Here is a 141,880-nt window from a genome sequence, read left to right as displayed (position 1 = left end):
AATTGAATCAGTTATTTTTTAATTGGTAATAAGTTTAACAATACCGATACCTTTCTCTAAAGCAAAAGATGAGAAAATGTACAGCTATTTTTCTCTGATATGATTCCTACAGTCACTACCAAACAAAGCAAAGATGAATATGCAGAACTACAAAATTGTTGGAATATATATATAAATACAAAAGAGGCATTTAGTTGCAAAACAGGTAAGAAAAGAGTGTTGATTTTATTAATCAAACCGAGTTTTGATGGTTTGTATTTTGCTGGGACACTGCGGTTGTAAGAACTATTGGTTGCAGTTGAAAACGTTCATTATCTCTGGGCGGTGTGGGTAGCCTCGTGGTTAAAGCTTCCGCTCGTCACGCCGAAAACCAGGATTTGATGCCCCGCATGGGTACGATGTGTGAAGCCCATTTCTGGTGTTTCCCGTCGCAATAGCGCTGGAATGTTGTAAAAAGCGGCGTAAAACCATACTCACTCACTCTGACAAACACTGCTAAAATCCGCGAGCACCATCGGAAAACAGTTGCAACATGGTCGACTCTGACAGCGATCAGGGGAATATTTTCAATGGCTACTTCTGGAATAATTATTATATCTTGCCATTCATTAATTTAGCTGAAGATCCGGGGTAGAATCATCTTCCCGAGGCAAGAGAGTTAACTGACTTTAAAAGTCCAGTTTCCACCCTTGCCGAACGAGGCTGCAATTCCTGGGCTCGATCGTAGCGCCACCAGTGGCTGTTACGAGTTATGTCCCTTCTATGCCTCTCCTATGGACCAATCAGATTCCACCTCTCGTATCACTTGCATCTACTTCAAACAGAATGGCGGCGCCCAGTCAAGACGATCTGATCGACAATCAATATCTATATTGAGATAAAACGGGTCTTACGTCACGAAGTGCATCAAATCACGTGAGCACTTTGATTAAAAACATGAAAAGACATAGAAAATATCTGTTGAAAACGAGTTAGCGGTGCACATGCTTTGCAAATCCTGCAATCGACGGACATCCGCACGACAGTTTACGAACCGGATTTCGATTTCGTGGCACGCTTTTGATTGGACTATGCATAGACTCGTTAGTCCAGCCAAAATGTAACTCCATAATACCGACCTAGTTCGGCAAGGGTGGAAACTGGACTTTTATAGTCTCGGGAAGATGGGGTAGAATATGTCTTCATGCTTGCCGCAAAAGACGACTGTGCTTGTCGCAAGAGGCGACTAACGGCATCGGGTGGTCAGGCTGCTGACTTGGTTGATGCATGTCATCGTATCCCATCTGCGTACATCGATGCTCATGTTGTCAATCACTGGATTGTCTGGTCCAGACTCGATTATTTACAGACCGCCGTCATATAGCAGGAATATTGCTGAGTGCGGCGTTAAACAACAAACAAACAAACAAACATCAAATAGTCTCTGATAACACAACCAGTAACCTAACACAGGAAATTCAGGAATGTGTGCACCTGGACAAAGGATGGTCCATCTATCTGTTTCTGTATATTTCATCATAAGAAGAGTGTGGGAAGGTAGTCTCAGAAGCCTTTCCATATTCATAAGAATTCTCTGTTAAAAGCAGATCTACGATTCCGATTATATCATGATCATGTGTTCATGAATCACTATCAAATAGTAGTGATACCAGGTGTTCGTGGAAAGGTGATAGAATCCTGCCTCATTGGTAGCACCCGTAACAAACACACGCAAAGGCAAGTTAATTGTTCACCTGGAAAACCACGGGAACGGACATCCATATGAAGCAATACTCTTACGTGATGAGGGCTTACTGCCTGAAGACAGTGACTTTGATCGATCATCCCTGCAATCGTGTCGCATGGATGTACCGAAGCCTGTGTAATTGCGAGCCCTGGGGACTCGGTAATGAATGCTGGGGTCCTGGGAATATATTCGGGTACCAGCTAAGTGACCGACTGTACCAACAGCAAAAAAACATACAAATTATGTGTAAGGCCTTTTGCTTCTGTCAGAAAGGGATTTTCTTGTTTGAAACGAAATCTATTAACTAAAGACATCTGAGTGAGTGAGTTGGGGTTAACGCCGCTTTTAACAGTATTCCAGTCATATCGCGGCGTGCCAGCTTAATGTGGGAGGAAAGCCCGAACTGATGCAAGTCTCAGACGTTTACCACTTCGGTGAACCCACGAGCACGGGTATGGTGCTGACAAACCTAGAAACATAATTGGGGCGAACCGGGACTAGAACCCACAATAATAGGTTTCTGGCATGCCCAAGGGACGCAACTCTGCACAGCAAATCGCGACTGGGGCACCCGTGCCCCCTCCAATCTCTAACACAAATGAGTTCTCAGATAGGAACCGTAACTTTATACGATCTGTGACATATTTGAGATAGTTTCGAAAATGTATCTGATCTTAAACTTGAGATATCTTATCTTTGAACGTAAGTTGTTTAGATTAATCGTATCTGAGATCTAACGTAACTAATGTTATATATGGGATAACGCTTTCTTGGTAAAGTACAGATTCTCGTACTTGTTTGGGGTTGAGTCCCGTCTGGGATTCGAACCCACACCGTCAGAGTGAGGCACCAAATCTCCAGCAAACAAATTAGCACGGCTCCCACTTTCTAAATGGCATTGTGTATTCATAGCTTTCTGCCATGGGAGCCGTTTCAATTTACACTTGTCAGAGGGGTACACTAAGTACGTGATCTAGACTACCAGTTGTCGGACTTTCATTTTTGTGGAATCCTCGTTGGCTGAGTGGGTTAGATCGCTGACTTTGTGTGCTGGCGCCTCACTCTGGCGGTGTGGGTTCTAATGAGTTGATCTCTAATGTTTCAGCTCCAGTTATGATGCACCACTTCATTTTATGAGTTGGTCTCGAGTGTTGTAGCTCTAGTTGTGACACGTCACTTCATATAATGAGTTGGTCTCGAGTGTTGTAGCTCTAGTTGTGACAAGTCACTTCACATTATGAGTTGGTCTCGAGTGTTGTAGATCTAGTTGTGACACGTCACTTCATATAATGAGTTGGTCTCGAGTGTTGTAGCTCTAGTTGTGACAAGTCACTTCACATTATGAGTTGGTCTCGAGTGTTGTAGCTCTAGTTGTTACACGTCACTTCATATAATGAGTTGATCTCCAATGTTTCAGCTCCAGTTGAGATATCTCCTGTCTAGGGCCGTGACGGGTAACTCGGGTACTCGGGTCAGGTGGTTCTGAGTAGGACCTGGTTTCCCAATCGGACATTTTGAACCTATCTCTCGAGACCTACAGTGGGTACCCGGGTAGGGTTTGGTAATAAGAGGGTGGGTACCCGTGTAGTAACTTTGGCCTCGTCCCAGCCCTACTCATGTTATAATGCGCTGGTCTCTAATATTTTAGCTTCAGTTGAGATGTACCACTGCCTATAGTATAATGAGATGTTCGTTAATGTTTTAGCTCCAGGTGAGAAGCACCACCTCCTAGTTTAATGTTATGCCCTCTAATGTTTCAGATCCAGTTTAGATGGGCCAAATCCTATTATTATTATGTGTTATTTAATGTTTGAGCTTCAGTTAAGACGCGCCACTTCCTACTATTATGAGCTGTTTTTTTATGATTCGAATCCTGTTGAGACGCATCACTCAGAGGAAGCAGATTATTTTCCCAGACAGAATCATTTCCTTCAATATAATGAGTTGGTCGCTATAGTGTTGTAGCTCCTGTTGTCACACGCCATTTCATATAATGACTTGGTCTCTAATGTTTCAGCTGCAGTTGCGATGCACCACTTCATATAATGAGTTGTTCTCTAATGTTTCAGCCCTAGTTGTGAGCACCACTTCATATAATGAGTTGGTCTGAAATGATTCAGCTCCCCATTCGTATTCTCTCATCATGGTCTTCAGACATATATTCAGCATGTAAACATCATCTAACCACCATCAACCTTCAAGACTTCAAGCTACTGTTATCCAACACCACTAAAGTTCCTTATTCTGCCTGACCCCCTGCCTACTGCCACACTTTTTTCTTATCGATTCATCTTTTTCTGCAGGGGTAAATATACCCCCCGCCCTTCTATCCACATCCAATTTCTCCACCCCGACAATTATGATTTCCCAGGCCTCTCCCCCCACCCAATTACCCCGCCATTCTGGACTAGACCTGGAATCAATCACTCCCTCCCAGCCCATCAGTAAGCACCGCCGCCCCCCCCCCCCCCCCCCCCGAATGTTCCGAGAAGTGGATAAAGTATCACCTTCTGCATTCATGGTGAAGTGTTAGAATGAGTTGCGGGTGCTGTCCACACCCAATGATACCCCAGTTACCGTAGAAAGGCAGTTGTGGTGTCAGCTGAGGTCGTCTGGAAGTCTGATCTCTATAGCACATATACTGGTAGATATTAAAAGCTCTCAGCTTCAGGTTCAAAGGAAGAGATACATTGACTCTGTTGGCCATTATTTAGCACAATATTCAGTGAAAAGATTTCGTGTTATGGACCTCTGTTGTGCATACCCGTTCCGGCAAGTAACTTTTGTAGATTTTATAACGATTTGCGTATAACAACCAAAGGTTCATTGCGAAAACAAAATCAAGACTAGTCTATATTGGAATAAACCACCTCCAGTGACGATGATTTAGTCTTTAATGTTTTAGATCCAGTTCAGACGTGCAAAATCCTAATTTAATGAGTTGGACTGGACTTTCAATGTTTCAGATCCATTTGAGAAACGCCACTTCCTTGTATAAACAGTTGGTCTCTTATATTTCAGCTCCGTTGTCGTGCCACTGCATATGATTAGTCAGTCTCCAGTGTTGTAGCTCCAACTGTGACGCGCCACTTCATGTAATGAGTTCATCTCTAATGTTTCAGCTCCATTTGTGATGCACAGCTTCATATAATGAGTTGGTCTCTAATGTTTCAGCTCCGGTTGAGACGAGCCACTTCATATAATGAGTTGGTCTCTATGGTTTCAGGTCCAGTTGTGACGCGCCACTTCCTATAATGAGTTGTTCTTATATGTTTCAGATCCAGCTGTGACGCGCCACTTCCTATAATGAGTTGTTCTCATATGTTTCAGATCCAGTTGTGACGCGCCACTTCCTATAATGAGTTGTTCTCTAATGTTTCAGATCCAGTGGTGACGCGCCACTTCCTATTATAAGTTGTTCTCATATGTTTCAGATCCAGTTGTGACGCGCCACTTCCTATAATGAGTTGGTCTCTAAGGTTTCAGCTCCAGTTGTGATGCGCCACTTCATATAATGAGTTGGTCTCTAATGTTTGAGCTGCAGATGTGACGCGCCACTTCATATACTGAGTTGGTCTCTAATGTTTCCGCTCAAGTTGTGACACGGCACTTCATATAATGAGGCGATCTGTAATGTTTGAGCTCCTGTTGTTATGCGCCGCTTCATATAATGAGTTGGTCTCTAACGGGATCGGGTGGTCAGGCTCGCTGACTTGGTTGATGCAAGTCATCGTATCCCAATTACGTGGATCGATGCTCATGATGTCAATCACTGGATTGTCTGGTCCAGACTCGATTATTTACAGACCGCCGTCATATAGCTTGAATATTGCTGAGTGCGGCGTTAAACGACAAACAAACAAACAAAACAATATAGAAAGATGGAAACATGCAATTCATTGGTGAAGTTAAACTACTGATCATATGAATCATATCATAGTAGCATCAAGCGAAATAATCTTTTGCTAATTTGGTTGATAAGATTATTTGATCAGAAAAAAATGCTTTATAATACCAGAACACACCGATATATATATCTATGTTATCTCTGTTATATATATTATAGTTTATGTAATGATATTTGATGATGATTGATGACAAGCAATAATTGAATACACTTATGAAATTCAATTCCGATAATGAGTTGAATTTGAATGAAATTGATGCATGTATATGACCTTTAAATTACTTAATTAGCGTCTCTAATGACGGAAAAATTGGTATTAAAAACTACACTATACTCATTTCACTACCATGCACATAGTTCTATACGGCTACTTGACCTGTTTATTTGGCACGCTTGATGATATTATAGGTGGGAATAATTGAATATGAGATTGTATAATGTTAGTGCATTCCTAGCCGGAAGTAAACTTCTTTGGAGAAAGTGTCGTCTGCCACAGCTTGCTGCAGAGACATGAGGCAAAACATTATACAGCCGTCCTCGTCGGGGGTTTGGGGGTGCGGTTTAGAGAGAAGGCTGGGGGAATTATGCATATAATACAAATTTGGTAACTTTTGTTATAATATTGTCGTTAGGTTTTCAGGTTTTGATTGTGGGAACATCAACGCAAACATACATAATACTCCAGAATAGTCTACCACTGTACGCTGCCGGTTACTGACAGCTAGATCAGATAATAAGTAACGTGTAAATATCTTATTTAGGAAGACCCAGAGTGGAGAAATGAAATAAAAACGCATAATTGAATTCAATAGAAAAACACTGGGACATGTATGCTGAAACAGAAAAGTGTACTTAAATATGTACTTAAATATAGGTGGTGAGAGGGGATGGTCGGGAAAATACAGGAAAATAATTCTAGTTCTAGCCTGTTTGGAGAAGATTTGAAAAGAGTTCAATTTAACTATAATCCCCCACTGAAAAGACTTTCTTGGCCTTACGCTATAGTTTACTTTCGAACCAACAGTATTATATGAATGGACATGGTGATATATACCAGCTAGTATGTACTAGACAATTAATGGAACATGTGAATAAGTACAATAATAAGACCCCCCAAAAATGTCGCAAATGCTTTGGGAAAGCCTGTGTTAGTCTGTCTCTGACCCCCGGTTCTAGCAGATAATGGACAGTCTCGCCACAACACAGCTGCTGCTTGAAAGGGGATATACACAATAACACAGTGATGTGGGTCAGCTCACTGACACTTTTTACAGGCACGTGTGCCGATCAGTGGCATAAGCCTTCTACATATGCATAAGAAATCTCCAGAAATAATATTCATATTGACCAGCGTCACGCAGGAATTATTAACTTTCCTTCCCCAGAGATTATGCTACAAACTCAATACAGCGCTATTAACGTACGCCACTTTAGAAGGTTCACTTATCGCTGAGGGGAGCTTGATGTGACCTCTGACCCAAACCGGAACCATGCTGTCATTAACGATCAGAGAGGTTGGCAATGTCATTTTTTATTAATTTATCAGATATCTGCCGCATTAAGCCCAATTTTATACTTTAAGCGTATGCTGATTAGATTTCCCCACGAAAAGGATTTGCTAATTTTGATGTCACTTGTCATTTGGACCAGATTGTTTCGAATGTGGGCTCGACCTGTCGTCAATCTTCTGTAAAAAGCATTTGTATTCCACAGACAGTATTCTCAGATTGTCCCTGCATCTGGTAACATGCGTAAGCACGAATGTGCCGGTGTACGTAGACTAACGCTAAGTCAAACGCTAAGTCAAACGCTAAGTCAAACGCTAAGTCAAACGCAAAATTATATGATTTTGACAAAAACAAACAACTAGTAAAATCTACATATAAAATGAGAAGGAGCCCTGTGAGATCGGAAATACTGAACATCAGGAAAATCTGGCCTTGCTTTATTTAGGACTATAGCATTACAGTTTGGGTTTGGGCAGCAGGGTGTATAATATGGTTCATCGACTGTCAGACACACTACGGTGTATGCATCTTTGGTTTAGAGAAACTATTGAGTCAAATCACGTCTTTATTCCCTTATTATTAGGGCTCTGGCCCAGAGTGTGTGTTATGAGCATAAATATGAATTACATGAAACACCCCTATTACATATGGATACAACTGCCTTTGTGGTCCAGTGGATTGAGCGCCTGCATGGAAGGTTGTGGGTTCAAGATATTAAAAGTTGGTACATGTTACTCTGCCTGGTGCTTGGCAGTAAGAGGCTAAAACAAGGACTGGTCGTCTCAGAGTCAGTATACTGTGTCTGAGTTGGGTATTCAGGTTAAACTGTGGCATGGTAGCTCAGTGGGCAAGCACTATAAACTTGGCATTAGTACAAGCAGCCACTAACACACTCACAGTGCATGCACGTCGCTATATAAGTGCAATAATCTTTAACACGACGTTAAACCCCATTTCACCTCACCTCCCATATGGACGCAAAGACCTTCAATCAAAACATGCAAAAAGGCACCACGCAGTAGTCAGTTATCTCCCTTTGACTGTTGACATGGTTAAGACTGAGTTATAGAGAAAATGTGAGTTGGGAGTAACCAGATGTGATTCACTTGAATGAATGTTTGGTAGGACTACACATGCTGTGTATTTACTGAAGTAGAGAAGCTAAACAACATACATAGCGATCTTCTTCATCTGTAGGTACTTGGGGACAATAAAAAGATGTGTGGCAAGATATGATACAACCAGACACCATATAATAGAGGGACGACCCTCTAGTTTATGCCCAAAACCATCAGTGCTGCAGCTTGCACTGTGCAGCCTGTCCGGAAGCGAGCAGAAACGCGTTCACTGCAGTCATCGTGGTCGCCTAGTTTTCCCATGCAACATGCTTGTCGTAAGAGGTGACTAACGGAATCAGGTGGTCAGGTCGCTGATTTGGTTGATGCATGTCATCGGTCCAATTGCGTGGATTGATGTTCATGATGTCAATCACTGGATAGTCTGGTCCAGACTCGATTATTTACAGACCGCCGTCATATAGTTTGAATACTGCTGAGTGCAGCGTTAAACAACAAACAAACACACATTCCTAAGACGAATCTCACTGTTCCTATAAACAATACTCTGAATAAAATGGTCATGCCTTTGGTAAAGACAGAGTCCATTATGCCCATGCTCAAGTTTTGATTGCCATTATTCAGATTCTCACACATTTGAAAGATGGAAGGATCTCTGCCAAAGATTTATGTGAAAAATGCCTGGAGCGATCACACCAAGCAAAGGAGCTCAACTTCCTCATCAGTGAAACCAGGGAGCTGGCTCAGATGTCTGCTGCAGACTCGGACAACAGACTGGACAAAAGTAAAAACATAATGAAATGAATTGAGCCTATTCCATGCTTTCCTGTTACAGGCTGATAATTTTGCATTGCAAGGCCTGTCCTGAATAGTCTTTGAGCATGTGTTTATGAATCACTATCAAATAGTAATGATACCAGGTGTTCGCAAAAGGTGAGTGTATCCTGCCCCACCGGTGGCACCCGTCACAAACACATGCAAAGGCAAGTCAATTGTTAACCCCAAAACTATGTAAACATATGGTACAAGTCAAAATAGGCAATTGCATCAGACTTCATTTTTGTCAATAAGAAAATTTGTGTAGAAGCTACTTCTGGTCTCTCCTTGAAAAATCAAATGCTCCCATTTGAGTCTTACATGCCTGAAACCGTAACAAATTGAACAGAGTCACATAAAGTCTACCTCATTTTCATAAACAAATTGCAGGCTTGTGTTTGTCAGGTCATATGTGATATGATGGCCGTTTGGCATGGGAAAAAACTTTAATTTTGGGAAGCTTGCCTTGAAAAGACCTTTAAGATATTGTGTCTGAAATTCTGTACAAACCATGTGTCATCTTATGACATTAGTCTTTGTGAGGAATTCAAAATTCCTGAAAACCAAGAATTTTGAACAAGATCACGTGAATGCAAGACTTGCCCATTCCACAAACCATTCTCCACAAAGCCCTAATATAATGGAGTGATAACATAGCTGAGTGGATTGATGACCTCGTAGAGACCTTAGAACTTAGACCTTGTGGTTCCGGTGTTCATCTCTTGTCATGTTCATCTCTTGCCCGGCTCCGGACTCATTTATTTACATACTGCCGTCATGTATGTGCGAGTACCGGCACATGTCTTGCAGTCCGACTTCGCAGTGTTTTTTGCCTTTCACTTCCTGGTTCGTCTTATCTGCAGGTTATATCATTTTCTCTCGTATTTCAATGGTCAAGTTAGCACCTCGGCTTATCTACGGGGTCGGCTTTTCCGCGGTCATATATGGTAGTTGGAATATTGCTGAGTTTGGCATTAAAAAACAAACAAACAAACAAACAAGATATTATCTGAATATGTACAACAGATCATGGAGCGTAGGCCCCATGTTAGAAGAAGTACCTGTCATCTTTATCATCTTCATCAGTTGTGCATCCTCGATGATGCAGTGTGTAATATCTCCATTCTATTATGATAAAAACCCTGGGCCCATTCACCACCACAGCCATGTTTCAGAGTGAGTGAGTGAGTGACGTCCCCATCTCCATCACGCTTATCACTAACTCGGCAGAACATCTTGTGTTAACGGGCTTGAAATCAACAACCAATCAAAATTCCTCCTCTGAATGCGAGCTCGGCATGATCCCCATTCCAAATCACAACCTTGCATTTGTCCTCCTTTGAAATATTTTATCGAATCGGAAAGTATCGAAAGTAAAGTGTAACTTGACTGGATGACTAATTTTAGAGCTGCGCAGAGCTACAGATAAGCAGTGTATTAAGGAAAAATACCCCAGAAAAATATTCTAAACCCAATAACTTTCAATTAAATTGCATACAGAAACGCATGCATTAAATGAAAAACTATATATCCAATAAAGCTTTTTCAGCAGGCATGCAAAGGAAATAATTTCCGAAACACAATTACGAGCTAATTTACTTTCCAAGTCAAGCCTATATATTTAGAACATTATTTCATTTTTTTTAAATCTTAAAATGTTCTCTAATTTTTTGAAAAACCCAAAAGAGTGATAAATAAATGAGTGAAAAAATATTGGTTACCCAATGAAAAATGTAATAACCCAATTAAAATAGAAACCCTAGAGTAAAAAAACTCAATTGCTCAAAAAGTTATCTGGAGCTCTGGCTGTGATACTCGAACCAGTCTCAGATGAAGCGATGGCGGAGAATGGCTCCAGGGTGTTTATCACAATGGAGATGTGATACTCTGGATAATCCAGGATGTTTTTTGTGTAAATTGATTTTCTGTAAATACAACTCATCCAATATGCAGAATCTTGAACCGGGGTGTACCCGATATGAGTACAATGTGTGAAGCCCATTTCTGGTTCCCTCTGCCATGATATCGCTTGAATATTAGCATACTAGCATACTAGCACACTCACTCACTCACTCACTCACTCACTCACTCACTCACTCACTCACTCGCTCGCTCGTACTTTAATTGAAAGAAAGCCTTTGTTTTATTCTGATTGACCATACTTTCAGAACTGCCACCTCGTAACCTGGAGGGTGTGCCAATGGTTTTCAAGGACAACTACTGTATGAAGGGCATCCCGACTACGTGTGCATCTCGAATGTTGTCCAACTTTTCACCGCCTTACAATGCTACTATGGTGCAGCGGACAACAGCGGCGGGAGCTGTCATCGTCGGTAAAGCCAACATGGACGAGTTTGCCATGGGGTAATACAATCAGCGTCTTCTCGAAAAAGAACCTCTGTCAATATCAGTCCTAGAAAGTATGGTACAAATCTTTGAAAACCGTCAGACCCACCTTGCGCGAACTATGACCGACCAATGGAATGAGTCACAAGAAGTCGACATTAGCCAATCAGAAGGCAGCTTTCTTGTGCTTTACGACACTAATTTCAAATTGGCGACTATGCTTCTAAACATATTTTGACAAATTCTCGATTAAAAATTTGAAACTCTAACAAAAGAACATTCTGGAATGGCTAATAGATGGTCTAGATTGTATGGATTCAGTCGTTAAGCCCGTAACTATTGTTCGGAATACCCCGTGTTAACATTTTCGAGGTTGCATGATTTGAAATCACATTCCGACTGTCACTTTCCTGATCTGGTAAGCGACACTCTGATTGGTCGAATGAAAGGTCGTTCTGACATGACCCATAATGGGATGTCCTCAGATCGAGAACTAAGATCTGATTTTAATGAGATTTGATTGAAAACTGACTTTGTATACTAACTCACAGATGTGTATCATTCTAGCAGTAATGATGATACTAATTGAAAAGACTATAGTGATTTTGTACACAAATGACAATGTTTGCTGCTATGTGGGGAGTAGACACTGGGTAAGGAGATCAGTCTTGTATGTGGTAGACAGTTGAAACAAAGGATGCAGATGAAAGATTAGACAGGGGAAAAGTTGACTTACAGATGTTGACTTACAGATGTTGACTTACAGATGTTGACTTACAGATGTAGACATACAGATGTTGACTTACAGATGTTGACATAAAGATGTTGACATACAGATGTTGACTTACAGATGTTGACTTGCAGATGTTGACATACAGATGTTGACATACAGATGTTGACTTTCAGATGTTGACATACAGATGTTGACTTACAGATGTTGACTTGCAGATGTTGACATACTGATGTTGACTTAAAGATGTTGACATACAGATGTTGACTTGCAGATGTTGACATAAAGATGTTGACTTACAGATGTTGACATAGAGATGTTGACTTACAGATGTTGACTTACAGATGTTGACATACAGATGTTGACTTACAGATGTTGACTTACAGATGTTGACTTACAGATGTTGACTTACAGATGTTGACATACAGATGTTGACTTACAGAAGTTGACTTACAGATGTTGACTTACAGATGTTGACATACAGATGTTGACTTACAGATGTTGACTTACAGATGTTGACTTACAGATGTTGACTTGCAGAGTTTTTGAGTATGTTGAGCTGTTTTTCACTTATCTTGTTTTGTTTAATAGATGTTTATTAATATTCCTCCCACCACTCACTCACTCACTCTGTGTTCAGGTCAGCCAATGTGGACAGTGTGGCTGGACCGGTCATCAACCCTTGGAAGTACAAGTTCAGAAAGAGGCATGGCAACGAGAGACATCACAGGAGGAACAACCAATCAAAAGACTCTGCCGGTGACCATGTGACCAGTTCCTCATCATCTGATTGGTTCATTGCTGGAGGGAGTTCTGGGGGCAGTGCAGTTGCGGTTGCTGTTGGAGCATGTTATGCGTACGTAAAATGAAATAATTTTGAGAAATTGTTTTCAATGAGTAATTAGGTGAATATCCTTCTGATGAATACAGGGGGGATATTTTTTATTAATATTTAGTTACAGGGGGGATATTTGTTAATTTAGTTATATAGCAGGATAAAACATTCAGGTTTGAAAATGGTTGGATGTACATTTTGAAACCTTGTTTGATATTTGAGTGGGAAATAACTAAATACTGGCAGGACATGAGAAACTCCAAACAGACGGCCTGAAAGCAATGTATGGAGTTCCCATTGGTTTAAGGACCGCAGATTACTTTGACAAGTTGCCTCCCTTAGTTGTGCCGGGATCCACTGTTTCGGGGTTATGATGAGATTGGCTCTTGTTATGAAAGATCATTGATGTTCTGCTATATTATGACGCCTGGGTGATGGATTATCTCCCTTTGACCAGGATAAACAGATACCTGGTATATATCCTGCGGTCAGTGCTGTGTCGTGGGTTTCACAGAAGTGATAAACGTCTGCATTGTGTATTTCTTCCTCTCTAATCAATCTGACACACTTCAAAATTATTACTTCATTTCTAACGTTTGTCATATATCGTGTACTGGTGACTATTTATGACCCAAAGGCTGCCCATGCACTATCCACCTTTGTTGTACAAAAGGAAATGAAATTTGTATATATTTTTTTAATATTATTTTCATGTATTTATATGTTCTGGTTTTTGTGTGCAAAGTTTTAAATTTAGATCTTGTTTTGACTATGCTCTTAAATTCTCTCCAACAACATATTTGGGGTTAGAATAGGTCTTCAGCAACCCATACTTGCCGTAAAAGGCGACTTTGCTTGTTATAAATGATGACTAATGGGATCTGGTGGTTAGGCTCGCTGACTTGGTCGATACATAACATCGTATCCCCATTGCATGGATTGATGCTCATGATGTCAGTCACTGGATTGTCTGGTCCAGACTTGATTATTTATAGACCGCTGTTATATAGCTGGAATATTGCTGAGTGAGGTGTTTAACAACAAGCAAAAGTTTATGCAGCTAGCAATTAGGTTTCCATGTCAACATGCACTTGGTGCAAGTTAAATCAAATTCCTTAAATCTGAATTTCCTTAAACAATCGATCAAATAAAATTCCACCAAAAAATTAATTTCAAAATAGTCATGAAATTGATGTTTTCCATGTATTTGTGTGTATGAAACCAGAGTAGAAGATCTGATTTGTAAAATGTGTTTAAGAGGTGATGGGGTAGCCTAGTGGATAAAGTGTTCGCACTTCACGCCGAAGACCTGGGTTCGATTCCTGACATGGGTACAGTGTGTGAAGCCCATTTCTGGTGTCCCCGGCTGTGACATTGCTGGAATATTGCTAAAAGCGGCGTAAAACCAAACTCACTCAACTCAAAAGTGTTTGATGTTGACTAAGTTATAATGAGACTGGTACACTTATTCATGTATCGTTTATTATCCAGTGCCTTTTCTTCTGACACTGGAGGATCGACACGTAACCCGGCCTCGTACTGTGGTGTGGTTGGACTGAAGCCAACATATGGGCTGACGTCCAGACATGGCCTCATCCCGCTGGTCAACTCCATGGATGTCCCCGGCATCGTCACCAGGACGGTGGACGATGCAGCTACAGTTCTAAGTATGGGAGATTGTGATGTCCTACTTACGTCTGATGTTGGGAAACTGTGCTTTTTTCTCTGTCTTCATCTTCTCAAGGGGCGGTGGGGTAGCCTAGTGGTTAAAGCATTCACTCATCACGTCTAAGACCCGGGTTCGAATTCTTGCATGGATTCGATGTGTGAAGCCCATTTTCCGCTGTACCCTTCTATGATATTGCTGGAATATTGTGAAAAGCGTTGTAAAACCATACTCACTCATCTTCTCAAGGCAAGAGTGTCCACTAGCCTTTTTCAAAGTCAAGTTGAAGTTTTCAACTACCGATAGACTTTGATATAAGCTAGTGGACACTCTTGCCTTGGGAAGATGCTTTATGTAAGACTGTTAACCTGGACTTTTGTTTGTTTGTTTGTTTGACGCCAAACTCGGCGATATACCAGCTGTATGATAGTGTCTTTTAAATTATCTTGCCTGGACAATCAAGTTTTTGATATTGTGAGCAAGAATCCACACTGTCGAGTACGATCAACCAGAATATGTACATGAGTATCCTGTAACCTGCATGTTCGGATATCGCTGACTGGGCCCCCAGTACAGTGCTATCACACGATGAATATCTCTTGGATGGCATTGTGTATTTTGTATTAATCAATGATAAATGTCAACCCGATTTTTATTTTATTTTCCAAGTTAGTAATTATTGTATCCTGTGTTGTAGATGTAGTGGCTGGTCATGACGTTCACGACTCCACCACCGTACGTGACCACTTTGACCCGGTCAGTCTGTCCACTGAGTTCTCAGTCAAGGGACTACATGTTGGCATTCCAAAGGTAAGTAAACTTGAAATGAAATCTATGGCCTACCTGTTTATTTTGTTTTTTTCCTGCATTTCCAATATGAAACCTCTTACTAAGCTCAACTTTTGGTATGAGATCTCAGAAATCCTGTCAAAATCTTCTTATCCAACTTTAAACATGGCAAGGCCACCATGGCGGCCATTTTGAAAATGTCAGTTTTGCTTATTACAGAGATATTTCCGTGGAGATGCTTTGCTGTACTGAAGCTTCTGTTACTATTATTTGCATGTTTTTGTTAACCTTTCACTATCCTCCCTGTTGCATCAGTGAAGGAGGTGCTTGTTGAGAAAGGCCACCTCATCATGACCAGGGTATACTTGAATTAAGGCCCCAAAAGTCCATTCTTTCACAACTGTTGTCAGAACCTATGTGGGCGAGTGAATGTTGTTTAATGCCACCGACAGCAATATTCCAGCTGTATCAAGGCAGCCTGTAAATCTGGACAAGGCAAACCAGCGTATGAAAGCACAAGAACGATCCACACCATCGGTGGACTGTGACACACTCTCAGCCGAAGTCACAGATCATCTGGAATACCTTCGTCAGCCCTTATAACAAGGAATGGCTACTGGGAAACTATTGTTTCACCAGGAGTCCCAAATGTTCTTACTATTATTATAGCTCTCTTTTTTTAGTTCTTAATGCTAGCCCAAATTATTTGCTTAACATTGATTTATTCTACCTCCCCACCCCCACCCCCAGTTCTGAAGACATGTTGAAGTGTACAAGTCTAGGGATGGAAACACCTGATTTTGATTGCTGTACATGCAAGATTGCCAATATTATTTTTATGTTCTGTGTTATATTCTAGCAACATTGATATTTACTACCAGTTTCAATATGGAATCCCCCTAAAGATCCTGGTCAGAATAGGTCTTCAGCAACCCCTGCTTGATGTCACAGGTGACAATGCTTGTCGTGAGAGGCGATTAACGGGGTTGGGTGGTCAGGCTCGCTGACTTGGTTGATGCACGGTCATTGTATCCCAATTGTGAAGATTGCTGCTCATGATGTCAATCATCCAAACTCGATTTACAGACCGCTGTCATATAGCTGGAATATTGCTGAGTGCGGAGTTTAATAAACATCTAACAAACAAACAAAACAATACAGAAAGATGGAAACATGCAATTCATTGGTGAAGTCACAGGTGAAGTTCTGTGTTTTCTAGGAATATTTCGCCCCTGGTACATCACCAGATGTAGTGTTGGCATGGCGACGGGCAGCAGACATGTTGGAGAGGGCGGGTGCCCGGGTGACAGAGGTGTCCCTCCCCCACACACAGTACTCCATCATCTGCTACAACGTCCTCTGCTGCTGCGAGGTGGCCTCCAACATGGCTCGCTACGACGGGATAGAATATGGTAATATTTGTGGCTGAAACAAGGCCATTGTCCAGTGAATAGTATCTCCATTCTATTGTGTTACCCTAGCTGGACCCAATTGCCACCATTTTGATTTGAATGAGTCCTGTTCACATGATGGGTTGCTAAAATTAGCCATTCAATCAAATTACACGGGTCACTCATGATTGCAATAAGCAGTGATATCATCAGTACTCGACTCACCTTGCAGTGTCGTAGCCAGCCGTGGGGGCAGGGGGGGAGCAGTTGCCCCCCTGGATTTTTTTTATAGAAAACAGTTTTATTTGAATCATGAAAATACACGTTGGGGACAAGTGGTACTTGTACAAAAATTTGCACCCCCCCCCCCCCCGTCAAAAAAAAGTTAACTACGGCCTTGCCTTGTGTACCATCTCAGATACAACAGGGATCCTGGGATAGGAACATAGGATAACATCTTTTCCAGAATGGATTTGATTGAATATACTGAGAGCTCACAGACAAGAAGCTACCATTTTGAATGTTAGTATATGCTCACGTTCAGAAAAGGCATTTTGATTGGTTGTTGATTTCAAGCTCATGAGCTGGAAGTGTCTGTGCTAGATTAATGATAAGGGAGATCGAAGCCTCGCTACAGTGGCGAATGGGTCCAGGGTATGTATCATAGGATGGAGATATATTACCCTGTATTATTGAGGATGGAACAAGGCATCATTAAGGATGGGGGTGGTATGTGTTTGTGTGTCCTATGATTCTATGAATCTTGTCACCATTTTTGGAGACTTAACAATGTCGCTAAAGAACTCCCAACACACGACAGTTTGAGTTATAGCGCAATTAAAATAAAGTGATGTTGACAAGAATCATATTGAAATCGTCAAAGACAGGGCGTTATATGTCCAACAAAACGTGAATTAATTCCTAGTTTACTACAGTTCGCATAAGGCTTATGGTAAAATTGAATGAGAGTAGAGCGGAAACGTTCTTATAACAGTGACATCGCTGCATTCATGAAGTCCTATCACAATCATGCCATCGATGGAATGTCGCCACACTTTACAACATGGGGAATTAAACAAAGAAGTAGGGTAACATGTAGAAATTGGGATGTTTTCTTATGGATGAACATTTTGTTCATATGTGGTTAATGTGTTTATAAAAGTTAAATACTAATAATTATAACTGTAAAGATGATGAGTGATTTTTTTCTCTATAGTAAGTAAGAGGTGACTAACAGGATCGTGTGGTCAGACTCGCTGACTTGGTTGATGCATGTTATTGTATTCCAATTGTGTAATTGATGCTCATGATGTCAATCACTGGATTGTCTCGTCCAGACCTATGGATGCCGTGATATAGCTGGAATGTTGCTGAGTGCGGCGTTAAACAACAAACAAACAAACAAATCTCTATGGTAATGTTTATTCAATAAGGGCGTCTAGTGCAACAGAATGCACACCAGCCTCTTTCTATGTTGCAGGTTTGCGAGCCCCCGTTGATGATTCAACTGAAGAACTGTACGCCCAAAGTCGGCGCGAGGGTTTCAACTATGTAGTCCGGTCAAGAATCCTCAGTGGAAACTGGTTTCTTCTGAAGAGGTGACATGACATGACATGTATGCTTGACTGTGATGTATGCTTGACTGTGATGTATGCATGATTGTGATGTATGCTTGACTGTGGTGTATGCTTGATTGTGATGTATGCTTGATTGTGATGTATGCTTGATTGTGATGTATGCTTGATTGTGATGTATGCTTGGGTCACTGACAGGCATTTAGAACCCTTTTACTTTCTGTATGTATGTGTTGTGGGTTGGAAGCAACATGATGTTATATTTCAATGCCTGGTTTCAGAAACTACGAGGACTACTTCATCAAGGCCCAGAGAGTGAGGAGGCTCATCAGTGATGACTTCCAGAAAGTGTTTGCCAGTGGTGTCGATGTCCTGTTGACTCCAACAACGCTCGGTGATGCTCCTCTGTTCCGTGACTATGTCAGCGAGGACAACAGAACTCGCACGGAGCAGCATGACGTGTACACTCAGTCAGCCAACATGGCAGGTAGGTGGCCATGATAGTTCAAAGGATATGGCAGTTTTGACACAGTTTTATCTAGGATTGAGACAGTTTTGCTGTTTGTAGGGCAGGGGAAGCTTTGTGGCAGCTATGTGGCAAGTGGTGGCACGTGGGCCCAGTGTACAGCACACGGGTCACAAACCAGGTGAAATTAAGCAACGTTGATCACCGAGAGTCCTTGGATGGGTGAACATATTTGGCAGCTTGGCTCCTGAGAGTATCTAGGGCTTCGGTCCTGCCCCACACTGAAGCACATGTAACACATGTGGTGTCTCCTTTGGCAAATGACTTTATTTGAAATGTGCCTCTGTTCATTAAGCAGTGAATGGGTACCCGGTAGGATGAGATGGCAAAGTAGCTGTTAACCTTCTCACAGGTTACTTGGGTTGTATACTCCCCAGGGAGCTTAGAATGAAAGTTGAACGCGCACTGATCCATTGACTGGGGTATTAATAAACTTTGAGCATGATATTCAATATGTAAAAAGTGCCATACAATGGACTATTTTTATTATATAATTCATTATGCAGAACTGTGGCAGGCTTTGTGTTGGAGTGGGATGTCCTTGGATGTTTTTGAAAAAAATAATTTATTCCTAACAAAACATTTGTCCTCTCATTTTTACTCTTCCCAGAAAATATATTGTTTGGCTCCTTCTTTATATGTAAAAAAAGATTCTTTTCCCAACAAATATCTAAGGTCTTGACCTGATTATGAAATGGTGCATGCCTCACCACAGGTCTGTTTGTGTCAGTATACCAGAGTTGTCTCCCCTTCCAGGTATTCCCGCGGTCAGTGTCCCGGCCTGCTTGTCCACACAAGGACTTCCAATCGGACTCCAATTCATCGGAAACCATTTTCAGGAACAGAAACTCTTGTCAGTGGCCCAGTGGTTTGAGCAGCAGGTGAACTTTCCTAGTTTGAATCTCGATCATCTGGACGCTGAATCCCCTACAGTAGCTTTAGAACAAGGCCTGTGATTAACATGCAGTACGATTTGGTTTGGTTTGTTGTTTTACGCCGCCGCAATATTCCAGCTATATGACGGTTGTCTGTAAATAATCAAGTCTGGACCAGACAATCCAGTGATTTACATCATGAACATCAATCCACGCAATTGGGATCGATGAAATGCATCAACCAAGTCAGCGAGCCTGACCACCCGATCCCGTTAGTCGCCTCTTACGACAAGCATAGTCACCTTTTACGGCAAGCATGGGTTGCTGAAGACCTATTCTACCCCGGATCTTCATGGGTCACATGCAGTACGAGAGTGAATGTGATATATGTGTGTGGTGTTCTTATAGATGCACAATATTAGTCACTTATTTATGTGCTTATGTTTTTTTGTTTTTGATAGATTGGTACATTTTTATTTAGCAATTGAAGCCAGTTAGGTCACAATAGATATATTATTTATATATTCATCCAGCCGATATCACTTTAGTCTTCCTTACAGACTTCAGAGCAATTTCTTTTAAAATAAAAATGATATTCACTCCCATCCCCTCTTTAGCTCTAAGTTAAGGACTTGAATACTTGTGAGTTTCCTTGCAGAATGATATTTATTTGACCCAATACATCACTCTATTCAGGGACCATCTTCCCGAGGCAAGGGCGTTAACTGACTGTATAAGTCCAGTTCTTTACTTTAAACATACATGACACACGTCCACCTACAAATATTCATGCTTCATGTAAATCACATTAATGGACAGTAAATCATGTTAATGTACACAGATTCTTGTAACTTTTGTTTTCCCAAAATATATGTGAAAAATAAGATTCCTCCTGCCTCGCATTTTGAAACAAGAACGGATGAAAATCTAATAATTGCTTTATTGCGGCCTTAGTGAAAGGCAAGCCAAGTGAATAGTCCTTATTCACACATATGGGGTGGTGGGGTAGTCTCGTGGTTCCAGTGTTATGTTTTCACGCTGAAGTCCGGGTTCGATTCCCACATGGGTACAGTGTGTGAAGTTCATTAATGGTGTTCCCTCTCGCGGTGATATTACAACAACTTCTCTGACAATTCACGTCATATGGAGTTGTAGGAATAATCTCAGAGAATACTCTCTAAGACTTGTTCACAGAATTCTGATCCAGTTTTTGACAACAAAGGACATATTGACAATGTTATTTTTGTCCATAAATCATCCATTTATGTTCCATTATAAAATGTAATATGCATGAAGTATGTGGTTTTCGTAATTACATATTGTATGTTTTGATCCAGTAAGTGAGTGAGTGAGTATGGTTTTACGCCCCTTTTAGCAATATTCCTGCAATATAACGGCGGGGGACACCGGAAATGGGCTTCACACATTATACCCATGTCAGGAAAAGAACCTGGGTCTTCTGCGTCACGAGCGAACGCTTTAACCACTCGGCTACCCGACCGCCCCTGATCCAGTAAGACCTACGACTTTCAGTGTTGTTCTAGTGTTACTGCATGTTTTACATTTAAAACTACAATGCCTTAGAATCATGAGTGAAACGAGAGTGCCGCTAAAATTGTGCATTTGGAATTCTGATCCGATTATAAACATATTTGCAGCGATCATATTTAGAAACAGCCCATTATGGCTATTGATTGGATATCTTCTTTCAAATTGCATTGAGATTTGTGTTGCAATATAATTAAATTTGATTTGCAATGTTATGAATTTTGACCTTGATTCAAGGCTACAAGCTATATAGCCTAATAGTTTGTGTAGCCAAAGGGAAAATGGTGTCATGGGCAATATGTAAGGCCCCACTGCACACTAGCCTACTATGTTTCATAATAATATCTCTTTACATTTGGGAGCAATGGAAAAAAGTAGGTTTTCAAAAGGAAACGGTTGCAGCTACATTAGGAGAGGTTGTTGCTTGGATGGTATAGGAGAAAATAGCAAAAGAAGTTTAAGCAGGCAACTGTCCATGGTCAGCTGGCTAGTATTCTTTATAATCAAACCAAAGCCACCATTGCTTGGACCTGGATGCAAGGACCTGCAGCACTTCAATCAGTGGTCCCTTTGGTGATGGACTGATGGTCTACTTTCTGTTTGTAGTTTAACGCCACACTCAGCAGTATTCCATCTATATGATGGCGGTCTGTAAATAATCGATATCATATCGATAATTGATATCATGAGCATCGATCTACTCAATTGGGATACGCTGACATGCATCAACTAAGTCAGCGAGACTGACCACCCGATCCTGTTAATCTCCTCTTGCAAAAACTGGAGCTGTAGCTGCAGGAATATTGCGCAACATAAAGGGAAATTTGACTTTTGGAAAGTTAAAGTCGTCCCTCTTGTCGTGGAGTCCCTATCCCGTTAGTCGCCTCTTATGACAAGCATAGTCAACTGTTACAGCAAGCATGGGTTGCTGATGACCTATTCTAACGTGGATCTTCAGGGGTATGATGGACTACTTTAAAGCTATCTCACCGTATCTCATCTTGTTCTTGAGAACCTCTTGGCAGAGGGCTGTAACCTTGTGTGAATGCAATGACCAAGAGAGGGTCCAAGTTTGTCGAAGACATCACTATTTGTACTCAACATCGTTGTCCTAAACGATGTTGCAAAAATGGTTTTTCTTTTCCTTTGCAACGAATTCTTTCAAAGTACTATAATAAAGATATGTGTACCAAAATAGTTTGAAGTGTAATGACCTGATAAGTCAGGAGAACTAAATAGCCTTGTGGCTCTATTTTTTCTTCCGTAGAGTACAATTTTGCACCCTGTTTTTGTGTCCAGTGTTATTGATTGAGGAAGGCAGTGTAGTATACACGAAGTCATAGTCTTGTTTAACCACAGAAAAAGCCTAGTCGCTACCGGGACTGTCCTACAAAGCGATGTTTATCGTAAGTATGTGTTTGATGTACTTGAGTTACAGTCACCATAGCCATAAGATCGTTGTTAGGATGTGATCAGCCTCGTTAAACAACATGCAAACAAAAGTTTGTACCCTGGCCTTGGAGGTTGTTCCTGCTTCCACTAACAGGGTTGTCGGGGCCAGACTCGAGCATTTATAGATCGCTATCATATTGTTTGTGGCCCAGTCGTCTAAGACGCCACAATTCGTTGTGCAGAGTTAGCTCCCTTAGCAGTGCTACAATCCTTGATCTTGGGAAGAATCTATCAGTGTTGGTATGTTGGTATGTTTCACCAAAGTGGTAAACGTCTCAGATTTGTATAATTTCAGACTTTACTCCACTATTAACCAGTGTCAGAAATTGAATGTACCGTCATGATTCGGGCACAAGCTCCTTCCCAGCGCGTGGGACCCGTGAAAATTCCGGGGTAGAATAGGTCTTCAGCAACCCATGCTTGCCGTAAAAGGTGACTATGCTTGTCGTAAAAGGCGACTAACGGGATCGGGTGGTCAGGCTCGCTGACTTGGTTGATGCATGTCATCGATCCCAATTGGTTGGATCGATGCTCATGATATCAATCACTGGATTGTCTGGTCCAGACTCGATTATTTACAGACCGCCGTCATATAGCTGGAATATTGCTGAGTTCGGCGTTTAACAACAAACCAACCAACCAACCAACCAATCCCAGCGCGTGACACCTTCCTTACACTCGTGGTAAAGAGAGCTCCGCGAACGGCCTATCGCTGTGAGGAACTTGGATTCTGGCACCCCCAAGGGAGGCAGCTCTGCACAGCTATACTATAGAAACATTCATTCACACATTATTAAAGACAACAGAAGTTTCATATACAAATAGAATGTTTTATTCCAGATAATTATGGGATGCGGCAAATGTATACATACAAATAAAACTGAAACACATCACATTACTTGTACAAAGGAGACGCAATTTGCATACTGATGAATGATTGGCTACAGATAGTTTTCTTACATTGAACGACTACCAAATATGGAAATGAGTTATGTTTCAATTTTTATACCGAAATGAGAGAAGCAAGAATGTCAGTGGTCACTAGAAGAGCAAGTAGGACCCGGATGGCAGGGGAGTGGCAGTGGATGGAACAGCAAGATGGCAGCCGCATTCTTCCACAACAGGCCCCTTGTAAGCACTCTGAAAAAATAGAACACATAATTATTGATTTGTTTGAGTGGGTTTGCTTTAACACTGCTTTGAACAAGATTTCAGTTACATCACAGCGTGCCAGCCTTATGTGGGAGGAAAGCCCGAAGTGATGCTGGTTTTAGACCCATCAGCACAGGTACAGTTTGGATAAAGCAAGAAACGTAATCATGACGAACCGGGATTTAAACCCATGATCATCAGTTTCTGACACGCCTAAGGGAGACAACTGTGTTGCAACATATACTCAAAGACAGAATTAACGCTGTTCACCTTATTTAGTATAGTGCGATTTTTAGAATCACATAACACAACAATCTTTTGATACTTCCAACTACACCATGTTGTTGAGATATATTCAGAGGGTCATTGTGGAGAGTGAATGTTTTTTTTTTATGTTTAAAACACTGTACTCCACAATAGTCCAGCGGCCTGTAATAATCGAATATGGACCAGACAATCCAGTGATTGACATCATGAACATCGATCCACGCAAATTGGGAAACGATGACATGCATCAACCAAGTCAGCGAACCTGATCCACCCAATCCCGTGAGTCGCCTCTTACGACAAGCATTTACGGCAACCACGGGTTGCTGAAGACCTATTCTACCCTGGATCTTCACGGGTGGAGAGTGAGTGAATGTTATTTTATGCAGTCAGTAGTATTCCAACAGTGCATATTCGAGTCTGGGTCAGGCAGGGAAGTTGTTTGGGGCTTACACCATTCCTTCACTCTTTCAAATAATCTAATTCCTCTTGGCTTATTCTCTGAAATTCTGAGTGTGTGGCGTCATTAAAGCTACCCTATTCTGTCTTGACAAATGGTTTGTCATTAACGCAATTAGAATGTTAGACAAGGTTCTTACCCTTCCTCGTATAATTGTGATCCATTGTCCGTTAACATTTTAACGATCCCGTTTGAAAATTTACAAAGTAGTCTTCGTTCAAAGCAAACTACGTAACACCACCAGTACCTGACGTCATTAATACAAACAGTGACGTAATTCTAAAATTCTCCGACCAGAAGTTCCTTTGAGGAAGTACATAAAGCACCGTTCTCATCATCAGATAAAGATGGCCATGCCGCCAAGGTCTATTTCCGTCTATGTCTAGACGTTGTAATTAGTAACCTATGTGAATCTGAGACGACGTCTATGTGATTAGGGAAAGCAGTCTTTGCCAGTTGGAACTAGAGCATGTAACTTGAGTTCCGCAGACGAATTAATTGTCAGCGTTTCGACCCCCGGCCGTGCCACACCAAAAGACGTTAAAATATAGTATATGTTAACCTACCTGTCGCTCAGCATTCTGAGGATAAGGACAAGGACTCGCACGCACACGCACACGCACACGCACACGAATTTTCCAGCTATATGACGGCGTTCTGTAAATAATCGAGTTTGGACCAGCCAGTCAGTGATCGATATCATGAGCATCGATCCACGCAATTGGGATACGATGACATGCATCAACCAAGTCAGCGAGCCTGACCACCCGATCCGTTAGTCGCCTCTTACGGCAAGCATAGCCGCCTTTCATAGCAAGCATTGGTTGCTGCAGACCTATTCTACCACGGATCTTCACGGTCCGAGCTTTGATAGGCCCCCATGGCCAGCGACCTGTGTTTGTCGTACTGGGCGAATACATGGGTCGGGTTGTCAGTATCGGTGGCATGGTTGATTGCGTGCCTTGACGGCGCGAGACATTACTCATACTATCAATCACTGGTTTGTCTGGTTCCCACTTGATTATTTACAGGCCGTCGTCATATAGCTGAGTATGTGGAATATGGAATATTGATGAGTGCGACGTTAAACAACAAACAAATAAAGAATCTGAATTGCCTTAAAGGAGGGCTACCATCGGGAAAATTAGCAGCCCTAGCAAGTTTGATTCAAGTCTTTAAAACACCATTACATGTGTCTGTTGTGTAAAAGTTTCAGATCACGTTGGGTTGCCTTCCATTGTCGGGTGCCCAGTCTAGGTCCAGGCGAGGTGTAAGTGGGTTTAACGTCGTGTTCAAGCGCTAACATAGCACATGGCCGGTCCTTGTTTTATCCCCTGCATAGCGAGCGTCAGGAAGGGTAACAAGTACTATCTTTTAACGTCTTTTGGTATGACCACGGGGATCGAACCACTGACATTACGCAGACGCTGTATCCACTACACTAGAGGCGGACTCCAGTCCAGGTCAAGACGTTATTATCCCCCGCCACGAAGTGGAAGGGGGATATAGGAATGGGTGCCATACAATATTTCTTCACCAAACTTGGCACATTAATAGGTCTAGTGGTAAACTAGACTGAAAATGGCGGTAGTGCTTGTTTCCGGAGCAGATCTTGAAAACCGCACAGCATTCTGTTATGGTTGAAAGAAAACAGTATCCAGGAACTTTAGCATGGGGCCTCACAATCCACAAGTCTCAAGGTAGCACCTATGAGCAGATGATTGGGAACATGACAATTACTCAAAGAAGTAAACTCAAAGCCCAGCCTGGTCAAGTGTATACGATGCTCAGTAGGGTCAAATCAAGGAAAGGCCTAAAGCTTGTAGGTTTTGCTGAACACAAAATTGTTTTAAACAAAAATGCATTAGATGAGATGACTAGATTGCGGAATGAAAGACTATTCACCTGGACACACCCTTTAGAGAACATTCACGGTGATGGACTCAAGGTGGCTCACTTGAATGTTCGATCCCTCAGTGCTCATTTTGAAAATGTGAAGAATGATACGTTTGTTGGTGTGCTTGATGTTTTGTGTTTTACAGAAACACACATCAATAATTACAGTGAAAGAGACCTGCCAGGATATCAAGTCTATCCAGGAGACACTACACATGGTATTGCTGTGTATGTTTCAACAAGTTTCAAGAACAGTGTCCAGCTATGTGATGTAATGTCATCTCGCAGTATTGAATACATTTCCTTTCTTGTTGGAAAGTTCTGCATTGCTTGTGTGTATGTTCCTCCAAAAGTGTCATGGACACGGTTGTCACATTCACTTACTACCTTCATGCAGAAACTACAGGATCTCTCCAAGCAGCATGAATGTGAACATGTCCTAGTTACTGGGGATTTCAACTGTGATCTGAGTGAAAAACTGAAACTTGAAGATTTCATTAATGTGTGGAAAACGACTCAACTCATCCATTCTCCAACTCACTGTCTTTAAGCTACACTGGATTTGTTGTTTACTGATCATGACAGTGCTCTAGCATTCCAGTCTACTACTCAGATCATCAGATGATTGGTGCTGTACCTCTCAGTACACCTCATGTTGACTACTACTCTCATTGATCTCTAAGTAAAGTAAGAACTCCCTTACTTCTCTGATTATTGTTTAAGTAATAACACAACTCATTACAAATACAACAGTGTTACTGCATCTTAAACATACTCAACTGTATAAACACTGCCTCCTATACTGTATATATTCTTGTCAACCATACTCTGTACAGTCAAGTCCCGTTAATCCGACATCGGTGGTTGCATATGATTATGTCGGATTAACGAGTATGTCGGATAAACGAAATTTAGTAGTATCAACGTTCGTGATCGAAACAAAAAGGTCCAGTGAACAAAGATCTCTGGAGTTAATGCATTGCACACATCCGGACATGTCATATTGGCGGGGGATATGAGTATTTCATGATTGTTATTGGTGCCTTGTCTCAAACAGCAACATTGCCTCTCTCTGTTATTTTTAACTTCTAGATTGACATTATTACATTTTAAACACGTGACCGCATGTATCCAGGTACTAGTATCGGCACAAATGCATTTTTTAATTTGTTCCCCGACCAGTGGATCCGTTTGCATTCCAGTTATCATTCTCAACTCCCTGGTGAGTATACAACCAAAGCTGCACACGGGCGCTTGAGGGTTTTTACATCCACCTCTTATTTCGGGTACCCATTCCCTGCTGGGTGAACAGAGGCACATTTGAACTAAGTCAGTTGCCCAGGGTGACACCACATGTTTACACTTGTGTTTCGGGTGTATGTATGTATTCGTGGTTCCACCATCTGGTCATCTACCATCGGACAAGTGAGTTCTTTGGAGTGCACAGGGTGAATGTAGGGGTAGTGACAACACTGTAAAGACGTGTAACTTGTTGGTATATGAATTAATAAAGGTTTTATCACCATTAAATCATCATTGATGTATACATATCCAAATAGGGCATCGGTGTAGCCTAGTGGTGAACGCGTTCGCTCATCACGCTGAAGGCCCGGTTCGATTCCACATGGGTTCAATGTGTGAAGCCCATTCCAAAAGCGGCGTAAAACCATACTCACTCATATCAAATTGAGATAAACCATGTAAAGGAAATCACGACAAGAGTCGAAAGGTCACGGAAAGGTCCGATCGACTATTCGGCCTCAAACAATTGCGCAAGACAAAATGGTTGACATTTAAAAACGCCATCACCATCAACAATAGGTTGCTTGTACGCAAGCTTAGCCCCATCTGCATGAAGGATCGTGGTTTTTACAAGCTTATATCCATCATCTCATTGCCCTACTATATAACACTGTAAATGTGCATTAGACAGTCCCTAGCAGGTCCAAGTGCACTTACATCATGACATGGTAATGCACCGACGGACAGCCACGGTGGCGAGGCAGCAGTGACCGGAGAAGCTTTGACGTACATCAGAGACCAGTTATCTATTAACTTACATACCAGCTCAGGGTCAGTTGGCGATATGGCATACCAAATGACATATTTTAAAACAAATTACCAATAAAAAAAACATCCCAAAGATCTTTTGCTCGTCAACATATACCACATGACATTAAAATGATACGACAGGACATCACATATATTAATTTTGTTAGAGTTAGTGCATTTATCTATAGATATAAACTCACATCTTATCTATGTAAAGTCTATAGCTTTTTACCATGCTTTTTTGGATATCAAAAGACACTCGGGTGAGATTCTCTATATATTTATGATATTCCAAATCAATTCGATTTTTCTTCATGTATATTTCATAAACAGACCTCGGCAAAGGAAATGATAAAGGTTTGAAACCTTATTCACAAGCTCTTTATCTCAGACGTTTTGTATTACGGAGTGTATGTTCCCGGATGTATAATTGAAAAAAAAAATACTTCCGATCCTGCTTAGTTTGAAAGGACGAAGCATTGCTAGGGCATTGTCCCGAAGGACAAGTCATTACATCTATGTGTCACGTGTGTAAATAGTATTCTTCTGTGCATCAAAGTGCTGTCCTGTACAGCGGACCGATTACAGTCACGAAGCTCATTACTGCATAAACAAGGAATAAAAAAACACATCCACCAAACGAGTATCCCCTGTGAACAAGGCAGAGCCCGATCTGGCGGAGGGCTGCATCAATACATCATAAACAAAACGCTCGAACGCCGTGCCCTTTAGCCGTTGATGAGACTCTTTAGTGTGACACCCATCTGAACTAAGGACACAAACACGTATCATTGAGACATGGCGCGTCACTTGGCGAGAACCGACGCGAGTTCTATTAGCACTGATGACTGTCTGTCTGTACATTGGGCACCCTCGGTACACCTTGATATCTTTGTCGTGATGCTTACTTTCTGGACGACCCGAGATAATCGATACACGCGACGTGGCGTGTCTCATGTTTGTTTGCCAGTTGGTTTGTAGCACCTTTCGATGTGAAGGCTAACACAAGACGTATGGTTTACGATTTGGGTCTTTGTGATTCACAATACGAGAGAAAGGCACGGTTGGCTCAGTCGGCTAGGGCGCAGGAATCGTTGTGCAGAGTTGCGTCCCTTAGACGTGCCAGAATCCGATGATCGTGATTTCGAATTCCAGATTTGCATTTTATGGTTTCTTGGTTTGTCATCCGTGCGTGTTTCAGCAACGCGTTAAGCCTCTGGGATTCAAGCTTTCCTTCCACATTAAGGGGCGGATGGGTAGCATATGGTATAAGCGTTCGCTCGTCCCGCCGAGGACCCGGGTTCGATTCCCGACATGGGTACAATGTGTGAAGACCATTTCCTGTGTCCCCCGCCGAGACTTTGCTGGAATATTGCCAAAAGAGGCGTAAAACCATACTCACTCACTCCTTTCACATTAGTGAGTTGGGTTTAACGCCGCTTTTAACAGTATTCCAGTTATATCGAGGCGTGTCAGCTTAATGTGGGAGGAAAGCCCGAAGTGATGCAGGTCTCAAACGTTTACCACTTCGGTGAAACCCACGAGCACGGGTATTGTGCTGACAAACCTAGAAACATAATCGGGGCGAACCGGGATTCGAACCCACAATCATAGGTTTCTAGCGCGCCCAAGGGACGCAACTCTGCACAGCGAATTGCGGCGCCTTAGACGACTGGGCCACCCGTGCCCCCAGCTGGAATGATGTTGACTGTGGCGTAAAACAATAGTCTCTCATGACGGGGTTACTCACAATCCAACAACATTTGCTTCTCTAACTCTAATTAAACCGAAAACGCGAACGACCGCCAGTAGCAGGAGGTGTCACTCTCGGCCAACAGACGACGATGTCCGCGTCAGCCTATTTTACGACCCGTGAAGAACCCGTCTTCAGCAACCCATGCTTGTCGTAAGAGGCAACTAACGGGATCGAGTGGTGAGGTTCGCTGAATTGGTCGATTCATGTCATCGTATCCCAATTGCTTAGATCGAGGCTCATGATATCAATCACTGGATGGTCTGGTCCAGACTCGATTATTTACAGATATATAACTCTAATATTGCTGGGTGCGGCTTTATACAACAACAAACAAACAAGTCAGCCTGTTTTACAGCGGAGGTGCGCGGAGTCGGCTACCTAATCCTTCATAAATAATAATTAAAATTGTAATGCATATGTAACTGACAGCTGCATGCTCTCCGATCAACGGCTGCTCTATATCATCAGAAGACAAGACGGATGTCATGGGTTTTCTGTTAGTGTTTCTTCGATGGTTTGTTTATGATCTCAACGTGTCTCATTCTTATAAAGAGATTACAATTGCCGCGCTTCCATCATAACATTTTCTCGAAATGTGTTTTGAGAACAGTTTCGTACTGAAATCAATCCATTTCTTAGCGATAAACTCCCATGACGGCAAAGAAATACCTCGGGGATATTTTCGCTAAATCTGTCCCATGCAGGAAGGTCGTCGTGTGGTCTGACCCACTTCCTGTTCAACCGGAAGTCGTCTGCCGAGAACCAAGCGCGAGGGATTAACGTCTTAGTAGATCTGTTTACCGAATGGACAATGATTGAGAGAGAGGTGTTACTTCACACTGAGCAAAGGCCAAGTATGTAAATCTATTTAACGATCGGCCCACTTATGGTTCATATCAATTCTAGTGGATAGAGCTTCTGTCCGGAGCTAGGACGGTGGTTCGATCCCCGACTGCGTCATACCAAAAAAACCGTCAAAATATGGTACTTGTTATGACCCCGCCTCGCCATTAAGGGGATAAAGCAAGGACTGAGTCAGTTTAATATACATGAGTGGGTTGTCCATGTTAAACTGCGGCATGGTATCTCATTGGGCTAGCACTATAAAACCCACATAAGTACGCACTAGTACAAGCAGCAATACATACGTGCACACGACGCTAAATATGTGCAAATATCTTGAACGCAACGTTAAACCCCATATTACTTCACCTCAAACCAGTTCCTTGCACCCGAGGCAGTACATGAAGGCTGAATGCCTATCCAGTCAGTATGAAACGAAATATCGACGCTGTGAGTGAGTGAGTGAGTTTTGTTTAACGCCGGTTTTAACAGTATTCCACGGTCTTATCACGGCGTGGCAGCTTAATGTGGGAGGAAAGCCCGAAGTGACGCACGTCTCAGATGTTTACCACTTCGGTGAAACCCACGAGCACGGGTATGGCGCTGAAAAACCTAGAAAACATAATCGGGGCGAACTAGGATTCGAACCCACAATCATAGGTTTCTGGCGTGCCCAAGGAACGAAACTCTGCACAGTGAATTGCGACGCCTTAGACGACTGGGCCACCCGTGCCCCCATCGACGCTGTGGAAAACATATGCCGATAAAGACTAAGTATAAGCCACACATGATTTCAGACTCGAGTACCCCGTGTGAATTAAACAGGAGCACCCGTAGCAAAACAAAACTAACGTTGGTCAAACCATTCATCGCTACTCTATCTCTCCTTAATCAGAACTCGGTAAAAGGGGGTCTTAAATGTGATCAAAAGTGTGATGATAATTATGTCATAATAAATTATTCATGTTGCGTCGTGTCCACGCCAAAAGCATGGCACGCTATATCGCTATATTATTATTACTAAGGTTAACAGATCGGTGTGCGTTGAATTGCATTCTCAGCTCCATGGGGAGTATACACCCCATGCTTGCTGTATACGTACTCTTAATAACCATTTCATTCATTCGGGTCCCCATTTTATAACTGGAAACACAATGGCGAAGGGCGAGGTAAATTAAGGGCCTACGTGACCACACGCCAAATGTGTTTCTGTCTTAGACTTGCAAGATTTGGACTTAGGATTATACAGTGAGTGAGTGAGTTGGGTTTAACGCCGCTTTTAACAGTATTCCAGTTATATCGCGGCGTGTCAGCTTAATGTGGGAGGAAAGCCCGAAGTGATGCAGGTCTCAGACGTTTGCCACTTCGGTGAAACCCAGGAGCACGGTTATGGTGCTGAGAAACCTAGAAACATAATCGGGGCGAACCGGGATTCGAACCCACAATCATAGGTTTCTGGCGTGCCCAAGGGACGCAACTCTGCACAGCGAATTGCGGCGCCTTAGAAGACTGGGCCACCCGTGCCCCCTAGGATCATACAGACTGGGCCACTCGTGCCTGAAATGAGTGAAATAAAATCTAACCAAAAGCCAAAAGATGAACGTACAAACACTTTGTACCGTCTGATTTTTCATCTCCTAAGGATATCAGCTTTGGTGAAATAGTTGCACATGTTCAAATATCAGCAAAAGCACTTAATGAAAAGCTCTAATATCAGCATTTCGTCAATCTAATCTTACCTAAACATTTGGAGTTCAAAATATTTAAGTCTTGAAATGAAATGTCCTGTGCTCATTCAAATAAAGTCAGCTGACAACTTTCAGGTCGGTAGGGGAGCTCGTGGTTAATTCGTTCGCTCGTCATATCGATGGTCCGGGTTCGATTCCCCACATGGGTACCATGTGTGAAGCCCATTTCTGGTGTCCCCCGCCGTCATACTGTTGGAATATTGCTAAAAGCACTGTGCTCTTTTCTTAAATGATGCGAAGGGTTTTTATCATATTACCCATCCACCCACTCTCCACCGCCAGCGTTTCTTAACGTCACCTGTATTACATTGTACGTTCCTTTGTAACGACCACCATGCCCATGATGTATATTCTTGTTCACATTGCCTCGAGTTTGTTATTTCAGTGTTGCATATTTCTTACTAAAATACGATGTGATGATACTTAATGTAAATCCCCCTTCTATACATATTTCCACATTGTCCAAATATTTCTACTTACAGGCGATCGATAAAAGGGTTGGGGCTCAAATTTCAAAGGAACTCTACTGAATTTATTAACTTAAAAAAATCTTTCCTGTCTGTGAGGAAGTGCGGTTCTATTGAAGGACACAGCGCTGAATATTGGTTTTCTGGTAAATCACGTACTTGGACAACATGGGATATCGAATCAAAGATTTTTTCTGCAGAATTGTGATCGTCTGTAGCCATTTGAAAGAATCAGTAGGCCTCGTGGCATATTTCATGTCTGAATTTCTCTGAAGAAGAAAATGGCGATATTTGGACATGCATTCATCATACTATACCAACAGGAAATTATGAATAACGATTGAACGTCCCGTATACATAGATACTTATATCAATGGGAAGATAAACACGTCTTTAGAAATCAATTCCAGCGAATGATAAAATAACCATATTTCCTATGCAGGGAAATAAAGACAGAAGTTATTTTATGTTCGCACAATTAGTAGATAATAGGTCCATTAAATGTGTAGAGAATCTCTCCCGATTGACTTTTCATATCAAATGCATCACCTTGCAAAGGAAATTTAAACTTTTGTCGACGACTGTAGATACAAACTGACGAGCAAGTATACACTTGTAAGTTCACACTTTACTCTGTTCATTACTTTGTGGTGTGATACTGCCACGCCCAAGTTCCTTGAGTGAGTGAGTATGGTTTTACGCCGCTTTTAGCAATATTCCAGCAATATCACGGCGGGGGACACCGGTAATGGGCTTCACACATTGTACCCATGTCGGGAATCGAACCCGGGTCTTCGGCGTGACGAGCGAACGCTTTAACCACTAGGCTACCCGACCGCCATCCCCCCCCCCCCCCCCCCCCCCCCCCATGTTCCTTGCGACGGCACGTGCAGGCCACCTTTGTTAGATGTGATTCGTTTTGTTTCCTTACTTAGCAGGTAAAGATCTGGTATATACGTGTCCTGTTCTGTCCCTATATTACCATAGCCTCATGAATAAAGCTGATGCTTAACAGATGATGCCAAGTCAGACCGTTCTTGTTGATCATGGAGTAATAGGATGTTATAACATTTCTTTGGATATCTTGTTACAGGCATTTTAACTGATTTAATCTAGTATTTTATCGTCTTTAACTTTGCAAACATGGTTAATCGGTATCGTCCACATTCTCCGTAGGCTATTAGATTAGATATTCTAGGTTTCACACCAAGGAATCGTTTGCTCGCATATAAATGTACTTTTTCTATAACATCAATCATTTCTAATCCCCAAACCCCTGCTCCATATAACACAATTGGGCTTATTTTTGTATCAAAAATCTTTAAGAACGTATTATGGGTTACATTTCCAAGATCTTTCATATGTTGAAGAATTCCAGTTAAGATCTGCTTACATTGTACAGCAGCATAGTTAGCATGCATGCACAATCTATTTGTAAAATATACACCTATGTACTTATGGAACGATACAATGAGTGAGTGAGTTTGGTTTAACGCCGCTTTTAACAGTTTTCCAGTTATATCGCGGCGTGTCAGCTTAATGTGGGAGGAAAGCCCGAAGTGATGCAGGTCTCAGACGTTTACCACTTCGGTGAAACCCACGAGCACGGGTATGGTGCTGACAAACCTAGAAACATAATCGGGGCGAACTGGGATTCGAACTCACAATCATAGGTTTCTGGCATGCCCAAGGGTCGCAACTCTGTACAGCGGTGCCTTAGACGACTGGGCCACCCGTACCCCATATGGAACGATACAACATCTAATGAATGTCCTTGATGAAACCATTTCTCTCTTCTAGCTAGTGTTCCACCATTTTTAAAGACAATAACTTTTGTCTTATTCTTGTTGACAGATAAATTCCATTCTTTGCAATAACATCCCCGCTGATTAATTTGCTTTTGTAGTCCAGGTATAACACATTACTATATCATCGTTAAACAAAAGAAGAAAACAACCTTATAGTTTCCTGGTGAAGTTGGATGCCATCAGAACAGTTCCGCTGAATTTGTACAGCTAATTCATTGACAAAGAAGGACAACAAAAACAGACATAAAATAAACCCTTGCTTTATCGCCAATATTGCTTTCAAAGGTGTCAGACTCAATACTATTTTTCGCACAAATTTCTGTACTAGAATTTTCATGTGAAATATGTGAAGTGGGTGTTAGAAAACCCAAGATGGCTGTTACTAACGGTAGACGGTCTCATATGAGGTCAGAAACAGCCATCTTGATTTTTTCCTGACGGTATACGGGCTCATCATAGTTAGTAGTTCTGCTTTCTGATTGGTCAATCAAATGAGGCATAAAAATCATTGATAAGATGCATGTTATATCGGCTATAACACCGCTATCACGTCGCCATCGAATAACCATTTCTTGTTTTGTTTAGCCAATTTTTAGCCTACATCAAACATGGATGTATACCTTCTTTTGCCAGGCAATTGTTTGATATCAAAAGACACAAGGGTGAAATTCTATGTATCATTATAATCATTTTTCCGTGTGTAAACTGTAAATAACCAGCGTCTTGAGTGTAGAAAGTACCGCTAACAAGCTTCAGTGTAAGCGAGCTTAGTGATGTCATGTGATTGTGACGTCATGGCAACGGTTGCCATAACAACGGTCTGCAAAAAGATATCGCATGAACTTATCGATATCGCACGTGGAAGCCAGTTTTGGATGATAAAATGTATTTCACAAAGACGTAAGACAAACTGGAACATTTGTTTGGCCTCATTGGTGGATGAATATGCGCGAGCACACGTGCGTGTCAGTGGCTTGGCCAAGTCGTAAGGCGCCGCAATTTACTGTCCAGAGTTACGACCCTTAGGAGCACCAGAATCCTGTGATCGTTGGTTCGCAGATTCGCCCTGATTATCTTTCTAGTTTTGTTTCTACCTTACTCGCGCTCGTTGGTTTCACTAAAGTGGTAAACGTCTAAGACCTACGTCACTTCGGTCTTTCCCCCCACGTCAAGCTGACACGCCTGATGAAATTGAAATACCCTTCAACGCGGCATTAAACCCAAATCAATGACAAATATTTCAGAGACAAATTGAAGCTTGTAGCCTACGCCATCTTCCTTGACGACATCCGTCTGGGCTGCATTCAGAAATAGTAACCATGACGTCAGAGCACGTGACGTGATCTTTTAAAAAGAGGAAATAGAGTACATCGGACAAACCTACACCGGAAACGGAATTCTACATCGCCGAATGCAGAATCCAAAGTAATTAGGAAGAATCTTACATGCCACAACGTGAATCAGGATCCTTCATCTTCATCAACCATCTTTCATCTGTAGCCTTTGTACAGACGCACGCTACCGATCAGTAATTTCTATTTCCTATGCGCATGCGCTCTGGCGAGGTGAGACGTGGATATCTGATGTTTCGTTCCAGAAGATGCCCGATTTCAAATGATATGTAACATTTGAAGATGCTCTAAAATGATATTCGATTGTATTGATTTTTTTCTGGGTTTGATGTCAAGTCAAATGGCCAGACTTACCTTAATTGACGATGCGAGCAAGTATTGTCGCCGTTACTATGACAACTCCTGTAAATACGACACTGTGAGCGCCATCAGTGGGGCCGTCAGAACCGTTAGTAGTCGTCTCATTTGTGCTGTTCTGCAGAAGAAAATAAATTTATTACCTTTGGCTGAAACCTCTGCATTAGTGCATGCAAAAAGTGGTTTAAAGTTCGTTGCTCTCAACTTGACGTACGATCACACGAGGCATGTCGTCTCAAATACCAAGCAATGGGATCTTGGGACGTAATCTGCCCGAAATCCACACGTGGTATTTACGTTTGAAAATGTTACAAAAACTATGTTAAATGTTGCAAGATCGGATTTGAACGTGACAAGGGGATCGATATGTTTTGTTTTTTATATAATTACGCTACTTTGTTCTCCTTATATCAAGTTTGATGAAAGATATTTTTTGTTTACACATTCAAATATCTTCTAATATCTGTTTTGCTGATTGTTCATGAATGTTTATTCTAACGCTTAACAATCTATATTCATTCATTCATTCATTCCGGTTCTCCCCGATTATGTTTCTAGGTTTGTCAGCACCATACCCGTGCTCGTGGGTTTCACCGAAGTGGTAAACGTCTAAGACCTGCAACACTTAGGGCTTTCCTCCCACATTAAGCTGACACGCCGCGATATAACCGGAATACTGGAATAGCGGCGTTAAACCCAACTCACTCACTCACTCATTCATTCATTCATTGACATTGAACGCAGAGGACACCGATATCTCCGCAAAGTGACAGCTCTGTCCAACCCGGAATCATTACTTGTACGTCATGCACCGACAGCTTTATTGTTGCTGCGTATGGTTTATTGTGGGTATAGTTTGTTTGTTTGTTGTTTAATGCCGCACTATTCTAGCTATATGACGGCGGTTTATTGTGAGTAAAGACAGCAATGTTCGAGATATTTTTCTATGAATCTCATTTAGCTCACACCTCATGTGGGATTGTCATTTACTTCCTATCTTTGGACAGTTTATGATGTTAAATATCATAGTTTTTGTTGTGTTGCCTCATTTTAGCTAAAACTATAAACAACGTTCGCACACTTACAAATAGGAAAGAAAGGTTGCTGGCCAAAGGTACTGTCACCCAGTGTGTGATGTACCTGGCCAAAGGTACTGTGGCCCAGTGTTTGATGTACCTGGCCTAAGGTACTGTGGCCCAGTGTATGATGTACCTGGCCTAAGGTACTGTGGCCCAGTGTATGATGTACCTGTCCAAAGGTACTGTGGCCCTGTGTATAGTGTACCTGGCCAAAGGTTCTATGGCCCAGTGTGTAATGTATCTGGCCTAAGGTACTGTGGCCCAGTGTATGATGTACCTGGCCTAAGGTACTGTGGCCTAGTGTGTGATGTACCTGGCCTAAGGTACTGTGGCCCAGTGTGTGATGTACCTGGCCTAAGGTACTGTCACCCAGTGTGTGATGTACCTGGCCAAAGGTACTGTGGCCCAGTGTGTAGTTACCTGGCCTAAGGTACTGTGGCCCAGTGTATGATGTACCTGGCCTAAGGTACTGTGGCCCAGTGTATGATGTACCTGGCCAAAGGTACTGTGGCCCAGTGTGTAGTTACCTGGCCTAAGGTACTGTGGCCCAGTGTATGATGTACCTGGCCTAAGGTACTGTGGCCCAGTGTATGATGTACCTGGCCTAAGGTACTGTGGCCCAGTGTGTGATGTACCTGGCCTAAGGTTCTGTGGCCCAGTGTGTGATGTACCTGGCCTAAGGTACTGTGGCCCAGTGTGTGATGTACCTGGCCTAAGGTACTGTGGCCTAGTCTGTGATGTACCTGGCCTAAGGTACTGTGGCCCAGTGTGTGATGTACCTGGCCTAAGGTACTGTCACCTAGTGTGTGATGTACCTGGCCAAAGGTACTGTGGCCCAGTGTGTAGTTACCTGGCCTAAGGTACTGTGGCCCAGTGTGTGATGTTCCTGGCCTAAGGTACTGTGGCCCAGTGTGTGATGTACCTGGCCTAAGGTACTGTGGCCCAGTGTGTAGTTACCTGGCCTAAGGTACTGTGGCCCAGTGTGTAGTTACCTGGCCTAAGGTACCACTAATGACCAAATCGACGAGCGTACAAAGGAATCACCAACTTAAAGTACCGTGTGATCGAACGTCGTTTTGAAGGACATCGTCAAGTTGACCGGCAAATTACATCGATAACAAACAGGCTTACCATCACGCAGTAAAATGTTACATACGGCACTGATTCCGCACAGGCTGGATGAAGTAACGTCTTTGATACCAACCCAAATTGCCAACACTGATCGTACAGTCTATGGACGAGTGTGTCCGTTACAAGTTCGCTGCATGGTATCTCAGTGGGCAAGCACTATAAAACCGTACAGACTAGTGGACTAGTATAAGCACACATACACCCACGCACGCACGTACGTGCACAAGCACGTATAAGTGCAATAATCATGAACGTGACGTTAAACCACCTCAAATCATCTCACCTCGCATTTAACATAGAGGTCCTTGGTTTATTAAACGATTTCAGTCGTCAAAAATATTCGACTTATTCTTATGTGTAACGCCAAACATCATCTAACAATTTGGGGTAATCCATAATTAACCATAACTTAAAATGATCTTTTCAATTTGATTTACTCTTTGTTTTTTCTGCCGTAATCTGACCGCAAATATACGCAATGTACAAAACTTATATTATTCTAAGTTTTAGATCGGCGGATTCTAAAACCAAGTAATAAACACGTCCAAACTGTTCCTAATCAGTAAAGCATGCCAAAACTCTCTGAAAGAACAAATAATTAATTTGTCGTGGCCACATTTAACAAAATAAATCACTTTCACGCGCGACGCCTTTTTCACCACATGTCCCTAATATCAAATTTCCCGGCTTCAAGGTCCGAATTGACAAGCATTATTTGATTGACGTCCCGTTAATTCAGCTACATGGCGTTAAAGCAAGCGTGTGTCGAATCAGACTGTGGATCATTCTACTGGTCTGGTGACACATCAAGACAATATCAACTGCCCGTGAGGTTTGTAGCAGCCAGACGTCAATAATGACACTCTTAGGCGTGATTGTCACGTCCGTTTCTGCATGTGATGCGTTGCTGCATGGGAAGCAGGTCTGGATACTGATGAGAGTGAGTAACAGGTGATGGCGGGACCGGGGAGCAGTGAGGATGGGCCCTTGACAACTTCATACTGTATCGTTTAACCTCTGAGCCTCCTCTTCATTCCGCCATTGATTTGATATCTGCAGAATATCCTACGGCTGATTGGCTAGAAACGTCAACCTTCACCTTGATGTTAAGCGTTACCTTGACAATGATATAAGGCCTTACCGTCTAACAGATGTTTAGCGTTACCTTCATCTTCATATGACGCGGGACCCGTGAAGATACGGGGAAGAATAGATCTTCATCAACCAATTCTTGCCGTGGGCGACTATCCTTGTCGTAAGAACCGATTTACGGGATAGGGTGGTCAGGCTCGCTGACATGTCATCGTATTCCAATAACGTGGATCGATGCTCATAATATCATGTCATGTTCTGATTTGATTATTTACATATCCTTGATATATGCTTTACCTTCTCCCCTTACAAGGATATTGAGCGTTATCTTCACCTTCACCTTGAAATTACGCATTACCTTCACCTTGGCAAAACCATAACCTTCACCTTGATATGACGCATGCTGGTGGCGGGTTCATAAACCCGAGTAGTTTCTAGTCGCCGTGCATGTAGATTGCGTCGAGTGTACTGAGGCCCATGTAGTAACAATGTATGAACTTCATGAATACGAACCTTCGTACCGGAAGACCGTTGTTCATGCCCTGAATCACTGATTTCCCTTGCCCAGAGTCGAGTATTTTCTGAAATAGCTAGAATATTGCTCCCCGAGGCGTTAAACAACATTCACCCATTGTCCCTGCTTTGATGTGGTATTTGCATCTGTGAATATGAATAACGTTCACACTTGTAACTGGTCAGACGGACTGAATTTTGTTTGGTAATATCTGGCAACGACGATCCCCAGTTAACAATGAAAAGCAGTGAATACTCCAAATATCGTCGGCGGTAGAAATGGTCGAATGTTCTTGGAAGCGTATGATCTGATATGAATTATTAATAATCGCGTTAACATGTCTCAACTGACTTATCAACATTGGATGAATTTCCCCCTGTCCTAATGGCGATTGTGAATACTACAGCTGGAACTCTGGGAGGCTTCATAATGTGACCAGGCAGCTGGAGTGATTACGCTCCCACCTAAAACATTACTGGCCGAGGGAAACCAGACAGAGAGCAAAGACTGGAAAAATCAACTCGATGGAATTAAAGCGCGTCTTGGCGCCACGGTAGCGAATGGTTCCAGGGTATTTATCATAATAATAGAATGGAGATGTAAAGCACTAGATGATCGAGGATGTCAGCACACACGAACAGGTTCACCAAATGATTTAAAGCGACGATTTGTGTGTGTGTGTGTGTGTGTGTGTGTGTGTGTGTGTGTGTGTGTGTGTATAAATCTTGAAAAAATATAATTATGCTATGCGGCAGGTTGTTTTATATATTTAGAAAAACAATTGCCTGCCACAGAAATTGCTTTGTAGTATGGTGATTTTACTTCACCAAACATCAGACTCATGGCATTAAATATAAAATCTGTTTTTGTAGCTGTAGCACCAAGAATATATATTCTCAATTAAAAATCCCAGTGTCTCTTCCTCCCCCACCCTCCCATCCCCCACCGCCCAGAAATCAAATGGTCGGTCCCTTGATAACCCAGATATAAGAACCTTAAGTTTCCCAATCATGAAGTCCCAGTGTGGGGACATGCCCATCCAAATACCCCCACCCCTCACCCTACTCCCACCCCAGCCCACCGTGGTGCCCTCTCTCGAGAACACTAACATGTAGTTACTCAGTATCATCTTCTATCAACATCATATTACAGCCGATGAATGTCCAGCTTTCTCCGAACCTAATTCAGTGAATCGATTGAAAGAATGTGGCCGAATTGAAACCTAATATTTAGTAAATGCATACTCCACGGTAATTGAATGAGTGTGCCGAAGCTCTCTCTAATAAATGGCCCCATTTCCTATAGAATGACATCCATTTATCGAAAGGTGAGGACTGTAGAGCTAACATCTCAAAGCGGGCGCCGCGCACGGATGCACTGATGGGAGAGTGTATATATCATTAGGCCCTTCTGAGAGGGCTTCATTGCAACCTTCAAACGAAGGAGAGGTTTTGAATGATATTAATGGAGTCTTCCTCCTGTTGACATTGTCTGAGCAAGCTCGTGGCCACATCGATTTGTTTTATGTTCTTCGCTGAAGCCAATACTCCGTGTAACGCGTTCTATCCATAAATCAATCAGGCGTGAAGATCGATCGTTTGTAGCAAAATCAATGTCAGATTAGATTTAGTCCGTGTGAGGGCCACCCATATACTTCACTGCATTCTGCTTCTCCACGGAACCTCTTGTGTTCTCATAGAACCTCTACTTGGTGTTCTCAAAGACCCTCTACTTGGTGTTCTCACAGACCCTCTACTTGATGTTCTCACAGACCCTCTACTTGGTGTTCTCACAGACCCTCTACTTGGTGTTCTCAAAGACCCACTACTTGGTGTTCTCAAAGACCCTCTACTTGATGTTCTCACAGACCCTCTACTTGATGTTCTCACAGACCCTCTACTTGATGTTCTCATAGACCCTCTACTTGATGTTCTCAAAGACCCTCTACTTGATGTTCTCAAAGACCCTCTACTTGGTGTTCTCAAAGACCCTCTACTTGATGTAGACCCTCTACTTGGTGTTCTCAAAGACCCTCTACTTGATGTTCTCACAGACCCTCTACTTGATGTTCTCACAGACCCTCTACTTGGTGTTCTCATAGACTCTCTACTTGGTGTTCTCATAGACTCTCTACTTGGTGTTCTCATAGACTCTCTACTTGATGTTCTCACAGACCCTCTACTTGATGTTCTCACAGACCCTCTACTTGATGTTCTCATAGACTCTCTACTTGGTGTTCTCATAGACTCTCTACTTGGTGTTCTCATAGACTCTCTACTTGATGTTCTCACAGACCCTCTACTTGATGTTCTCATAGACTCTCTACTTGGTGTTCTCAAAGACCCTCTACTTGATGTTCTCACAGACCCTCTACTTGATGTAGACCCTCTACTTGATGTTCTCATAGACTCTCTACTTGGTGTTCTCATAGACCCTCTACTTGATGTTCTCACAGACACTCTACTTGATGTTCTCACAGACCCTCTACCTGATGTTCTCATAGACTCTCTACTTGGTGTTCTTACAGACCCACTACTTGGTGTTCTCACAGACTCTCTACTTGGTGTTCTTACAGACCCTCTACCTGATGTTCTCATAGACTCTCTACTTGGTGTTCTTACAGACTCACTACTTGATGTTCTCACAGACCCTCTACCTGATGTTCTCACAGACTCTCTACTTGATGTTCTCACAGACCCTCTACTTGATGTTCTCACAGACCCACTACTTGGTGTTCTCACAGACCCTCTACTTGATGTTCTCACAGACCCTCTACTTGGTGTAGACCCTCTACCTGATGTTCTCACAGACTCTCTACTTGGTGTTCTCACAGACCCTCTACTTGGTGTTCTCACAGACCCTCTACTTGATGTTCTCACAGACACTCTACTTGATTTAGACCCTCTACCTGATGTTCTCACAGACCCTCTACTTGATGTTCTCAAAGACCCTCTACTTGGTGTTCTCATAGACCCTCTACTTGATGTTCTCACAGACCCTCTACCTGATGTTCTCACAGACCCTCTACTTGATGTTCTCACAGACTCTCTACTTGGTGTTCTCATAGACCCTCTACTTGGTGTTCTCATAGACTCTCTACTTGATGTTCTCAAAGACCCTCTACTTGATGTTCTCATAGACTCTCTACTTGGTGTTCTCATAGACTCTCTACTTGATGTTCTCACAGACCCTCTACTTGATGTTCTCATAGACTCTCTACTTGGTGTTCTCAAAGACCCTCTACTTGATGTTCTCACAGACCCTCTACTTGATGTAGACCCTCTACTTGATGTTCTCATAGACTCTCTACTTGGTGTTCTCATAGACCCTCTACTTGATGTTCTCACAGACCCACTACTTGGTGTTCTCACAGACCCTCTACTTGATGTTCTCACAGACCCTCTACTTGGTGTAGACCCTCTACCTGATGTTCTCACAGACTCTCTACTTGGTGTTCTCACAGACCCTCTACTTGATGTTCTCACAGACCCTCTACTTGGTGTTCTCACAGACCCTCTACTTGATGTTCTCACAGACACTCTACTTGATTTAGACCCTCTACCTGATGTTCTCAAAGACCCTCTACTTGATGTTCTCACAGACCCTCTACTTGGTGTTCTCATAGACCCTCTACTTGATGTTCTCACAGACCCTCTACCTGATGTTCTCACAGACCCTCTACTTGATGTTCTCACAGACTCTCTACTTGGTGTTCTCATAGACCCTCTACTTGGTGTTCTCATAGACTCTCTACTTGATGTTCTCAAAGACCCTCTACTTGATGTTCTCATAGACTCTCTACTTGGTGTTCTCATAGACTCTCTACTTGGTGTTCTCATAGACTCTCTACTTGATGTTCTCACAGACCCTCTACTTGATGTTCTCATAGACTCTCTACTTGGTGTTCTCAAAGACCCTCTACTTGATGTTCTCACAGACCCTCTACTTGATGTAGACCCTCTACTTGATGTTCTCATAGACTCTCTACTTGGTGTTCTCATAGACCCTCTACTTGATGTTCTCACAGACACTCTACTTGATGTTCTCACAGACCCTCTACCTGATGTTCTCATAGACTCTCTACTTGGTGTTCTTACAGACCCACTACTTGGTGTTCTCACAGACTCTCTACTTGGTGTTCTTACAGACCCTCTACCTGATGTTCTCATAGACTCTCTACTTGGTGTTCTTACAGACTCACTACTTGATGTTCTCACAGACCCTCTACCTGATGTTCTCACAGACTCTCTACTTGATGTTCTCACAGACCCTCTACTTAATGTTCTCACAGACCCTCTACTTGGTGTTCTCACAGACCCTCTACTTGATGTTCTCACAGACCCTCTACTTGGTGTAGACCCTCTACCTGATGTTCTCACAGACTCTCTACTTGGTGTTCTCACAGACCCTCTACTTGATGTTCTCACAGACCCTCTACTTGGTGTTCTCACAGACCCTCTACTTGATGTTCTCACAGACACTCTACTTGGTGTTCTCATAGACCCTCTACCTGATGTTCTCACAGACACTCTTCTTGGTGTTCTCACAGACCCTCTACTTGATGTTCTCACAGACCCTCTACTTGATTTAGACCCTCTACCTGATGTTCTCACAGACCCTCTACTTGATGTTCTCACAGACCCTCTACTTGGTGTTCTCATAGACCCTCTACTTGATGTTCTCACAGACCCTCTACCTGATGTTCTCACAGACCCTCTACTTGATGTTCTCACAGACTCTCTACTTGGTGTTCTCATAGACCCTCTACTTGGTGTTCTCATAGACTCTCTACTTGATGTTCTCAAAGACCCTCTACTTGATGTTCTCACAGACACTCTACTTGATGTTCTCACAGACACTCTACTTGGTGTAGACCCTCTACTTGATGTTCTCACAGACCCTCTACTTGATGTTCTCACAGACACTCTACTTGATGTTCTCACAGACACTCTACTTGGTGTTCTCATAGACCTTCTACTTGATGTTCTCACAGACCCTCTACTTGGTGTTCTTACAGACCCACTACTTGGTGTTCTCATAGACCCTCTCCTTTATGTAGACCCCCTACTTGATGTTCTCACAGACCCTCTACTTGGTGTTCTCACAGACCCTCTACTTGGTGTTCTTACAGACCCTCTACTTGGTGTCCTCATAGACCCCCAACTTGATGTTCTAGCCCAGTTGGCCCACCGCTTCCATTCTCTTATCCGTGTTTGTATCCAGCCGTCCGTACCACCATTCCTCGTTTTAGATCAACCATGTCCCATCAAGTCTTCAATCTCAAGTCTTCGAATCTTGTTTCTAATATGAGTGAGTGAATGAGTGAGTGAGTATGGTTTTACGCCCAGCAATATCACGGCGGGGGACACCCGAAATGGGCTTTACTCATTGTACCCATGTCGGGAATCGAACCCGGGTCTTCGGCGTGGCGATCGAAAGCTTCAACCACTAGGCTACCCGACCACCTCGTTTCTAATATGAGAGAAGTCTATCTCAAAACACCACACATCTACATCTCAACATCTCTCGTCTTTAATATGAGACCGCCTCCGTGGTCTAGTGGTAGAGCGTCCGCCCGGAGAGCGGAAGGTCTAGGGTTCGATCCCCGGCCGCCTCATACCAAAAGACGTTAAAAGATGGTACTTGTTGTTACCCTGTCTGGCGCTCGGCATTAAGGAGCTAAAACAAGGACTGGTCGGCTCGGAGTCAGTATACTGTGTCTGAGTGGGGTATTCATGTTAAACTGCGGCATGGTATCTCAGTGTGCTGGCACTATAAATCGGTATCAGTCCTGACTAGTACAAGCAGCCACACACACACACACACACACACACACACACATGCATGCACGTCGCTATATAAGTGCAATAATCTTGGACGCGACGTTAAACCCCATTTCACCTCACCTCACCTCGTCTTTAATATAACCCTACCGACCCCACCCCAACCCCGCCTAACCCACACACACACACACACACACACACACCTCCACCCAATTACCCCCACACCAAACCACCACCACCCCTAACCCCCACTCAAAACACCCCCGCCTCCTGTTTTCCCTACCCCCTCTCATTTCCCGTGCCGCCGCCTCTGGGTAATAAAATGGCCGGCGAATTGCATTGACAAATCATGACAAGATTACACGGATCCAGCGAGCAAAGATAAATCAGTTTAGACGGTAACCTGAAAGACCCGTGGCGTTTCTACAGCTTCAATAGCATGTCATTTGAAGTCCTTCAGTTCCTTTCTAGGATCAGCATGAAAGGTCATCCGCTGGGGACGATGAACACGGTTTCCAGATGCCGCATCTAACTCGCTGACCCAACTGGAAGGGAGGTGGGCGGGCATAGCTGTCATATAAAGTCGTTCTGTCCCCTTGGGAATAGTGGAACGGCTGGGGTTTAATGCAATACTAGGTCATATTACGACATCTAATTCTTTTTGCAAGACAGGAAAGAACTAACTTGCCAACCGCTGGGCGTCCCATGGCCCATGCTAAGATTGGTTCGCTATTAGCAACAGTGAGTGAGTTGAGTTTACCGCCGCTTTCAACAGTATTTAGGTACACCACCGCTGAGTGAGTGAGTGAGTTGAGTTTACCGCCGCTTTCAACAGTATTTAGGTACACTGCCGCTGAATGTGACGACAGTGGTTCAGATCGGTGACGTATACATTTGGTGGATACGACGACCGCGGGTTTGGTGCTGATAATTCAAGGTTAATAATCGGAATATGGGTCTCGAACCCACGTTCAGCGGATCCTACATCGACTAAGAGACGCAATTCTGCACCGTAAATTGTCAAACATGGTACAACTAACCCTCAAAACGAAATAATGCCGGGTGTGTGATAATGTGCAAAAAAAATACGTTGGTACACAGACACTATGTTGGTACACATGCACCCATGCACGCGCGCACACATATACATATATACATACATATTGGCTATATACTAGTATTTCAACTCTCAGGTACTGTATGATTAGAATTAAAAACTTTGGCGTTTGATGCCATCTGTCGATATCTTCCCGAGGCAAAGGAGTCAGCTGACTGTAAAAGTCCAGTTTCCGCCCTTGCCAAACTAGGCTGCCATTATGGAGTTACATTTTGGTTGGACTAACGAGTTTTTGCATTGTCCAATCAAAATCGAGTAACGAACTAGACATCCGATTCGTCAGCAACATGGATTTCAACGTGCAGATTTCGGTCGACTGCAGGATTTGGAGAGCATGTGTACAATCCACTGGGCGTAGACAGATATTCAGCAAATTCTTTCATATTTTAATCAAGGTGCTCACGTGATTTGATGCACTTCCTGTGATAAGATCCGTTTTATTACAATACAGATCTTGACTATCGAGCGCCACCGTTTTGTTTGAAGCAAAATTCAAGTGATTTGAGAGATGGAATCAGATTGGTCAATAGGAGGAACATAAAAGGGACATAACTCGTTATAGCCACTTGTGGCGCTGCGGTCGAGCCTGGAAATTCCAGCCTAGTTCGCAAGGGTGGAAACTGGACTCTTATCGATAGTTAACGCCCGTACCTCGGGAAGATGTCTGTCGATGGCTTCAGTCGAAACTCTCAGCCCATACTAAACTGATAATGGGTTGCCGTTCGTGACGTCATAGCGTTAGATACACATGGATGTCTCTGGACACGAAGAGTCCGACAAAGCACACGTTCAAACAGTCGTGCAGTCAACTGTAGCTGCAACACATACAGTTCTCTAAAACCATTTGTCTCAAAGCAACATCCGATCCTTCATAATCGAATTCGGGGGGCACGGGTGGCCCAGTCGTCTAAAGCGCCGCGATTAGCTGTGCAGAGTCGCGTCCTTTGGGCACGCCAGAAACCTATGATTGTGGGTTCGAATCTCGATTCGCCCCGATTATGTTTCTAGGTTTGTCAGCACAATACCCGTGCTCGTGGGTTTCACTGAAGTGGTAAACGTCTGAGACCTGCATCACTTCGGGCTTTCCTCCCACATTAAGCTGACACGCCGCGATATGACTGGAATACTGTTAAAAGCGGCGTTAAACCCAACTCACTCACACACTCACTCATAATCGAATATCATACACTGTATTTAATCGAAAAATAAAGTCATTATAATTTTGAGTGATAACATTTTTGTCCTGCTCGTATACAACGGTATGAGAAGTGTATTCGTGTGACATAACGGATGCGTGTTTGATGATTGAAACCATCCTACATGGGTGTTCATCACGACACCCTCTCCTCGACGCCCCAACAGTCCCGTGAAGAACTCTTCCACTTGATAATCCCTTGCGAGTTGTGTTGTCTAAACTTTACATGCACTAACAGGCATTTTAATCACACGGCGGACGAAAACCGTATCGTGATCTAAAATCAATAAAAATCCGTATATACCGACGAGCTTGTAAATGTTTAAATAGGGGATGCTGGAGCGAGGCCTGGGGCCGTGTTGAGAGCTGACCAAACACAGCGTACGTTTGCATGCACACGATTGACTCCTCAACAGCGCATTGAAACGAGGGCGTTTTTATAAGAATAACATTTCTGTTTTGTATTATAAGATATAACGTGACACGCACCCCACGACGTACACTCACATGAAATTCATGACATTCAAATCGGTTTAAATGTGGAAGAAGCATCGTGTTGTATTCCAGGGCATCGGGATTTTCAATCTCATGTGTCGCTAAATACAAAGTGAAGTTTAGATCCATCCTATATTACCTATCACATGATCTAAGCTAGATGTATTCCTACGCGGCTAAGCTAGACGTTTTCCTACGCGGGCGTTTAACGGAACGTGCGATGCAAAAGGAAATCCGTTGCATAAATCTATATTTCTTTTTGCGTTTTGAATAGATAGTTTTCACATTCATTTCTCTGTGTTTCAAATCGCATTCGAAAGTATTGAAACAATCATAGATACAGATATATATTAGCTCCATTCGGAAGTACTGTAGTTCGTTACCGGAATAGACATTTGCGCATGCTCGCAGTGGGTGGAATGACGTGGAACGGACACACAACCGTTCAAAATGCCCTCTGGTGGGAGAATGCGGAATATTTAGAAAATGAGTTATTATTATCTCCCTTGATAATTGTCTGACTTGGTAAATGAGCCAAACAACCATGTTCACATTCGTAATCAATCGCTAATGTCCGTATAAACAGCAAGCAGCTTCGTCAGTTCTCGTCGTCCATATTGGATAAAATACGGTGCAGTCGGAATGTTGACTATCGCTCTACAACATGTAGGTTCATTAGTTTCTTAGGATCGTTTCACAGGGTCCTTCAGGACCTTTCAAGATGTTTGAAGCTGCAGAAAATGCTGAGCGTCTTGGTTCTGTCATTTTTCAATGTAATTAAACTTCCTTTCGCTGACAGCTACACCGCTATGACCGAGGTTCACCAGGGGTATACGAGGCGTCTTTATATCGCTTCCCATCAAGTGGAATCTTTCTGCTTCATTAATTTTCTGTTCATCAGCGTCATGTGTTTTCTGATGACATAAAGGCTCATCAAATCATCCAGATAGAACTAATGATTTCCACGATGGCCATTAGTTTAGTGCTTATTTTTGCAACTTAGCACATTAGTCGAGCAAATATCCATTTATACCATATGCTATGTTTATATCATTTAGCACCAGCATGTGCTTCATAACATCACCATATGCTTCATAACATCACCACATGTTTCCTAACATCACCACCTGTTTCCTAACATCACCACATGCTTCCTAACATCACCACCTGTTTCCTAACATCACCACCTGTTTCCTAACATCACCACATGTTTCCTAACATCACCACCTGTTTCCTAACATCACCACATGCTTCCTAACATCACCACATGTTTCCTAACATCACCACATGTTTCCTAACATCACCACATGTTTCCTAACATCACCACATGCTTCCTAACATCACCACCTGTTTCCTAACATCACCACATGTTTCCTAACATCACCACCTGTTTCCTAACATCACCACATGCTTCCTAACATCACCACCTGTTTCCTAACATCACCACATGTTTCCTAACATCACCACATGTTTCCTAACATCCCCACATGCTTCCTAACATCACCACATGCTTCCTAACATCACCACCTGTTTCCTAACATCACCACATGTTTCCTTACATCACCACATGCTTCCTAACATCACCACCTGTTTCCTAACATCCCCACATGCTTCCTAACATCACCATATGCTTCCTAACATCACCACCTGTTTCCTAACATCACCACCTGTTTCCTAACATCACCACATGTTTCCTAACATCACCACATGCTTCCTAACATCACCACCTGTTTCCTAACATCACCACCTGTTTCCTAACATCACCACATGCTTCCTAACATCCCCACATGCTTCCTAAAATCACCACATGCTTCCTAACATCACCACATGCTTCCTAACCACCACATGCTTCCTAACATCACCACATGTTTCCTACCATCACCACATGCATCGTAACATCACCACCAGCAAACATAACAAGATCCGACATTGAGGGGGGGGGGGGGGGGGGGGGGGTCATGAAATGCATTCTTTATATTTACCTTTCACTTTGTCAGTGTCAAAGCCTCACATGTTGGTATAACGGACTTTCCTTACCATACTGCCAGGAACACTGGCTCTAAATGGACAGACTCTCAATACAACACAGCTGCCAACGCCAGTACTTTACAAGGCTTAGAACCGAGGTGACTTTTTGCATTCGGAGTCCGTCGTAAGGAATCGTAATTAGTTCGGCGTGCCCACGAGCACGAACTGGCCTACAACAAACAGCGATAAGACTCGGAGCTTTGAGGGTGGAATGCATTGTGCCCCTTGGTCAAACTAGAATCTGCCTGTTCCAACACTTTGTGAGCACGTGGCTCTTCCTGGCAAGGTTTGGTCGATATAATTAGGTGAATGTGAAAAGCTTTTAGAATCAACCTGAGATAGGGCGAAGATGGCAAATGGCCCCATGCCAAAATTTGAGTGATGAGGCCAAGGAGTTGTGTGGATGCTTGAGAGATCCCTGCTGTATTCTCTCCGTGACTGGACAATGGTGGCAGTTTCTCAATTCTGGTGATAACATTGGTGCATGTTTTAAAAGACGAAAATATTTTGTTAGAACAGAAATAGAACTCGAGTATACAGCTGTATATATAAAAAAGTTTAAATGACAGAACGGACCACAAACACCATCGATGTCATTGATAAACATTAGAACAGCCTTTGCACTGCTTGGTCTATGAACCATCTCAAATGAGTGAGTGAGTGAGTGAGTAAGTTTGGTTTTACGCCGCTTTTAGCAATATTCCAGCAATATCACGGCGGGGGACACCAGAAATGGGCTTCACACATTGTACCCATGTCGGAATCGAACCCGGGTTTTCGGCGTGACGAGCGAACGCTTTAACCACTAGGCTACCCGACCGCCCCCATCTCAAATGAAGAAAATAGTTGAATTCTGTAATCTGGTATATTAGAAAATGGGTAATTCGTGCCTTTCGCCTTCACAGATAGTAATCGTTCTCGGATGGGAATGGTTTATGTCGTTTGCTAATTTGTAGTTGTTTCTGTTTGTTTGTTGTTTAACGTCGCACTCAGCAATATTCCCCCTATATGACGGCGGCCTGTAAATAATCGAGTTTGGACCAGACAATCCAGTGATTGATCAACCAAGTCAGCGAGCCAGACCACCCGATCCCGTTAGTCGCCTCCTACGACAAGCATGAGTTGAAGACCTATTCTACCGCAATGACACCATTAAGAGCGTCAGTTTCTGCAGTGGACCACCATTGCCACCCATCTTGTAATGCTTCGACGTGAGGAAGACAGAGGACGCGGACTTAGCCTACACAACGGTAATCCAACGCAAGGTCATCCATTCATCATCGACTCAGGTGAGGTGAAATGGGGTTTAACGTCGCGTCCAAGATTATTGCACTTATATAGCGACGTGCATGCACGTGTATGTGTGTGTGTGGCTGCTTGTACTAGACCGGACTGATGCCGATTTATAGTGCTAGCTCACTGAGATACCATGCCGCAGTTTAACATGAATACCCCACTCAGACACAGTATACTGACTCCGAGCCGACCAGTCCTTGTTTCGCGTCCAAGATTATTGCACTTATATAGCGACGTGCATGCACGTGTATGTGTGTGTGTGGCTGCTTGTAGTAGACCGGACTGATGCCGATTTATAGTGCTAGCTCACTGAGATACCATGCCGCAGTTTAACATGAATACCCCACTCAGACACAGTATACTGACTCCGAGCCGACCAGTCCTTGTTTTAGCCCCTTAATGCCGAGCGCCAGACAGGGTAACAACAAGTACAATCTTTTAACGTCTTTTTGTATGACGCGGCCCGGGATCGAACCCTGGACCTTCCGCTCTTCGGGCGGACGCTCTACCACAAGACCACGGAGGCGGTCCCATCGACTCAGGTCCCATTCGAGAACGATTAATATCCGTTGAGGTGAAAGGCGCGGTTCGCCTCGTAAAATACGAGACTACAGAACTCGATGTAACGTGATTTGTATTCCATCTCACATCCGTACTTATGTTAAAGCTGTATTTTCAAGCACGGCGCCGAACGTCGCGTTATTTACTGTGCAATTACCAATTTACCCACAGGAGCTTGATCGGGACTGACAATGCCATTGTAAAATAAAATTGTTCGGCTTCCTGTTCACAGACAAAAATGGAGTTTGGAAGTAAAATGACCGAGATAAACTATGATTGTTGCAGATTTCTGAATGTATACGTACAAGTATCGACCCGTGAAGATCCGGGATAGAATAGGTCTTCAGCAACCCATGCTTGCCGTAAAGGGCGACTGACGGGATCGGGTGGTCAGGCTCGCTGACTTGGTTGATGCATGTCATCTTATCCCAGTTGCGTGATACGCAATGTTCATGATGTCAATCACTGGATTGTCTGGTCCAGAATCGATTTACAGACCGCCGTCATATAGCTGGAATATTGCTGAGTGCGGCGTTAAACAACACGCAAACAAACGTACAAGTATCACGATTTACACGAAAAAAGCTCACTACGTCAATTGATGCTCTGGGTTTCGATGTCAACAAGTCTTTTCGCGGCTGTACATACAGGTTAAGTCGGAATACCAGACTGACTGTTATTGTTGTTGTAAGTGTTCGCCTTCTGCCTCAGCAATTTTGACTGACCTGTCCCTCTTTGGGACATGAGAGTAGGGTACACATATGTATTGGGAGTTTTAGGATCGATAAGACTTCTGTTTTTGTATTGAGGACATTACTGTTTTCGTATTGATATGATTTAATTGTTGCGTTTTAGATTTTAGGGCTGCGCTGTTTATATACTTTCGAGTCGCTGTCCATCTTTCAGAAATAGTTTGGCCTACGCTTTTTCATCTCTTGGCTTGAGGTCTACGGCAGACAGCGGATCTAATTGCAATTCTTGTTATAACAGTATAGATGTTAACATATTGTTGTAACAGACAATGGCGTTGTCCTGGACATGGGACTTATGGATGCGATTACCTACACTACCCAGGGGATAATTGATATAGGCTATGAATGACACCACATTCAATAACGAATTGCTGTGTTAGACAATGGTTGTTGGTTGGTTTGTTGTTTAACGCCCCACTCAGCAATATTCCAACTATATGACGGCGGTCTGTAAATAATCGAGTCTGGATCAGACAATCCAGTGATTAATATCGCGAGCATCGATCCACGCAATTGGGATCGATGACATGCATCAACCAAGTCAGCGAGCCAGACCACCCGATCCCTCTAGTCGCCCCTTACGACAAGCATAGTCACCTTTTACGGCAAGCATGGGTTGCTGAAGACCTATTCTACTCCGGATCTTCAGGGGTCGTTAGACAATGGCACAAGTAACCGCTGGTTACAGCGTGTGTAGATGTGACAGATAGACACAGAACTACAAACACGATTATAGTCTTAACAACCGTTACACCTTCAGAGTTCAATCGATCGTAAAACCCTTAGAGTTCGATCAATCATTGCGTTGCTGGGTGGTCCCCTCGATTAATGTATAAATTTGGAAGGAAATGATTTTCTCCTAGCGGTACCTATTCATAATCAAGGGAGATAACTGGTCGACATGCCCGATGTAATTTTGGATAAGCGTGTCGACTTATACTCTCGTCTCTATTGATTGTATTTCGCGTCAGTTACAGCTTAGAATTTCGGCGTTAAATCATACTCATTCAACCCAGGAACTATTTTTTTGTGACACGACGCTTCTGTTAGCGATGGACTGGTCATAACCCCAACACTATCTACACTTACACCCTGGTCTCTGGACCCGCGATCACACAGACCCATCCTACACACTATCTCCGATGTCATTAACACAAGGATTGTTTCTATCATGCCTGCCTTAAATAAGAGTGCAGCTGCTGAATAAGGTTCTTGCACACCCAGCGCAATCTCTTCATCTTGCATTCAGTTCGGATCAACTCCTATTTGTCTTCTCAGATGGCATTTGCATATATAAACATTGAGATAAGAGCCACACGCTCATCTATGCAAATATTTGCCCCCGCTGATTCTAAAGCCCCGTTTGTCATGGCTATGACACTTGACGTTGCCTTTCTAATGAACAAAGGAATGATTAACGTGACATCTGACCCGGGCAATGACGGTAATTACTCCCAGCGAACCTATGATTGGCAGGGGTCGGTACTGAGATACCAAATTACTCAGAGGCGCAATTCTCATCACTGCGGTGCGCACCTCTAAACGACCTGATAAACCGATTGTGGTATTGAAGCGAAGGATTGGTAACCGCAAAAACAGATACTCGTCGTGTAATGTCTCCTGGGGTTATAGCAAAGTCTTCGCGACATTTTATTCACCGGAATGAATGCATATTTAAAGAGTGACTACAGATAACGCCAGACTACTTCTCACTCCAGGGCACGGGTGGCCCAGTCGTCTAAGGCGCCGCAACGCTATGCAGAGTTGCGTCCCTTGGTTCCCGGAATCCCGGTTCGCCCCGATTATGTATCTAGGTTTGTCAGCACCCCAACCGTGCTCATGGGATTCGTCAAAGTGGTAATCGTCTGAGACCTGCATCACTTCGATGTGTCCTCCCACATTAAGCAGACAGGCCGTGATATCACTGGAATACTGTCCAAAGCGGCATTAAACCCAACTTCATCACCGACTCGTGACGAGACGTGGCAATAACATGCAACAACCCAATCAATTCTCATATGTTCATTTTATGAATATTTCTACCATATGATCAGTAGGTAGTATCAATGTATTCAGCGACAAGACGTATTGATAATTTGATATTCTCAAGTGTGGACATATTGTCATGCCTTTTAGCTCCTGCAATATCAGGCGTGGAACACCAATAATTCCCAACCTCCCTATTTAGAAGGTATACGGTATTGCATCTTCGGGACCCGTGAAGATCCGGGGTAGAATACGTCTTCAGCAACCCATGCTTGCCGTAAAAGGCGACTATGCCTGTCTTAAGAGGCGACTAATCGGATCGGATGGTCAGGCTCGCTGACTTGGTTGATGCATGTCATCGTATCTCAGTTACGTGCATCGATGATCATGATGTCAATCACTGGATTGTCTGGTCCAGGCTCGATTATTTACAGACCGCCGTCATATGGCTGGAATATTGCTGAGTGCGGCGTTAAACAACAAACAAACAAACAGAGGTTACTGGGTACCAATGTTAGGCCAGGTACAGGATCGCCATGGAGTGAGTGAGTGAGTGAGTTGTTAGAAGAGGATATATCGTCATCTATCTGGTGTTAACATTTAAGCAATTAACTGGCAATACTATCAAAATCGATAGTCCAGATCCTGATCCGGAAACTGTCAAATGAAAGACGCCTGGAGAAGCCGGCGATACAATACAAGGTAATGATATAATTAGCCAGTGGTGAATATATTCAATTAAAAGTGTTATTCAAGAACTTTAATCATATTATTTTTCTCGAACTACCATAGAACACTGTCTATTCCTGTTCCTTGGGCGAACTTTCCAAACAAAACCTCGCCCTTAAAATACTCTTGATTCATACTTTGAATAACAATATGAATTTAACAGGAAGAGTGAGTGAGTGAGTTGGGTTAAACGCCGCTTTTAACAGTATTCAAGTTATATCACGGCGTGTCAGCTTAATGTGGGAGGAAAGCCCGAAGTGATGCATGTCTCAGACGTTAACCACTTAGGTAAAACCCACGAGCACGGGTATGGTTCTGATAGACCTAGAAATATAATCGGGGCGAACCGGGATTCGAACCCACAATGATAGGTTTCTGGCGTCCCCAAGGGACGAAACTCTGCACAGCGAATCGCAGCGCATTAGACGACTGGGCCAACCGTGCTCCCTTAACAGGAAGATGTTTGTGGAGGGTATTAATTGACAAGGTGAGGCGTGGCGTTTTCAAACCGTCATCTGCATGCAGTGAAAGCTTGAAAGGGTTCGGGTCACGTTTGGTAGAGATCTTAAGTGAGTGAGTGAGTTGGGTTTTACGCCACTTTTAACAGTATTCCAGTTATATCGCGGCGTGTCAGCTTAATGTGGTAGGAAAGCCCGAAGTGATGCACGTCTCAGACGTTAACCACTTAGGTAAAACCCACGAGCACGGGTATGGTGCTGATAGACCTAGAAATATAATCGGGGAGAACCGGGATTCGAACCCACAATCATAGGTTTCTGGCGTGTCCATGGGACGCAACTCTGCACAGCGAATCGCGGCGCCTTAGACGACTAGGCCACCCCGTGCCCCCGTAGAGATCTTAGGCGTTTTACACACATAATGGCGGGTTCAGTGATATTACACCCACACAGATACATAAAAGAAACAAACCCTTTCCGTTTTTATGAGAAATTTCTGTCAAAGCCTGAGTCTAATTACAATTCCGACCATATTATGGGTATGCGTCCACGGATCACCATCAAATAGTGATGATAAAAGGTGAGCACATCCTGCCTCACCGGTGGCATCCGTTACAAACACATGCAAAGGCAAGTCAATTGTTCGTCTGAAAAAAATCACGGGACAAATTGGTACAAGCCAAGATATGGAATTGTATCAGACATGATATTTGTCACTGATGCGTCAAATCTGGAAATGTCATTCACATGTCTGACATAAAACGTTTTGAAACCTTCACTGGGGTCTTGAACGCTGTAACATGGAACACACAACTTTAAAACAAGAGTCGGGAATAAAACACGTGCTTTTAGCACGATGAGCACACGCGCTATCCAGTGCACTATTCTGATGATGCAATGGCGTATTTGTAGAAATTCGTCTAAGAATACACATGAAACCAAGTCTTCGACAACTACGCTTAAAAATATTCTAATCACCATCAATATAGAAGGTGATATTTGCTTAAAATTATGTTGGGCTCAAATGTAGATTTCAAATTATAATAAAAAACGTAACTGTGAAAATGTTAATCCCGAAAGAAAGTCTTTATCGAGCGAATCCAAACTCGAGTTATCGAGTTGACAAGTTGACTGTTCTCCATACTCGGATGCGCTTCGTTTTCAGATTAAAAATATGACGGCTGAGGCTGTTAATATTGACTAGAACTGAAAATCCCATGAAAGGTTGATTTTGTCGGTTGAATTAAGATTTGTAATCTGTTCTGTTGCAGTGTTATTTATTGCTAAACAATGCTGTAATTGTATTACATTGTTTCTGTTGAGATTCGGTAGAATTTATTAGCATTGTGTTTTGACAATAATTAGGTGTCAGGAATTTAGTACTATCTAACGTAAGCAGTGGTGTGGAAGTTACTATATTTAGATGCTGTTGGAGTCAAATGTAATCTAGAATCTTCTGGAACACCGAGACCTATCCAACATTGTATATATAGAACCTTCTATTTCGACTATACAAGGGTGCAAGAACGTGCCTCTTGCATCTCACACTACATCAAGACCAGCAGATGTGTGAAGATCACGTTTTCACCCAGGATATCCACACCAAAACAGCCATTGTACTTGAAATGTTATACTGCCACTATTGTTTACAGCCATTGTAATTGCTGTGCAGAAAATTGTATTAGTTTGTAAACCTTGTTAGTTTTATAATACAATTGTTCATTGTATACTATTTCTTTGTTTGTTGGTCTCACACTGAGTTTCTTAACGTACAGGTTTTGTGTTAACTTATTGCTTCAATCTGGATGTCGACACGTAACATACAAAACTTTTGAAACGTTCCCTTACAAGCTCGTGATGAGAAGCCCGCCTCTGGGTGAGAGATCGCGTCTGGCAATATCATCAGTATCAGAGATCGATAAGTCTACAACACGGTTCGAGACACTGGAGGAAGTGATCCATTGGCCTTGAATTATAGGAACATGTAATGTCTGAAATATGAAGCACGTTTACGTTGGGCTATGTGTCATAGTGGAAATCGAATCATGAGCCACCACAAAGAAATCCAATAAAATATTTCGTGCGTATATGTATTATATAACATCCTAATATGTTCTGACAGATGTGTGACTTTTGTGTATACTAGTATATTCAAAGATGAGAGTAGCTGTGGACATATAAATAATTTTGGAAAGTGAATAATAATTCAATTTTACGGCTTCATACATTGATCAAACTTCTGTGTACAAATCAAATAATAATCAGGATTGTTAGTCGTTGTTTTAATGCGTGTAGGGCTCAAGAGAAAATTAAACCTACAATGAACTTTGCTTTTTTAATTTCTGTACTTCTCATTTTTACTGAAACATGAAAATAACCAAACATGTCAACATAAATTGTATCAAAAACTAAAAGGTTTCTTGGTAGAAAGTGAATCTGAAATTAATAATTTTTCTTCATTTTAAAAAATATAAGATCTTTAAAAATCAATGGGTCGATCCTTCAGCATTATATAACAAAATTACACTAAAATCTATAAATAATGGGTTTTTTTTAGTGTGTGCTGTTATGCTGGGACTTGGCATCAAGGGGGGGGGGGGGGGGGGGGGGGGGGTACAACTCGCGGTACAACTTGCACGTGCATCATGACTTTCACGTGCACTTCTGGACGTTGCCCGCCGGCTGCTATCGTTCAGTCACGTGTTCTTGTTCAAGTACGAACTCACGTTTCAACCACACTCTACATGACACTGCTTCATACTGAAGCTCCATATCATTCCCTTGCTGTTGGTAGCCGTGTTGTTCAACCGTTATTTTATTTTGTCACGACCAAATTCTGGGTTCGATACTCCACCTGGGGAGATCAAACGTGAAACCCAATTTTAAGTCCCCATTGTCATATTTCTGTCATATTACTATCCGTATATCTAGAACGTAACTGGGGGCACGGGTGGCCCAGTCGTCTAAGGCGCCGCGATTCGCTGTGAAGAGTTGCGTCCCTTGGGCACACCAGTAACCTATGATTGTGGGTTCGAATCCCGGTTCGCCCCGATTATGTTTCTAGGTTTGTCAGCACCATGCCCGTGCTCGTGGGTTTCACCAAAGTGGTAAACGTCTCAGACCTGCATCACTTCGGGCTTTCCTCCCACATGAAGCTGACACGACGTGATATAACTGGAATACTGTTAAAAACGGCATTAAACCCAACTCACTCACTTACTCACTAACACGTAACTCACTCATGCGAAGATCTTGTTATCGGCGACGTATTGCTGGAATATTTCTCAACACCGCATACAAACGTACTCATTCTTTAATATTTTTCTTTGTATTTCTTAATACAAAATCCAGAACCAGGGCCCCGGAATAGCAGAAGCAGGCACGCACGTACACAGGCACGCATGCGGGAAAGCAATGCTTTGTTTGTTTGTTTGAATGTAATTTAAACGCCGCCCCTCGACAATAGTCCAACTATGTGACGGCAGTCTGTAGATAAACGAGTCTGGACCATCAGTCATTGACCGATCTTCTCAACCGGGATACGATGACATGCATCAACCAAGTCAGCGAGCTTGACCACCCGATCCCGTTAGTCGCCTCCTACGACAAGCAAGCGCATGCACCCCAACCCCCCCCCCCCCCCCCCCCCCCCCCCCCACACACACACCTTTGCTGGAGCGGCGGATATATATATACATCTGACCCAACCATGTGCACCTATAGTGCTGTGTTTCGGCAACAGCATCAAAACACCATCATCCAGTTGAACGACCGCAACACCGGCAAACATCCAAGAACACCTTCGGATCCAATGCACTTGTCGGCCATTACGGGGCGACAAATTGTAGATGAACGCATTTGCAGCATATTCTTTTCACAGCATCGCCGAGGGCTGAAAACATACATGCATAAACGCAATGTAATTATCTCGCCCTTTGCAGCTGCCTGTGTGGGCGGTTAGACATCGTCACAACTCGAGATGAACACGTTGTATCGTCACTGACACTGTCGCCATTGTCGGTGCGGAGTCTAGGAAAGACCAGGGGGAAACTGGCATGCACACGGAAGGATCTTGATGGAATTATCTGGGGGATGAGTAATACTAAGGCTGACAATAAAAGGTGATCGTCACGTTGAACTTTCACATCCAGGTATACTTTATCATCAACGCTGTGTAGGTTCATATGAGTGATGGTAGAATGTTGAGCATAATTTTGAACATTCTCTTTGATATAATAGGGGGCACGGGTGGCCCAGTCGTCTAAGGCGCCTCGATTCGCTATGCAGAGTTGCGTCCCTTGGGCACGTCAGAAACCTATGATTGTGGGTTCGAATCCCGGTTCGCCCCAATTATGTTTCTAGGTTTGTCAGCACCATACCCGTGCTCGTGGGTTTCACTGAAGTGGTAAACGTCTGAGACCTGCATCACTTCGGGCATTCCTCCCACACTAAGCTGACACGCCGTGATATAACTGGAATACTGTTAAAAGCGGCGTTAAACCCAACTCACTCACTCACTTTGATATAATATTCTTGTTGTGTTCCTCTGAGATTATCGATTTTTTCTACACACAAAACCCGTTAATCCCAACATAGCGTTCCAATGGAAATCGTCCGTATTAACAAGGGTCCGAATTACAGAATCATGTAATGAAGTAATGCCACTTTGTAAACACGAAAACGTTCTCAGGGGAAATCCCCCGATTATACCAGAGCATAAACATCCAGATTGTAAAACAAACCCTAATGTTACAGACAGTGACTCGTTACAGTGAGTGAGTATGGTTTTACGCCGCTTTTAGCAATATTCCAGCAATATCACGGCGGGGGACACCAGAAATGGGCTTCACACATTGTACCCATGTCGGGAATCGAACCCGGGTCTTCGGCGTGACGAGCGAACGCTTTAACCACTAGGCTACCCGACCGCCCCTTGACTCGTTACAGATAATACCAGCTGTTATCAATACGTTTGATAAGTTCCAGAGGGGCGGTCGGGTAGCCTAGTGGTTAAAGCGTTCGCTCGTCACGCCGAAGATCCGGGTTCGATTCCCGACATGGGTACAATGTGTGAAGCCCATTTCCGGTGTTCCCCGCCGTGATATTGCTGGAATATTGCTAAGAGCGGCGTAAAACCATACTCACTCACTCACTTGAAAAGTTCCATGAATGTGCCTGTATCAAGTGCTTGTCATGACAACCTTAGAAACTGAAGTACAAAAGAAAGTACACACCCCTAAAATATCATATATTACGCATATGGTTGAAAAAGTTGTTACATTTTTGGCGCTATCGTAATGTAATGAACAAAACCATTGAGAGCATATCGCAGAAACGTAACCTTGACATTATGATAGGCAACAAAAGCACACATTGTGAAAATGGCAATCTTCTCCATTTGCACGTGCAATGTGCGTAGAAACAGTATAAAAGGCAGTGGATTCTATCGTTCATTACACATTCAACGAAAAAACACAAGACAAATGCCACGTTGAACAGCAGCGGAGCGAGAGAGAGCCGTGGGAATGTCCCAATTGGGGGCGTCGAACAGTCACATCGCAAGGACCCTTGGCTGCACCAGGCAAACCATTATCAGACTCCTTCGTCGTGTCAACCAGACTGGCCAGACATCCGACCGCCCAAGAAGAGGAAGACCGAGAGTGACGACCCCTGCAGAAGACCGGTACATACGCACATTACACCTGCGCAACAGGTTCCTCACCATGGCATCAACAGCGTCGACAGCGTTAGGTCACCACATCAGCAGGAACACAGTCATGAGACGACTACGAGCTGCCGGTATCCGGGCTTATCGACCATTCCGTGGGATGACCTTGACCGCTCAACACCGTATCAGCCGTCTTCGCTGGGCAAGAAGAGTCAGACGCTGGCAACGTCGTGACTGGTCACGAGTCCTCTTTACCGATGAAAGTCGATTCAACCTCTACCATGCTGACGGTAGAGTGAGAGTCTACCGACGTAGAGGCGAGCGACTGGCTGGAGCATGTGTCCAACAAGTTCATCCTTTTGGCGGAGGCAGCGTTATGGTTTGGGGAGGCATTTGCGGCGAACAGAAGACGGATTTGGTCATTCTCCACCAGACCCTGACAGCCCAGAGGTACAGGGACCAAGTGTTACAGCCGGTGGTGATCCCCTTCATGCTGAGGCAAAGGCAGGGGTTTCTTTTTCAGCAAGATAACGCCCGACCACACACCGCTAGACTCACTATGGACTTCCTGAACCGTCAGAACATTCAGCTTTTGCCTTGGCCGTCACGCTCTCCGGACTTGTCACCCATTGAACACCTGTGGGACCATCTCGGTAGACAGTTGGACGACGTGCACAGCCACCAACCACCATACCACAGCTGGAACAGGCTCTGCGAGAAGAGTGGCAGCGGATCCCTAATGACGTCATCCGACGGTTGACCTTTTCCATGAGAAGGCGTGTCCTGGCTTGCATTAACTCAAATGGGGGTCATACGAGGTACTGAGACCACTCGCATGGCCTTCATACCTGGGACTGTCATCATTTCTACAAGTGTGATTTTTGATGAGTGACCGCCTATGGACGTTATTGTCAACTGAAAAGTTTTATGTGGCCACAAATCTTTAAATCCATTCTAAACATGTTTGAAAATGACTCAACAATGACATTAAACATTACAATCACAATAAAGTTTGCCCTGTCTTCTTTTACTGTCAGAATAGTGGGGTGTGTACTTTCTTTTGTACTTCAGTTTATTTCTGGCAGCGGCGTTCAACAACATTCATTCTTTCACTCGCCCTGTATAACATCTACAAGGGTACTTTCATCACACTATCCTGCTATCCGGGTGCATATGATTCTGGGACGACTTTGGGGCATCACTCTACAGAACGATCCGTTACGCCTTCCACGACAGCGACAACCGTGCCAAGGAAAGATTTGAGTGAGTGGGTGAGTTAACACAGCTTTGAACAGTATCAGCTTGATGTGGGGGAGGTGAGAAGTGTTTTAAATTGATTTAGCAACAATATTACAACAATATGATGACGCACCCATAATGGGGCTACGCTGTACCCTTAGAGAGATTTGAACCCGGATCATCTGTGCAACACGTCAACCATTGAACTACCTTCTCACGTAGCCTAAAAAGAAGAGAGGATAATCCATAGATAGGAAATTTGATTTACCAAACATTCGGGCGACTTGGGATATTGGCGTTCCCTCTCTGTCGTACCCACAATTCGCCATTTTGTCTGTTCATCGAGATATGTTCTCCGAGGCAATTGAAGCGTGTAGTTATCTCAATTGCATTAGTGATTATAAGTTTGACTATAGGGCATACACATGGGTTTCTGTGTGCACGTGCATCATGTGCTAATCAAGCATGATGTGAAATTTCATTTTGATTAGATATTGCGTTCAGATGCAACGACGCTTTTAAAAAAAATTTACACCTCAACGATTGTACATTCAAATCATTAGTTTCCTTACTTTATGTCGGTGGTATATTTGAGTTTCAATGTGAAACGTGATAGCGGTCATTTCTGAAACGAACAAGACAACCGGAACACCATGTCGACCAGATTTGCTGTCACTGCAACAGTTAAATATACCGCTTGTACGACCATTACGGCGAATCGGCAACTCAACATCGATTACACTTCCTATATGACCAAGCGGCATGACGCCACCGCGTCAGAGAGCCAGTCTTTGGTGCGGAATAAATCAGCACCAACGAGACGACATAACCATTGGTGCCAACAAAGTAACCATTCCCCTCACCATCATTATTGAGGGTGAAGGAGGAGGTAATAGCCCCTTGTGATTTTATTTTACCCCCCTCCCCTTTCTCCCCCGTCCCTCAGAGGACGAGGAATGAGTCACAGCGCGTGCAGAGGATGCCAAGAAAATCCTGTCATCCGTCCTCAGCTAGACAGTCATGTATGGTTATTTATGAGTTTTTGAGAGCATCGCTATCGTATTCCAAGCTTTGAGTTGTTTTTTACGCTAAAAGGTTGAAATATCCTGCTGTAAAAATGGCACTGGTTGTCAAAGAACGACGTCTGATCGCACGGTTAATGGGTCTTGTTGTCTGACGTACATGATGATTTTAATCATATTCAAGGATATTCTTTTTCGTCTATTTTCTGAATGTTTTAACTGTGGAATCGATGAAATGTCAACATGATTTGTCTCTGTGATTGGGCCACAAACGGCTGCGTGGCATTTGATTATGGAATCAAACTGAGGAATGCTTTTCTTTTATAAAACATATACACCCATTCATTGTTATAATTTATTCGTACTGCTTACGAGAACGGAGTAAGTGGCGTATGGAATAGCATTGTATATAGGCACATATTGCACAGTTTGGACACATCATTTCGAACCAACATATTTGAAGACCCAAACTTGCGTATTAAGGGGATAAAAGAGGACTGGTTGTCTCGGATTAATATCGGGGTATCCATGTTGATTCTGCGGCATGGTATCTCAAGTAGCCACATACACGTGCATGCATGCCAATATACAAGTGAACAATCTTGAAGAGACGTTAAACCCTATTTAACTTGACCTTGCCGATATATCTGTTTGTTGTCCCGTTACTTTCAATTGAACGGAAAGTCGATGTAGTCTCACCTCGTCCACTCGAACTCCATTGAACCCACTTGTCTCGATCTACTTTTAAACACAAGGTTTCGCTGAAGTCTTACATAGACTTCTAAGTCGAACACATTAGCTTTTCTTTCTTATGATTTGAAGTGTTCATCTGGTCCAGTACAAGTAAACACGGGTAATGTCACACTGTTTGTTTGTTTGTTGTTTAACGCCGCACTCAGCAATATTCCAGCTATATGACGGCGGTCTGTAAATAATCGAGTCTGGGCCAGATGATCCAGTGATTGATATCATGAGCATCGCAATTGGGATACGATGACATGCATCAACCAAGTCAGCGAGACTTGCCACCCGATCCCGTAAGTCGCCTCTTATGACAAGCATAGTCGCCTTTTACGACAAGCATGGGTTGCTGAAGACGTATTCTACCCCGGATCAATGGCACACGGGATGCGCCGCTCTTGAACAGATACTGAAGTAAACCGAGCTATCGACATATCGTTTCCCACTGCAGTAAGGCTTCATACATTTGCCTTGTTTCTCGTCACTTTGTTCACGATTAATCAACCACACTATCCTTTATTACCGTTTATGGTAAATGAAGTGAGTGAGTATGGTTTTTCACCGCCTTTAGCAATATTCCAGCAATATCACGGAGGGGGAGACAAGAAACGGGCTTCACACACTGTACCCATGTGGGGAATCGAACGCGGGTTTTCGGCGTGACGAGCTAACGCCTTTACCACTAGACTACCCGACCGCCCTATAGTAAACGAAGGTGAGGTGAAATGGGGTTTAACGTCGCGTCCAAGATTATTGCCCTTACATAGTGACGTGCATGTGTTTGTGTGTGGCTGCTTGTACTAGTCCGCACTGATGCCGATTCATAGTGCTGGCCCACTGAGATACCATGCCGCAGTTTAACATGAATACCCCACTCAGACACAGAAGACTCACGAATGTAAATGTAAAATGTAAAATGTCATGTAAAATAGCTCTATAAACGAGAAATTTAGCATGCAAAACCGAACGAACGTTACGGTGGGGACGATTTGGGCGCTCGGTCGGTAAAGGGAAACAAGAATTCTTTTTAACGTGGCCTCAATGTGTGCCTCCTAAATCTTCCCATCAGCCAAATGCCTTTAATGTAATGGCATTCACACGTTGCCTGCAGCTTGTGGCCTAACAAGCTTATTTCATTTAACCTAATCAACAACAGTGAGTCAGATATTGCGCACATCACCTTACAAAACGGGCAAAGCCCTTGCGTTGAAACAATAAGTTTAACCACCACGCCGTCATTTTATAAAATAGAACGCGTTATTTTAATTTGTATTGTTCCATAAAAACCAACATCAGTTTTAATGGATCCCGATCCATACGTTAAGGAACTGGTGAGAGAGTTATTGGACTGTCGATTATCTATTACAGTTTATGACCAAACTGGGGCATTGTCAATTATGATGAAGATATCCGATTTCAATAATAAAGGGCCGTTGCTAGGGCAACGAAATGGCTAGGATGTGGTGGTATTAATCAGGACAAGGAGTCCACCCCCGGGATGTCGTCCGTCCGATGACGCCGCTGCTGCCATGTAGTTACATCACCTGCGTCTTTCTTAATCATAGATTCGGAGAAGCAGTGTCATTGTACAATTTCTACATTGAAATTAGAAATGGAACAAAATGAGTGAGTGGGTGAGTTGTGTTTAACGCCACTTTTAACAGTATTGCAGTTTTATCACGGCGTGTCAGCTTAATGTGGGAGGAAAGCCCGAAGTGATGCAGGTCTCAGATGTTTACCACTTCGGTAAAACCCACGAGGACGGGTATGGTGCTGACAAACCTAGAAACATAATCGAGGCGAACTGGGATTTGAACCCACAATCATAGGTTTAAATTTTTTACTTAGGCCTGAAAACTTCTGAGCAAGAGTCGTATGGCGCTCTTTGAAATCTTGGTAGAAAGAATTCTCGATTGTACCTCAAAAGTGAAATGTAGACACCAAGGGGTGGAGCTGCAGGAATATTGCTCGACATAAAAGGAAAGTTAACTTTTGGGAAGTTGAAGTCATCCCTCTTGTCATACAGTCCTGTGGAGAATGTTAATCTGCCATGCTAGTATATGACACAGTTAATGGCATGACAGATTTACTGTAGTAATTTGAAAGAAACGGATCGATGACCTTTGACATTATCATGATTCGTTTTCTTGGTAAACTGAAGGCACCTTGGCCGTTTCTTCGAACCTTCACCTTGGAAACACGACCCTCGGGGCATCACAGATTCCTGTGTTCATCCCCTACCTGCACAGGGTGCCTTTAACAGAGCCAAAGTGCAAGCGTACTTGATCCTCGGAGACGTTGAATAGACGCCATACGTTCCGGTAATCACAGTTAAGGCGTCTCTCTTGATTCCGCGCAGTGACGCTGCCTCGGCTGACCGTTTCCATCACCCTACTCGAGGTGGTGTCTCATCCTGGAGGGCAGGAAGACTATCAAGGATACCGGTACACACCGTGTCGGTGCTTACAACACTCTGCTAATGAAATGGGTGAGTAAAATACCCTCCCTTCGATTTCCATATCTTTGAAGACACCCACTCCAGTAATAGAAGACGGCAGCGAAAATGGGATTCGTTCGATTTTTTTTAACGCAGACGTTTGCAAACGGTTTTTGGCAAGTTTGCTTTTATTTGATAAAACGCTCTGCCCAAGGAAGACTCGATCTAAGAGATAAAAATTGTTGTTACAGACAAATAAACGATTTCTTCCGTTTATCTACAATTTTGTTTGTAGAAATCAAATTATAGTTTACATAAGACATGTTTCCTGTTTAGTGACATAGTGCACAGTTAGTAAATTGGTTTGACAAAATAATAATGGGTTCAAGAACTGCCAGAAACTGTCAGTGGTCATTGTGAAGTAACCCGAATCCGCAGCAGACGACAATATCCGCCATGGCAGTTCAACGGCGTAACCTCATTCTTCAGCGGTAGCTATTGTTCCACGGATTTCTGAAGATGTTTTCGGATGCCAATTTCAGGCTCATATATGCATGAATTCCATGAATTCAGAAACTATTTCTGATCTGGTCAACAAAAGAGTAATTCCTATTTCATTTCGGAATTTTGATCTTTTTCTTGTATTAATCCGTATTTGAGTAATAAAACTTAAAGTATCATAACATATATCCTAACAATATACATTCTGCCCACTGGAAAAACGGAGATGTGTACGTCTGGCATTGTATTAAGACACATACGTGAAAATCCGAGTTGGAATAGATCTTCAGCAACCCATGCTTGCCATAAAAGGCGACTATGCTTGTCGTAAGAGGCGACTAACGGGATCGGCCAACCCATCGCCCTAGCTATGAACAAAACACGTGGATTTAATGTTTTGCTACAAAACATACCGAGAACAAATATTGTTATCTGGATGACATCTTACACATCCTATTACATGCCTAAATGCGTTTAATCACATCAATGCTAAGTGCGACTACGCCGTCTGCTGACGGGACGGGTCGATGTCTGGTATTCACCACGCAAATATTTTAGAAAAATGGACGTCTACATAGTTTTTAGATTTCGAGAAAATCTCGTTTTAAATATGTTGATTCAACTTTTTAACAAGACGGAGTGATCTTGAATCACCGTTTCTCTCCTGGTGAAGTTGGGACGAACATATACTTCCATCTATAACTATTCATAGCCATCTTGTTCACCCAGCAGTAAATCTTCCATATATTTGCGATAGTTGTTATGAAGTTCTACAAAAACTCTAAAAATTAAACACTTGTGCATCGATCTGCAAAATATTCCCATCGTGTTAGGATTTCGAATTCCTTCAACCATTTCGCCCCGAAAGCAAACCGTCTTTTTTAACAAAGGACGGATCCTCCCCTTCAGGTGTCTTGTGAGGCAAGCTCTAATTGAGGAACGAAGGTGTCTTACGCAGGTCCAATCACCTTTACGTATTGATCTAATGGAGAAGGTCAGCCTTATTGATTAAAGATTTTTCTCTCAAGGTTTAAAAAATGCCGAATTTGTACAGTAAGGCGCCAGGGTACGTGGGTCACTTAGGTTTCCCCCGGGGAGGAATACAATACCACGTGACCTAACGCCTCCCATCCCCATCAATTACTTACATCTATTCTGCAAGCCATGTGACTCAAACGTTTATGATTTGGACAACACTCTAGGCAAATACTTGTAATCTAATCAAAGCCCTCATACGTGCTCTACAAAAGATTGAGCTTTCGGCTGTGCCACTGCTATGAATAATTCAATCAAAGTTTTCACTTGATTAAAACAATTCCGCTCTCTCTGAAACAAATAAAAAATAACGAATTTCGCATTTGACCAACATTCTGAAAAAACTTAACTTTCGCGTCTGTATATTTTCGGGTTATAGTTTTCTCAACGTCTAGTGGTATTGTCGGACGTGTTGGTTTAACTGTCTTCCTCGTGTACTTGGTAAAGGTCAAAATTGTACTAAGAACATGTTTTATGGCTCATATTTTTTCTTCATGTTTTGATACAGACACACCTCGGCTATACAATCAAACGTGTCAAGCGCCTTGGGGTGGCCAAGTGGTTGAAGCGTTCGCTCGTCACAACGAAATCCCGGGTTCGATGGCACTCATGGGTACAATGTGTGAAGCTCATTCCTGGTTTCCCCGCTTGTGTCTTCGCTGGAATATTACTAAAAGCGGCGTAAAACCATATGTTCTCTACGGTGGCCCATAAGGGACATGGAGTCTGTTTTTCAATATTTTGATATTTCACTTACTCTAATCGTAACCTTTTGCAAATTAATACAATTTGTCATACAACATGTGATAAATCATGTATAAAAACAACCGAAAACATGGAAAATGTACTTTCAAGTAGCTATTGAATCGCTGAAATGTGAAGCGAAAATGTCAAAAACTACAATGAAAATGTCAAAAACAAAAACGAAAATGTCAAAAACAAAAGCGAAAATGTCAAAAACTAAAATGAAAATCCAGAAAACTATTTCCACCGCGGTGATAATATTCCCACCGCGGTGGAAATATTATCACGGCGGGGGAAATATCTTTCAGACTATTTTCATTTTAGTTTTTGACATTTTCGTTTTTGTTTTTGACATTTTCGTTTCACTTTTCAGCGATTCAATATCTTCTTTATACGTGATTTATCACATGTTTGTATGACAAATCGTGTTAATTTGCAAAAGGTTACGATAACAGTAAGTGAAATATCACAATATTGAAAAACAGACTCCATGTCCCTTATGGGCCACCGTACTACTCACTTGTGTGATCAACTGCGCACGCCTTACTTGCGTTAACAATCGTGACGTACCATTTCCGTCTACACACAGGCTTCCAAAACTCTGAAACACTACATCTTGCTTACTGACGGGGATGTAACGAAGGTAGCATTGGCTGGAGAAGCAGCTATGTTGTGGGATGGTTACAGACTCTCTTTGCGCTGCAACAATTTTATGACGTTACTTTGTGGGATCATTTCTTGAGTTTCATCCAATAATCTATTCGATACTCAAGCAGCGCGGGAAGACTAGGGACTCCAAACCATTCTTGCCGTAAAAGGCGACTATGCTTGTCGTAAGAGGAGACTAACGGGATCGGGTGGTCAGGCTCGCTGACTTGGTTGATGCATGTCATCGATCCCAATTGCGTGGATCGATGCTCATGATGTCAATTACAGGATGTCTGGTCCAGACTCAATTATTTACAGACCGCCGTCATACAGCTGGAATATTTCTCAGTGCGGCATTAAACAACAAACAAACTAGGGACTTAAGGGACTTCGGGTTAGAGTAAGTGAGTGAGTATGGTTTTTCGCTGCTTTTAGCAATATTCCAGCAATAACACGGAGGGGGACACCAGAAATGGGCTTCACGCGTGTCGGGAATCGAACCCGGGTCTTCGACGTGACGAGCGAACGCTTTGACCACTAGGCTACCCGACCGCCCACTTCGGGTTAGAAGGTCGCAAGCAACATATATGGTAAAAGGGGACTTAAGAGATCGCGTGGTCAGGCTCGGTGACTTTTCTTGATTGCGTATCATCGTACTAACACACCATAGAATCGCCTAAGCTTTTAAATAATCTTGCAACAGTTAAAATGTCCTCAATGTCGCGTCGTGTAACATATTCTGCAAATACCAAGCTTGTATATACAGCTTTCCCTACGATGTAGGCCCAACGACACTGCAAGCGCTAACGTAACAGTTTAGTTGCAATGTCGTTGAAAGTCCTAACTAGGTTTTTTGACAATACACAGAAATTCTGCACATCCATCATTTATCGGCTTCATCCTTCACGTCTCGACCACGCCGTACACTCTCACTTCAGCACCGCCGCGACCTTCATCTCGCCACCAGTCATGTAAGAAGTGTCGACGCGTCTCGCGACATGAACGAGATTATACATGACAGCGGTAGAAGGCAAAACCTATCAACTGAACACCAAAACCCACGCCAGCATGTTCAAGGTCACAGAGAGAATCAGACTCAATAACCTGTGTCTCACTCCAATCAGGACAGACGACATTGCCTTATTCAAAACTGTGTCAGCTTCCCGGGGCTGCAATGGTTAGAGGTTCTTAGTTTGAGATCAGCTATATTCAAGCAATATTCCAGCAAACACTGCCTCACCGATAGCACCCGCCCCAAACACATGCAAAGGCAAGTTAAATGTTAATTTGAAAAATCGCGGAAACACATGGTACAAGTCAAATATTTTGATTTGCTTCGAACATCATTTTGGTCACAGATGCCTCAAAATGTTTTCCACATATCTACCGTCAGACACGCGGGTTCCCATACGCAATGTAGTAACATACCATGCATTCACACACGCATTGTAGTAACATACCATGCATTCACACACCCAATGTAGTAACATACCATCTATTCACACACGCAACGTAGTAACCTACCATCTATTCACACACGCAATGTAGTAACATACCATCTATTCACATACGCAATGTAGTAACATACCATGCATTCACACACGCAACGTAGTAACCATCCATCTATTCACACACGCAATGTAGTAACCTACCATCTATTCACACACGCAATGTAGTAACATACCATCTATTCACACACGCAATGTTGTGCCATACCATGCATTCACACACGCAATGTAGTAAAATACAATCTATTCACACACGCAATGTAGTAACCTACCATCTATTCACACACGCAATGTAGTAACCTACCATCTATTCACACACGCAATGTAGTAACATACCATCTATTCACACACGCAATGTTGTGCCATACCATCTATTCACACACGCATTGTAGTAACATACAATCTATTCACACACCCAATCTTGTACCATACCATGCATTCACACACGCAATGTAGTAACATACCATCTTTTAACGTATGCAATGTAGTAACATACCATCTATTCACGTATGCAATGTAGTAATATACCATCTATTCACACACGCAATGTAGTTACATACCATCTATTCACATACGCAATGTAGTAACATACCATCTATTCACACACGCAATGTAGTAACATACCATCTATTCACACACGCAATGTAGTAACATACCATCTATTCACACACGCAATGTAGTAACATACCATCTATTCACACACGCAATGTAGTAACATACCATCTATTCACACACGCAATGTAGTAACATACCATCTATTCACACACGCAATGTAGTAACATACCATCTATTCACACACGCAATGTAGTAACATACCATCTATTCACACACGCAATGTAGTAACATACCATCTATTCACACACGCAATGTAGTAACATACCATCTATTCACACACGCAATGTAGTAACATACCATCTATTCACACACGCAATGTAGTAGCGAACGACATGAAGGACACATTCAGCATGGGAAGACACACGAAGTGTATTCTAACATTCAAGGTAGTAACACACAGTGAATTCACCCATGCATGTAGACCCTTAAAGATCCGGGGTAGAATAGGTCTTCAGCAACCCATGCTTGCCGTATATGGCAACTATGCTTGTCGTAAGAGGCAACTATGCTTGTTGTAAGAGGCGACTATGTTTGTTGTAAGCGGCAACTAACGGGGTCGGGAGGTCAGGCTCGCTGACTTGGTTGTATCCAATTGCGTGGATCGATGCTCATGTTCACGATCATTGGATTGTGCGGCGTTAAACAACAAACAAACAAAAAGCAATCAACGTATTTTCTTTACACACGCAGTGTAGTAACACGCGAACGGAATATAGTAACACAATGAAGTAACACGCAGTGTAGTAACACGCAATTTAGTAGTTTCCCGTAACACACGCAATTAGTAACACATGCAATGTAGTAACACATGCAATGTAGTAACACACGCAATGTAGTAACACACGCAATGTAGTAACACGCGCAATGTAGTAACACATGCAATGTAGTAACACACGCAATGTAGTAACACACGCAATTAGTAACACACGCAATGTAGTAACACATGCAATGTAGTAACACACGCAATGTAGTAACACACGCGATGTAGTAACACACGCGATGTAGTAACGATAATAAACGATAGTAATGTAGTAGCGAGCGAAGTGTAGAACACAGGCAGTGTGGGGACACACACAAAGTAGTGCCACAGAATGAAGTGATCCTCTTGGCGTAGTAATACACAAACAGACAACTTCAACGAAGATGCAGCCAGAAGGATGTCGTGACGAGGGCGAGGTGACAGTGTCGACATCGGCTACACGCTACAACAGGAAACGTTGCTGAGTGCCGCTGGAGACGTCTATGTCTGCTGTTTGGAGATTAAAGCTAATTGAACAGACCTTTAACCTTTAAAGATGTCGTTTGTAGATTCATTTATCTGTGTGTCTCTGCGGTAATTCTGTCTCTGTATGAACTGATGAAACAAACTGCAGCGAGGAAAAAAATAATATGTCTGAAATGGAAAGTTTTTTTCCAGAAAGAGTCTTTGTTCAACCGCAGTCCTACATTGTCCTGTATAGTGTTATTACCCAGTTGTCTGTTAAATCACTTTTGGTTCCATTTGATGCCAACTCACGTACATAATGGCATTTGTGTGTAATAGTGGACAGGGGAGTCTAAACAAGTTCTACACTGTTAAGTCACTTGTATAAACAGTGAATCCCGTTATGTTAAGTCGCTTTCTTGTATAAACAGTGAATCCCGTTATGTTAAGTTGCTTTCTTGTATAAACAGTGAAATCCCGTTATGTTAAGTCGCTTTCTTGTATAAACAGTGAAATGCCGTTATATTAAGTCGCTTTCTTGAATTTACAGTTTGTATGTTGTTTAACGCCGCACTCGGCAATATTTCAGCTATATGACGGCGGTCTAAAAAAATACCGCGGTAAATAATCGCTTTTGGACCAGACAATCCAGTGATTGACGTCATTACCATCGATCTACATAATTGGGATACGCTGACATGCATAAACCAAGTCAGCGAGCTTGACCACCCGATCCCGTTCGTCGCTTCTTACGACAGCCATGGGTTGCTGAAGGCGTATTCTAACCAGGATCTTCACGGGTGTGTATATACAGTAAAATCCCGTTATGATAACTCGCTTTCTTGTACAAACAGTGCATTCCCGTTATGTCAAGTCGTTTTCTGGGCCCATTGCTGGCCATGGCATCGCCAGTTCATACATAAAAGACTTGAAATAACGGAGTTTCACTGTAAATACAAGAAAGCGACTCAAAGTGATATGATGGTGTACAGATGTTTCCTCATTAGACAATCATGTAGTGATTTTATTTATTTTCGTCTAAAATAGACCTCATTCTGAATATATTGGGGATACAATACATTATTTATCAGCCGAAAACATGTTTTCGTTCCTGCCATTTTCCTTTTGACCTAACTTTGACCCACTTTCCTTGTGTGTGTGTGTGTGCGTGTGTGTGCGTGTGTGTGCGTGTTGTTTAAATTTATTAGAATTATTTAAATGAGTAGGTAAGAGAGAGAGAGAGAGAGAGAGAGAGAGAGAGAGAGAGAGAGAGAGAGAGAGAGAGAGAGAGAGAGAGAGAGAAAATTTGAGAATGAAACGGAATATCCGGATTTTTATTTCATTTTTCACGCTGAGTCCCCAAAACAGCGCAAAAGAACAATAGTTTGGCCACATCCAGGGACACGTTCCTTAAAGCGGTCAAAGCGCTAAGGTACTCGTAACTCCCATTTTTTAACATAGGCTTACGGTCAGCGTAGTGGTGTACACGTAGATGGGGGTTCCTCACAGTGGGAGGTTTAAAGTGAGGGTCTGAACAGGTGATCTGTCATTCTGCACTTTCACATTATCAACTCAACAAAAGTATTCAAATGCTTACACAAAAATATCCTTTTTTGGGTGGATGTTGGAAACAGTCTTCAATACATAATCCTTTCTTCCGTTTTTATGAGATAAAGGTTATATAAAAAGTCATGAAAAGTAGTATTTATATAATAATCTTGTTGTTGTTCAATGAAAAGCTACGTACACACTCGCAACCGTATTCCGGTGAGACTTTAAATGTAGAGACCCCCCTATTGCTAAAAGCGGCGCAAAACCATACTCACTCACTCACTCACTCACTCACTCAAGGGTAAACTTAACTATGCATGTTTTGTGTGTTCCTTAGTCTGGAACGTATATTAAATATTTGTATTTATGAAATATGGAACATATTTGTTTTGTGGCTCATAATATACTGATGTTATGCATATAACTATGCACGTGCCTTGCGGACAGTGTGCAGTTCGATCGTCCTCGAGTTTCTCAATCATCACCGATGCAACTTGTCTTGTTTGTCTCACGTGCTGGCTGCTTGTTTGATGTTTGCAGATAATCTGGGTTTTTTTAAATATGAGAGTGCCATGGTCGAATCTTATCTAAACCATAATTAAGTCGATTGAGTTTACAGTTAACTACGTTTATAACGAAGACGCTTATAACGAACTGATGGATATAACGAACTTACTTTATTGTCCCGACTATTTGTGGTAGTTATGCTGTATATATGCTTATAACGAACTACGGTTATTACGAACTTAATTAGTGGTCCCTTTGAGTTCGTTATAACCGTAGTTTACTGTATTTTTACTATTTACTCGTAAATTATTACTCGGTCAAATTATTTAAATTTTGGTTTCCGAACCGAACTCAACGTGCACAAAAATGTAGAAAACCCGTTGGGGTCGGTTGGTTATAAGACAACAGAAAGTGTGTCATGTGGCCTAATGGAGAATTGGCCTGGTCGTCCAGGTTGCTCCTTCACCGAGGCAGCAATGGAGTTGCTACAGACATTACTCTGCACAATAAGTTCCATTCATCAGGGCGATGGCTGGTTTGGTCAGGCAGAAATGTGTTTGACATATGTACATGACTTAGATTAAGCAGTGTGCCTTCAGTTTCTATCATCAAGTAGTGGCATCCGCATCTAAATCTCGCGTTTGCCTGTTGGTTCAGGGACGCTGGGTCTACTGCTTCATGAAACCACGACTAAGGGTATATGCTGGCAGACCAAGGATCGAACCCACGAGGAGCAGATCCTGGCACAACTATGCGGGATTACTCTGCACAGCGTGTTGTAGCTGTCAGACGTCTTCAGCACCATTGGCCCATTTAGTTGGACTAAACAGCTCTCGTGCGTAGGATGTTTTGTCTATTCCATTACCTTCTTTGTGCAACGAGCCTATGCTTCACATTCGCGCCAATTTTTAGCATGATACATTTACGTATTTCTGGCTAAATAACAGTATTTGATATAAACATTTCTTTTCCAAATATGTCACTTTTTGTTCCGATGCCCTGTGAGAGACATGCGCCGTGTGCTGGCAGCTCGCCAGTCAGGCCGTCATACCGGGCAACAGGGGCCCTCCACTAATGTTACAGCCATCACAGAGCACCGGGGATGCAGAGACAGTTGCATCTCGCTAATCACAAGCCTTGTATAACCATTAAATCATCAGATGGCAGGTCTCGGAGAACTCGTGTGGGTACAGGAGCGACAATTCAGGACTTCAGGAGAGAGAGAGAGAGAGAAATGGAATACAAGACACCGTGAGAAACGTCCATTCAGCTATGTTTAATGGAGGAGGAGATTTTCCGAGATCGTAATGATGCACATGTTGGCTTCTGAATGCTACCTGAACCCCCTCGTTATAAAGCGTACATCGCCTCTCGGCGGGTGTTCTCGGCTGTAATTAGATAAGCTCTTTTGTCCTTAATAACAAAGGACTATGGTTAATACACGCAGTGAAGGCATGGGAGTGGTGGCTGAAAAACAGACAGCAGGATAATTAGTGCAAAGCTTCTCGGCTCTTGTTTTTACAATATCATACGAACTTTCTATTAATAATAATACCAGATAATTAAATGAATTCGATTTTTTCGCACCATAAGCTACTGTGCTGGTAATTGCTGTTTAGGTTTCTCATTATTTTATGTCCTTAATATGGATAAACTGTCCTCGCATTTTCAAGTAATTCTTATGCAGAAATTAGTTTTAAAAATATGAACCTTATTACTGATTTCCGTTCTCCACGTGCTAACTTTTCCTAAATCGCAGAATACTGAATTACGTCGAGGACATGTTGACGAATAATAAGAGAATATTTTCGGAAGAAATTAAACCTTGAAATGTGTTTACTGTCAACATATAGTCCAGTTATGATATCATATATTTAAAAAATTGGTAACCATATTTGAGTGACTATGGTGTTTCGAGGTATTAAACAATATTCCAGGAGTACCACGGTGGCGGAGACACTGTACCCATTTGAGAAACAAACTCGGGCCTTCGGGATGACCGGAGAACGCTTTAACCGCTAGGCTACCTTACCTCCTCAACCTGTTTGTAATTTAAGGACTTGTCTTTTGCAATATATTAAAATTAAGTAAAACAACAATTTCAAATTAATGTTTAAGGTATCCTGAGGCAAAATAGTTTCTGGTGTTTTAGGGGCGGTCGGGTAGCCTAGTGGTTAAAGCGTTCGCTCGTCACGCCGAAGACCCGGGTTCGATTCCCGACATGGCTACAATGTGTGAAGCCCATTTCTGGTGTCCCCCGCCGTGATATTTCTGGAATATTGCTAAATATTGGCGTAAAACCACAATCACTCACTCTGGTGTTTTAGCAGGTATCCTTTTCGGACTTTTCAAGTCAATATTTATCGCTGCATACCCTACAGCATCAGTCGACGTGTACCTTAGTGAATGTATTATGTATCAGTCTGGCCAACAATCATTCTCAGCTCCCTGGGGAGTATACAACCAAAGCTGCCAGTTAGGCGCTAGAAGGTTAACAACCACATTGCCATCTCATCCTACCGGGTACCCACTCACTGCTGGGTGAACAGAGGCACATTTCGAACGATGTCACTTGCCCAAGGAGACACCACATGTGTTACATGTGCTTCATTGTGGGGCAGGACCGAAGCCCTAGAAACTCTCAGGAGTCAAGCTGCCGAAACGCGTCACCTATCCACGATCGACGTTGCTTAGCTTCACCTGATTTTGACCTTTGCGCTGTGCATAGGAGCATCTAGCTGTCTCTACACGAATATTGTAAAACTCATGTATTATACTGAACAGCACTGTACATGCTGAAGCCATTTGTTGTAGTGTCAGCTAGAACCTGTCTGACCTCAGACAGATCATGTCTGGCCTCTGTGATAGATAGCTCTGTGATGTGAGGCGCGTAGTGAGGGTGGAATCGTTCCTTCTTTATTCAGCGGGCAATCTGTGATATATATGAAAAGCTATTCTAAGTCAATGTTGGCTCTCATTGTGGTTTGTAATATCACTTCTTGTTGTCATCATTATTGTCACTTCTTTTTGTCCGTCAAGCTTCTCTTCGTGATGGTTGCTGGCTGTTCTGTTCCCATGGTTACTGTCTGACGTTATTGCCCCGTGGGGCTCCGGGTTAGCATAGGTCCCCAGACACGGTGACGTGGTTGGTTGCGCCATCGTACCCGACTGCATGCATTATTGCTCATAATATCAATCACCGAATCGTCGATTATTTACAGGCCGCCCGTCAACTGGAGTATTGCTGTGTGCCAATTGCTAGGGCTGGGACGGGTAACTCGGGTATCCGCGTCGGGTGGGTACTGAATAGGACCCGGGTATCCACAGGACTACCCGGACCCGTGGTTAGTCACGTGATGTATTGTTTAATGACAAAAATGTCTGGAACTCTATGGTTACACTACAAGTCACTAACTATGCACCCATTCCTCCTGATTTTTCATATGGTTGAATAAAGTTATAACTTAATTCAACTTCAGTGTATGAATGACCAGATTGTTTAATACATGAATCTAAATACGTTTTGCCAGGGCTATGCTAAAAATGTTCCAAATCGTACATTTTGAGACATCTCCTGAGACCTACAGTGGGTACCGGGTAGGGTCGGGTAATAGGGGGGTGGATACCCGGGTAGTAAACTTGGACTCGTCTCAGCCCTACCAATTGCTAACCAATACACACACATGCACGCACACACACACGCTAGCACGTACGTACGCACACACACGCACGCACCTCGCTATATAAGTGCACTAATCTTGGACGTGGGGTGAGGTAGGATGAGGTGAGGTGAGGTGAAATGGTGTATAACATCACGTTCAAGATCAGTGCACTTATATAGCGACGTGTGTGTTTGCATGTAGGAGTCAGAACTGCTGCCGTTTCTATAGTGCAAGCCCACTGAGACACCATGCCGCAGTTTAACAAGCCATTGGATACCCCACTCACAGACAGTAGTTCTTATTGTCATGCTCAGTGTCAGTTCTATTGCCATGTTAGTTCTGACTGTTGTTATGTGACAGTAGCTGAGCTTTAGGCAGCAGTTGTGGTAATGACCTTGACTATCAATTAGAGTGACCTCCCTTAGTTGTGGTTGCGTTTTTAATCCAAACTCCGCCCAGCGCTTAACACCTTCGGTGCCCTCCCGGTACATAGAGAGCTCCGCTGTGAGGAGCATGTTTACAGTTGCCGATTGCCTGCATAATTCGAGACACTTCAGGACAGCAGTTTCTCAAAGGCTGCCTGTACCTATATTAGCGAGACGAAGGCGGTTCGAGGCCTTCCTTCTAGGACCGGGCTTACGACTTATCTACTTGTCCAAAGCGGACGAGATACCTATCGGAATACACCGGCTTTTCTGCCTGCTTCCAACACTTATTCCTAGATTCAAGAACGGAGCACGCAACTCATTCAAGGCATCCGACCGTGACAAATTATATATAACTGACTCAAACACAAACGATTAGTTTAGCAATGTGCAAATTTCGAAATTTCTTCGTAAATATTCGTAAAGAGTCAACGTAACATATACGTATCATGGGCGGATACAGCTTTTTGAAAAAGGGGTGGGTGGGGGTGGGGGGGGGGGTGGGGGGGGGGGGGGGGGGGGGGGGGGGGGGGGGGGGGTGGGGGGGGGTGGGGTGGGGGGGGGGTGGTGGGTGGGTGGGTACACAATTAAGATCCATTTATTGTCTTTGGTGGTAATTTATACAGAAATAAAGATTTTTATCGAAATAAAAAAAGGGGGGGGGGGGGGCGCACCCCCCCTCTGTATCCGCCCATGCGTATACCTCGTACAGAATCTGTAAGTAAAGACTGTGATCTTCATTTAGAAGAGGATGAATACAATGAGTCTTTTTGTATGTCAGAAATATACTGAGTCTTCCTTTCTTACCTTATTAAAGAAATACTGTAAAAATAGAATTACGTTTGCAAATTTCATTAACTCATGTGATATTAATGTTCTATGTTTGATAATTTTACATTTATGTAAATTACTTGAATTGAGATCGGTAAAGTGCATTTAATCTATGTTATTTTTTAACTGTAATATGGGCCATGGGGGCTGAATTACTAAATATACTTGATTGATTGTAGTTCTGGATATTCGTGAGTGCACTGACTTGCGTACATAGACCTATTCATTAATGCTACTGCCAAATATTTGACCCATTGTTTTGCCTAATTATTGTAATCCTTATCCTGTGCGTTCGTTAATTAGTCATTGATCTTGTGTGGGTATTTACTGATTTCACCGGTTACTTCTGAACCTATCGACTCCTGGCTTAACCTTCGCGTTTCAACTTGAGATTTACCTCGTAACACTGCCATGTTTAGCGACAGTTCTTATTGTCGTGTTTGTGTCAGTTCTTATTGCAATCTCTTTACAATCATATCTGTTACTCCGGTACTATACCTCTCTGGCTGAAGATCCGAAAACTCCAACGTAGGTCGGTGGGGTAGCCTAGTGATTAAAGTGTTCGCTCGTCACGCAGAAGACCCGGGTTCGATTCCCGAAATGGGTACAATGTGTGAAACCCATTTCTGGTTTGCCCCCATCCGTGATATTGCGGGAATATTGCTTAAAGCGGTGTAAAAATAACTACTCACTCACTCACTCACCTCCATTGGAGATAGTGTCACGTGAATCTGAGGGAACCGCATAACTTACTTACTTACTTACTATAGGAAATTTAACGTGCGCCTTCCGACATTATGCGTATTTCGCACACGGAACCGCATTATCTAAAACGACCAATCAGATGTCATCTTTGTAAAACTATTTGGCTTCATTTCTTTAACAACAACCCCCCCCCCCCCCCCCCCCCCCCCCCCACACACACACACACACACACCAACAAAAACAAAAACGAAACAAAAAAACAACAAAAAAAACATAATTATTCCTTCCACAATACTCCCTTGTGGGTGTAAATGTCATGGCGCTCAGAAACGACAGGGTGTATGATATATACACAACAACATAATGGCGTGGCCTTAATTATTCACATTCGTAACTGGTCGCTTAAGTACCCTTTTAAGATAAAGAATTCACATATATTGGTCTGAATGTTTCTGTCACTAGTCCCGGGAGTGCTGACTGGCTGATAAGAGTTTCACCTGAGGTGTTGTCAAACCTTCACGCAGAGATGATTCGTTCCGGTTTAACAGGGTCTGATCTGAATGACATGGTTCGTATTATAATATTTAGAATCGCGAAGACCCCGGTTTTAATTGGTCCCTGCAACCTTTGCTTGCCGTAAAAGGCGACAAAATGGATCGGTGATTTAGCTGTGTGCGTCATCGGACCCTGACGGAATGGACGGTGCTCATTTTATCAACCACTGGTCTGTCTGTCCCAGAGTTTACACATGAACGTCGACGGGGCGTTAACACAAACGCATCTTGTCAGGACACTAATACAAAACTATAATAGTCGGTCCCTGGCGCTACACGTAAGTCAGGCCTCAGGTGCCGAGTCCGCTGAAACTGTCGGTTTCCCTGTACTGACACGACAGTTTGTGGTCACGTGGTGCCGGCAAGACAGGAAGCCCGTATGTTGAAGACAGACTTCTTATACCAGCATCACATCTGATGTCAACGACAAAATCCGTTCCAAGTAGCCTGAAAGTATGTTTGGTTCAATAACATGGTTGGTTTGATCAGCAGCTCATCAAATACGATCACTTGAAAAGATCACACGGCCACTCCAAAACAAAAGATCACACAAACGATGCATGTTGTTTTATGGAATCCATTACTGCTCCAGGACAGAGAGGCGACGCGATGCTTGATATTAAGTTCAAGACATTATCTTTGATATGACAGTTGATGGCTTTGGTGCTTTCAGACGTAAATGGGAATGACGCTGAGCTTGTCAAAGACATGTTGTGTACAACGAGTACTACAACGAAACCAACTACGCCGACTGTGGAAACTACCCCTAATACTGGCCCCATACCGCGGGGAATTCAGGGCAGAATAAACCTCAGTTACCCATGCGTGGATCGGGAATAGGGTCCTGGGTCGCCGCTCATGGTGAGAACAGGCAGGGTGGAGTCGGTTACCAATATACTGTGTCCTGACGGTTAGAGTTTCACGTCATCGTCCAACTCCCATTATATAAAGATAAACAACATACATACGGCAGAATATCCCTGCTAGTATCTACCTCGACCCCCGGAACATCCACACAGCCACTAACACACGCACGCACGCACGCACGCACGCACGCACACACACACACACACACACACACACCTCCAGCACACACACGCAACCACCATACACACACACACACATACACACACACAGAGCAAATACAACCTCAATCAACCACGGCACACACACACAACCTCATCAAACACCAACACACACACCAACACACACACACACACACAGATACACACACACAGAGCAAATACAACCTCGATCAACCAGGGCACACACACACACACAACCTCATCAAACACCAACACATACATATATACATACATACATACATACATACATACATACATACATACATACATAGAAAGACATACATATACACAAACAAACACATACAGACACCACACACACACACACACACACACACACACACACACACACACACACACACACACACATACATCCTTCCCCGCGTAAAGCCTCCTATGCAGCAGTAGGCGGGGAGATCACATCCGCTAACATCTCGATGAAGACATCTATACACGACTCATGACTCATGACGACACACAACCCACACAAGTGCTCCCTCACTTCATCGGATCAGGGATCTTGGGTGTAGCGGTCCTGGCTGTACCAAACACAACCACCCGCAAGCGACCCACAGGCCCAACCCCGTAGAGTGAGTCAGTCAGGTTGCTACAACCAACACCGCATCCACCCCCTCCCCGATGTGAAGTAGGGTGCAGAATACACATCACAAGCTGTTATTCGTTTGTTACACGTTCCGTAAGCCTGTCCCCGAGAATGTAATGGCTATTACACTCCGGCCAAACTGTCACGCCAAGAATCAATTCTTCCGCATTTCTATAGACAGTAAAATACCGCGGTGAACATCACTACTTTGGAATTCACACTCTAAACGAGCAGTAGGTGTGTTCAGTGAATGTATAGGTGTCGCGACGTGATGGGCTTCTATGCGAAGGTAACGGGGAAACATCTCGGAACTTGACGTCAGGAATGACTGCAGGTGGTTGGGGTGGTAGGGCCCACTAAAATGACTTGGATATCAAATCTTTGAATGGCATTTAGAAGTGATACACATAAGGAAGAGATGATGAAGCGCAAGAATATACTAAGCATGGTTGTGTTCCTCACAATAAATAAGTTGTCATCCATGAATTCGCTACCATATGACTCGGATATGTTAACACGAAATTACACGACTACAGCACCAATAGCCAACCGATACACCCTGCAAAAAGATATACCCTCGCTTGTTTCATGTCAGATTCTGTTGTAGAATTTCAACAGTTTTGGTCCAATTGGGAGCAGGTTCTTAGCGGATGTTGGGAGAAGATGGTGTATTTGTTCAAGAGAACTGTGCGCTGTCTGTGTTTGATGAGATGCGAAACTGCTGATTTTACAGTATCTCATAACATTAATTTCAGAAAACATAATTACATTTTAATATTTTACAACAAAATATATGTGGTACAAGGTTAGTGTTTCCATCTGATCTGAAGGTAAAAAACCCCATCTGCTTCTTATATGATGTTTAAAAACACATTACGTCGTACATCTGGTTTGAGTAAATCGGCCTTGACTACAAAGACACCATGCATTAAACGCATTTCTGTCAACCACTTTCAACTCTTAAACCCGAGAGCATTTTTTTATCTTCTTTTTTTTAAAAAAACCCTGTCGATCCATTAAGGCAGCATTATCTTGTAATACCTCCCGGCTCACAGTAACATAGTTTACACATAGTGCTCATATTTTCAGCTTGGACTGCGTTATTGGGAAAACATAAGACTATGTATGGCACAAGGACATTAACACTGACACACATGAACAATTCATTCATTCATTATTTTTCTCCTCCAAATACTTCTAGTATGATACAAAAACCCATTTGGAAATATTTTGGGCATTTTACCATAAAGTCATTTTCTGCCGAAGTTAAATAGGATGATTAACGTATTATGAAATACCAACGCTAGATAAGAAATGTAAGCAACGATCTTTAAAGGATTGTTAACTGATATAGACGTGTGATTTTAAAATAATTGAAATTGTTTTACAACAGTATGAGCAAGGCAGGTTTAAATAATTAATTAAAATTCTGTTTCTCATTTTATTCCTAATCTGCTTCTGTAAAATAGTTTTATGTAACTGATGATGGGATTATTTCATTTTCATTTGCGACATACAGGAATGTATACATTTAGATTTAATCTCTAAACATCTCAGGGCGAAAAATTAAAAAAAACATTTTTAAGATGTTAATGAAATATTTTCGTGTGCTTGACGGGATGTTGAGATATTAACATCGAATCATGTCACGTGATGTGAGGATGTCGATAGATAGGTGACATTTCTATATACAGGTGAAACAAGAAAAGTCGCTGTCAGTCAAAAACTATCGAAAACTTACCTGACAGAGGACGAGAAACACCTCCAGGCATAGAAGCAGAAATACTGTCACAAGAAGGGTCATTGTGGTGAGATCGAGATAAGATTTACTCCTCAAATGCCGACAACGTGAAATAAGTTCCTTGCTTCTTCCTTCGGTTGACAGTGCCCACCCAATCCTTTGTCACTTGCGCAAGTGGCGCTCCGTCATCGCGGATGAATACATTATGCTGATGACCAAAGTGCAGCGCGTGCATCTCTCATGGGCTTCACGTCCGAGAAAATTAGTCCGGAGCTTTATCGAATTTTCTCAGCCCCCCTTGTCACAGATCCCAACTGCTGCCCCGGAGGAACGCTCCCTTGGAGCCATTTTGGAAATGCCAGATAAGCAGACGACATTTGGTCACGTGGTTTCTCAATCTCGTCTGCCATGGACAAAAAAATCGATGTTAAGACACTACGATGGGCTTGAGCGGTATTAGAACAGTGGGTTGTTCGTTAAAATTCCCTTGCGCGAAGTTTGAAGCCCGCCTAGGGAGTAATTACCGCGACTGACGATGACACAATGGAAGCCATTACTAATATAAGGATATCGCTCTACAGCAACTCCCTTTCGTATCGCCTCAGACGTATTTCGATGTATGACCGACTACAATCTCATTACAGATTTGTAGTGAACCCAAATGGGGTTAGACATGGAGTCATCTAACAGATGAAATTTCAAATTTAGAAACTTTTTTTTGATGACTCATGGTTTCAAAGTACAAAACCAGCTTCATGGGAATTAAATGTCAATCAATTTTAGATTTAGACAGATAAAATAGGATTTTATGGAGACTTTTGCGTGTCAATGACCTTGTGGTCGTGTGTGTCAATTGAAGATTGGAAGAGGTATTCTATAAGAGCTGCTATATGTTTATTGAACCTTCAAGTGATTTCAGGACCGGCTCCGTGGTCTAGAGGATAGAGCGTCTGCCTGATGGGCGGGAGGTCGGTGGTTCGATCACCGGCCGCGTCATACCAAAAAAGACGTTAAAAGATGGTACTTGTTGTTTCCCTGTCTAGGTTAATACAAGGACTGGTCGGGTCAAAGTCTGTACACTGTGTGTACATGGTATATCAGCAGGCTAGCACTATAGACACGGCAGGAGGTCTGACACGCACGGTCTGTATTCTACCCGGGATCCCCATAGGGTAGCGATGACATATTCTACCCGGGATCCCATAGGGTAGCGATGACATATTCTATCCGGGATCCCCATAGGGTACCGATGACATATTCTACCCGGGATCCCCATGGGTAGCGATGACATATTCTACCCGGAATCCCCACAGGGTAGCGATGACACATTCTACCCGGTATTCCCATTGGTAGCGAAGACATAGTCTACCCGGGATCCCCATAGGGTAGCAAGGTTATATTCTACCCGAGGTTTCTCATAATCCTGCTGCACGCACGGTCTGTATTCTACCCGGGATCCCCATTGGTAGCGATGACATATTCTACCCGGGATCCCCATAGGGTAGCAAGGTTATATTCTACCCGAGGTTTCTCATAATCCTGCTGCACGCACGGTCTGTATTCTACCCGGGATCCCCATTGGTAGCGATGACATATTCTACCCGGGATCCCCATAGGGTAGCAAGGTTATATTCTACCCGAGGTTTCTCATAATCCTGCTGCACGCACGGTCTGTATTCTACCCGGGATCCCCATTGGTAGCGATGACATATTCTACCCGGGATCCCCATAGGGTAGCAAGGTTATATTCTACCCGAGGTTTCTCATAATCCTGCTGCACGCACGGTCTGTATTCTACCCGGGATCCCCATTGGTAGCGATGACATATTCTACCCGGGATCCCATAGGGTAGCGATGACATATTCTACCCGGGATCCCCATTGGTAGCGATGACATATTCTACCCGGGATCCCATAGGGTAGCGATGACATATTCTATCTGGGATCCCATAGGGTAGCGATGACATATTCTACCCGGGATCCCATAGGGTAGCGATGACATATTCTACCCGGGATCCCATAGGGTAGCGATGACATATTCTACCCGGAATCCCCATAGGATAGCGATGACATATTCTACCCGGAATCCCCATAGGGTAGCGATGACACATTCTACCCGGTATTCCCATTGGTAGCGAAGACATAGTCTACCCGGGATCCCCATAGGGTAGCAAGGTTATATTCTACCCGAGGTTTCTCATAATCCTGCTGCACGCCATTTATATTACCATTAACAATGGTGAGCTGTGTTCACCCATTACGATGCCACGAATACCATTACCTTCCACCCTCAAACTGACGACCTTGTCTCAGTCTTGTACTCTGAACATCAGATGCCGTCTACACCACGATAGGTGCGCCTGACGGTGACGTGGAAGCAAACTTGGGCGTGTCGCCTGACGACGGGGCCGGATGTTGTGCTCCCTCAATCGGATGCGTACGGTTCTGCCACTAACTGGTTTCAACCCAGGAATTGTCCCAGCTGTCACTGTGTCAGTTTGGTATCGATTCCGTTGATGCACCAACCGAATATGGTTTTCTTGTGGACGGGACGTCACACGTGGATGACCGGCCCGTGACAAGGCATGAGTGTTGCCCTGCTGTAGATAATGACTCCAAAGAGATGATATTGTGTTTCGATGAACATTAGAATGCCTGGCAACATGAATTTCAGCAATCAGTGGCATTGCGTTAGCGTTATTTACGGTTAAACAAACATGTTTTTATGAGCAACTGATAGTTAAACAATCATTGTGTGCTGTTCACATTTAAAAGTATCATACTCCCAAGATGCAATATTTAATTTAAGAATGGATCTTTCTTATCCATATATTAAACTGTATATGAAGCACCGTTACTTTTTTCCCGTTAGTATATATTAGTATGACGTTTTGGGAAATGTCAATGTTAAATATAACATAAAGATCATGGTTGAACGGAATTTATAAAGATAAACTGACATTTGGCGGCATTTACGCACATTCTAATTACTCTTACCGATCAGAATATTTCCATAGACTCAAAGTCCCTAAATTCAAAACAATGCAAAACAAAACGCTAATCAACAACGTCTTCTGACCTTCTTTCTTGGTGCACGTGAGCTGGTGTCATTGCCAACAGCAAACTTGCCGACCCTAGGGCAAATGAAACAACGGACTTGATCCTGGACTGTTTCACAACAGGCTCTTCTGCGATAATTGACTCTTTGGACAGTAATTATTTTGTTTTTTGTCGAAGCTGAATGTTTATGAGGAAAGATAATTCCCTTGTGTTATCCGAAAATATGACTGAAAATGCATGCCTCCAGATAGTTCAGCTTGTTCTTTTATATACGTTATCTCATAAACCGTATTTCCTCTACAAAACACAAGAGCACTTCGACGCCTATAGAAAACTGAAAACACTCGCCGAAACACTGCGAACTTAAGGTCCAAAACATAACTATGATACCCGTATCAAATACATCACCATCGAATAATTATTTCTTGTTTGTTTCATTTTTGGCACCATCAAACATGGGTGTATACTCTCTGTTTCCCGGCAGTTAAGTATCTGTAACAAACTGGTGTCATTTGCAGAAAGGGCCGTTTGTGATGAACTTAATCCAAAATAGGCGCAAGACCTCTAATTAATGTCCAGATAGGGTTAACTAACTTAACCCTCGTAGAATACCACAACACATGTGGCAATCAATAGCGACAGTTTATTTACACCATGATCCTAAAATACTAGGCGCCGGGGACCTAAACCTGGGAACTTGCTGCAAAGTAAGGAGCGTTCAATAATTAGTGGATTTACGTTAGGTTAGACTTGTTGTAGATTGGTGTACTCGGGTGGGACTTCATCAATATTTGTTATACATACTTACAACAAGTCTTGGATAGGCATTTAGAAGTTGGAAAAACATCAGCCTGGTTCCCTGGGTATGCTGCGCCGGTACCCATTTCAAATATACACATGCACAAAAGTTAAGCGCCACCCACCATATTTGTGAGCTGTTACTTTTGGCACTTAATGATGACTATTATAACGAGATGTACGATTGTTATAAGCCGTATATGTAAACCTCATGTGATGCAAAAGTTGTCCCAAAGCAAGTTTATCTTGTGTTCCAAAAGAATATGAGCAGAAGGGAATTTTACCGAAGACCAGAAATTGAAGGATTAGAAAACATTGAAAAACTGTTTTTGTCATGTAACTGTCATGATATCAGCAGACCATATCAGGTGTCACATAGACACCCTAGGGAGTGCAGAGTCTATTGCAAGACAGAAACGTCAGTAACGTGTGTATGATCCACGGACATTGACCACAGCTTCAACCCTACGCCTCATACTCATTACAAGTCGATTTTGAACTGGGGGATCATGATGTCTGATTGTCCGGCCAAGAATGTCCCAGAGATGCTCAATCGAAATAAGATCCGTACTACAGGCCGGCCAAGGAAGAGTGGCAATAGCTTCTTGACGCAAATAAGCCAAACACTGCCCGAGATCTGTGTGGTCTAGCATTGTCGTCCATGTAAACAGGTCTTGTCTGAAGAGGATGGTTGTCAAAATGAGGGACTACCACTGGACGAAGAACGGCATCTTGGTATTGTTAGCCATTCAGGTTTCCAAGAATTGTCACAAGCGGAAGTTTGCAGCCGAAGGAAACACAACCCATATCATGACAGACCCCCCGCCACATGCTAAGGTCTTCTGGATGTTCCTTGGTGCAAAACGAGTGTTACGTTGCCTCCAAACACGTATTCGACCATCAACAGTTCGTAGCAGCATTAGACACTAGTCAGGCCAATGGATCCTTCTCCAGTTGGCCAAGTTCCATCGACTACGGGCACGACACCATATCAGACGATTCCGCAGGTGCCCCTCAGTCAGTTGACGACGTTTTACTGGTCTTCTGGCGTTATAACCAGCCGCTCTGAGGCGACGCCTTACGGTCATCGTCGAGAGTCTCTGATGGGTAATCCACTGCAGTCTTAAATCTGTTGAAGTGGCAAATGGATTTCGTCTGACTATCCTGAAAAGACGTCTATCCTCTCTGTTAGAGGTCTTTCTTGGCCTACCAAACCTATGCCTGTCATTGACATCATTGGTTTGACAATGTTTGACAATCAAACGAATGATAACACTGTGATGACGACCCATCTACACCATCTCGTCCAGAGAACCATCTACACCATCTCGTCCAGCGGACCATCTACACCACCTAGACCAGAGGACCATCTAGTCCAGAGGACAATCTACACCATCTAGTCCAGAGGACCATCTACACCATCTAGACCAGAGGACCATCTACACTATCTCGTCCAGAGGACAATCTACACCACCTAGACCAGAGGACCATCTAGTCCAGAGGACCATCTAGTCCCGAGGACCATCTACACCATCTCGTCCAGAGGACAAGATGCACCATCTAGCCCAGAACCCACCATCAGTGGGGTGAAACTACTGATTTCAGGAAAATAAGAAAATGTTTTAGTGGCAGACTTGGACAAATATTTGGACTATTACAATATAACAAAAATAAAAAGTAAGCATAATTATGAAGCATTTGGCTTGTGAAAATAGGGCACGTGTAGAGCATCAGCTCAAAGGAGAGATTACTTGACAGACTGTGATGATGTTGACTGTTCTGTTGATGAGGATGTTGATGTAACAACCAGCTGTGACACTGATGAAAATGAGGGAGAGAGTGATCCTGTTAAAAACACTAAAATTTCAGGTGGAGTTCAACTCCATGCACCATTCTTGCAGGCCGCCTAGTACAGCTGTTACTGGTGGCAGCGATGGTAGAGAGAGGTCCGAAAGCGGGCTTTCACTGTGAGGAGCTTGGGGGCTTATTCTCTGCAGGGTTGCGTACCTTGGATGTCCCACGGGTTACACACAACCAACCCACAGACTTCCATAGTAATGTTATATATTTTAAAAATTAACTAATCATTCAACAGCTTTTACCTATACGTGTGTGCACAGTTTGACCTTAGAGCAGCAATAAAAAAAATGACTAGCTTAGCCAGCCCCTTTTCCGAGTACAGGAAGCTAACCACACCACCCCAAGTTTCGCACCAAATGTCAACTACTTGAAAATAGCTGTGGTCACATTCAGCATAAGTCATCATATTGAAAAAGACAGTAATAAATATAGAAAAACATGGTCAGTTTTAATAACTGGATGGATGTACATTTAAAAGACATAAAAATCTTACACAATATCCTCCAATCACAGCCTGCAGATATCTCTCGATCTGCACTGAAGACGAAAACCGCACTGTCCCAACTGGTTCTGATTTGGTGTAGTAGAACCAGAAACCAATGATTTGTGGGTTAGAATCACTGATTATGTTTCCATGCTTGTCAGCACCACACCAGTGCTCGGGGGTTTCAGCAAAGATGTAACCTCTCTATACTCTGGATGTAACCTCTCGATACTCTTGATTTAACCTCTCGATATCCTAGATGTAACCCCTCGATACTCTTGATGTAACCCCTCGATACCCTAGATGTAACCCCTCGATACTCTTGATGTAACCTCTCGATACCCTAGATGTAACCCCTCGATACTCTTGATGTAACCTCTCGATACCCTAGATGTAACCCCTCGATACTCTTGATGTAACCTCTCGATACCCTAGATGTAACCCCTCGATACTCTTGATGTAACCCCTCGATACCCTAGATGTAACCCCTCGATACTCTTGATGTAACCACACTGAAACCCCAAGATACTCTAAATGTAACCACACTGTAACCCCTTGCTACTCTAAATGTAACCACACTGTAACCCCTTGCTACTCTAAATGTAACCACACCGTCACCTCTCGTCACCTTTTAGTGGATGAATGTGATCGTCACTCTCACAGGGGGTTCGCTACAGATGGTAACGTATGTATTCGACCCGCCATTCACGCATGGCTCAACTTTACCTTTACCCCTGAAACGATATGGGACTATGTTGTTCATGCAAATGCATCGGGATTCACAATAACAATCAGGTCGAGGATTTCACCTCTCTGTCTGGCGTGCCAGGTTTGTGAGTGAGTGATTGTCGAGGTGACTTGGTACATTAGAATCACATTTAGGTTTATAGATTCGTAACCTACTAGTTTCTTGTTTTAAAAAAACCCAAAAAACCTTTCCTCCTTATCTTGACAGTTTCGAAAAAACGTCAAAGAATATTTTGTCAACTGCCTAATCGTGGGTTTCGAACTTGGGTAACCATTCAGTTCATTCACAACACCAACAACGCATCAAAGAAAACTAGGTGCCAGAGTTATGTCCCTTCAACCGATATAAAACACACTCTTCCTCAAACGATCGTCGTTTTTAATAACGACAGACTGTTGTCACCCTTGTGTTAACCCACCTTTTAATGAATAAACCTCCAATATTTCAAAATGGAGATAATTCCGGTGACAAATTAAAGAAATATAATACGTTCCAGTGACCTTATCGTTCAAGATAAGACCAAATCAGGCTTGTCAGGTCATTTGTGTTAAGTCAGACGCTACAACGAAGCCGCTATTGCACAATGAGTTGAAAGTGACCAAGCGATCACTTACCCAGCATCGCAGCAGCGTGAACGACTACACCCCAACAGCCCGCCACACAACATGAGCTGTCAGGCAAGTACGACGTTTGTACAGTGAAACCTCGCTAGTCCGGATCCCGTTATTCCGGCAACCCTGCTTTCTGGGCGACTTGCGTTGGGAACGGTACAAAATCCACAAGGGGTCTACGAATCTATAAATGACTCCGCACCGTGAAGTGTTCATCCGGGCGTTTGGAACGGTTCGGTCCAGATTAACGACACTGCAGGAGTTTTCACTGCAGGAGAGCACGGGTGGCTCAGTTGTCAAGGAAGCTGCGATTCGCTGTGGAGAGTTAAGTCCCTATGGCACGTCAGAAACCTATGATTGTGGGTTCGAATCCCGGTTCACCCTCATTATGTTTTTAGGTTTACCAGCACCATGCTCGCGCTTGTGGGTTTCAACATCTGGATGTTATGGTATATATTACAGTGACAGTAATAAGGACACTTCAAGATACCAATATCTCTGTTATGCGCATGACACCTACTACAACGTATAGCTCCAGACTGGGTACGGGCTCCATGATACTTATGACAACGTATAGCTCCAGACTGGGTACGGTCTCCATGACACTTATGACAACGTATAGCTGCAGACTGGGTACGGGCTCCATGACACTTATGACAACGTATAGCTCCAGACTGGATACCGGCTCCATGACACTTATGACAACGTATATAGCTCCAGACTGGGTACGGGCTCCATGACACTTATGACAACGTATAGCTCCAGACTGGGTACGGGCTCCATGACACTTATGACAACGTATAGCTGCAGACTGGGTACGGGCTCCATGACACTTATGACATCGTATAGCTCCAGACTGGGTAAGGGCTCCATGACACTTATGACAACGTATAGTTCCAGACTGGGTACGGGCTCCATGACACTTATGACAACGTATAGTTCCAGACAGGGTAAGGGCTCCATGACACTTGTGACAACGTATAGTTCCAGACTCGGTACGGGCTCCATGACACTTATGACAACGTGTAGTTCCAGACTGGGTACGGGCTCCATGACACTTATGACAACGTACAGCTCCAGACTGGGTACGGGCTCCATGACACTTATGACAACGTATAGCTCCAGACTGGGTACGGGCTCCATGACACTTATGACAACGTACAGCTCCAGACTGGGTACGGGCTCCATGACACTTATGACAACGTATAGCTCCAGACTGGGTACGGGCTCCATGACACTTATGACAATGTATAGCTCCAGACTGGGTACGGGCTCCATGACACTTATGACAACGTATAGCTCCAGACTGGGTACAGGCTCCATGACACTTATGACAACGTATAGCTCCAGACTGGGTACGGACTCCATGACACTTATGACAACGTATAGCTCTAGACTGGGTACGGTCTCCATGACACTTATGACAACGTATAGCTCCAGACTGGGTACGGGCTCCATGACACTTATGACAACGTATAGCTCCAGACTGGGTACGGGCTCCATGACACTTATGACAACGTATAGTTCCAGACTGGGTACGGGCCCCATGACACTTATGACAACAAATAGCTCCAGACTGGGTATGGGCTCCATGACACTTATGACAACGTATAGCTCTAGACTGGGTACGGGCTCCATAACACTTATGACAACGTATAGTTCCAGACAGGGTAAGGGATCCATGACACTTATGACAACGTATAGTTCCAGACTGGGTACGGGCTCCATGACACTTATGACAACGTATAGTTCCAGACTGGGTACGGGCTCCATGACACTTATGACAACGTATAGTTCCAGACTGAGTACGGGCTCCATTACCTTATGACAACGTATAGCTCTAGACTGGATACAAGGTCCATGACACTTGATACAACATATAGTTCTAGACTGGGTACGGCTTCTATGGCAGTTATTTGTGATTTTTGATATTTTACCGCCGCTTTACTGATTGTTATATCTGTCTTACCATATTTGTTCACGTTTGAGCCACAATCATGTTTACTCCCGTGTTGATTCCAAACGATATCTTGAATATCCCACAGCCTCCGTCACCTCTCTCCATCTCATCCACACTCTCAAGAATCTCCTTTGCATGGGCCAATGGGTGAGTCTTTATACCGACATACAGTGACTGTAACATGTATAGGAAATCTCATTACACTGATAATGTGATCAGGTTGAAGATACGCGTTTAAACAACGTAAGAACATTCGACAGGGCAGACCATTCCAAACGAGAGCACGTTATGACGACTACAACTGATTACGTTGTGTTGCACAAACAGATGAGATTACCGCTTGAACTCCCCATGCTAAAATAATGAACTGTTCTGTAGGCACGGGGATAGAGCCATAGATATTTAATGTGAGTGTGTTCCGAGTTTTACCAAAAGTAGATTTTACTTTCACGTTTAAGTGGCCTTCAAACAGCGGGAGACAATCAATCAAACTTTATTCATGGTACTGATGAGACCAAAGGCTTATAGTACATTGTCTGGGGCGTTTTACAAATTCATACATTTTCTTAGTGTCATAGCATGATAAATGAACACTGATAAATTTCTATTAGTTTCTGTACAATCACATGTCATTAATTTACAGAATTTGTTACCGTTTGGGTTGTAAAAATACGTATTTAGATATTTTGCTTTTAAATCATTATACACTGGACATACACATAAAAAGTGATATTCATCTTCAATACAATCAGTTTTACAAATATCTAGGTTTTCTTGCAATACCTTCATATCTGCCTGTTTCAATAAATATAGATCATGTGAGCCACAACGAAATCGAGAAAGAGCTGTTCTAAACTTATGTAAATTTACACTTTAGAGAAAAGGTTCTGGTATAATAGTAGTCTTCAATGTAGTCTAGTTTGTGTCAGCCACAGTCCTATATATCTGCTTTCTGTGGAACACAAAATCACTTAAAGACCAACATGTTATCCAGGGAACTTATTTATCCACAATTGCCAGACTTATCACAAAAGGTGAAAAGAAGTTGCTACGTGACGATGACGTTGACGACGTCGCAGCTGAAGACCAGTGCAACAACATCGACAGAGTGGTGGAGCAGTCATGGGCAAGGGAGACAAAGTAAGAAAACAACTGGGTTTGCAGCTTGTAATTTGTAAATATTCTACATATTTTGTCACAATGTATATCTGCATGTTTAACTGTGAGTACCAGTACAAAAGAAATACTTACTTCGTGTCTGGATCTTCAGGCAGAAAAGATAATCATTTGTGAGCATAAGTGTTTGTCACCAGTGGATATCAATCAATTGTTGCAGAAATATACGAATGAGAGATTTACATAGTGAGTGAGTCAGGAGATAACAGAGCTAGGCTACCTGTAGTTTTATATACCACGCTAAAGTGAATTTGGAACCGACCAGGCAGCGGTGTTTTAATCAGCAGTGGTTATTTGTGATTTAAAGCCTCTGATTGACCAACTAGAATCGAGAATTTTACAAATTCATGTACATGTGTTCCGTTTAGCAATATTTCAGCTTTATCTAGCTGTAAATAATCGAGTCTTCACCAGGCAAACCAGTGACTGAAATCATGAGCAGCGGTCCCTCGATGTAGGATGATACACAATCTTCCATGTCACAGAGTCTGACCACCCGATTCCCATTGTAGTCTAGGCGTTAGCATCGGGAAAGCCATGACAACGTAGCACATCTAGCATCCTGTGATGGCTCCCACATACGATACATGTACTTGTGTTATAACATGATCCTGTATTAAATTGTTTAATAGGCATTTCTTAGAAGTTGATAGATGACACAGTAAGCAATAACATTATAGATAACAGCTTCTTTATCATACTGTGATAGCGACATTTCGGTGAAGATTCTTATAAGCAAGACATGATCCCGTGTCCTGACTCCTAACATGGTTCTCTGTAATGACTCACAACACGGTCCCCTGTAATGACTCACAACATGATCTTCTGTAATGACTCACAACATGATCTTCTGTAATGACTCACAACATGATCTTCTGTAATGACTCACAACACGGTCCTCTGTAATGACTCACAACACGATCCCGTGTAATGGCTCCTAACATGATTCTCTGTAATGACTCACAACATGATCCTCTGTAATGACTCACAACACGATCCTCTGTAATGGCTCCTAACATGATCCTTTGTAATGACTCACAACACGATCCTCTGTAATGGCTCCTAACATGATCCTCTGTAATGACTCACAACACGACCCTCTGTAATGACTCACAACACGATCCCGTGTCCTGACTCCTAACATGGTTCTCTGTAATGAGTCACAACGTGATCCCCTGTAATGACTCACAACATGATCCCCTGTAATGACTCACAACATGATCCCCTGTAATGACTCACAACATGATTCCCTGTAATGACTCACAACACGATCCTCTGTAATGACTCACAACATGATCCCCTGTAATGACTCACAACATGATCCTCTGTAATGACTCACAACATGATCTTCTGTAATGACTCACAACATGATCTTCTGTAATGGCTCCTAACATGGTTCTCTGTAATGACTCACAACACGGTCCTCTGTAATGACTCACAACATGATCTTCTGTAATGACTCACAACATGATCTTCTGTAATGACTCACAACATGATCTTCTGTAATGACTCACAACACGGTCCTCTGTAATGACTCACAACACGATCCCGTGTAATGGCTCCTAACATGATTCTCTGTAATGACTCACAACATGATCCTCTGTAATGACTCACAACACGATCCTCTGTAATGGCTCCTAACATGATCCTCTGTAATGACTCACAACACGACCCTCTGTAATGACTCACAACACGATCCCGTGTCCTGACTCCTAACATGGTTCTCTGTAATGACTCACAACATGATCCCCTGTAATGACTCACAACACGATCCTCTGTAATGACTCACAACATGATCCCCTGTAATGACTCACAACATGATCCTCTGTAATGACTCACAACACGATCCTCTGTAATGACTCACAACATGATCCTCTGTAATGACTCACAACACGACCCTCTGTAATGACTCACAACACGATCCCGTGTCCTGACTCCTAACATGGTTCTCTGTAATGACTCACAACATGATCCCCTGTAATGACTCACAACATGATCCCGTGTAATGACTCACAACATGATCCCCTGTAATGACTCACAACACGATCCTCTGTAATGACTCACAACATGATCCCCTGTAATGACTCACAACACGATCCTCTGTAATGACTCACAACATGATCCCCTGTAATGACTCACAACATGATCCTCTGTAATGACTCACAACACGATCCTCTGTAATGGCTCCTAACATGATCCTCTGTAATGACTCACAACACGACCCTCTGTAATGACTCACAACACGATCCCGTGTCCTGACTCCTAACATGGTTCTCTGTAATGACTCACTACATGATCCCCTGTAATGACTCACAACATGATCCCCTGTAATGACTCACAACATGATCCTGTGTCCTGACTCCTAACATGGTTCTCTGTAATGACTCACAACATGATCCTCTGTAATGACTCACAACATGATCCCCTGTAATGACTCACACCATGATCCTCTGTAATGACTCACATCATCATCCCGTGTAATGACTCACAACATGATCCTCTGTAATGACTCACAACATGTTTCTCTGTAATGACTCACAAACTGATCCTCTGTAATGACTCATAACATGATCCTGTGTAATGACTCACAAAATGATCCCCTGTAATGACTCACAACATGATCCCCTGTAATGACTCACAAAATGATCCCCTGTAATGACTCACAACATGATCCCCTGTAATGACTCACAAAATGATCCCCTGTAATGACTCACAACATGATCCTCTGTAATGACTCATAACACGATCCTCTGTAATGACTCACAAAATTATCCCCTGTAATGACTCACAACATGATCCCCTGTAATGACTCACAAAATGATCCTATGTAATGACTCACAACATGATCCCCTGTAATGACTCACGACATGATCTTCTGTAATGACTCACAACATGATCCCCTGTAATGACTCATGACATGATCCTCTGTAATGACTCACAACATGATCTTCTGAAATTACTCACAACATGATCCCCTGTAATAACTCATAACATGATCCCCTGTAATGACTCATAACACGATCCTCTCTAATGACTCACAACACGAACCTCTGTAATGACTCACAACATGATCCCGTGTCCTGACTCACAACATGATTCTCTGTAATGACCCACAAAATGATCCTCTGTAATGACTCACAACATTATCCTCTGTAATGACTCACAACATGATTCTCTGTAATGACTCACAGCATGGTCTTCTGTAATGACTCACAACACGATTCTCTGTAATGAGTCACAACATGATCCTCTGTCCTGACTCACACCATGATCCCGTATAATGACTCACAACACGACCCTCTGTAATAACTCACAACATGATCCCGTGTCCTGACTCCTTACATGGTTCTCTGTAATGACTCACAACATGATCCCCTGTAATGACTCACAACATGATCTTCTGTAGTGACTCACAACATGATCCCCTGTAATGACTCATAACATGATCCCCTGTAATGACTCACAACACGACCCTCTGTAATAACTCACAACATGATCCTGTGTCCTGACTCCTTACATGGTTGTCTGTAATGACTCACAACATGATCCCCTGTAATGACTCACAACATGATCTTCTGTAGTGACTCACAACATGATCCCCTGTAATGACTCATAACATGATCCCCTGTAATGACTCACAACATGATCCTCTGTAATAACTCACAACATGATCCCCTGTAATGACTCACAACATGATCTTCTGTAGTGACTCACAACATGATCCCCTGTAATGACTCATAACATGATCCCCTGTAATGACTCACAACATGATTCTCTGTAAGGACTCACAACACGATCCTGTGTCCTGACGATGGACGGTCCCCTGATCATGGGTTCGAATCCCGGATCCGATTATGATCCTTGATCTGTGAGCATCATTCATGTGTTTGCGATGGACATCTAGGCCCTGAGCCAAGACCTTCCAATACTGAGTCGTCACAAGCAGTGTTGTCTAAATCCACTCACTTGATCATCATTTCTATTTATTTCCAGACACAGTCGCTCTCCCTCCCTAGCTCTGGCGCTGGTCAGGTCATTCAGCGGGATGTTGGTCCTAGCGCAAAGCTGCCGCCTCATTCAGTTCGCATGTACCGTGAATGCTCCACTGATTTTACGGTATGTGCAAATGATAAAAACGTCTTTGTTCATGAATCGTTTCACAAACTTAATAATATTATTGATTCATTTCATTTCAATTTTGAAAGTCGATAACATTTTGGTTAACAAGCGATTGAAAGATATTCCTGTCACGATTAAAGACAAATTTAGATTAATGATGGGACAAAACGATTTATGCTTGCTAGAAATATTTGTTTGTTTTTGTTGTTTAATGCCGAATTGGGCGAATATTCAAGCAAAATGACGGCGGTCTGTATATATTCGAGTATGGACCCAACAATCCTGTGATTGACATAATGGGCATCGATCAACGCAGTAAGGATATGATGACGAAAAATATACCAAGTCAGCGAGGCTGACCACCCGATCCATTTCGTCGTCTCTTAAGACCAACATAGTCTCATATTACGACCAACATACTTGCCTCTTATGACCAACATAGTCGCATGTTACGACCAACATACTTGCCTATTATGACCAACATAGTCGCATGTTACGACCAACATACTTGCCTATTATGACCAACATAGTCGCATGTTACGACCAACGTACTAGCCTATTATGACCAACATAGTCGCATGTTACGACCAACATACTTGCCTATTATGACCAACATAGTCGCATGTTACGACCAACATACTAGCCTATTATGACCAACATAGTCGCATGTTACGACCAACACACTTGCCTATTATGACCAACATAGTCGCATGTTACGACCAACACACTTGCCTATTATGACCAACATAGTCGCATGTTACGACCAACATACTAGCCTATTATGACCAACATAGTCGCATGTTACGACCAACATACTAGCCTATTATGACCAACATAGTCGCATGTTACGACCAACATACTTGCCTCTTATGACCAACATAGTCGCATGTTACGACCAACATAGTCGCCTCTTATGACCAACATAGTCGCATGTTACGACCAACACACTTGCCTATTATGACCAACATAGTCGCATGTTACGACGAACATAGTCGCATGTTACGACCAACATACTTGCCTCTTATGACCAACATAGTCGCATGTTACGACCAACATAGTCGCCTCTTATGACCAACATAGTCGCATGTTACGACCAACATAGTCGCCTCTTATGACCAACATAGTCGCATGTTACGACCAACACACTTGCCTCTTATGACCAACATAGTCGCATGTTACGACCAACATACTTGCCTCTTATGACCAACATACTTGCCTATTACGACCAACATAGTCGCATGTTACGACCAACATAGTCGTCTGTTACGACCAACATAGTCGCTTCTTACGACCCACATACTCACATGCTACGACCAACATAGTCGCATGTTACGACCAACACACTTGCCTCTTATGACCAACATAGTCGCATGTTATGACTAACATACTTGCCTATTACGACCAACATAGTCGCATGTTACGACCAACATAGTCGCTTCTTACGACCCACATACTCACATGCTACGACCAACATAGTCGCATGTTACGACGAACATACTCGCCTGTACGACCAACATAGTCGCGTTGTGGCGTTGTTACCCCAAACATGCGAGTGTTGAAAAGTGCAAAGACAAATCCCACTTCTTTTAGCACTTCTGATCATTACACAGCTCTAGGGTCCCGTTCCAGAAAGCAATCTTACCGTTATGACGATCGTAGCTCCCGCAGACTTATGACACACTTAGCGCCACCTCCCGTTCCACAAAGGAAGCCCGGGACATCCGTGGTAGATTAGCTCCCCAGAACCCAGCGCTTGTAAAGTCTGACTGATAGGGTTCGAGCGGCTACAATGTGTGGCCTCTCAGATAGTATAGCACGGCATGGATCGATGTTCAAATTATTTTGTTTGTTTGTTGTTTAACGCCGCACTCAGCACTATTTCAGCTATGACGGCGGTCTGTAAATAATCGAGTTTGGACCAGACAATCCAATGATTGACATCATGAGCATCGATCCACGCAATAGAGATATGATGACATGCATCAACCAAGTCGGCAAGCCTGACCACCCGATCCCGTTAGTCGCGCAGTCGCCTTGATGCTGAAGACCTATTCTTACCAGGATTTTCCCGGGTCTCGATGTTCATGCGTTGGTCCAGAAGCGGGTATTTACATGACTCAAGCATATATCTGTAACATTGATGACTGCGGTGTAAAATAACATCGACTCATGCACTCACTCCAGCCAGCTGATCACCTACCTTGACGCGGGGCCCACGGGGATGGGGCGTGGTCTGGGTCTCATCGTGGCCTTCTTCCTGAACCAGATCGGGTTCAGCCTGTTCATTGAGCACTCCTTCCACAGCTGCAGTCGCCTCGGTCGCAGTGTCAGAACAGCCATGTGTTCCGCCATCTTCAAGAAGGTAGGTCATTCGGATCCACTCGGCTTCTTTCGTTACCTAATACCTCAGTCATCAATGGAGTAGTGATATTTCATAATTTCACCGATTACCGCACTTTGACGAATCCCTCCGCTTATAGTTCGTACAACACGAAGGCCGATTTTGAGAAGAAATAAATCATGACAGATAGGAATTTGGTATACAATTTGATATATGGCAACATTTCAGTAAGGGTCACGACTGCAACCAGATTGTGTCATGTAATGTGATCGTCACGTGATCCAGTAACGATTCGAATTCCAAAATGGATTCCTCCTAATACTGGCCAAGAAAACCTATGGGATTGACTTCAGCGGAGTTTAATGGATTTGTTGCGTTCTAAGTTAATATAAATATAAAAATCCCGTGCAGATTTTACAATTGGCGGTTTAAGCTACAGCTATTTGTTAAAATTAGTTTTATGTTTTGTGTTTAAAAAGAGTCTCTCCATCTCCAACAAAGCTCGACAGAAGTATTCCTCAGGTGAACTCACCACCCTCATGTCAGTCAACGCCAGCCAGGCCGGCTCGTATTTTGATCAACTCAGCACGATCGTGCTCAGCCCATTCCTGGCGGTGGTCATATTTTATCGCCTGTTCAACCTGCTCGGCATGGCGGCGGTGTTTGCCTTGACGGTGATGTTGGTGCTCATCCCGACCAACCTGTTGATGACGGAGAGAGCGGAGATTGTTGACAAGGAGAGGATGAAGAAGATGGAGAAGAGGATGAAGCTGCTAACAGAGGTCCTCAACGGTATCAAGGTGAGTCGACCTCTGATGTAACGACATCAAGGTGAGTCGACCTCTGATGTAACGGTATCAAGGTGAGTCGACCTCTGACGAACGGCATTAATGTGAGTCGACCTCTGACGAACGGCATTAATGTGAGTCGACCTCTGATGTAACGGCATTAATGTGAGTCGATATCTGATGTAACGGCATTAATGTGAGTCATCTCTGATGTAACGGCATTAATGTGAGTCGTCCTCTGATGTAACGGCATCAAGGTGAGTCGACCTCTGATGTAACGGCATTAATGTGAGTCGGTTTCTGATGTAACAGCATTAATGGGAGTCGACCTCTGATGTAACTGCATGAAGGTGAGTCGACCTCTGATGTAACGGCATTAATGTGAGTCGACCTCTGATGTAACGGCATCAAGGTGAGTCGTCCTCTGGTGTAACGGCATCAAGGTGAGTCGACCTCTGATGTAACGGCATCAAGGTGAGTCGTCCTCTGATGTAACGGCATCAAGGTGAGTCGACCTCTGATGTAACGGCATTAATGTGAGTCGACCTCTGATGTAACGGCATTAATGTGAGTCGACCTCTGATGTAACTGCATGAAGGTAAGTCGACCTCTGATGTAACGGCATTAATGTGAGTCGACCTCTGATGTAACGGCATAAAGGTGAGTCGTCCTCTGATGTAACGGCATCAAGGTGAGTCGTCCTCTGATGTAACGGTATCTAGGGAGTGCTAAGCATGTTGCTCCTTTAATCCTTTCGACTAGACATGCATCTGTCCCAAGATTCTCGTTGGATAACAAGCATGGGGTACTGGGGACCAACTCTACCCCGGAATTTCGACGTCATTATTCTAGTCTTTAAACTTCCACTTTATGACAAGCATGGGGTACTGAGGACTACTCTACCCCGGAATTTCGACGTCATTATTCTAGTCTTTAAACTTCCACTTCATGACAAGCATGGGATACTGGGGACTACTCTACCCCGGAATCCCCATGGAACGCTCATAGTCTGATTTCTCCTTGCAGGTGGTGAAGTTGAATGGATGGGAGGGGTGTTTCGGGCGGAGGGTGATGTCGGCGAGGGAGGATGAGCTGGACGTCCTGAGACGCTTCTACATCATCACTGCCCTCTTCAGCTTCTCGTGGACAGTCGTGCCATATATAGTAACACCACACTTCCATATTACATTCGATTCAGTTATTGCCTTGAAGCTCACGTTAGACTATCTAGTCTAGTTTAAGTGACGCTGGTAAAACATTCGCCTCAGGAGTCGCTTGTGTCGCTTTGTCGTGCCAGAATCCAAAGGTCGTTGGTTCAAATCCAAGAATCGTTCCGAGTGATGAAGTGTTGCCCGAGCTTCACCTCTCAGACCTGCATCACTTTGGGCCTCCTCCAATATCAAACTGACACACCAGTATATAGGTACAGCCTGTATAAAGAGTTTACAATTCTCCTGAAACCAGAAAAATACCTTTCCATTATTACTGAAATAGAGTATCGCAATGTTATGATAAGGCTTAGAGCCGGGCTACTAAGACTTAAGGTAAACGAAGGTAGATGGGCTTATATTGATTTACGTTTACGACTCTGCCCCATATGTTAAACAAGTATAGAGAATGAATGTCATTTTACTTTAGAATGTGAATGTTACAACGATATTAGACAACTGTATTTACCAACAACTTTTTGCCATAATCCAAATATGCATAAATTTAAAACGCTGCTGTCATCTTCATGTAAACAATTACTTGGAAAACTATGTAAATACCTGTATTACATCTATGAAAGAAGACGTAATTATGAAAAGCCTGTAAATCGGTAAATTTGTACCTGACATTACCTTTTTTCATGTACCACACTATTTCAAATGTACGTATTGTATATGGGCCAGTGGCCTTCGTACAAATAAAGACTTCTTCTTCTATATAACTGAGATAATGTTATAAACTGAGTTAAACCAAACTCACATGCAGATTTATACAAATACAAATACTATAATTCTCGCCCTTTCTCAATCCACACTCATTGGTAAAACGTGCAGCCATTCATTTATACAATCGTACCATGATCCACATCAAGGACAATAAGACAATGAAACATCTCCTTTATTTACTCGATAGATTGAAAATATGTATCTCCTTGAAACAATATCTGAACCAGGCCTTTATTCATGGCAGTCGACTGTTCAAGGATTTACGATACCTTACCTCATTGTGATAAACAGAATACGAACATGCATCATAACGGCTACGTGTGTTATATACACTTGCGATGTACCTGTGACAGATCTCCGTGGTGACGTTTGCCGCCTATGTGTACCTGACCGGGGACGCCCTGGACGCCCAAACAGCGTTTGTCGTCATCTCCTACCTCAACATCCTCAACTACAGCTTGAACGAGACGTCTCTTGTTTTCCTCTTCCTCCTGAAGGTAAATGAATAGAGCATATATAAATTGCAAATGATTCCGTGATTTTTCATATGTTTTTGCGTTTATGTCTTCTTTGACCGAAATAAAATTAGGTCTCTCCAACTAACGGACTACAGTTTTCTAATGAGCTGATAATAGAATAGAGGAGGTTTGTGTTGCATTATTGCGCTGGACGATGTCACTGAAATCACTAAATACCGATTGTAACTCCATAAACCTAAATGATATTGAAGTCAGTTCCAATAACCCACGACCTGCCATAATTCCAGGGCCAAATATTATTCACTGAAATTCTGAGACGTATGAAATGGCATCCCAACAGAGAAACTTCACAGACGTCAGTCTATTGTTCAGATGACGTCATGATGTTAATGTGCTAGATCATAAACAATGGGTGAGTGAGTGAGTGAGTTCGGTTTCGGTTAGCAATATTCCATCAATATCACCGTGGGGGACACCAGAAATGGGCTTCACGCATTGTACCCATCTCGGGAATCGAACCCGGGTCTTTGGCGTGACGAGCGAACGCTTTCACCACTAGGCTACCCGACTGCCCCAATGTGACGTCATATCGCTTCAACTGACCAAGCAGCACTGAGAATCAATGAAAATCTTTTGCAAATATCGTGAAAATATGACACTGGATTTGTCTGCCCGAACATATGGGTAATAGGGCCGAATATAATCACAGTAGTCTTTCAACTCTGATATAACAGTATGCTCATGCAATCAGTCACTGGTTTGCCTGGTGAAGACTCGTTTATTTGTAGGGCGCCGTGATATGGCAGGAATATTGCTGACAGACTGACCGTACAGGGTTTATGCGCTGTGTATGTCATGCATTGTTCCTTCAGATCAAACTACATCTCGGACGGATCCAAACCTTCCTCCTTGAAGACGACCACAAGACGGAAACCGCCAGCCCTGGTAAACAATGGGATATTTGGACATGTGTCTTCTGTGTATCTATATAATAATAATTATTCCTGTTCATATTTTAGTAAATTGATAGCATTGATAAGTTTCAGATTGTATGATTAGTTATTGAATGTTCTGATTAGTTACAGATTCTGCGGTCGAAATTCAAAATGGCGCCTTTACTTGGGATGATGAACGTGCATTTGTTCTCAAAAGGTAACATCTGTCAGATACACCTCCTCCCCCGTGGGATTTCTAGGGATTAATAGGTCATAATTATCTCGTGTTTGTTCTCAGGGCCCTAAAATCTGCTGATCGTGGGGATTTCGGAATAGAATTGGTTCCGGAAAACTGTCGTAAGAGGCGACAAAAATAGAAGGGGGACTCAGTTGACCGCGTTTCATCCTTCCCCGAAGCCGTGGGTAGGTTGCTCCTGCCTTCACTCACTTCAATGTGTTGCCCATAGTAACTATTTGCAAGCTGAGGTCATATAGCTGGTATATAGCTATATATTTTAGCAATATTCAAGCAACATTACGGCGAGAGACACCAAAATGGACTTCAAACATTATGCCTTGTCTTTCGACTGACGAGCTAACGCTGGAAGCAGTTCCTGTTTCAAAAATTAATTTATATTTTTTTAATAAAATGCATTTAAAGCTGGTACGAGAATTTTGTATTTGCAGTTTGTTTGTTTAAAGCCATGCGAGACATTATTTACTATTTCCGCAGTCTTTGAAGACATGCGTTGCTTTGGACGTACCTCCCCTGTTAATCCGGGACGTCATGGTTGTCTGTGTAAGACGGCGTTCAACTCAATACACTGTGTTTGGTGTTATACTACATCACTGTGATCATACATACTTACAGTGTAAACATGGAGATACCGAGAGGCAGTCTGACGGCTGTCGTTGGGCCAGTTGGTGCCGGTAAGTCGTCCCTGCTGTCGGCGATACTCGGCGAGATGGAGAGACTCGCGGGACACGTATATGTGAAGGTGAGTAGAAAAATAGTGATGCAAATATCAACAAACAGGTCCAACGAAGTCGTGGCGCAAGGACCGAGGATCGGATAGTCAAGCTGGGCGACTTGGCTGTTTGACGTGGGTCGTTTCTCATGGCTTCATTCACTGGTTTGTCTGGTCCAGAGTCAAGTACTGCATGTCTCCGTTACAAAGATGGCAAACACAAAAGGGGACATGGTGATCATTCATTAAACTGTGGAATCGAATCGTGGTCTTCGTCTTCGACCTGACGCGATTCGCTTTCAATGGGTTATCTTACACATGTATATGTATGAGTGAGTGAGGTAATATTAACGTTGCATCTATAACTGTCAGCCGTATAGCACCCAGAACAAATAATACATTAATAAAAAATATCGAAAACAAAATCCGGTGGTGTTTTCTACGGGGCTGCCATTTTGCTTTCAAAAACCCGAAAATTTGTAATTCTTATCAAAGGTGACTTTTCATGAATAAAGCATGCCAATTTGGAGATAAGTAATTAAGGAAGAGATTGGTATGTAGATCTTAGAAATATGTTAGCATCTGTAGACACGCGTAGATGTAGATGTACGCTGTGAATCCTACAGCGCACAAGGGCAGATTTTCCTCACGGGACGATCTGTAGTTCCCAGTGGTGACATATGGAAACTGATATTAAACGAGGAAAGGATGAGGGGACACGGTAACCATAGCTACCTACATGTGTATTCTCCCAGGGCCGCACAGCGTACCTCCCTCAACAAGCCTGGATCCAGAACGACACCCTGCAACGGAACATCCTCTTCGGGGGGCGGCTGGCGGAGGGGCGGTATGAAGACGTACTGGAAGCGTGTGCCCTCACCCCCGACCTCGCCCAGTTCCCGGGGGGAGACCAGGTGGAGATAGGCGAGAAGGTGAACTTTAAATCATATTATTTTTGGGTGGAGCCGCAATTGGCTATGCAGATCCATGCCAGGGTCCCAGCTCAGTCAATCCAAGTCAAGTCATGATCATGGGATTGGTCATGTTAGCTGCTAGGACGTGTTAGACATCGTGGGTTCGAATCCCTGGTTATGACTCCTGCTTTGAAAGCACCATATCCGTGCTCGTGGATTACAGCGAACTGGTCTGCGTGTGAACTTCGGACTGTCTTCCCACAAGTAGCTAACACGCCCTGGTGTAAGTGACACGCCCTGGTGTAAGTGACACGCCCTGGTGTAACGTACACGCCCTGGTGTAACTGACGCGCCCTGATATAACTAACACGCCCTGATGTAACGTACACGCCCTGGTGTAACTAACACGCCCTGATGTAACTGACGCGCCCTGATATAACTAACACGCCCTGATGTAACTGACACGCCCTGATGTAACTGACGCGCCCTGATATAACTAACACGCCCTGATGTAACGTACACGCCCTGGTGTAACTGACACGCCCTGATGTAACTGACGCGCCCTGATATAACTAACACGCCCTGATGTAACGTACACGCCCTGGTGTAACTAACACGCCCTAATGTAACTGACACGCCCTGATGTAACGTACACGCCCTGATGTAACTGACACGCCCTGATGTAACTGACACGCCCTGGTGTAACTGACACGCCCTGATGTAACTGACACGCCCTGATGTAACGTACACGCCCTGGTGTAACTGACACGCCCTGATGTAACGTACACGCCCTGGTGTAACGTACACGCCCTGGTGTAACTGACACGCCCTGATGTAACTGACACGCCCTGATATAACGTACACGCCCTAATGTAACGTACACGCCCTGGTGTAACTAACACGCCCTAATGTAACTGACGCGCCCTGATGTAACTGACACGCCCTGATGTAAGTGACACGCCCTGGTATAACTGACACGCCCTGATGTAACTGACACGCCCTGATGTAACTGACACGCCCTGACACAACTGACACGCCCTGGTGTAACTGACACACCCTGGTGTAACTGATGTCCTGATATAACTGACACACCCTGATATAACTGACGTCCTGATATAACTGACACACCCTGATGTAACTGACACGCCCTGATATAACTAACACGCCCTGATGTAACTGACATGCGATGATGTAACGTACACGCCCTGGCGTAACTGACACGCCCTTATGTAACTGACGCGCCCTGATGTAACTGACACGCCCTGATGTAACTGACACGCCCTAATGTAACTGACACGCCCTGATGTAACTGTCACGCCCTTATGTAACTGACGCGCCCTGATGTAACTGACACGCCCTGATGTAAGTGACACGCCCTAATGTAACTGACACGCCCTGATGTAACTGACACGCCCTGATGTAACGTACACGCCCTGATGTAACTGACACGCCCTGATATAACTAACACGCCCTGATGTAACGTACACGCCCTGGTGTAACTGACACGCCCTGATGTAACTGACATGCGATGATATAACTGACACGCCCTGACACAACTGACACGCCCTGGTGTAACTGACACACCCTGGTGTAACTGACGTCCTGATATAACTGACACACCCTGATATAACTGACGTCCTGATATAACTGACACACCCTGATGTAACTGACACGCCCTGATATAACTAACACGCCCTGATGTAACTGACACGCCCTGATATAACTGACACGCCCTGATGTAACTGACATGCGATGATATAACTGACACGCCCTGGTGTAACTGACATGCTGATATAACTGACGTCCTGATATAACTGACGTCCTGATATAACTGACGTCCTGGTGTAACTGACACTCCCTGATGTAACTGACACGCCCTGATATAACTGACACGCCCTGGTGTAGCTGACACGCCCTGATATAACTGACACGCCCTGATATAACTGACGTCCTGATATAACTGACACGCCCTGATATAACTGACACGCCCTGATGTAACTGACACGCCCGGATATAACTGACACGACCTGATATAACTGACGTCCTGATATAACTGACGCGCCCTGATGTAACTGACACGCCCTGATATAACTGACACACCCTGATATAACTGACGTCCTGATATAATTGACACGCCCTGATATAACTGACACGCCCTGATGTAACTGACGCCCTGATATAACTGATACGCCCTGATGTAACTAACACGCCCTGATGTTACTGATACTCCCTGATGTAACTGATACTCCCTGATGAAACTGAAACGGCGAACTCACTCACTCACAATATATTTATATATATGTTTGAGGGTGAGTTTGGCAGACTAAGATCATATCACGGTGTGATCAAGACTTTGTTTCAAATGCATCTGTACAACAGAAGTAATGTCTGTTATAAACTTTTTAAATATATTTGGGTTTAAAGTAACGGGACAATCTTACGAGGCTGTAGAGCGTATTTAGGCCTGTTTTTTTATTGTGATCTCTCTCGTAAAGAAGTGTGTCCCTACTAGCTTGAAATATAATGATTGATTTGAGGTGTCAGGACTGACGGAAGCCTAAAGAGGCTTCAAGTATTGGGGTAGAGGGTGTCGTGCATGTAGCACTAGTCTACCAAGGTAGTGATTTAAAAGCCTATTGGGGATTGGCAACATTGCCTTCACTCTTCTGAAATCTGGAAACAGTTTTCCTTTTCTATGGCATATATCAAATAAATTGCTATGGTGGCAAGGTTCTGATTCTGAGTGGACTCTGTAACGTATTGTCAGGAAGAGATAATGTTGCTTCCGACCTTGTATCTTTTAACGTTCCCTGTGTTGTAATCAGGGCATCAACTTGAGTGGGGGACAGAAGCAGAGAGTGTCTCTAGCCAGAGCTGTCTACAGTGATGCCGATGTCCTCCTTCTTGACGACCCCCTCAGCGCCGTGGACAACCACGTGGTGAGACACATCTTCAGGAACGTCATCAGCAACAACGGGCTCCTGAAAAACAAGGTCATTGCTCAATGGTTATCAAAACCGATCTTAGAACTTTGTAGTTTTTAAACCTCAGCATACAGTAAACTACGTTTGTAACGAACACGCTTATAACGAATTGACCGATGTAACGAACTTATTTTTAGTCCCGGCCATGTGTTGCATATATGCTGTATATATGCTTATAACGAACTACGGTTATTACGAACTAAAACGAGTGGTCCCTTTTAGTTCGTTATAACCGTAGTTTACTGTACATTTACTCGGGGTATCAATATTCAAGCTATGTCATGGCAGTGAACACCAGAAACGGGCTAACAGGACACCATCTTCTACAGGCAAAGGAGTAATTGACTGTAAAAGTCCAGTGTCCATCCTTGCCGTCTGCCGTGCAGATTTCGGTCGGTTGCAGGATTTGTGAAGCATGTGTGCCACCAACTCGGTGTCAACAGATATTTTCCAAATCTTTTCATGTTTTTAATCAAGGTGGCTCCGTGATTTGATGCGTACTTCGCGAAGTAAGACCTGCTTTATTACAATATAGTTCTTGATTATTGATCAGATCGTCTTGAGTGGGCCACGCAATTTTGTTTGAAGCAAATGCAAGTGATGTGAGAGGTTGAATCTGATTGGTCAGTAGGAGGGACATAGAAGGGACATAACTCGAAATAGCCACTGATGGCGCTACGATCGAGCCCGAAACTTCCAGCCTCGTTCGCAACTGGCTGGAACCGGACTTTACAATCAGATGACAGGTCACTGTGATATAGTGGGAATATTGCTGCGTGCAGCATTAAACAACATTCGTACTCATTAGAAACACCGTCGACATTGCAGACCCGACTACTGGTCACCCACAACATGTCCGTGCTGCCTCACGTGGATAACATACTGGTGGTCAGCGAAGGGTCAGTGGTGGAGTCGGGCGCCTACAGCCAGTTACTGGTCAACGAGGGTACATTCACCGCCATGTTGAAGCCACACCAGTCAGATGCAGATTACAACACAAACAGTGGTGATTATGAATACCCCAAAAAATACAAAATAATGTTAAACTATCATATACATTTTCTATCTGGTGGTCCAACTATCTATACAGAACAACTGCGAGTTGTTTCATAAGTGAGGTGAGGTGAAATTTGGTTTAACGTCGCCAAGATTATTGCACTTATACAGCAACGTGCATGCACGCGTGTGTGGCTGCTTGTACTAGTCCGGGCTCATGCCGATTTATAGTGCTAGCCCACTGAGATACCATGCCGCAGTTTTAACATGAATGCCCCACTCAGACACAGTATACTGACTCCGAGCCGACTAGTCCTTGTTTTAGCCCCTTAATGCCGAGCGCCAGACAGGGTAACAACAAGTACCATCTTTTAACGTCTTTTGATATGACGCGGCCGGGAATGGAACCCCGGACCTTCCGCTCTCCGGGCGGACGCTCTACCACTAGACCACGGAGGCGGTCGTTTCATAAGTGGCATACCGTAGAGTCAAGAATGTAAGGCAGTCATAAAGACCGGGCGTACTTTTTACAAGGGAATCATCCGTTATAAGACATTTCCCAGTGACCGTATTCGCTCTGTTCGTCTGTCTGGCACAAACCATATTTGGACTGGTACTAGTTTGTGCACATAACTATCATATGATACAACACAACCTGGCGGCAGTCGTTATCCTTATAAAACTGTTCAACTTATTTCGTTTACTTTTAATTTAGTGTTCCCTAATTTCTATCTTTAAGTGACATGTTACCGAATTTCTGTTATATCTTGTCATTCATTAACGGTCAGGTTGTGGGAACTATAGGCGTTTGTATCTGGCGTTACACTGTGTACAGTGACGTCATTCAATATTACTATTCCGTTGATCCCGTTTGTAGCGGAATAAGCCGAGTGGACGCGAGTGTGTACGAATCATATGCATGGAGTAATCTCCCTTGGTATATCCTATAAAGACGTTCGAACACTTAGCGCCCGGATGGCGCGCAGGGCTTCTGACTGAACAAGTTTAATGTGGTTGTGGTCGTACATTTTCGTTATAGTTTCAGTATGGAGACCGTCGCATTTATCAAACATGAATCGAAAATATCGATGACTATTTTTCAGATCTATTCAATCTGGAAAACTCTCCTGATAATACTGGTTCACAAAGGTATGACATTATTTCGAGGCACCCGTGGTTACGTCCCAGCAATCTTGGTGGTGGCGGCGGTAGGTGGAACACAACTAGCAGCAGTGGTATATAGTTTTCTACATCAATTGTCGTTGTTAATACCTGGTCAGAGATCAAACAGAGAGTTAAGATTGTTCTTTTAGTGGATCCTTTACTAAATATTTTTGACAAATTCTAGTCAGTGCCATTAAGAACTTCTTTATAAGAGATGTGCAGTGGACTAGGACTGTGGTTTATCCGTTTGCTCTCTTTGACGAAGGCCCGGGGTCTGTTCCCCCATTTGGGGTCCAGTGTGAAATATTTCTAAAAACAGACATTTGTGTCACATCGTCCATTATGAATAATGTACAATGTTAATCAAAGTGGCAAAGATTGATCAATATAACACTTATTACAAGGGCGTGTCGAAGTTCTATAACAAAACCTAGATGATGAATGTACATACTCTCTTAATTGACACACAGCTTGTATATTTATGTTTTACAGCCAAAAGGGCAATTCGTCGACAAAGGATCTGCCATCAGCATCAAAGATTATCTCTGAAGAGGACACGCGAGTTGGCGGGGTGTGACATAATGATATATATAATTGAAATGATTAATTATCCCCCGCCGCGCGAAAGCGCGAAGCGGGGGATATAGTATTCACGACCGTCCGTCCGTACGTCCGTACGTCCGTCCGTACGTCCCACCTGTTTGTTGCCGCGATATCTCAAGAACTAAACACTGGATTGTCTTCATATTTGGAACTATGGTGTATATACAGACTCCGCAGACACCGGTCGGTTTTGGTGACCTTGACCCTATTTTCAAGGTCACAGCAGGCATATCTGCTTTTGGAGTTGGAAAACGGTGTTGCCGCGATATCACAAGAACTAAACACTGGATTGTCTTCATATTTGGAACTATAGTGTATATACAGACTCCGCAGACACCAGTCGGTTTGGGTGACCTTGATCCCATTTTCAAGGTCACAGCAGACAAATCTGCTTTTAGAGTTGGAAAACGGTGTTGCCGCGATATCTCAAGAACTAAACACTGGATTGTATTCATATTTGGAACTATGGTGTATATACAGACTCCGCAGACACCAGTCGGTTTTGGTGACCTTGATCCCATTTTCAAGGTCACAGCAGACAAATCTGCTTTTAGAGTTGGAAAACGGTGTTGCCGCGATATCTCAAGAACTAATCGCTGGATTGTCTTCATATTTGGAACTATGGTGTATATACAGACTCCGCAGACACCAGTCGGTTTGGGTGACCTTGACCCCATTGTCAAGGTCACAGCAGGCAAATCTGCTTTTGGAGTTAGAAAACGGTGTTGCCGCGATATCTCAAGAACTAATCGCTGGATTGTCTTCATATTTGGAACTATAGTGTATATACAGACACCGCATACACCTGTCAGATTTGGTGACCTTGACCCCATTTTCAAGGTCACAGCAGGCAAATCTGTTTTTGGAGTTGGAAAACGGTGTTGCCACAATATCTCAAGAACTAATCGCTGGATTGTCTTCATATTTGGTACTATGGTGTACAGGCGGGGGATATTTCGTCACTCTGTGACAAATACTTGTTTAATATGTTACACATGATCGATGTTTCCCCAAAACGTGACGTAAGAGCTATGTGGCTGGTTCAAGTCATTGTGACCTCCAATGTGGCTGGTTGCATGTCATGGTGACCCGATGACGTAGATCGGTACTCATGCTATCAACCACTTATTTGCCTGGCCCAAATTGGCTTTATTCTTCAATGCAGACGGTGGTATAAAACAACATTCATTATCTTATTCATGGGGTTTCCGGGTTAAAAACAGTCCCTAGTCGCCTGTGCTAGTCGACTTAATGGATCGGGTGGTCAGACTCGGTGACTTGGTTGACAGCGTGTCATCGTACCCGACGGCGTGGACTGTTGATCATAATATCAATCACAGGATTGTCGGGGCTGGGGGATAGCCTAGTGGTTAAAGCGTTCGCTCGTCACGCCGACGACCCGGGCTCGATTCCCCACATGGGTACAATGTGTGAAGCCCATTTTTGGTGTCCTTCGCCGTGATATTGCTGAAATATTGCTAAAAACGGCGTAAAAACCATACTCACTCACTCACAGGATTGTCTGTACTCGATTATTTACAGTTCGCTGTCATTTAGCTGGAATATTGCCGAGTGCGGCGTTGAACAAACAAACAAACAAACATTCCAGTTTTGTGTACCAGGTAAGCCTGGGGGTGTACCGACTGTTCCTGTCAGCCTTGGGGGGTGCCCGCTGTCTGGTACTGCTGCTGCTGTATGGAGGGTACTACGCTGTCTTCATGTATGCCAACATCTGGCTCACCCGGTGGGTAGAGGATCCAGCACTCGGGGGCCCCTCCGTCCCACCCACAGGCGCCGCCCCGGGCACGACCCCTCGCAGTGGCACTTACAATCAAACCACTACTTCTGTCTCTGTCAAATGGACCACGACGCGGTACTACCTCGCTGGCTATGCAGGCCTTGGTGTTATACAAGGTATTGTAGTGTGTATTTGGAATCTGGTTTGAAATATTAAAAAATCGATACTAAGTTTCAACCTTGTAAAAGCAAAGTAAAGTTGTCAATGCAAAAGACGTTCGTTATATTCTATTCCGGATGGAAATAATAATTCCTAAAGTTTCTTGGTGGGATGGGGCAGGGGATGGGGCGGGGGATGGGGCGGGCATGTTTCAAAATCAATTTTCCGAAATTGTAGATTTCCAGGCAATATGTGAATGAGTATGGTTTTACGCCGCTTTTAGCAATATTCTAGCAATATCACGGCGGGGGACACCAGAAATAGGCTTCACACATTGTACCCGTGTCGGGAATCGAACCCGGGTCTTCGGCGTGACGAGCGAACGCTTTAACCACTAGGCTACCCGACCGCCCCCGGGCAATAAGTAAGAAGTCTTATCGCTGGGATTGCTGTTTCAAACAAAATATGTTTTCAATAGGTATCCCCATCACATATTCACTCAACATGCCCAGTGTGTGATTTACTGTTGCTGGTTTTTTGGTAAAATCAAAGCAATTTTGAGGAGCAAACTAATTCATTTACACTTCCTCCCCCATCCCCAACCCCACCCCCACCATCACATAAATTAAATCACAAAGTCGGCCTTAATAGACGACTGAAATGATGTGGTTAGAAAATGTCATCGTATTTCAAATTTAGTTGCTCATGCTATCACCCACTTGTTTGCCTGACCCATACACGATTCTGGCGCAACTGGTGTACCGTAACATCCACTCCCTCTCCCCAGCTCTCCTGATGGTGACGTACACCTACTGTCAAGGCAGGGTGTTAATTTCGGCGGCCAGAACACTCCATCACCAGCTTCTGGAGAACGTCCTCCGGTCACCCATGTCCTTCTTTGACTCCACCCCCATTGGCCGCATTACGTCAAGGTTCTCAGGGGACCTGGGAGCAGTAGACACCGACATGACCAACACCATGGACGGCTGGCTCAACGGCATGGGCAACGTCGTTAGCAGCCTCATCATGATCTGCTACATCGCGCCGTCCGTCCTGGGTGTCATCATTCCCATGTTCTTGATGTTTATGTCTGTCCAGGTAATATAAAAAGGAATGTTTGTGAAACGTTTTGAGTGAGAATAGTTGTAGCCGACTTTAGCAATATTCCAGCAATATCAAGGCGGGGGACACCAGAAATGGGCTGCACACATTGTACCCATGTGGGGAATCGAACCCGGGCTTTCGGTGTAACGAGCGAAAGGTTTTACCACTAGGCTACCCCGAAGCCTCAGAAACGCTTTGAAATGTATTGATTTCTATCATATAACAGGTAGGTCTCTCGACATGATAAAATCAACCAATGAAAACGGTATCCGTTGAGGGTCATTGGGTAAATATGTAAATATTAAAGGTCAGGTAGGTACTACGTGCATGGTTGACAAACTAACATGGCGTTGTCCTTGTCTATCTGCGATCGTGTCAAAATTGACAATCGGGTTCTGGACAAATTACTGGGATAATTGTTTTCAAAAGAAGTCTAAGATACCGAAAATCAGTGTCTGGCGATCGTACGGGGACATTTTACAATTGTAGTCAACATTGTAGATATGAATTGCGAGTCCATTTTGCGGGGACGCTTTTGGGATCAGTTTCCATATCTGTACTTGTAGACCTCTACTGGTAGGGTCTAATCACTGACCTTGTGACGAGATATATGAATGCATACATTCCAGGAATCTTTGCATGGTACGTGTGTGGGCGATGAGAATACATGTTTCGACGACAGAATTTAAGAATACAATTACATGATAACAAGGTTGTCACGTTTGTGGGTTTGGGGATGGTTCATATCCTGTATTTGGAATAAACACAACTGATATATTAGTAATACAGGCAGAGACCATATACCGGTATATGGACTCTGATACAGGATATTTACCATCCCCCAAACACACCCAAGACGAGCTAACTAGATAGTGTTTAGTATAAGTACAGGGCACTAACCATCCCAAAACACACTCGCGTGATAACCCGTATATATCATGGCGTGTCAGCTTAATGTGGCAAACTTTACAGGTGTTAGTCATTGACAGACCAAGGATTCCAAGCAACTGTTAGCGTATCATGAACTAAAGGACGTATTCTTGACAACACATCGCGGCGCCGAAAGATGAATCTAGCTATCTCGAAGACAGTGAAGGTGAAAACGCCCAGGGGCACAGTGGCCAGGTTCTGCAAACAGATTGTTTACCGACATAAAAACAACATTATAAAAGTAAAATTCATTTTGAGAATGAATTATGTATTACATGTTATATTTGAGATAGCACTTTCTTAGTAAAGTACAGATTCTCCGGGGTTCGAACCCACACTGCCAGAGTGAGGCACCTAATCGCAAGCACACAAAGTCAGCGATCTAACCCACTCAGCCACCGAGGTTTCCACAAAGATGGAAGTCCGACAACTGGTAGCCCAGATCACGTACTCTGTGCACCCCCCTGACAAGTGTAAATTGCACTAAGAAAGTGTTATCCCAAATCAAACATTTGTTACATTTGACCACTTTCTAAGTGGCATAGTATTCCATGTCGTCATATTGCGTCCAATATTCTTCCAACAGCGGGGCTACATCAGCACTACACGGCAGCTAACGCGAATGTCATCTCAAAGCCAGGCTCCCATGATCAGTTTCTTCAGCGAGGCAGCATCCGGGACTCCTGTAATCCGGGCTCTCGGAGCTAGGGCCATGTTCTGGAAGACGTTCGCCCGCAAGGTTGACTCCAGCTGTAAATTCTCTTTCTTCACCGCCTTGTGCAATAGGTAGTTCATATCAACAGCTAACTGTTCAATAGGGAGGTCGTATCGTTAGCTAACTGTGAAACAGGGAGGTAATATCTTCAGCTAAATGTGCAATAGATAGGTCATTTCAACAGCTAACTGTTCAATAGGGAGGTCGTATCGTTAGCTAACTGTGAAACAGCGAGGTAATATCTTCAGCTAAATGTGCAATAGATAGGTCATTTCAACAGCTAACTGTTCAATAGGGAGGTCGTATCGTTAGCTAACTGTGAAACAGCGAGGTAATATCTTCAGCTAAATGTGCGACAGGGAGGTCATATCTGAAGCTAACTTTTGGCTTCCGTGTAATTCAATTTAAATCACTCCCGGAACATACGGAAAAGGGAACGTTTATAATGAGTGAGTGAGTGAGTATGGTTTTACGCCGCTTTTAGCAATATTCCATCAATATCACGGCGGGGGACACCAGAAATGGGCTTCACACATTGTACCCATGTCGGGAATCGAACCCGGGTCTTCAGCGTGACAAGCGAACGCTTTAACCACTAGGCTACTCGACCTACCCACGTTTATAATGAGCGTCATTAAACATTCTGTGGTAGTGGATAAGACTGGTGGTGGGTGAGACTGGTGGTGGGTGAGACTGGTTGTGGGTGAGACTGTTATTGAAGAGTTCGCTCGTCACGCCGAAGACCCGGATTCAATTCCCCACATGGATACAACGTGTGAAGCCTATGTCTGGTGTCCCCCGCCGTTGTATTGATGGAATATGGCTAAAATTGAAGTAAACCCATTTCACTCACTCACTCACAAAACATTCTTGTTTGTCAAGATGGTTGACTGTCCGACTGAACTTCATCGGTAACGTCGTCCTGACAACCGCCATCGCCACGCTGTGTCTTGGAAGAGATGTCGTCACTGGGGGAAGTGTCGGGCTGATTGTCTCATTTGCCGTCGAGGTAGGCACGGCTCATCCTCGATTACCCAGGGAGTTATATCTGTAGTATGATAAGTACCCTAGAGAGTTCAATAGGCAAACACATTTTGAATATGTAATAAATACAAGGTTAACGATGATTGTTAATCTCAACCACTGGTGTGGTTAGAATATGATTTGTGAATTTTTTAGCTATAACCACGCCACTTTATGCGATAAACAGCTTATTTATCAACCACCAATACAGTTCGTGTATATATATCTTCAACACATATAATATTGTAGGGTGGTTTAGTTGTTTCAGTATGAAATCCTAGAAAGAACATTGTCGCGTTGTCGCATTGTCGCCCTTACAAAAAACAAAGAACAAGCAAAAAAACGTTAAAATTAACCAAAGGGACTGTGTCTCTTCTAGGATTTCATATGTTGTCCCTCACGCACGCGCACGCGCACGCACGTACCCACTCACTCACTCGCATGGTTTGCCGTACCACAGTTCGGCAGTAAACTGGTCTGGTTCGTCGTCAACACCACCCGCCTGGAGCTGAACAGCGTGTCCGTGGAGAGGATCTTCCAGTATACCACCAGCCCTACTGAGGTGAAGGAGGCTGTCATTATAGTGAATGGAAGATGTATAGATAACAGTCTTACCCTGCCTACTGAGGTGAAGGGGGCTGTCATTATAGTGTATGAAAGATGTATAGATAACAGTCTTACCCTGCCTACTGAGGTGAAGGAGGCTGTCATTATAGTGTATGAAAGATGTATAGATAACAGTCTTACCCTGCCTACTGAGGTGAAGGGGGCTGTCATTATAGTGTATGAAAGATGTATAGATAACAGTCTTACCCTGCCTACTGAGGTGAAGGAGGCTGTCATTATAGTGTATGAAAGATGTATAGATAACAGTCTTACCCTGACTACTGAGGTGAAGGGGGCTGTCATTATAGTGTATGAAAGATGTATAGATAACAGTCTTACCCTGACCACTGAGGTGAAGGGGGCTGTCATTATAGTGTATGAAAGATGTATAGATAACAGTCTTACCCTGCCTACTGAGGTGAAGGGGGCTGTCATTATAGTGTATGAAAGATGTATAGATAACAGTCTTACCCTGACTACTGAGGTGAAGGAGGCGGACATTATAGTGAATGAAAGATGTATAGATAACAGTCTTACCCTGCCTACTGAGGTGAAGGGGGCTGTCATTATAGTGTATGAAAGATGTATAGATAACAGTCTTACCCTGACTACTGAGGTGAAGGAGGCTGTCATTATAGTGTATGACAGATGTATAGATAACAGTCTTACCCTGCCTTCTGAGGTGAAGGGGGCTGTCATTATAGTGTATGAAAGATGTATAGATAACAGTCTTACCCTGCCTACTGAGGTGAAGGGGGCTGTCATTATAGTGTATGAAAGATGTATAGATAACAGTCTTACCCTGACTACTGAGGTGAAGGAGGCTGTCATTATAGTGTATGAAAGATGTATAGATAACAGTCTTACCCTGCCTACTGAGGTGAAGGAGGCGGACATTATAGTGAATGAAAGATGTATAGATAACAGTCTTACCCTGCCTACTGAGGTGAAGGAGGGGACATTATAGTGAATGGAAGATGTATAGATAACAGTCTTACCCTGCCTACTGAGGTGAAGGGGGCTGTCATTATAGTGTATGAAAGATGTATAGATAACAGTCTTACCCTGCCTACTGAAGTGAAGGAGGCTGTCATTATAGTGAATGGAAGATGTATAGATAACAGTCTTACCCTGCCTACTGAGGTGAAGGGGGCTGTCATTATAGTGTATGAAAGATGTATAGATAACAGTCTTACCCTGCCTACTGAGGTGAAGGGGGCTGTCATTATAGTGTATGAAAGATGTATAGATAACAGTCTTACCCTGACTACTGAGGTGAAGGGGGCGGACATTATAGTGAATGGAAGATGTACAGATAACAGTCTTACCCTGCCTACTGAGGTGAAGGGGGCTGTCATTATAGTGTATGAAAGATGTATAGATAACAGTCTTACCCTGCCTACTGAGGTGAAGGAGGCTGTCATTATAGTGTATGAAAGATGTATAGATAACAGTCTTACCCTGCCTACTGAGGTGAAGGGGGCTGTCATTATAGTGTATGAAAGATGTATAGATAACAGTCTTACCCTGCCTACTGAGGTGAAGGAGGCTGTCATTATAGTGTATGAAAGATGTATAGATAACAGTCTTACCCTGACTACTGAGGTGAAGGGGGCTGTCATTATAGTGTATGAAAGATGTATAGATAACAGTCTTACCCTGACCACTGAGGTGAAGGGGGCTGTCATTATAGTGAATGAAAGATGTATAGATAACAGTCTTACCCTGCCTACTGAGGTGAAGGAGGCGGACATTATAGTGAATGAAAGATGTATAGATAACAGTCTTACCCTGACCACTGAGGTGAAGGGGGCTGTCATTATAGTGTATGAAAGATGTATAGATAACAGTCTTACCCTGACTACTGAGGTGAAGGAGGCGGACATTATAGTGAATGAAAGATGTATAGATAACAGTCTTACCCTGCCTACTGAGGTGAAGGAGGCGGACATTATAGTGAATGAAAGATGTATAGATAACAGTCTTACCCTGCCTACTGAGGTGAAGGAGGCGGACATTATAGTGAATGAAAGATGTATAGATAACAGTCTTACCCTGACTACTGAGGTGAAGGAGGCGGACATTATAGTGAATGAAAGATGTATAGATAACAGTCTTACCCTGCCTACTGAGGTGAAGGAGGCGGACATTATAGTGAATGAAAGATGTATAGATAACAGTCTTACCCTGCCTACTGAGGTGAAGGAGGGGACATTATAGTGAATGAAAGATGTATAGATAACAGTCTTACCCTGCCTACTGAGGTGAAGGAGGCGGACATTATAGTGAATGAAAGATGTATAGATAACAGTCTTACCCTGCCTACTGAGGTGAAGGAGGCGGACATTATAGTGAATGAAAGATGTATAGATAACAGTCTTACCCTGACTACTGAGGTGAAGGAGGCTGTCATTATAGTGAATGAAAGATGTATAGATAACAGTCTTACCCTGACTACTGAGGTGAAGGAGGCTGTCATTATAGTGAATGAAAGATGTATAGATAACAGTCTTACCCTGACTACTGAGGTGAAGGAGGCGGACATTATAGTGAATGAAAGATGTATAGATAACAGTCTTACCCTGACTACTGAGGTGAAGGAGGCTGTCATTATAGTGAATGAAAGATGTATAGATAACAGTCTTACCCTGACTACTGAGGTGAAGGAGGCTGTCATTATAGTGAATGAAAGATGTATAGATAACAGTCTTACCCTGACTACTGAGGTGAAGGAGGCTGTCATTATAGTGAATGAAAGATGTATAGATAACAGTCTTACCCTGCCTACTGAGGTGAAGGAGGCGGACATTATAGTGAATGAAAGATGTATAGATAACAGTCTTACCCTGCCTACTGAGGTGAAGGAGGCGGACATTATAGTGAATGAAAGATGTATAGATAACAGTCTTACCCTGACTACTGAGGTGAAGGAGGCTGTCATTATAGTGAATGAAAGATGTATAGATAACAGTCTTACCCTGACTACTGAGGTGAAGGAGGCTGTCATTATAGTGAATGAAAGATGTATAGATAACAGTCTTACCCTGACTACTGAGGTGAAGGAGGCTGTCATTATAGTGAATGAAAGATGTATAGATAACAGTCTTACCCTGCCCACTGAGGTGAAGGAGGCGGACATTATAGTGAATGAAAGATGTATAGATAACAGTCTTACCCTGACTACTGAGGTGAAGGAGGCGGACATTATAGTGAATGAAAGATGTATAGATAACAGTCTTACCCTGCCTACTGAGGTGAAGGAGGCGGACATTATAGTGAATGAAAGATGTATAGATAACAGTCTTTCCCTGCCTACTGAGGTACCACGACGGACGTGTCAGGTTCATTTTCGCAGAAAAAACATGAACGGTCATCCCGCCTGCCAATTTTGTGTAGAAGTGAATTTGTAGTTATGATTCTGTGAATTAGTATATTGAAAGTTACACGTTTTATTGTGAATTGTTGCTTTTATATTTGATTCAAAGCATATGGATAAGTGTTCACTTGTTTCACGACGATTACTAATTTTTGTTTCCTATTTTGAGCTTAAGTAGTTTAGATTTGAACTGTTCTGAAGCGGTATATATACAAATTTACAGTCGTCTGTCGCGAAGACGGTCGCATTGGTTAACCAAGTTTTCAACAAGTGCGTCTCTATCCATGTCCCCGTAATATGCTTTATATCTTTGGTTTTCAAGGGCGTGATCCAGCATTTTTAAAATGCAGGAGGCCAAAATATCAAAATCCTCAAAATTAGAACAGCCCCTCTGGATTCGCCTATGGTTACAGTCCACGTGTAGTAGGCGTGGTCTAGTTACATATATCTGTGATTACACGTCACGCGAAGTAGCTGTTGTCTAATTTACATATCCCTATGGATACAGGTCACGTGGACCAGGCGTGGTCTACCTCCACCTCACGACTGGCCTCGACATGGAGACATAGAGTTCCGGAAGCTCAGCCTCCGATACAGGGAGGGCCTCGATCTGGTACTGAGGGATGTCAGCTTCAAGGTCAAACAGGGCGAGAAGGTGACGTTAGAACAACAACCCACGCTACTTGTTTGATAATAAGGGCGGGTACCCTAGTAATTAAAACGTTCGCTCACCACAACGAAACGAAAGGCCCGGGTTTGATTCCCAACATGGGTCAAATGTGTGAAGCCCATAACTTGTATTCACCGCCGTGATATTGCCGGAATATTGGTAAAAGCGGCGTAAAACCATACCCACTTACTCTCTCTTTGATAATAAGTCTCAGGCTCCACAATTTGCAATGCAGAGTTGCGTCCCTTTCGTGTGCCATGATTCTATGATCGTGGGTTCGAATTCTTATTGCCCTGATAATGATCACTGGTTTATGATCACTGGTTTGTGAGCACCACGTTCATGGCTTTCCAGTATTTTCTGAACAAATTATTGCCACATCAGTCTCTGGTATGTTGAGGTATTTATCATTTCATCAGATTGGTATCGTCGGGAGAACAGGCGCAGGGAAGTCGTCACTGATGCTCTCCCTTTTCCGATTAGTCGAACCAACAGAGGGCGCTATCTTTGTGGATGGCATCGATATTTCAACACTTGGACTTCACGAACTGAGGTCAAAGATTGCTGTAATACCCCAGGTATTTGATAATAGTTAATACCGCTATTCCTTCTCTGTGAAAGAGAATTTGTGGTGCCGATTTCTTTGAAATGATCCACTATTCACAAACAGTACATACCTTAGATAGTAGATACAGGTGAGATGAAACGGGGTTTAACGCATCTTCCCGAGGCTGGGGTGTTAACTGACTATATAAGTCCGGTTTCCACCCTTGCCGAACAGGCTGGAGTTATATATTGACTGGAATAACGAGTCTATGCATAGTCCAACCCAAATCGCGTAATAATCGACATCCAGTTCGTAAACTGCCTTGCAGATTTCGGTCGATTGCAGGTTTTGCAAAGCGTGTGTACCGCTAACTCGGCGTCAACATAAATATACAAAACCTTTTTATGTTTTTAATGAAGGTGCTCACCTGATTTGATGCACTTCGCGAAGTAAGACCCGTTTTATCACGATATAGATTTTGATTGTCAATCAGATCGTCTTGACTGTGCGCCGCCATTTTCTTTGAAACAAATGCAAGTGATACGAGAGGTGGAATCTGACTGGTCAATAGTAGGAACATGGAAGGGACATAACTCGTAATAGCCACTAGTGGCGCTACGATCGACTTTTAGTCAGTTAACTCCCTTGCCTCGGAAAGATGGTTTAACGTCGCGTTCAAGATTATTGCTCTTATATAGCTACATGCATGCCGTCTCTTAAACACATTTTAATGACTTCGAGCCGAGCAGTCCTTGTTTTATCCCTCAATGCCGAGCATCAAGCAGGTTAACAACAAGTATAATCGTTTAACGTCTCTAACACCTGTGGATCGAACCACAGAACTTCCGCTCTGCCCACTAGAAAATGGAGGCGATCTCCTTAGATACATTCCAACAGTTTGTCGGCACTTACACGCGGAAATTCATCCGCATCCAAACAAAATTTCCGACCATGAAGGACTCCATAACAACCACAAGTCTGAAAACACATATTGTTTATCTCCCAGTTATGGCTCTCTCGAGTTCCTTCCAAAGTCAACCTTGATTCAATTCGACTTCACGAAAGTTCGTTGTATTTAGCATGGACAGAACTGACCATCTGAGAACTGAATGTCCCTTCGGCTTCCAAATAACTGAAACAAATGCCCAGCCATTAATTCCTATATTAACTAGGACCCGGTGTTGTTCACCGGAAGTTTTCGTATGAACCTTGACCCGGAAGGAGAATCTTCTAACACTGAGATCTGGACTGCTCTGGAGCACACAAGGCTGAAGCAGATAGTGGAAGCTTTGCCGCATCAGCTGTTGGCCGAATGTGGGGAGGGAGGGCAGAATTTCAGGTGAGGGGAAACTGTTGGTAGGTGATGCTTTTCAGTCTCCTTGTGCGGGCGTACACGAACATTGGTTGATACAGAGAAGGCTCCCATTTAATCCATTCGGAATAGATCCCCAGCTGAAATATGTAAGTTGAGTAAGACCCGATTTAAAGTGTGTTCATCCCGATGGCGTTGTCGCTGCTGGCGTAGTGAACCACTGGTTTGTTTGAATGCTGGAATGTTACTCACTGTGCGTAAAACACCATTCACTCATTCGGATAATCAGATGACCCATGGGTCTGAGACGGGGTAACCTGAGTCCATCTCTTCAGTTTATGTCCACATCCCTTCTCAACAGTCTGCTTTATCAGTCCACAGCATCAATCAATCGATCAGTCCACCTCATCAATCAATCGATCAGTCCATCTCTTCATCTTATGTCCACATCCCTTCTCAACAGTAATTTACATGTTTCCCATTCATTTCTAATCGACCGCTAGGACATTGTTTGAATATTGTTTAAACCGGCGTTAAACTCCCTCACTCACCCACTGACTGTCTCCACCCTCCAGTGTAGGACAGAGGCAGCTGCTGTGCCTGGCGAGGACGTTGCTGAAGAAGACCAGGATCCTGGTACTGGACGAGGCTACAGCTGCTGTTGACATAGCAACAGATGACGTCATACAAGAGACTATCAGACGAGAGTTCCCGCACTGCACAATTCTCACCATAGCGCACAGACTTAATACCGTCATGGACTACGACAGGTAGTGAAACTCGTTCTTTTGGTCAGTTCTGTATAGTGACCACCTAACTGACATAAATATTTGAACGTTTGGAGTTTATGGATCCATTAAGATTGGTAATAACTTAACTCATGCACCTTGACAGTTCTTACAATATTTCTTTTTTAGAAATATATTCTACAAAGTTTGAAAATACGTATCACTGGACATGATTGATGCTGTTTTCAGCTCCTCCGTCCCAAAAAATAAAACCACGTGTTTCGAAGCCGTGGCCAAAACATATTCTGTTGAACAAAAATCCTGGAATCCCCACCCACTAGAATATTAAATGGTGGGCCCCAGAGGTGATCCATATTATTTTCTGTCGTTCCCCATGCTCATCTCTAGAGGCGACAGTTGATCGGAGGAAATTAGAACACAAAAACAAACTTTGGTTATAAACACCATTGATGATAGTTATAACTTTTGAACAATTTCCTGACCTTTACATGGTCATCGTTACTGTCCTATATTTGTTATTGTTGTTTTATCAGCGTTTGGAAATTAAAAGACGAAAACGTGGCATGATTAGAAGACAAGACAAACTTAAGGCAGACTTTCTTCCTCCCTCCGATGAATATAGGTTGGACTTTGTTTCATGAAACGGGGGAAAAGTCCTTCATTTTGTTCAGCGGGATGATACATATCAAGGGCGAAAGACTGGATCAAAAAACATGTTTTCATATTATTTGAGTGGGATGGTAATTTAGGAGATGAAAACGTCACATATAACAGGCGGACTATTGGACTGTATACTGACGATCATAACCTTGCTCTACTGGCGTTGTTCATGACCTTGCTTTACTGGCGTTATTCATGACCTTGCTTTACTGGCGTTATTCATGACCTTGCTTTACTGGCGTTATTCATGACCTTGCTTTACTGACATTATTCATGACCTTGCTTTACTGGCGTTGTTCATGACCTTGCTCTGCTGGCGTTATTCATGACCTTGCTTTACTGGCGTTATTCATGACCTTGCTTTACTGACATTATTCATGACCTTGCTTTACTGACATTATTCATGACCTTGCTTTTCTGACATTATTCATGACCTTGCTTTACATACGTTCTCCATCACCTTGCTTTACATTCAGAATCCTGGCCATGGACAGTGGGCAGGTCCAAGAGTTCGACACACCGTCCAGACTACTGGAGAACACCACGGGGACCTTCTACTGCCTCGCCCGTAGTGCTGGGATTGTCTCATAGGTTGTATATTGAAACGTCCTTTAACCGGACGGGAGGTTTCCGGAAAAAAACGGGGTCCTGAATGATAAGTTTCACTGTATATGAAAAATATGTTTCAAATATAACTTAAATCTGAAAGATCAGTGTTGTATTGGTAATGGTATTTTTCGATGCCTGACTGGAGTCCGTCTGATTGGTGCTGAGACATACTTCATGTACCTACTCACTGTTTCAGATGCTTTACGACCTCAAAGTATTTATGTTGAAGTCAATGTTAAACTGTACTTCATCAATATCTGGCTCTCGCCTTTATTCAAAACCTAACATGCGACGAGATAGACTCTGTTTTCAGTTACCAAAACTATGTTCACTTTAACGCATATCTTAAGCTTGGTCTAAAATTATGGTTGCTCATGCTATCAATTTGTTTGTTTGTTTGTTGCTTTAATGCTGCACTCAGCAATATTCCAGCTATATGACGGCGGTCTGTAAATAACCGAGTCTGGACCAGACAATCCAGTGATTGACATCATGAGCATCGATCCACGCAACTGGGATACGATGACATTGATCAACCAAGTCAGCGAGCCTGACCACCCGATCCCGTCAGTCGCCTTTTACGGCAAGCATAATCGCCTTTTACGGCAAGCATAGTCGCCTTTTACGGCAAGCATAGTCGCCTTTTACGGCAAGCATCAAGGGGCTGGTGGTACAGCATAGTGGTTAAAGCGTTTGCGCGTCACATCGAAGTTCTGGGTTCGATTCCCCTCATTGATACGAAGTGTGGAAGCCTTGTTAGTGATATAAATGGAAAACTGTGATATGACTGGAAAACACGACTCACTCACTCACTCACTCACTCAAACATAACGAAACATTCACATTGCAAAGCCAAAGACTGAGGGTATGATATGGGTGACGGTATGACAAGTCTGGCCGAGACATTTTCAAAACAAGTATTAGTTTCATAAGCCTATTCAAGATTAATCCCCAATCCACACCTCGTGTGATTGCCTGAGATCATGCCACTGCTCCGTTGCAACGAGGACACTGACAAAACAATACCAGACTGACTAGCTGAGCGAGTGTTGCCATGCATAACAGCCCGGTATTAGGGAGATCAGAGGATGTGATATGGTCTTCTCGGCGGCCATCTTGAGTTGATCAAAGATTACCGTACCCTCCCCTGCTGAGGCGGTTGTCTCCGTGCCACGCACGCTACTTGAGACGATTATCTGTTTTACAAGGAAGTATACTTGACAGATAGACTTGCCCGAGAGCTGTCAAAGTATAAACGCGTTCGTTTGTTATACAGGCAAACACACGTCACTGGTTCATTACCCATGTGAGCAACATGCGGATTTGTGTATTTTTGCGATATTATAAGAAATGTATACAATATGTTTCTTTGAAATAAGTAGTCGAACACATTTATATGTCACAACATCAAGTATGTCCCACGAACAATAATATCTTTATCGTAAAACATGGCGCAAAATTATTGTTTACAGTATTTTTTGAAAGAAAACAACTGAATAATATCCTGTAGTGTTGGGATTGTCGCAATGCTTGTACATTGAAACCTTCTGTATCCGGACTGTAGGCTTCCGGAATAACAGGGTCAGGCACTTATCAGCTTTCACTGAATGAAAATATTATGTTTTGAATATAACGTAAATGTAAAAAATCAGATTCACATTGGGAATTATGTGTACTTATGCCAAACTGGAATCAGGTCGTTTCCTACCTTGACATGCTTCATCTAACAACTCACTGATTTTTCCAAAAATGTGGCAGCGATGGGTGTTGCCAATGTCCCACCTGGTTAATTATGTGTCAATATTTCCTGATGTGTGGAGCATTGCTCATACCATCAACCACTGGTTTATCAAGGGGTAGCCCAGTGGTTGAAGCATTCGCCTGTCGCACCGAAAACCAGGCTTTGATTCCCACATGGGTACAATGTGTGAAACCCATTTCTGGTGCCTCATGACACGACTTGTAGACTATGTCTAAATGCGGCGTGAAATCCTATGCACTAGTTAAGCCCGCCTAGACACGAATATTTAAGGTCGATATGATATTAAACTGTCAAAATCTTTATAGTCAGTGAGTCAGGGATATGTCGTTTAACGTCGCGTTCCAGATATTTCACTTATATAGCGACGTACATGCATGCATGCATGCGTGCGTGCGTGCGTGCGTGCGTGCATGCGTGCGTGTGTGTGTGTATGTGTCACTCAGATACATTATACTGTCCCTGAGCCAACCAGTCCTTGTTTCGAGCCCTTAGCGCCAGGCAGGTCAACAAGAGGTGCCTTCTTTAAACGTCGTTCGATACAACCGACCTTCACCTACCCGAGGCAGGGGTGTTAACTCATATGAAACTAGACTTTTACAGTCAGTTACCTCCCTTGCCTCGGCAAGAAGCCGGGCTTCCGCTCTCAGAGAAGAAATCAGTTAGTATTTCAATATATCAATACGTCGTTAATAATACGTATTAGCTTTACAGCTGACTTCGATTTATATAATAGTTCGCTAAATCCGATGTTTGATGTAGTTCTACTAGTCGGATGCCGCGGTGCACAGGAAGCAAGGCTACACTGAAGGCGCCCTAATCACCCGCTCAGTGTCGTGGGTGTGCTATCAGTCAACGTTTGAATGTAGAAGACACGCTATTCCTAGCCGGGTTATGTCTCATCTAACACTCGTTGACACATTTCATAGCATTTTTCACATAACCAATCCATAACCACGGACTACAGTCGCGGATATTGTCAGAAAGCCCGAGCAAGTCTATGCGTATCGTCTTCGATGAAGAGCGTCGCTGTTCTCACTGTTGTCACAAGCGCCGTTGGGGCGAGAGGCGGGATGCGGGAGCAGATGCACGGACGCACGCTGTAGTGGAATACTGTCCTGAAGGTGGGTATTTCAAACTGTTGTACATGTCTTAGGCATGTTGGATCTCCTTAACGTAATTTTAGGTACCTTTGTGTGGCGTCCGTGTACATGTGTCTGGAGAGGTTTCTGTAAAATTCTGTCTTCGCTGACAAGACGATAGATGGGTGAGAGTGATGTTGTGTATACAGGTATTATATTTTATGTGATGACTCAATAGTCGTCTTCGAAGTTTCTTTGTATTTCAATACACTAATTATTATATTCGTATACTTAATTCTGTCGTCACCTCAGTAGAAGCGGCGGTAGTAGCAGCAGCGGTAGTAGTAGTAGTAGCAGTAGTAGGGTAGTAGCAGCGGTAATGGTAGTAGTAGCAGTTGTACTCTTAACTTGTAGCAGTAGCAGCAGTAGCAGCAGCAGCAGTAGTAGTAGTAGTTGTACTCTTAACTTCTAGTAGTAGTAGTAGTAGTAGTAGTAGTAGTTGTACTCTTAACTTGTAGAAGTAGCAGTAGTAGTTGTGGCAGTAACAGTAGTAGGGTCGTAGCAGCGGTAGTGGTATTAGTAGCAGTTGTACTCTTTACTTCTAGAAGTAGCAGTTGTAGCAGTAGCAGTAGCAGAGTCGTAGCAGTGGCAGTAGTAGCAGCAGCTACAGTAGTAGTACTAGTAGTAGTGGTGGTAGTAGTTGCAGTAGTAGTTGCAGCACGAGCTGTAATAGTAGTAGCAGCAGCAGAAGCGGTGATAGCATAAGCAACAACAACAGCAGCAGTAGTTTTTGTTGTACTAGTACTAGTTGTAGTAGCAGCAGCAGCGCGCAATGGTAACAACAAGAAATAGTATTATAGTATTAATGGTGGCGGTGGTGGTAGTAGTAGTAGCAGCGGTGGTGGTTTAATAGTAGCGGATGAAGTGAGTCATGGCACGCTGCTTTCGGTAAGATCCTATAGTATGTATGTGCCAAGAGGCCAGATGATAATGAGATATATATGGTTGTACATTTATCTAGGAGACAATCATATCAGAAAACAAGATGAAACCTCGTTTGATCGAACTTAATTATCTCGATATATCGCTTTAAACGATATCACGTTAAAGCGCTTGCAAAAACTCATCGGCATTATGGTTTAACAGCGACACTCCGCTAGTCTCGAACAACGGATTTATTCAAAGTTTCCGATGACTTCGAGTTAGGGAGGTTAAATTGTAAATGCATCTATACATTAAATCCACAAAACGACAGTCAGCTTTAACAAGAGTTAATGACAACTGTGTCTTATTTTTTTAGACGAAAATATCGTACAGATAGATACATCTGTGTATCATGTTAACATGAACAACTGACTTGTTTCAGTCTTGTTCTGTCAAATGGAACCGAATTCCACATTTTTCATTACAAAGGTTAATCAAATTAATGTATTATTACAGAAAATTGTCTTTGTGAATAGAACAAGCAATCAACTTACTAATAAGATACACCGTTGCTCATATATCATCAAAAGACAGGTACTCTATATTCAGTACACAAACAAAAGACCGACGGAGTATATAACCCTTTATCCCAGAACCCCACAACGTTCAGGCCAAGGCAGGGTCGACGAGCACAGTTACTGTATATTGACAACCATTGTCTCTGTCATCAGACGGTGTACATTTCAATCTGTCGACGGATACATAGGTAAATCGCATGCATATTCAATCGCACTTTAACAATAGGTTGATAGAAGATGATCACGAATCCGCTCAAGATCTAAATGAACAGGTACTCGTGGCAGGTGGCTTAATTAGCCTGTGGTGCGGTGCTTTGAGCTTTGTGTGGATTTTCGGTGACGTCGGCAGGCACATTTTAAGGTATTGTCTGGAAAAGAATTGGAACTTCTAGGTAGTGATTTCTTACGACTGCGGGTGTCCTCTCATCTGTCAGACACCCCACTGGGTCGACAGATTTAGTAATGGTTGACTGATTACTAATCCCCTACCTGATACCTATGGTTTAAGTGTATGTGTTTTTATCCAGCGACTGCAGTGTATTCAGTGTATTATGGGTGTAGAAGATATTAAATCAATGGGTTTAATGGTTATAAATTCTCGACTTCGTATCAATCACAGCTTTCAGGACGTGTCTCAATTTTCTAAATCTTGAAGTGATGATATACGACTGAATATTCACAAAAATAATTTCAAACAGGTAACAACATTATTTATGATATATGAGTTGCGTTAACGCCGCTTTGAACAGTAATTTAGTTGTATCAACGCTTAAAGATTAAGGAGAGCCAAGCGTTACTAAGGCCGTAGACAACTACCGATTTTAGCGAATCCATGTGCATTTGTCCCAACTGTCAGCGGATCCTGGAACGACTGAGTTACGGAACTCTGCGCTGCGTGTTTGTCGCCTTTGACGTCCGTTTTGCCAGCATTATCAGAAGGGGCGGTAATATAAAGAGAACATTTTATATGAATCAAACCACCAGATGAAAGTATCAAGACCCCATATATATGTTTATGGGTTGCCCAGTCGGTGTGCAGAGTTACGTCCCTTAGGCGTGCCAGAAACCTGGCCGTTCGAATCCCTGTTCGCGCTGTTTCTAGGTTCGTCAGCACTATACCCGTGTTTTCAGTTTTCACCAAAGTGGTAGACGTCCAAGACCTGTATTACTTCGGGCTTTCCTCCCACATTAAACTGACTCGCCGTGATATGACTGGAATACTGATAGAACTTGTAAAAAGCGTTGTTAAAACACTCACTCACTTACAATGTTGACCCAGGTCTTCCAGTCTGGTTGCAAGAAACACTCGGATATACTCGCGATTTTCGTGCTGCAAGTGCATTTGTAAGAATGCCTTATCTAACTGACAACACTGGCATTTGACTAGCGCATGCAGCACTGTTTATTAGATATTAATAAGTCTTCTTGCATGACATACTGTTGCCCGTGAGAATTAATGTACATATCACTAAACCACCCGCACCCAAATTCAGTTCGTGTCGATATCCCAATAACCTTATCTGATATTCCTATCTCTCTAATACACTTACGGTTAACTTCGGGTGTATATGTTTCCGATTGGGTATTAATCTCGAATAACAAGAGATTTAACAAGGGAGGTGATTTGTCAGGGTATATGTTTGTGCGAACAGACTCCATTCGAATCGATTGTTATCCGCGAGGTCTTAGCGCAGTTGTCTCGTTAGGCAAGGGAAGAGAAACAGTTATGTGAAAGAGGATTCGCGTGTGATACTCGCTTGCACAGAGCATATTTGAAAGATAGATACCGGATTACAAGGACGTGTGGTGGGGGAGGGGGTGGGGGTGGGGGAGGGGGTGGGGGTGGGGTGAGGGGTGAGGTGTCGTTTGGTTTTAAATATTATTTTCCGATTACTTTGTTTGTTGCTTTACGCCGCACTCAACAATATTCCAGCCATAAGACAGCGGATTATAAATAATCGAGTCTGGACCAGACAATCCAGTGATTGACATCATGAGCATCGATCTACGCAATTGGGATAGGATGCCATGCATCAACCAAGTCAGCGAACCTGACCACCCGATCCCGCTAGTCGCCAAGCATAGTCGCCTTTTACGGCAAGCATTAATTGCTGAATACCTGTTATAACCCGGATCTTCACGGATCTTTTCCGACTACCAGAGGAGGTACAATGATGTGGGTGTATTTTGTAATGGTATCCAAGTGAGAAATGTTTCATTAATATTTGATATATTCGAATTGTTCTTAATGCAATTATTCGATCAATTCTTCGGGCAGTTGGAAAACCACTTGTATTCCATTGCGTACTTGTATGTTTTTGTTCACTGTGATTTCTCGGAGAATAAAAAAACAACATACATAGCTTCCATTTCACCGTATATATGACTTAATTGTTCCTTTGACTTGACTACTGCTTATGTTCATTTAACAAATAGCGCTTCCATGTATTGCCGATATTTACTGGTAAATTTGATTGTAAACAATGGTGTCGAGTTTCATACTGGAAAAGCTTATAAGAGAAGTGTTTACAGAACAAAAATTTTAAGTGTTATGGAAATTACTTGTGGGGTACTAGTATATATCACTTTCATAACATTTCAACATACAAGGACGTGATGGCAGTTATCGGGGGATGTTTGGCTCAATACATTCAGCCACAAAACAAATCACGACTGGCATTGTTGATGAGAAGCAGTCTTAACCGAATGTTAAATGTTTTCAGTCAAAGAAAAACAACACCAGTACACCATCAATTGTACAGATTTGGAGTTCTTAATTATTTGCTTGAAATATATGTTTGTGGAGTTATGTTAAATCAGGCTGCAGGAACTTAAAGAATCTACTACAATGTAGCACGCTATTATAGCAACGATAAACGGTATAATGTTTATATGAAACATTATAATAGCAACGTTCAACGGGTATATTGTTCATATCAAACAACATCATACAACGTTCAACGGGTATACTGTTTATATAAACACCATTATACAACGTTCAACGGATATGTTGTCATATAAAACGCTATTATAGCAGCGTTCAACGATATATTATTTATATCAAAGACTAACAGCAACGTTCAACGGTATATCATTTATATGAAACGTTATAATAGCAACGTTCAACGGGTATATTGTTTATCTCAAACACCATTCAACACCGTTCAACGGTATATTGTTTATATCAAACACCATTCAACACCGTTCAACGGTATATTGTTTACATCAAACAGCATTATAGAACGTTCAATAAGTGGGTTGGAAACATGTTGTACAAAGAATGCAGAAGATGAAATTCGCCTGCTCGTGTGTCTATAAACCAACGCCGATCAAAGATCAAGCACAACAGTCCACAGAGAAAGGTAGCGACCGCCATTGCCTTGCGGCCATTTCACCAAGCCCCAGTAAGAGGCTGTACCCAGATTCCTCTTGACACAAATCCGTCCTGATTGAGAATGTCTGTCGTCAGACTAAGCTTCTATCGTTGACACTGTGGTCCATATCAGATTTGTGTTTTGATCTCAGTGAGATATGGGTTCAAATCGACCTGATCAAGAACACTTTGTTAAGGGTGTGGTTGCGGAAGTGCTTGCGACACATATTCGCTGTCCTACAGCAGTCGGCGACATGGCGGGAAGTGCCACCACCATGGCCGCACCTCACAGGTAGGGTAGAATGAGGCTGTAGATTGTTTGTGTACACTGATGTATGTAGTTAGTAACTGGCTAATCTGTCCTTTAATTACGAGTTGCGACTATTCTGGTACACGCCGTAGAAAACACAAATACCCAATATTGGTTTCAAGATATGGACGTCCAAAGCTTTGTTTGTTATTTCAATATATTTAAATTGTATTTTACTTCCATACTTTCTTAAACCAGTGACCGCATATCAACATGTATAAGACTCCCTCCATTACCTGTGTATGCATCAAAACGGTTGCTCGTGAAGATCCGGGGTAGAATAGGTCTTCAGCAACCCATGCTTGTCGTAAGAGGCAACTAACGGGATCGGGCGGTCAGACTCGCTGACTTTGTAGATTCATGTCATCGATCCCAGTTGCATGGATCGATGTTCATGATGTCAGTCACTGGATTGTCTGGTCCAGACTCGATAATTTACAGACCGCCGTAATATAGCTGGAATATTGCTGATTGCGGCGTAAAAAACAAACAAACATGGAAGCGGTAATTATTTTAAAGTGGGGGACACCTTTTGAAAAAGAAATCTCCATTAAGTCTTTGAAAGGCATTTAGAAGTGATACACATAAGGAAGATAATTTAAGAATGTCAACCTCTTTACTATGAGGAACAACGTTTCGAAGTATATACTTACTTATTCGTCACCTGACGAAGGACTAAGTATATACTCCGAAACGTGGTGTTCCTCATAATAAGAAGTTAACATCCATAAATAAGGACTAAGAATATACTCCGAAACGTGGTGTTCCTCATAATAAAGAAGTTGAGATCCATAAATAAGGACTAAGTATATACTCCGAAACGTGGTGTTCCTCATAATAAGAAGTTAACATCCATAAATAAGGACTAAGAATATACTCCGAAACCTGGTGTTCCTCATAATAAAGAAGTTGACATCCATAAATTCTCGTCCTCCTGAAATTGCCATTCATATCTTAAACCATAACGATGACGTCAAACTATTGTTGTAGCAGTTTATTCTTACACAGGAATTCACTGGTCATTCTGAACGTGCCTTATAACAAGTAAAACCGACGCAATTATCGGTCATTATGCACAGTTGAGGAGAGATGATTTATCAACCAAGACATGGTTAAAGTAGGAGAAATCACTCGAATCTGCTGAATCCGCAAGAATTATCAACAGATTCTCATGATTTCTCCATTACAGAGTGTTAGGGAACCTAGTCCTGGTGATATTTCGAGTCGCAGATGCCGGTTCCAAAAGAGGTCACGTGGTACACAAACACAAGTCTATTTAAGATTTGTAACTTAGTGAAGAAATAAAATATATGAAAACTCCCTACCCCGTCACTGTTTGTAAAATGTCACGAGGAACACTATTTTACTTAACTGGCCTAATAGATCAAAACGGTAACAATTTATCAAGACAATAATCTGGATATTTCTCGGGTCGACTTCCATCTGGCTTTGTTTGATCACTAAATCCCCCATAACACCGACCAGAAGGTGTCAGATCGGGATTACAACTCAATAGAGATTTCCGCTTCACTTGGAATGCACAAACATTGTCGTTGCCAGCTGATCAATGCTCCATAACACACCACAGTCAACCCGTCAACATAAGGCGATCAGGGTTCTGCGTCAATGGACATCCGTTATCATGTTTTGACATTAGCCATTCTTCATACGCATAACAACCCGTAACATTGGCATACACACTTGAAAACATCGTTTCTTGAAACAATCTTCGCAGACCTGGCGCTAAGGTGGTCGTAGCTCCCATTCCTTAACCTAGACTTATGATAGGGTCCAATATATCAAATCCTCGCTCAGATAATTTAACTGCCTACAGTAAACTACATATAGTTTTCAAAAAGGATCCCTCTATGGTACCTATACTGGTAGCCTGGTGGTTAAAGCGTTCGCTCGTCACGCCGAAGACCCGGGTTCGATTCCCGACAAGGGTACAATGTGTGAAGCCAATTTGTGGTGTCCCCCGCCGTGATATTGCTGGAATATTGCTAAAAGCGGCGTAAAACCCCACTCACTCACTCACTTGTAAGAGTCGACTGAACGGGATCAGGTGGTACGTCGCGGTGATATCGTAATGTAACCTTTCAATCACTGGTTTGATTGCCGAAATTGATTATTTACAGGCCGCACTGATCTCCGTATGCGTCTGTTCTGCAATCCATATCAAGATACAATGGCATGTACGACTACCGTAGTGACGGAGCATGATTTGCATTCTTATGTTGAAATACATTACTGCTTCGAGACCCGACACTACAACCGCAACAGTTAAATATTCAACACTTGCATACTGATGTATCTAGACTCGCTGGGAATTTCAAGTGGATTATTATGGTTTATTGAACTCAACATTCAATATAATTGTCGTTGTTGTGTCATTCCAGAACTGCGAAGCTGTAGATATGGATCTGGACAAAGTGAAAAAGAAAACTCAATTAGGAGACGGAACATTAAGAATAGATCACAGTGACGTTTACTTCGAAAACGACCGTCTCTCGGAGGAGCAGGGTATATTCAATGATATTCTGTTGAAATACAAACACCGCCAATACATTAACCGTGACGTTGAGATTAAAGAACTGCGGAGAACGCTGGGCGGGTTTGAGGCTATGAAGAAGTCCGCACATCACGCAAATTCCGAGGCGCGGCCGAAGACCACTCCGGTCTATATGAAACGCCCGCAGCGGCCTGTGAGTACGGCCTCGCAAGCGAGAGTTGTGAAGCTCAACGTCCGTATTCCTGACGATTCCGACTCTGACAGTAGCAGTTACAGTAGCAGCGACGATTCTTCTGTAAGCAGAGAGGTGGTCACTAAGGCTAAAGCTCATATACAACCAAAAGTTATTTCAAAAGCGGGTCTCATTACAGCACAGCTTGAGAACCGGAAGTTCCCGTCTTCGTGGTATACAGATGTTCTACTTCCGTCCGACGCTGTGGTCAAGAAAAGGACACCCACGCCAGCTTCCGGTCTGGGTAGAAGCAGGTCTGCTTGTCACAGACCCAGAACGAGGCAGAAACCTACTTTTTCCAACGCAGACGGCAAAGAGTCAAATGAACCAGCAGACGATAAACCAAGTCTCGTCTGCTCTCGCTCCAAGTCGGCTGTTCTTTCCCGCCGGAAGCTGATTCAGATGACGAATTTGGATCACATGCCTGACTCGGAAGAGAAAACTGAACCCGTTGTGGCTTTACGTGAGATGAACAGAATTCAGAATGAAAGACTCCAAGTTCGTGTGAGAATGTTTTTGGATTCTCTCGACGAACTCAAGAAAAGACAAGCAGCTGCTCGCCATTCTAGAAGAATCAGCAACATCTATGGCAGTGGTGGGTTTTATGACGACCAAGAACCAATGTGGAGATAGTGTATGATCAGTGTGCCTCGTGTGTTATAAATACTTGTCAATGTTGTCAACGAATTGTATAATACCTTTGCTCTTTCATGCATTATTAGGGGCGGTCGGGTAGCCTAGTGGTTAAAGCGTTCGATCGTCACGCCGAAGACCCGGGTACGATTCCCGACATGGGTACAATGTGTGAAGCCAATTTCTGGTGTCCCCGCCGTGATATTGCTGGAATATTGCTAAAAGCGGCGTAAAACCATACTCGCTCACTCATGAATTATTTCTTAATCCAGACTTTTTTAAACATTTCCGCTGATTCTGAAAGCTGAAATGTGAAAAACATAAATAATTATAATTTTTTTCAAATTTTATAACTAAAACCTTAATTTTTAAAAACTCCTGCCACCACTTATTTTACAAAATTAAAAATTTCCAACCAACTTAACATTTGGAAAAACATTTGAAATTGGATTTGTTATTTTTTTTAGCTTTTCGAGCTACCGACCTGAAGTTAATAAATATTTCGTTAACAAACGAAAGAAAAAAATCCGGCCTTAGCGGGTTGATGTTGCTTATGTCTCAGTCAGCAATATTCCAGCTGGATCACTGCGGTCTGTATTCCGGATAACTAGCGGCTGTGTCATGATCAACGTCTCACTCCTCAATGTCAGACAGCCACAGGACTTGACCACCCGATCCCCAGTGCAGTCGGCTCTCACGACAAGCAGTTACAAGGGCCGCCTCTGACCCGGAAGTCCCCCAGTGACCTGCATGGATTAGGAGTGGTCGGGGACCTTCTGATTAAAGTGTCGCAGGCCCAGTCGTCTGATTCGTTCGTTCGTTCGTTCGTTTGCTTGTCGTAAGAGGCGACTAAAGGGATCGGCTGGTCAGGCTTGCTGACTTGGTTGATGCATGACATCGTATCCCAATTGTGTGGATTGATGCTCATGATGTCAATCACTTGATTGTCTGTCCAGACTCGATTATTTACAGACCGCCGTCATATAGCTGGAATACTGCTAAGTGCGGCGTTAAACAACAAACAAAACAAACAAACAAACGAACATGACGTTGGTGTACGGTGCACCAACACACAGCCAAGTACGGCCTCTCTGCCATTAGTAACACACAGTCGTTGCTGGGCTAGACTTAGCACATGCGTTATCAGTTACAGTGAGTGAGTTGGGTTTAACGCCGCTTTTAACAATATTCCAGT

General features: G+C 43.1%; 3 protein-coding genes and 1 long non-coding RNA gene across 8 annotated transcripts; 3 read left to right on the top strand and 1 right to left on the bottom strand.

Moving 5' to 3' along the window:
- Positions 1-7,056: 7,056 nt before the first annotated feature.
- On the top strand, positions 7,057-20,047 carry LOC124133540 (glutamyl-tRNA(Gln) amidotransferase subunit A, mitochondrial-like). The gene is made up of 10 exons (XM_046497972.2): positions 7,057-7,147; positions 8,842-9,001; positions 11,202-11,397; positions 12,750-12,965; positions 14,436-14,611; positions 15,308-15,420; positions 16,619-16,811; positions 18,271-18,388; positions 18,646-18,851; positions 19,647-20,047. The coding sequence occupies exons 1-10, from the start codon at positions 7,124-7,126 to the stop codon at positions 19,844-19,846; spliced, it is 1,602 nt and encodes a 533-aa protein (XP_046353928.2). The 5' UTR covers positions 7,057-7,123; the 3' UTR covers positions 19,847-20,047.
- A 3,534-nt stretch (positions 20,048-23,581) lies between these two features.
- LOC124133542 lies at positions 23,582-86,486 on the bottom strand. The gene is made up of 3 exons (XR_006860960.2): positions 86,164-86,486; positions 36,921-37,041; positions 23,582-23,905 (listed from the first exon to the last, which is right to left on the bottom strand). It is a non-coding gene; the product is annotated as an uncharacterized LOC124133542 (long non-coding RNA).
- A 7,183-nt stretch (positions 86,487-93,669) lies between these two features.
- LOC124133539 (multidrug resistance-associated protein 1-like) lies at positions 93,670-129,605 on the top strand. Of its 4 annotated transcripts, none has more exons than XM_048384421.1 (26): positions 93,670-93,789; positions 95,769-95,830; positions 96,704-96,823; positions 100,853-100,975; positions 103,163-103,340; positions 103,799-104,119; positions 105,134-105,271; positions 106,395-106,538; positions 107,393-107,465; positions 107,600-107,672; positions 108,327-108,453; positions 109,179-109,355; positions 112,163-112,330; positions 113,150-113,327; positions 114,421-114,466; positions 114,974-115,052; positions 116,707-116,998; positions 117,769-118,079; positions 119,602-119,801; positions 120,613-120,739; positions 121,214-121,315; positions 125,244-125,390; positions 125,825-125,983; positions 127,125-127,291; positions 127,840-128,034; positions 129,150-129,605. In XM_048384421.1, exons 1-26 carry the CDS (start codon positions 93,778-93,780, stop codon positions 129,262-129,264), a joined length of 3,834 nt encoding a protein of 1,277 aa, XP_048240378.1. In that variant the 5' UTR covers positions 93,670-93,777; the 3' UTR covers positions 129,265-129,605. The 4 variants fall into 4 exon arrangements, with proteins under 4 accessions (XP_048240378.1, XP_048240379.1, XP_048240380.1 ...); XM_048384422.1 differs by having other exon boundaries at positions 93,754-93,789; positions 96,718-96,823; XM_048384420.1 differs by lacking the exon at positions 93,670-93,789 and having other exon boundaries at positions 95,594-95,830.
- Positions 129,606-131,896: 2,291 nt separating this feature from the next.
- On the top strand, positions 131,897-141,474 carry LOC124133625. Of its 2 annotated transcripts, none has more exons than XM_046498079.2 (2): positions 131,897-132,165; positions 139,708-141,473. In XM_046498079.2, exon 2 carries the CDS (start codon positions 139,726-139,728, stop codon positions 140,683-140,685), a length of 960 nt encoding a protein of 319 aa, XP_046354035.2. In that variant the 5' UTR covers positions 131,897-132,165; positions 139,708-139,725; the 3' UTR covers positions 140,686-141,473. The 2 variants fall into 2 exon arrangements, with proteins under 2 accessions (XP_046354035.2, XP_046354037.2); XM_046498081.2 differs by lacking the exon at positions 131,897-132,165 and adding an exon at positions 137,036-137,290 and having other exon boundaries at positions 139,708-141,474.
- The last annotated feature ends 406 nt before the right edge of the window (positions 141,475-141,880 follow it).

This window comes from Haliotis rufescens, unplaced genomic scaffold, assembly GCF_023055435.1.
Source record: "Haliotis rufescens isolate VD_foot unplaced genomic scaffold, xgHalRufe1.0.p SCAF_5, whole genome shotgun sequence".
Classification (NCBI taxonomy): Eukaryota; Metazoa; Mollusca; class Gastropoda; order Lepetellida; family Haliotidae; genus Haliotis; species Haliotis rufescens.
The sequence above is the reverse complement of the archived record's forward strand: the minus strand, read 5'-3'. Positions and strand labels throughout refer to the sequence as shown.

What these genes read in the sequence shown, in the direction of transcription:
- LOC124133625 (XM_046498081.2), top strand. Translation starts at nt 139,726, where the DNA reads ATGGATCTGGACAAAGTGAAAAAGAAAACTCAATTAGGAGACGGAACA.
- LOC124133540 (XM_046497972.2), top strand. Translation starts at nt 7,124, where the DNA reads ATGCTGTCATTAACGATCAGAGAG. An exon ending in GCTGTTGGAGCATGTTATGC is followed by an intron (nt 12,966 to 14,435) that starts GTACGTAAAATG and finishes TTTATTATCCAG; the next exon opens with TGCCTTTTCTTCTGACACTG. An exon ending in CGATGCAGCTACAGTTCTAA is followed by an intron (nt 14,612 to 15,307) that starts GTATGGGAGATT and finishes CCTGTGTTGTAG; the next exon opens with ATGTAGTGGCTGGTCATGAC.
- LOC124133539 (XM_048384420.1), top strand. Translation starts at nt 95,721, where the DNA reads ATGTTTACTCCCGTGTTGATTCCAAACGATATCTTGAATATCCCACAG. An exon ending in GATAATACTGGTTCACAAAG is followed by an intron (nt 114,467 to 114,973) that starts GTATGACATTAT and finishes TATGTTTTACAG; the next exon opens with CCAAAAGGGCAATTCGTCGA. An exon ending in ATACCACCAGCCCTACTGAG is followed by an intron (nt 121,316 to 125,243) that starts GTGAAGGAGGCT and finishes CTATGGATACAG; the next exon opens with GTCACGTGGACCAGGCGTGG.